General features: G+C 40.8%; 1 protein-coding gene across 1 annotated transcript; it reads left to right on the top strand.

The window, feature by feature from the left end:
* The first annotated feature begins 31670 nt into the window (after positions 1–31670).
* FSHR (follicle stimulating hormone receptor) lies at positions 31671–111891 on the top strand. The gene is made up of 10 exons (XM_058835436.1): positions 31671–31822; positions 60774–60845; positions 85464–85538; positions 85928–86002; positions 93593–93664; positions 95835–95912; positions 99184–99252; positions 99366–99440; positions 104291–104476; positions 110340–111891. The coding sequence occupies exons 1-10, from the start codon at positions 31671–31673 to the stop codon at positions 111565–111567; spliced, it is 2082 nt and encodes a 693-aa protein (XP_058691419.1). The 3' UTR covers positions 111568–111891.
* Positions 111892–144179: the final 32288 nt, after the last annotated feature.

The raw sequence follows: 144179 nt of genomic DNA, 5'->3' as shown, positions 1-144179 counted from the left end.
AAATTACTATTTATTTTCATTCTTTGCATTTTGCCTTTTAATAAGTCATTTATCCTGGAAAGGACCTTCCTTGTAGCTCCATACAGTTTAATTTAAAACTTTTCATGAGAAAACTTGTCAAAACCTCATTGGAAAGCCAATTGAAATGGCTTCATCCCCATTTGTCACCTCTTTCAGAGAGCCTGACTACCCTTGTGAGACATGGCTTTGTGTCCTGACCTTCCTATGTTGTATTTATTTGTCTGTGTGCTGCTTATTTCTTCATTACAATTTTTATTATTTCACTTGGTATAAAAAGTGAGATTTGCTGGTCTAGTTTTCCACTGATCTGTTAAAGGAATACTCAGGATTCTGTAGGCATGAAGCTAGGAGTACTTCCACGAGTGATTTCTTTCAGGACTCTCACTGAAACACTACTAACTTACTCTTTTCTGATCTAAAACCTTTCTTGTTTACATTTTGGTTGGAGGCAGTTGCTCTGACTTTTCTCCTGTAGAGAAGCTATATGTCATCTCTCAATTATTTCCTAACAGCCACTGACTGCATTGATTTCACTCCTCTAATAAAGCACAAGCCTTTTGACTAATTGTTGCTTCTAGAAACTCTTTGGCAGACATGCTTCTATTGATAAGTAATTTTGGAAGAAAATCTTTGGTTTTTGTAAATTGATCCTTGACATCTCTTTTGCCTGTCCATACTACGATTTTCAGATTTGACTCCCTGACATGCCTTTTGCCATTTTCTTCATCTGACTATAGCTTCCAGTTCTTGATTTGTTGAGTTTGCTGGAAGCTCGAAACCAGATTCCAATGTGATTTGTTATCGTCCTTCCCTTCCTTCATAAGAAAAAATGAAATGGTTAACAGTATTGACGTGTGAATTATCTCTGCAAGACACTCAAATCAATCCTGTGCTGGGGGATTTCACATCCCCCACCACTCTCTGGAGACCTGATGAAACATGAGGATAAATGAAGACACAGCAGCGTGGGCTTCAGTCTGTTGCTAATGCGCTGCTGGCTGAAGTCAGTGCTGCTGTATCTTCATGCTGGCACTGCTGGAGATGTGCAGATTAAAGCTCAGCAGCTCTGCAGCCTCCTCTCCTGCCTGCAGTGCAGGCATTACTCAAGCATTTCCTACAACAGTGCCTCCTGCCACCCCGGTCGTCGGAGATGTGTCCCTTAGAGGGACACTAACTCCAAACCCAGACCCTGTATTCAAAGTTCACTTTGTGTGTTTCTACCAAATATCAGAGTATGTTCTGAAATCAGTGTGGTGAAAGCAACTCCATGAAGCTACTTGTTATTAATGTGCCTCATTTCTTTTGCAATTAATGTGCCCAGTGCTGCTACTGGCATCAGTAAAACATCTTGCAAAGAAATTTCCCCTTTAAAGGAGGCTCTGCATGCCGGCTCGCCATCCCAGAAATACCGAGGGGGAAAGCTGTAGGAACACACTCTGACTCCACAGATCTCTTGTTCCTCAGTTTTGAGACAGGGAGACTTTATTAATATCTTGGTCAGAGCATGCAAGGGCAATGACAGGTGGTGGAAGTAAGGGAATGTTTCTATAGAAAAAGGTTTTCCTGGTAGCAATCAGATTTGAGTTTTCACCTTTAGCCACTTCCTTAAAAAAACCAACCCCAAACCAAAGAGAAATTCAAAAAATCTCCTTCCCAAACCAGGTTTCATCAAGAAAATATTTGAGGATAGACCAAATATCAAGCTTCTCTCACTGATACTCTCTTTGCATGTACTTCATCTCCTGAAAGATCTAACAACTGCTTTTTAGATAGAATATTCTGCTGAGTATCATGACATCTTTGTGATGAGGTACCCTGCTGTCTGCCAAGTCAGCAAACCTGGACCTTAGAGCATTTAAGCTTCAGTTTCATATCCTAAATGCATGAATCTGTATTTCCACACAGATAGATCTACCTTAGATTTAGAAGACAGAGGAGTTGCTAAGTTCATGACGAAGCATCCAGCATGTTATTCCTGCAAACAGAACTCTGTGAAAGAACCCTTCCAAGAAGACATCTAGTTCAAGAATCTTGCAATGTTGAATAAGGTATTTAGGCAACAACATTGAAAAATTTTAAGAGTCTAATATCTGACTGAATTAGGAGATACTGCTAAAGAAATTATATATAAGTGCCTGGATGCTAATAAATGCAGTATTTCTGTTTTCAAGATGTGATTTTCTGTGAAAATACTCAATATTTAGGCACAGTAAATTTGGAGTTTTCCAAAGCTTTTTATGAGTTCATCTTGTACTTTCTGTTTGACACTAATATCAGCTGCTTTTAAAATGATTAAACAATCCTTAATAACTGAGTATGGTTTCTGTAGACTCGGGCTTGCACCAGCATTGGTATCTTTCCATTTTATAGCAATGACATTTGTTAGCTACATGAGATTCTTTATCAGTTCTTCCTATTCACTTCACCTCCACTCCTGCACATGAAAGACTATTAGGGTTGGAAGAAATCTCCAATAACTTATTTAATCTCCTTTTAACTCTAATAAAAGTAATGTCTAGTCCATGGATATCCCCGTCTAGGATATTGCCAGGATATTACTAATTTGCATGATAACTTTTCCTAATTCTGTGTGTTGTTGTCTGTATTTCATTGTATCCCTTCACAATTTTGATGACAAAGTGGGTATGGGTGCTTATACATCTGGTCATACATGTAGTCATGAACAAGCAGGGTGTCATTTAATTATTTCCATAGTGATTTAGGCTTTTTTTTTTGGCACATCAAAGAGCTCTAGTCTAGTCTTTGGACTGGAACACTGGTTTGTGTTTGATGTTAGCCTTGAAAATAGCTTTTATTCCTTATCCTACTTGCACCCTCAAAATCTGCTCCACCTATTCCAAAAAATGCATTTATTTCTCATAGTTTTAAGATTTGTAGAGCAAACCTTGAGTATGGAATAAGAAAAATAGGATTATTTTAACTTTAAACATTCTTTTCAAATACCTTTTCTTTAAACTCCATTTCTGCTGGTCTCTTACATATTTATACACAATAATCAAATATGTTTTTGAAGTGTAAAATATTTTCACATAACTTTGAAATTATTTCCTTTTCCATTAAGGTACATGGAACAGCTGCCACTTGTCTTTTACTCAGCCAGGGTCTTTCTCATGTCTGAAAGGCAGAACTTTGATACTCTTCTTTTGCTATATCTAAAGTAGCTCCCTGCTCATGCACTAGAAGATAAGTAGAATAAAAATGTTGAGATCTGTGATGCAAATGTCAGAGAAAAGTTTGGACTAAAAGCTAGAAGGGATGCTACTGGAGCTATAAAATTTACAGTAATTTGTATTAATAATCTAACTTTGTGGCTAATTAAGCTGTTACCCTATCAGCTCAATCTGAATTTTTTTTTTAGCAATTGGCATGCTGCCCCTTACCCATAAAAGACATAAGTAATGATCTAAAAGCCTGTCTTAAGATGATAAAGTTTTGACTACTGCACCCTTTTCCACAAAGTTAACAGGATTTTTTATGAATCTGGAGTTCTCCACAAGTAACTCAATCATAGTACAAATAAGCATATGATTCAATCCCATTCAGGGAGAGAAAAACAGGTTATGCTTGCACTTTTTTCTCTCTTGGGAATGCAGAGCAGGTTGGTTGCGCTTCTCTTTTTTCTAAAATAAGCCCAAGTTTCTGTGTAATGCAGAATTCAATTCAGAGCATTCACATACAACAGAACAAGCAGTGTGTGCCTCAGAAAGCTGTAAATCCTGGTGCTGGGCTGAAACACAGCCCAGGGGAATGCAGCCTCGGCTGGCAGTGCCTCTTCAGGCTGACAGCTCCCCTGCTCAGAGAGGAGCAAGCACCTTCCCGTGTTTCTCCTCTGGTTGGAAACCGGGGTTACTTAGTATGCTGCAGCCGTGCAGATTTTCATTTCTGATAAAACTTAGCCTGAGAGGTATTTGTTGATGATTGTCAACAATCAGATGAATTATAGATGATGTTGGTAAACAAAATGCCGCCTTGATGAATGATGACTTGGCTATACTATGACATGACTGCTAAGTCATTCAAAGCACTGATTAAACCCATTACAGTAAAATAATCACCATCCATTACCTTTAATGTCGTGAACTGACAACCTAGTTAAGGCAGCTGATGGTGTCAGCAAAATGATTTGTTGGTCCTCATGTCCAATGACAATAAATCACTTCGATAAATCAATGAACAGTAGCAATAAAACAATATATTTTCATTTTTCTTGACATTCAATTACAGAGCGTGTATACAGACTTATTCTTAAACATTCAGTGATACGGCAGGATTCAGCATCCACCAGTAACTAATACATACAGTTGTTGAGATCTTGTTTTGTCCAATCGTGTTCTAGCCTTGGTTTTGTTTTCTGCTGCATCTGTGGTTTTGATACATCACTTGTCTTACAGAGCCAGATTCATTCTCAGGTATAAAGGCAGAATTTTTATATTCCTTTTCACTTTGTCTGAAGAAGTTTCTTCTTCTAAATTGGTTTCTGTAAGTATTGCAGGTTTTTCAAGACTTCAAGGATAATGACCACATTCCTCTTTTTTCACCTTTCCCAGTATCTCCTCTAGGCAAATAAAGTCTATCATTTGGCTCACAGGTTAAACAAAAAGTGAACTTAATCATTTGATCAGCCAGACCGGGGCTGAGGCTCCTGTGCTGCTCATGAATAAGCAGTGGATGAGCCCTGCTAAAACCCAATTCGGCCAACAGCCAACATCTCCCCCCTGTTCTGCTGTCATTGGGGCTGTGCTAAACTCCAGCCCTGGCACACAAACAGCTTTGGGAGCACTGGATTTTATCCCAGAAATATACATCTGTATCTACCCATTACTCTCTCTTGTCATAGATATGTTCATGGGGAGATGTGTTAGCAAATTTTAGGTATGCGTAGAAACACCAAACCCTAGAAGTCAATCCTACACTCACCAGAAACTGTGAAAGGCAAGACACTTCCCAGATACTTGAAATTATAATATGTTTTTATTAGGTAAGCTTACATACTTGTCTCAAGATTAATAGCATCAAAATCTTTATTTATTCTTTTTGGCTAAAGAAAATGAAAAACAAATTTTTCCCTGCGTTCCTTCCTCTTCCCCACCCATATGCACACACTCCCTCAGACTCTAAAAGTACCCTGAGGAATTCACAGGGCATAATTTTTAACACAATTCAGGTTAGCTATTTCCCAGGAGGGTAATAAGAAGGCAGAGTTGGAAAAAAGATGGCTCTGGATTCTGTGGATTGTCCTTTCTGAGCCATCCTACCATTCATGTGCCCTGAGTCTCTACTTGCCTGCATTTAGCTTTTTTGTGTCATACTTGCATTGTAAGAAGTTTGCTGTTCATCAAGAGCAGGTATTTTCCACATTTTTACAAAGAGAAGTTTCAGTTTTGGTTTCTGGTAGTGATTTTACATGGGACCTGCTTCCTTGAGCACTTGCCTGCTGCAGACAGAAAGAGCATTGAGATGAAACTTTTCCATGTGGCTACATTGCAAGGCATATGAAAGATTTTTCTCATTTCTTTCTAAAAATGGGTCTGTCAGTAGAGAATGATTGGTCTCAGTGGACATATGGGCAGTTAGAACTAGGAAAGCTGAATGTCACTACGGGATGGTAAAAATGAAATGTTTGACTGTAAATTATTTTTTATGTCATATTTAGATTACAATATAAAAAATTCAAGTAGTCAATATGAGTTATGTAGCAGACATGAGAACGTGTCAAGAAATGCTCCATTTTTGATGAAAGTGAACTACAATGGAGACTTGCAGTGACTTTGCAGGAGACATAAGTTGATCCTTATTCCAAAAAGTAATATGTGCAGCAAACACTTCTGAAATGGTGACTTTCAGACCTTTGTGGGCTATGTGCTGTGTAAGAGTTATTAAGAGGTCATTTAAGATAACAATCATCAATTTGGCTCTGCAAAACTTCAGCAGCTGCTCAGAAGAGAGGCAGTAAAACAGGCTACTGTCCTGTATTGAATCATCTGCCTGTGAGGGCTGTACAAGCAGTAAAAGTTTGTAAAAGGAGGGCTGCAGGGAGCTTTTGTGGGAAAGTCGAGTATTTTCAAAGCTTCTATTAAATGCAAGAGATTATCTGTGCTACCAGGGTGAGAACTGCATTTTTTACTGTAACAGTGATTCATTTAGCTGATGCTATCCCACCCTCCAAACTCTACACACATCTGTATGTTCAACCTTACAGCCTTTTCCAGGAACTTCTTGACACTGGCACCTTGCAGAGCCAAGCAGAGCCTGTGCCTCTAATCACTGGCTGTGCTTTCATCTAGAAATTTGGGTTCTGGGGGCCTGTTTTGGCTGGTTCATGCTTTCATACTTCATCTTAGTTTACCAACCCAGCTTCAGAATGGTCAGAACAGGGCTGGGAGCATGGCCGGGGGACTGAGATTCCCTCCCTGCTGTCAGAGGACCACTTGGGCATGGTGGATCAGCCAGTGCTCCCTCTCCATGTCACGATGCTGCCACTCCTGCTGTTGAAAGGAAAGGAAAGGAACAGGCCCTCCACAGACCCCCTCTTCTCTTGACTAAAGCTTGAACCAAAACCTGCAGGACAGCAGGCTCAGGTGTTCCCTCATGCCAGCTTTACCTGAAACATGATGCCAATGGCTTCTGGCAAGGTAATTCATATTCAAGTCAGGGCTGAAATCAAAGGACCCCACAAAGTTTGAGATGAGTATGGTGCTTTAGAGTCCTCACCAGAAACTGACAGCACCAGTTTCCTTAGCTCTGGGGGAAAGTTAAGATGGAATTTCATTTTAACCTGGGTCAGCCTTGCCAGCTCTTAAGTTGACTAGGCTAGGTGGTATTTCTGCTGGTGTATATTCAGACTATTTATCAGACAGTCTGCCTGTGGGGAATGAGAGGATCTGGTGAGCAATTTTCAGGATGTGCTGTTCTGTACCTTGTTGAAACTGCAAAGGACAACAAGAAAATGTGTGATGCACAGTAGATGAACTTTGAAAATAACATTCAGCTGATGATTCTTTATAGGGTCCTAACTCTGACTGAGGAGTTGTGTAATGTTTTTTTTTTAAAAGTGAAGTCATCATGTTTTGTACTGTCAATAGCTAAATTATGAGATTCTTGTACAATGCTGGTACTTACTGTACCTTTGGAAAACATTCAGCACTGTGTACTGTCTGAGAACATATACCCCAAAGTGTTGTTTCAATGAGGCAAAGAGGCAAGTTGCTATGAAATTTGCTTTCCTACATTAGTTTTAAACTTTCAAGAGATCACACTTCAATATTCCTGTTATCATCACCTTGAGATTAACTAAACTGCAGGAAAAAAAATATTGATTTAAAATGTGTATTTTTACTTAGGTATTAATATTTGATATAGTTTTAAAGTTTTCTATAAAACTACTTTGATTCAGTATATATATGATGACACCCTATTACATGATAGTCTGTGGTCCCCCTTAGCTCAAAATAAGGTGAATGCATTAACCTTTTTCAAATGTCACCTATAAAATCCATGCAATGAAATAGTTAAGCACATAAGTCCCAACACAATCAATATTTCTTGGTGAAACTGGCTCTGCAGCATATCTTTGCTATCTCTATAAACATTTGTATAGCAACTTTAACATTTGTGTCTGTTTCCTCTCAAAGCTGATGTAGAATTTCTGAAGGTGTCCTAGCTTGTTAATAGCATCAAATATTGAAAGCTGACCCTTAATTTTCCTTCCCAAAGCCCTTCTGGTCTTGCTCATGACTGCAAGAAATGAAAAATTAAACACTGAGAACACACAGATCCTGTTATTCAACCTGAAAGCTCTAACAGACCCTGGTGATCCCTGCAGTGCATCATTCAACATTGCTGCATGTGGCACAGAAGAGACTGGGCAGATATGGCTCATTATGGCAAGTACAATTTAAAGGCTTGTCCTAAATTGGGGGGAGAAAAAAAAGTAATGCAACCACCATCAGCAGATGGACCGGGGATTAAAAAAACCAAAAACAAAGGCAGGGAACAGCATCTGAAATGTGAATATTAGCTTTTTGGTCACATATTATCTCTCCACGGGCCACTGTCACCATCAGAGCAGCAGTGTGTGGAGTGACTTGTGCCACAGCTGGCAGCCAGCAGTGCCTCGGGGCTGGGGCCAGCAGGGACCCTGCCCACTGGAGCATCCTCTGAGAATGAGCATCTCCAGGGGCTGGGACAAACACCAGGATAAGGGCAGAGAGGGGAGAGGAGGAGAGCAAGCACATCCAAATCTTACAACTCTCCCACTGCTTTTCTTTTGTCTTTGATACCTGCCATGGAGTACACACAGCACACTGCTGATTCACACCTTGTCACCAAGACCAAAGCAATGATTACATTCCAATAATAAGGCAATTTTATTTCACTCTTGTCTAATAACTTACAGCAAGTAACTGCACAGTAAAGATGATTTTCTGGGGAGAGAATGAGAGGTTCTTTAAATTGTCCAGGTGTATTTAACACCCTGCATTGAAGGCTGCAGACTGCCACACTACAGTCCTATAATATTATTTAAAAAAAAAAAAGTTAAAAAAAAAAACCTTTCTTCTTTCTCCAGCATAGGATGTTCAAAACATGAATTTTTTGTTTGTTAATTCTGGTAGGAGCTGAGGTAGAAGGATGTAAACAGTTTTAAAAGCATTCATCCTATGACTTCCTGGGAAAAAATAAGTGAAACTTACATTTCATTGCTAAGTTTGCTCTTTTGACTAAAATGTAAAAGTTGTTCACTTTATTACTTTGTAAGGCTCTCCCATTTGCCAATAATCTCAGTTTATTCATTTCTCCCATAAGAAGAATGTGTTCAGGACTGGAAATCTGGTATACAATGAGGCTATATTTGAATTCTGAATTGGTAAGTTGCAAATATTTCCCAAAATATTGGCAAGATTCAGAGCAATTTAATGATCAACTGTAAATACAGGGTTAAGCAAATATCTGTTTATATACAACCTACCTTGCAGAATGTCTTGCAGAACAGCTTTTCTATTAGATCTGTATTGGAATATCTCTGGTAATGGAGTTTAAGAGCACATTTACCTTTCTCACAGCTGTAGCCAATTGGTGACCCATAGTCCCCGTGAAGTAAATTATGTTCTCGTTATTTGTGCTGCTCCTGGCAGCGAGACATCATTTACTTTAAAGGCAGGAGGGGGAAGGTGGAGAATTTCAGAGTAAATGGTGAGTGAGCTCTCTGAAAAACATCCTCCAGCAGATCCAGCTGTACCTGGGTAAGATGCTCCTGGCTGATTCTGGGTACCTGGGGTGCTTGGGCAATGTGACTTGGAAATCTCTCTTTCATTTCTTGAGCCTCTTGACTTTCGTTGATGCTGGGGAATTTAAACTCATCAGTAAGTTAGTGTTGCTGTGGCACAGGCACGTGTCCCACTGAGCCATCCTTGGTTCTGGCAGGTCATTTTGGTAGGAGGGGTACTTGTGTGACATCTTTTTAGCAGAGCCTGGAGCCTGTCCTCGCTCTGGCTCAGTCCTCAGGAATGTGGCGTCTGTGAACAGCTGTGAACCAGTGTGACTGCGCCACGAGGCTCCCCTGACAGCCTGTGGGTACAGAAAACCTTTTGCTGGCATTAAACAAATTGATGAAATGAGCAGATTGACAACTATTTTTTTTGGCTCCAGGAAGGGATCTGGTTCCCCTTGTCTGAAAAAGGTGGTGATTGGTAGAACGTTTTATCAATATAAAGAAGTCCATCAGTAAATTCTCTGTTTTTACATTACCCAGTAAACAAAAATATTTGTTATTTGTTAGGAATTTTTCCTGCTATCTGATTTTCCAGTGGGGCCTAAATAATCAGCACAAGTCACAGTATTTGTGTAATTACATCCTTCTCTCCACAGCCTTGTCCAGTTGAAAGATTTACAAATGTTATTAAACACAGGGGCTCTCAAGCCAAATATTTATTTATACAGGGAGCCACATTGTCTGTCTCAGTTCACACCGGTTATGTTTTCCTTTTCCGGGTGGCCATCCTGTCATGCCACTCCCACAGCAGGAAGTAGCCAATAGTCAAAGCAAACATCTCACAGACCAAGCATGGGTCCTTTAATAATATAATTTCTTCCAGGCTACCTGAAAAATATTCACAAACACACTCAAGGACAGTCAGGCTTGATTAGGAAAACTATTTGTGTCCAGTCTCTGACAGGCCATGATTGAGGGCTGGCAAATGCAATACAGACGTGGCCCAGGTACCCAGCAGGTGTGCTTGAGGATTAAAACCTTTAAGTTTTTGTTCCTTGTCTTGTTGTTCTTTAATGATTATCAATTGCATTAGCACAAAGAGAAGTCAATTGTAATCCCTTCACTCCACCTGACCTGTTTTTGTAATAATTGAAATTTCAGATAAGCAATTAAGTGCATTCATGGCAGAAAAAAAGGCATAGTGGTTGAGGAAAGTCAAGGAGTTGATTTTCTTTGGTTTTTTTAATGCATAATGTGGATTACTCATTGCATCCTTTGCTCTGCTGTTTAACAAGACACACTGAGCTCCAAGGAATAGCAAGGGATTAAATGGCATTGTCAGAGGCATCCTTAGTTCGCATGAACCAGAAGTCCATAGGTCTCCATGCAGAACACCTCCACAGGTGTTGGATTTAATTATTTTTCATATGTATTTGTTTAATTTTGTTGTGCCACAGATATTTGACTTCCTTGTTGTCTTAATGCTCAGTTATTGAGGGTTGCTGGCTTGAGCAAGGGTGCAGAGCTCTTGGGTGTAATTTCTCTTTCTTGCCTCCTTTGGGCTGAATTCTCTGTGGATACAACTTTTCTCTAGTCTCTCAGCCTCCTTTGGGCTGAATTCTTCTGGGATCCTCCCTTGTGGGGAGTCCCACTTATCTCAGTCTTTATGATTGGAAGAAAACTCCCGAGCTCATTAGAATCTTGTTTCTTGTGTTTATTGAAGGATCCTTACAAAACTTAACAGGTCTCTTCAGGCTGGTTACAAGGTTAATCTTTGCAATTTGGTACATTTCTTTCTTCTGATGGTACAAACAAGGCCTTGTGGCACACTTCATGTCTGATACACAAAATGGCCCCGAACTACGTAGTTCTTTTATCTTTATACCTATTTTTATCCAATTAACAATAGACACGTATATTATTTTTCTTAATGACCCAATGACCCATCACCTCTGTGATGCACTGCGGCATTTTCTATCCAATCACTCACTATTACCCAAAAACCTCTAGGAGAAGAACATGAAGAAGAAAGAAGGGACAAGGGACAACACCCTAAATCCTCCATCTTGTTTCCTGTTCTCTAAACTATTTTTTCACCCAGTGATTTAAGAAACTTTCTAATCTACACACCTACACTTTTAGCTTTTTTCATCTAACTTTATCATTTGTTTTCATGTATCACCATGAAAACATGCTCATGAATTTCATATTATATGAAATTCAGTGTTTTCTTGAATCTTAGAACTGAATATTAAAAACAAGGGCACCCAGTCTGTATCTCAGACTCCAACATTGGGAACTGAATTTTAAAGGTGTTTCTGCTGCAGCTACCAGGAACAAGTTACTGGGTGGTAATGAAAATGGCAGGTTGCACCATGAGGAGGAGTTCAAATCCAGCACAGAGTGAAGCAGGTTTCTGCAAGCCTGCCGGCTCCACACTGTCCTCTGATGTCCCTCCTGCCACACAAAAGGAAGGCAGCACTGCTTCATTCTGCTAATATTGTGGTTTAAAACAGGAGTCTGAGATTCAGTAAACTGGTTAAAACCAATCTGTAGCGTGCAAACATAAAATGAGATGTAAAGCCAAAGTCAAATGGTTTTTAATTTAAACACATACCCTCAAAGCAAGCTCATGAATATTTAGATTGAAGGTACTTATCCAGGTGTCTTGAAAGACACCTGAGAGTTTATGAACTATTCCAACAGTGACACCAGAATGGGCTGAATCCTAGAAATCCTATCTCAGAAATTGCAAAGATGCTGTAGCAAAGTGGTAGCTTGTTTATATTCCTTATTAAATAAGAAAGCTTATTTATGCTTGGTTTTATGAGATTATGGTTACACATCCTGTCTTTATCATTGCTTTTAAGTTTTGTAGTCTCTTTAATCTATCATTGAAGTACTTTCACCATCCTCTTTCTATGCCTCCATATTAGGTCTCACATGCATTTGAGATTTAATGAATGGTTCCCTTACTTAATCATTCCATGAAAGGCCTGTGGTTTGTTTGTTTCTTAAGTATGCAGTTCCTGTGGTTCTTAATCAACAAAGAGATAAATCTGAAAAAAGTAAATAAAATGAAAAACAGAAAAAAAAATTCCTGCAATTACAAGGTATAAGTGAGGCAGTCAAAAAGCCAATGAATGCTGGAAGAAACTTTATTATGTATTGTCAATAAATACAACAATAAAACTTTTAAAATCTCTGCAATCCTACTCTTCCATAATAAAAGGGATTTAGTACCAGTATAAGATACACTGCAAAATGATGCTGCCTCCATGCAAGGTGGATGTGCAGTGTCAGCAGTGAGAACTCCTGCACTATTTAGGTGTCACATGGTCCCTAGACAGGTAAAACTAAAAGGTTGTTTGTGAAGAAATCTGTTTGTGAAGGTGCCACACCTGTAGTAAGCCAGCCCGGGAGTGGCTCTGATGCCTCTCCTGGAGCCTCCAGGAAACTTCTGCAGTGAGTAGTTGTGCCACCCTCCTCACTGTGTCACGTCTGTTTTTCACCATGATAATCTTTGTTAATTTGGGGCCAGTTTTTTGCCTGCCTTTTCTTAGCTGCTGATGTGAACATTACTAGCTCCTGCACTGTGCACACAGCCCTTTTTGGAATACCTTCACGTCCCTGCGTTTCTTAATCCTGTGATTGCAGCAGGTACTTCTGCACAAGTGGGTAGGAACACTGTCTTGTCCTATGGCAGGGTCTTGTTGGTCCTCTGGATCATTCACACACATCCTTTCATAGTAATTTCTCTATCCAAGGTTAAGCTCTTCCATGTTTTCTTGCCACTCAAATGTTTAGCTAGGGAGCACTAGAATTCTAAAGCCTCCACTGCTGCCCAAAGTCCATACCTGCCTCATATAGACCAGCCCCTTTGCAGTTTTTATTTTGCCTTTATGTTGAGCTGCTACTTGGACCAGACCCAAGCTCTGCCCAGTGTCCCCAGTCATTGACACCTCTGCAGAAGGCTGCTTGCTTTATACAATACTTCTGTAGACAAGTGTAAACAAGATCAGATTTCATTTTGTGCAGTTTTTAGCCACAGCCTGCTGCCGCCAGCTGGCCTCGGAAGACTTATTTTCCATCACCTGCAGTTGGTCACGCTTGCCCAGCCTAAGATTGCTGCTTATCACTGTTGTTTTAACAATATTGCATCTGGCAGCACAGCCCAGCTGGAATCAAAACATTCATTTGATAGTACAGCTGCAAATATGGCAGCTGAGTGACAGGTGCCTGGCTTTGGCTGCGCATACACTCCTTGCTTTTCCCGGAGTTGCACTGCAGACATCATCCTCTGAACTAAAGCCCTCTGCATCCTTGGGCTGTGCACGCACTGCTCACTCCTTTCTTCCTGAAATAGCTGCAGTGCTGGGGATTACAGATGGCTCTATTTCACATTCTCCTTGCACCTCTCCCTTTCTCACTCCTCAAGGCTTTCTTTAACTTAAACCTCTTTCTTTGTGTGTGTGGAGGTATTTTGGGGGGGGGGGGGGGGGTCACTGTGTGTTTGGGGGGGGAGGGGTTTGCCCCTAAACTGTGATTTTCCTGTTTTTCTAATCACTTGAGTGGCCCAAGCAGGGTGGTAATATTTGGAGGTGCCTCTCTGGAGAGCTCTGCCAGCAAACTCTCCTGTGGCCAGGATCCTAGGTTGGTAGGGAGTCACCTTGAAAATTACAGGTAAATAAGAAAGTTTGAAATTCTTGCTACTTATTTTTGTGTAAGTACATGATAGGTCTCTTCTGGCTTATTTTTCTTTTTGGAGGGGTGGGGACAGATCATAATTCCTATGCAGCATTTCTATCAGATGTCTGGTGTTTCTGTTATTGTTCTTAGCAATGTTTTTTATCTTACTCTTCTTTCTTCTTCCCAATGTGATGGTTAATACATATATCCCTTCTGACTTTCAGTTCTTTATCCTTTAGACTCTATCACTGGATCTGTATACAGACTTTGCTTTCCCTGCATTTATGTTTGTGCCAAATTCTGTTAGAAATTCAGCATGGCTAATGATCTGAGTCACTCTGTGCTAATCAGCTTCCCTCCCTTCCTGTGCACCTCCCTGGCTCACCACAGCTCACACACCACACCTTGGCTCCTAAAACAAGAGGGCTTCACGCTGGCAGATCCAAGTGGCTCTTTATTTAGCAGCTGACTTCAGCACTGCAAATACAACTCAGACTCCTCCCACAATAACCAGGTGGATGTTGGTTCTTCCCTCAGAGTCTTTCTCCTTTTTTGCACTTCAGGTCTGAACAGTGAGGATATATCTGGGGCACAGACTGTCATTCAAGCTCTGGTTTCCATTAATGTTCAGTATTTTTGCGAGCACCATGCTGACTCTTTCTAGAAAATGCATCTCACTGTGCTTCCAGACAGCAGTCTGTGCCAGACAGACACACATCTGGAGTTGTGTGTGTATTGTTTTCCACTTCTGGGAAAAAATTCCCCCTTCTTTTCCACCCACTGGAAAAACTCCACCTTTTCAACAGGAAAAGGATTTTTAAATATGTTTGGTTTGTTGAGTTTCTTTAAGTAAATGATTAATTTAGTTACACTGCATGAGCATTTTTGAACTCTGCTTGTAGAGTTTATGTATACCTTCAAATGAGAAGTTTAAAAGAGGATCAAGAAAAATGGCAGAGTTGTTGACCTTCTGACTATCATATATATTTTGTGTTCAGTTTAGCTATTTGCATAGTTTCTTTGATTTCCTGGAGAATTCTCATATCTTATTCAACCTTTTACGCTAGGTTGTTTTTCTCTTTTGTTTTGACTATTAAAAAAACTTTTGATACTATTATCACAGAAATGGTTGTAATATAGCAATCTACAAAATTATAAATCTTTGTGCCAAAGTAGCACAAACTGTCAGACCTGGGAGCAGGTCTGACAAAGACAGGAGGGTGGGTGTAGCCATATGTAGAGAGCTGCCTGGGTTTCATCATCTTCAACAATTCAAATAATTATTCCTCACTGTGGATAATCAAGGGTGGGGGGGAATTAAGTATGCAGTTTTATTTAACAGAAATGTTTTGAAGATGTATGGAATTCTTTGTGAATAATTCATGTTCTTTAAGATCAGAAGCACGGAAACAAAAAAAAAAAAGGTGGGCAATGCTGCTGGGATGTGCCAGTTTAGAAACAAAGCAGCACTCTTGCCACATGGAAATGCAGCTGAAACAGGATGTCTGTAACATCAGGGAAAAAGTTCTTTCCTGAAAAGTCTGTAGCAATATAGATGATCTCTTCTTCAGAAAGTAAATTATTCATTTTGTCCTTGATCAATTGCAGTTAACATGTATTTGTGGCTCACAACTGTTTTTCCATAACATAAAAGTGGCTCACATGGGAAAAGTCTTGCTTGGGGAAAAGAGCATCAAGAAAACCCTACCACAATGAAGCCTTCTCCATCTTATGCCCCTACCAGGCATCTCTGATTAATCAACCCTTTCAATGACTCTGGCACTAACAAGTTATTTAAATTTTCCTTGCCTCTCCCAGTACATTGCTCTACTTATTTTTCTACAAGATTATATACAGAATGGAAATCGAAAGGAAATATTGGAATGTGCTTTTGATTGGAGAGCAGCAGGTGTAGTGTGGGCTGTTAGAGTGAGGCTTGTGAGGGACAGGTGACAGCTCTGCCACTTCATGTGAACTTTCATATGCTCCCTTCTGTGAGCCAGCACCAGCACAGCAATATAGGTATTATTTTTTTTTAATTTTTTTTAATATCTCTACATTAAGTCCCTGGCTTTGCAGTCCATACTGAAGTCAATGGGCATTTGCTGGTGCCGAAAAATCATTGCTTCTTGTTTGAAGAACTGGGGCTTTGTGGCACAGGCAAATTATCCCTGAGCTGTCACTGCAGGGTCTGCTGGACACAGCTGGGGAGCCCCTTTCAGGGGACAGCCTTGGAGTTTTCTTCCATTTGTGACTCTCCAGCGACATGGTCTGTCCTTCTCACTACAGGGAATGCACAAAGCAAAGCATTCTCCAGGACTGGTATTTCTGTCTGGTTTTCCCAATACTTTGAGGACTTCTGTAGATTTTAGTAGCATTTTGGGAAACTGGATGCAAACTGTTTGTCTTCAACATTCAAAAGTTGAAATTCTTCCATGGAAGCTCCTATAGGCAAGCAGAATCCTTCTTTCCAGGTGTGTGCTGGCATTAGCATATCTCCTCTTCTTCTCAGGGATGAACACCTTTGGACACTCAGGACAGGACACCTTTGGCTACACGGACATGGGGTTAGGTAGAAGCACAATGTGTCCAGTTACACACGAATGTCAGGACATTTTCACTGCCTTGGGCACAAAATGATACTTGTCTGGAGAAGCCAGACAGAACAGAATGCACCAGTCCTTTAAAATATTAAAATATTCATTTTCCACCTCTTTGCTACTTTTTCCAAGCATAGACAAATAAAACTGTAGTTTGGTGGTAAGGTTCAGCCAAATCAAACTGTCTGAACACCGAGCCATTTTTGGAACTGCCGCAGTGTGCCCTGCACCACCTCTTTTCCATTTTACATGCATGCAGAGAAGGTCAAGCAGAGAATTAGCAGACACCTTTGATAGTGCCAAAGACAACAACCTGCTTCAATACATTATCAAATAATAGACTAAAATTATATAAGCACTGAAATGCCAAGCAGCAAACAGCATTTTCAGTGCTAAATAGAATCACCAAAATCACTAGAAACTGCTAACCCTGATGATGCCATTTTTGAGGAATCTAAACATTAACTCTTTGTCACCATCCTTCCTTTTCTTTCTCCCTCTCTGTCAAATGTGATCTTTTTTTGATCACATTCCCTTGTTATCTAATTCAGTGGCACTATATTTCAATTCATGCTCAGACCAACTGCATAAGTTGACAGAGCTCAGGAGGGGCACCACGTAAGAATAACAACGGTGAGCATGCAAAGCTAGGGAGGAAAATGCCTGAAAATGGACCTGACAACACAGAGATCCTTTGTGTGCTGCTTAGCTCCACACTTTCCATAAGCAGAAGATGGAGAGGTGAAAAATCCAGAGGCTGTGCATGCATCAGTGTGGTACCTCCTGCGATAGATCCCGCAGCCTCTGGGAAATGGGAATTGCCGTAGGCCAGGGCTTTCAGCATCTGTGGTAGGGAGAAATCAGAAAAAAAAAATGAAAAAAATTAAAATGTAAAAGACAGATTTTGTTAGAAATTCAGTTATGGTTTGGAGTTTGATGGGGTTTTGGTGTTTGGTGGTTCGGTTTGTTGGTTTTATTTTATTTTAATAGAGAAACATTAAAATAAATAGGACAGATGGAGAAGTACTGAGCACCCTGGTTTCAGGGAACACCAGAACCTTGTTACAAAGAGCTTGATGTATCCAAGTCAAGGGAGTCTTCTAGAAGTTGAAGCATCCTTGGTAAGGGAAGTATTTTATCTGCAAACTTGTTTTCACAGAGTTTCCCAGAGGCTGTGGAGAGATAGTGCTCTGCTAATGCAGTTTGTCAGACACACAAGGGCAAGGAGTGCCACATGTGCACAATACTGTCAACATTTATTGACAAAATGTCTCACAGACTCAAAGGACTAAGTGAAAATTAGGTTAAACCAAATCCAAAACCTGAGTAAATATTAATGTACAAAAAGTCCATAGTTTAACATGGTATTTGATCCCTCTTTAAGCACAGCAAATGCTGTGATCGGTGGGTGCATAGCAGGACTTGGGCAAGTGCTGAGGTCTGTAGGGAAATGTAGTAGCTCACAAACTCTTTCTATACTGGCTGCTATCAATGCATTACTTTGGAAATCCAGTAAATTTAATGGAATCATTATCAAAGGATAAAGAACATTAAGTTAAAATACATCAAAAGTTCTAAATCAAGGGATTTTCCACTGAACATTTTTCTTGCTAAGGCTTTTTCTTTCAGAGAACTCTGCAATTCCTAAAAACAACTCTTTCTTTTTCATGATCACATATAGCTTTTAGGACCAAACAAAGAAAAAGCATCTTTCTTTGTGTTTTATCTCAATATTTCACTGAACAGAGTTTTTTTAAAGCCTCCAAAGCAAAGACTATTTGCAAAATAATTTCTCTATCACTTTGAAAAAAAGAAACCATCAAAAGATCATGTTATGTCCTGTGTTTCTGAGAACCTAGGGTAGGGAACACATATAGGTGTTTCACAGCTGAATTTTGCTCTGATTTCTGTACTTGTGATAATTTGCTAGTAATGCTGCTTAAGGCAGGGCTGCAGTTGTTCTACATCTTAATTCAGGTGCTTCCTTCTTCTGCAAGCAAATTTGAAGACAGAGATCAGAGAAACATCTTTTCTCATTTGTTTACTCCATGGAGCAAAAGACAAGAGTTCTGTCTTGTCTTTTTTTTGTCTAATTCTGCCCAGAATTAGATTAGTTTAACAGAGAGGCATAAGAGGAATACTTTGCTGCATCTCTTCAGAGCAGGGCAAGCCGTCCCTTGGCAGTGGGAGTCCCTAACCCAGAAATATTCTCCAAGTTTAAACATGAGTTGTGATTTTGGTATGTATAAAACAATTCAAATTCATAAAATTAGACATCAAGTTGGCAAGCAATGATTTCAACTCTTAGCAAAGTACCACTGTCCTTACATGAATCTGGAGGCAGTAGAGATATGACTCAAGAGCTCACTGCCAGAAAGTGTCTCCCATTTCCAGAATTTTCAGTTCCAGCATATTTCACTGTTATAGCTTCTATACAAAACAGTGAGAATGTTGAAAAGAAAACTTTGGAGATTAACATAAATTATTTCTATTATCATAGTAGAAGGTCTTCAGCTACTGCAGAAAGCTGATTCTCTTTAAGCCAGGACTGGCTGTTGTGGATTCTTAATGCTGGTGACAACATTCAAACCAAGGATTTGCTATTCTGTCTCCAAAAGTGCTCATAAATGGACACCTAAAGCAGAAAAACTTACGTAATACCTTCCTCTAATATTCTCTCAGCCTCCAACTTCATACATCTCTGGTGATTTTCTAAGTGTCTTGTGTCTTGTTCATTTAGAATCCTAAATCATCTCTTTTTCAGGTAATTATACAATTTTTCCTTGAATGAGTGTCGACACTTGCACCCACAATAACAAGGAATCTGCTATCCACTGTGTTCAAAACCAGCTTTCCTGGCTTCATTTGATAACCCATAGTTCTTGGAATGAAAGAGATAATAAAACAGTTGATTCCAATCTTTTACTTCCATGCCAACCCTTATTTTGCAGACTTGTACCAAATTCTTTCAGATCAGCTCATTTTTTCAGCCTCTTCATTTTGACCCTAGCTATTTTTTGGTTTTTTAAAACCAGTCAGAGCTCTTTCTTTTCTCCCTTAGCTAATTGACTTTGGTGAAGAATTTTGTCAAAAACCTTTTGGAAATACAAATAGGTATCCCTTTTCTGCAAGGATCAGCAAGGCAGGATTTCCCTTAGCAGTTTCTCACAGCTCTGGCAGTTTTCCATGCTCTGTAGATGCATCCTTTATTACAGTTTCTGCTAATTTGCCCAGCGTTGTTATGATTACAGGCCTGTGATTCCTCAGATCTCCCTGGAACCTTATCTTAAGGATTGATATTGCATCCATTCCTTAGACCGGAGGATATTTTAAGTGCTTGGTCTGCTTGCAAATTGCCATTAGTAACTCAACTATTTGATCTGAGTTCTCTCACACCCCCTGGGTGACTGCCATTGGTTTTTGCAAAGGCTACTGGTCATGTGGAGCTGAAGCTAACCAGTGTAATTGTATTATCTGCCCTCACTGGCTCTCTGGTTCCTCTCAGCACAGAGCAGTCACTGTCAGCAGCTCCCTAGGGGACATCCTTACCACTGCTGATGTGGTTCAGTGTGGTCATGTGCCCCTCTCCCTGTTCCAATGATGCTTCTGGAGCTAATCCTCCTCTGCAAACCTCTCCCCATCCTCTTCCTGGGAAGATGCACTCAAAGATAAATGGAAGAAAATTTGAATACTGGACCTTTCTCTGCTTCCAGCCTGCTCCTGCCCCATGCTGTGTCATAGTCAGCTCCCTTTGTAGGTGGTATCTGGTTGCAGCATTAGGGTTGAGCTGAGAAATCAAGTAGAGTTGGGACAATGGCATCTATTGTTTCAAGCTTTTTGCAGAATGGGGTGGATTTAGAATTTAGTATCTGAGAAATATTTGATTTTTCTGTAATGAATCTGGAGATCTAATCTCGTCATGGGATCAGAAAACTAAGTAGGAGTTAAACAAATCGTATTTACTCCTCTGCCTTGGTCTGCTGTCGGAAATGTGCCAGGTGACACTGACAGATCAGCTGAAGACAAAGAAGAGATTAAATAGGAGCTATTTACAGATGCTTAACTTTGGTGCTGTCACCTTCATCCATGGCAGAAATGTCGCCTTCTCCTACACACATCGGAGAATGCTCCCTACAACAGCTGTGGTCTGTCAGTGACGAAAGCCAGAGTTTGTGGTAGGATGTGAAAGTGTGAAAATTGGCCATGATCAGCCTTGGGAACTTTTTCCTGTTGCTGCTGCTGGCAAGCTTTCTGCCCAGAAGCTGGATGGCTTTCTGGTGTTCTGTCACCAAAGTAGCTTTAGATTTGGACAAGTATCCCATCTGAAGGGCATATTTGATCTGCGTTTCTGTTTCCCAAAAAGCTTTATAGACCTTTGTAGCGGCTTGACTTGTGTACCTTGACTGTTACTCCTTCTATTTTTCTTTATGCATAGGTGTGCCTACTGTTAATGCCAGGATGGCAAGGTTGCATAACAACATGCAGAAGCTGTATATTTTAATTTATTTTCTTTTTTTTTTTTTTTTTCACCAAAGAGTCTTTGTAAGTCATTTTATTCCTCATTCAAAATTCAATCCTCTTCCCACGGTTCAGTGTCATTGCTAGCATTTGGTAAAATCACTCCTATAATGAATTTGAATTGAGATGTATGAGGGTGACCAGTGGCTTAATGGCACAACTGTAACTACTCCTTGAATCAGCTCCTGGGCAATAAACAAGGTAAGAATAGCTCCTCATCTTGTGTGCTGCACTACCTGAGGTTCCTGCAGGCAATCATTATTACCTGCTACTTCATACTCTGTTTGGCCAGATAATGTCTTGCAATTAGGCCTTAAGAGCAAGGGATGGAAAGCTCTCCATAAAAGCTGATTATATTTGGGCCCAGCAGCACATCTCTACCACCATTCTCCAAGATTTATGACCTTTTTGATGTCTCTCTGCTGCTGCTCTGATACAGAGGCAAGCTGTTTATCCAGGCTGCTGCAGTGCAAACCTTCAGCAGTGGTGCTCTGGCATAGCTGCACTGAAGCCAAGGACAGTATGGCCTGGCTCCTTCTCACTTACATCCCCTCATATTCTGTAACGTGAGCTGTAGCCTCTTGGCACTTCTTCGTCTCTTTTATTGTCACACTCATTTCCAGAGGGTAGAAACACCATGTTGACATTTACTCAATGGATCCACCATCAGAATCAGGCTGGCCTCATGGTTTTTACATGATAATGCTGAAATGTTTTTGGGGGCTGGGGGAGATAGCACAGACATAGAAAACCTTGAAAGTTTGGTGAATGTCAATAGAGTTTGTAAATGAATCTTCCCTGACGTTTACATTTACACTGCTATGTGTGGAAGGGAGGGAGAGTTAAACTGGCCCCAAGAGCAGCCCCACATCCCAAGGGCATACAAGCTCCTTTGCTCCTGCATAGCAGCAAGCATGCACAACTGGCTCCCAAGGAGGAGCAGCACTGCAAGCCCAGGCTTAACAGATAATTCAGCTGGGAATCTGTAATGGAATTTTCAGCTTTCCTGCACTCCAAAGAGGCCATCCACACATGGCAAGATGCCTTCTTTCCCCTTCCCAGAGCTGCTGTGGCCTGGGAGGGTGTACAACAATATTCTCTTGCTTTGTATTTGGACAAACATTGATGTCCCCAAGACTGACAGTGCAGCCTCCAAGGGCACACCACGTGTTATGCTGTGGGCAAAGGCCACATCACTTTACCCACAGGCCAGGCCAGTCAGGAATTATATCAGAAGAAGCATTGGTTAGCATGGAGCATGAGCTAATGAACACTAATGAGATTTCTGTTCAGCTTGGAGCACATGCAGAACAAGCTGGTAAAATGTAATCATATCACTTTCTAAGAGACAGAACAAAAACCTCACCTGAGAGCTTTTGGGTCTCCAAGCACCTTGAACTTCTGGGCAAGCAAAAGCTATTCAAGGTCTGGTCTTCATTACTTCATGTGACAGCATTTAACAGATTGTGTTTCACCTTTGTGGTCCATCTTAAAAGCACCAAAGGAAGGTGGCCATGAAAGGTAAAACAGTCTTGCAGTTTGGTTTGGGTTGTTATGCCTAAACTGTGGTCAGCTTAGTTCCAAAAGTATTTGTTTTTTTCATCTCATACAACAGGATGTGTCAACTGTTGATAAACTATATCATGCTAAATCGTGTCATATGAGCGAAAGGGTAAGGAAAATTGTAGTAGAGATAGGAAAAAAGGAATATATTGAGGTAAGAAAAGTTAAATATTTGGTGGAGTATGTCCTTTCTGCTTTTAGCTTATAGCATTCAACAGATTTAAATGTCTTTTCAATATCTAAAACTTTTCTTCTCTAACCCATCAGTGAGCTACATCCCAGCATTGTCACAAGGGTGGTAGCAGCCACAGGAGCCCTTCTGAGTGAAAGACATGCAATCTGTCAGGGTGGGCAGGCTAACACAAATCTGTTAGCACTTGCTTTTCCTACACAGGTCAGAGTCTTCAGAACACTGGCCAGATTTCAATTTGGGTAGCTATACATCTGTTAGGACTTACTGTGACTTGTAAAGTTTGTTTGGATCCTTTGAAGAGCAAGAAAATCCTATGGAAATGTCAGGTGGGATGGGGTTTCAGGGACAAGGGAAATTTGAGCTCTTGGCTGGGATGTGAGGAGGAGCCACAGTGCATCACTGTCCTTCCCCAGCTTCCCATGGTGGATGCCAGTGAATCCCTGCAGGCAGCACGGGTGCTTCTGCATTGCCAGGTCACAGCTGGATGTGCAGAGAAGCACAGTGCAGATGCCAAAAGTGACTGCAGGTGGGTCAGGGGAGGTCAGAAGTCTTGTATGTGTGTGTGTTTGCAGCTCAGGACCCCAAAGCACAGCTCCCAGCTTGGGCACATCTTTGTAGGGTTATACTTGTGCACAAATCTGCACTCTCTGGGGTCTCTGGGTGCACCCCAGGGATCTGGTCACCACTAGGCAGTCGATGTGCCATTAGCTGCCCTTACATCATCTGTAAAATGATGCTGGAGGTCTTTCTTTGCTACAAAAGTGGGGACAAAAATGGGCACTAGAGCTGCGGAGCACTTTGATAACATGGTAATGAGGACTACAAAGCACCTCACAGAGATGGACAAGCTTCTTTTTCATCATCTGCAGAATCTCATTAGCCTACCTGCCATTCCATTCTGTGCCTTAAGAGCAATGTCAGGACCTTACTCTTCTCCTCTTGCAGAGAGCTGTGCCTGACCTGCTCCCTCTGCATTGAGAGCAATTGCAGGCAGATCAAGGATCGGAGGCTCCTCTTTGTCCCCTTCCATGCAATAACCTGCTTCCTGACAGAAAAAGTGTCAAAGGACAACTATTTCAAGGATGAATATATCACTGCACAGTCTTACAGCACTAATTTGAGCTTTCTGAAGCAACTTGGAGCTGTTCTTTTTCATTTTTTCCAGGGCTACAGCTGCGTGAAGACTTAGACATGCCCAGCTTTCCTTTCAATGCTCATTTGCCTGCTTTTAAGTGCATGTGTCATTTTTCATTATTTTATATGCTAAGGGGCAAATCCTGAATTTTTTTAGGCTTGTTTGGCAGAACCTTATTCCATAAATAATCCTATTAACGCCAGTGGATCTTTTTGTGGAAAACAGTACTGTTCAGCAGCAGCTGAGGAATCCCAGCAGGAAGCTCAGGGAAGAGTGGAAGAGGAAAATGGCTGACAGAGAACAGAATAATATTTAGGTTTTAATGTCGTTCCACGTCAGCCACTGAATTAAGTAATATAATTTTTTTACTTTGTTGTAAAAGCTCCAGAAAAAGTAGGAAAAAACCTTGGATGACCTTCAAGAATGCTTTAAAACAAATGTGCAATATTCATTCTCACTCTATAGTGCTAAAAGAAACCTCAGTGACTCTTTGGCCCCTAATTGTCACCTCAAGCAGCTTATTTAGCCTGCTTGTCATGAAGGTAAAAGTATACAAAACACTGTAACTCCTGCGAAGTAATTGAGACCCCTTTTTAGCCTCCTTCTATCAATATTAATAACCTACTCTAATTGCACAATGTTTCTTTTTTTCTTTTCTCCGTCTTCTTCAATCTGCTATAGGGATTAGTTAGTCATCTGCTTCTTCTTTAGAGGCTTTAACAAATGTTAATTTTTCACTCTTGCTTCTTTTTTTTTTTTTTAATTAAGTGTCAGAATTAAATTAATTTCCCGGAAGAGTATTTAGTGTCTTTCATATATCAATCATAGCTGAGTTCTTCCGTTTCTCACGCAGAGATGGTTTCTCTTAGGCTGTATGAGGTAAAAAAAAAAAAAATAGAAGATAGGTATATTGTAAAGATATTTCCATTTCAGACCTCTTTAATATACTTCAATGCTGGAAATGCTCACCTAACCTGAGTGAATTTAAGAAAATTTGGTTTCCAAATGGTCAAACAGGTTGTTAGCACTGTCTATGGGCCAATTTTAAGTATGAGAGGAATTAAACAGATTTTCTTTTTACAGATATCTCCATACTTCAAACTTTGAAACTTCTCATGTATGCTCTGCCAGGCAGCTCTCTTTCTTTAATATGAGATGATAATTATGGCATGTTGTGGAGGCATCATTAAAGTTTCTTTAATTCATTTTATGTCATAATAAATTGTACTTGAAAGAATTAATAGCCTCTTGAATTCTAATGAGTAAGAACTTCAGGTTTGTCGCTAAACTGTCCTGAATGTAAGGTTTGTAAACTTTGAAATGCTGGACAGAAAGCACTGCAAGCCTATATTGTTCATGCTGAAGAACATTTCTCCTTTCTTTAGGGATTAAAGACTAATAGCTGAGTAGTATATTGTAACCATGCTCAAAAGCAAGTGGCAGTGTAGGTTTGAGGAAAAGCATGAATAGTCAGTCTCTATTTTAAACATCCTAGGGAGATTTTTTTCTCCCTGAGCCATAAGTAGCATCACAAAAGAATTCAGGGGAAAGAGGGACCTGGGGAGGTCCCACGTGTTGCTCAATGTGAGGTCAAACTGGGCTGCTCAGGGGCTTATTCAGTCTGGTCTTTCAAGCTTCTGTGGAAGGAGAGAGTGTGAGCTCTGTAGCAGCATGTGCCTCTGCTTCACTGTCCTCAAGGTGAAAAATTATCACCTTGTAGCCAGTCTGATTGCCATTTATTTCAACCCAATCTTCTACTTTTTACTCCCCACCTTTCACCTCTGCAATGAGCCTGGGTTTACTTGTTGATCACCATCCTGCAGCAATCCTGGGAACTGCTTTTATGTGTCCACAGGCCACCCCTTCCCTAGGCTGAACAAACCCTGTTCTCACAGCTTCAGCTCACAGAGTAAGCGCTCCTTCTCTGACCATCTTGGTTCTCCCCTGCCCTCCCTCAATAAAATGATGTCTGCCTTCTACTGGACATCCCAGAATGGATGCAGTGCTGTCCATGTTGTCCAAAAGTCCTGAGTAAAGGGCAATAATCACATCTCAATATACCAGCAGATCTGCTCCCGCTGCAGGGAGTTTGTCCCCCAGAGGTCTGGGGCTCTGTGTTTGTCCCTGTTGGATTCCATGGGTTTCCCTCAGTGCTGACGTGAGCAGTGCATGGTTACTGATGTCTGTGGGCAGGGCTCCTTGACTCCACAGTCAGGCAAGGTTTCTCTTGCCTCACATCTCTGACCTTCAGGTACCTTTTGCTGGCTGGGAAAGGCGTCAGAGGAGAATATTTGATGCAAAGTGTGATTCTAGGCAGGCTTTGGTGCCTCTTGTGCATTATTTTGGTCTAGTCAAACCCACTCATGGACAGTGCAAAGAAAAAGTACTTCTATAAGTGTGCTTCTACAGACATGTGATAGAAACCTAGCAGATGGGCTGCGTCTTTTATTATCGTCTGGGGATGAACAGACCTGAACCCGAGGAGCAGCACTAGATGGAGTGACAAAGATGATTCTCTAACTTCGCTCTTGTCTCTTGCATATGTCTCCTGTGGTCTGAAAATACATGAGGTGCTTATATCCTCAGATTGCCTCAGAAAAATCACACAGATAAAGGGCTGAGTGGGAGCTTGTTAGCCATCAAAGCCATAAAAGTATTGGGGCAGAGTGAAATAAAGAAAGTCAAAACTCCCCTGCTGCCCCCCAGCCCCTAGCACAAGCACAAGTTCACTGCTGAGAAGTGTCAGCAGAAACATTAGAAGTGTCTGAGACCCTTCCATGCTGGGCAATGTCCTTTCTGAGCTAAATAGAGAGGTAGGACTGCTTACACAAGATCCTAATTTGTCTTCACGGGGGAGGGAAGTAGCCACAGCGCAGCTGATTGTTGCTGCATCGGACACAGCTCCATGTGATGTGCAGCTCTGGTTTCTGCAGGGATGTGCTTTAATAAGAGAGCAACTCATCACAGCCAAGGTGTGAAGCCAAGAGTCAGTCACAGGAAATCGGCATGAGCATAATTCCATGCAATTTCTAATCCTTTCCCCTACACGTGTGTGTTCTATTCCCGAGTCAATGCACTCCCTCTGGTGGCTGATTTTCTGTCTCAGCTTCACTCCGTTTTGGAGTTGAGGTTTCACTCGAGCAGATGGCTGAAGGAACTGAGAGAGCAATAATACTGCTTTCATTAGTCTACTTTATCGCTTTATGTTCTCGACACCAAGGGCACAGATAAAGTCTGTCCATTCAAATGTATTTAAAAATAATCCCCATCCGTAGAAAAAGGTGAAGCTAAAAATATTCTGTTCAGAACATCTATTTCTGGAAAGCGCCTAAAATATTATATTTTTATCAGGTCTATGATCTGTTTGCCTCAATGATCTGCTGATTTAAGACCCATGTTGGTCATTCACAAAAGGTAAATCAGTGATGTGTCAAAGTCCTTTTCAGTCATTTCCTCTAATTTCCTTTTAGGATCTGCTCCACCTCACATTGCCAGCTTTTCTGGATAGAAAACACCTTTTTCTTCACATAGCATGGCAGTCAGGACAATAGAGGCTATTGCTGCTTGTAAAGCCACAGGGAGAAACTATGTGCTGGAAATCATCAAAAGAGAGGGAAATAGCCACTCTGAAAGGATAAACCTCTTTTGGATGTGTTTTTTATGTCATCTGTTCATGCAGGTGATTGATTTCCCTACACATTTTTAGAGAATGCTTATTGTTAAGCAAAGCCACTGATAAAGAGGCATTCAGTAATTAAACACTGTTCTGAGGCTGGGAAACATCAGTAGAAACAGTATTTACTTAATTGGCTGTCATGCTGTGTCTCAGAGGAGAGAAACACAAGCAGATGCTGCTGTGAGCTTGCTTGCCTGTAGCTCGATGCACTCCAGCACCTGGTGACCTTCCTGCCTTAAGGAAAAGAGCTGCTCTCACACATTCAACAGCTGGATTTAGCTGCTGACCTGGCCACATCCACGCTGTGGTGAAGAAGCTCAGAGCTGTCTTTGAAGCAAGTTTATTGAGGGCAAGAGAGAGAGAGAGTTGGGATGGCTCCTTTTATTTCCCACTGTAACCTCATCGACCCAGGTCAGACAGCATAGCCCAGGACAGGCACTGCTGCTTGGTCAGAGGATGGAGTCTGCAGATCCCCTTGCTTCCTCTTTCAAAATTCAACCAAAATTCTCCTTGCAAAATTCAGCCTGAGCTAATTTTAGAGGCCAGTGCTGACTCTAGAGGCAGTCCTATCAAACAAACTCCCTTACCACCATACCCAAAAAGATCCCCTGGTGACTATATAACCTTGAATTAACTATTTGTCCCAGACATCATCTAATTTCATAATCTGTAACATCATCATTGAATATCTGTCATAATTCATTTAATTGCATCTCTGTTGCTACAGTGCTTCAATTTGGGGAAATTTCTGTTTTCTTACTCAGGAAAACAGTTTACACTCTCAAGACCAATTTGCCAGCTGGAGCATAGTTCTTCTGCAATTGGATGCAAAGATAGGGCTCTCATAAATATCTGAAAGCACCATCATCTCTGCATTTACACATTCAACAGCATGAATCTCAATGGCAGCGCATCCTTGCTCCTAGCACATGATGCTCTGATGGTGGTCCCCTACAACAGGTCCTGTGGGTTTTCAGACATGGTCATAGCTCCAATCTGGCACTCAGGAAAAACTTGGGAGTGCAAATTCCACAGAAAGATACCAGGAAGTTTTTTTTCCCCCTCTTTTATAAGAATTTTCTTCCCAAGAGGAGATGACTGTGCTCCTGAGCTGGGCGTGACAGGATCACCAGCTGATTAATCCATGCAGGGATGTGCAGATGTGGCTGTGAGCCATTTGATAGTCATGTGCAGAAATAGGACAGATTTTCCCAGTTCAAAACATTAACAGACACCAGAATCTATTCCTTAAGAGCTAGGATCATATGTTTAAAACAACTCAAGAGATCCTTCTGAATCTTCATGTACCCTCAGGGAGTTTTAGTGTGGTCCTGATTTAGTGCTTATTCCAATATGAGTGAAATGTCAGCTCTGTTTAGCATACTAGCCTGATTCTATTGGATGTAATGATACTTGCATATTTCCATCAAAGTCTTATCTCCGTGGTATTATAAGAGAATCTTGCAGTCTGGTAAGGGGTTTATATTACTTAATAATTGTCATCTCATTCTTAACTGATGTAAGTGAAAATGGAGCAATGTACTGTACTGATAAAATGGCCTAACCCAACAAAAATGGAAAAGACACAACCTCCCTCCAATTTTTGTTCATTATGTTCATGATTTGGTACTGAACCTGACCTGATGTTTTAAAATACCTCTGCTTTACAAGTTTTATTAAAATAAAACATACTTATTGTAGTTTTGGTTTCCACTAATAATTGGAAAAACACTTTGTAATCCTTGTGATATTTTTGATCTCCTGACTTTTGCACATAGAGGAATTATTGCTATCATCTGAAACAACTTTCGTGGTTTGACATATGAAACCCAAAGTTAATCAAATTGCAGTGTCTTCATATCTGTGAAAATTGTTTTGACATTCAGAGAATGTTACCACTTTTTACCATTTATATCATAAATATTACTGTCCATTTCATCAGTATAATATGACCATTTATACTGATGTATTTCAGTATGAAGAGACCTCTTAAATTCCTCTGTATCCAAATATTCCTGTGCCACTTATATTCCTCAAACTTCACATTTCATATTTTGGAGATTTTTTCAGCCTGCTTTTACTCTACAACTGCAGGAGCTAAAGACTTTGTATTGAAAACACAAAACCCCAAAAGCCTCAAATGATTTGTCTTCCTGCATTTGTTTAAATCCTGAAGTGTGTCGTTATTCCAACTTTCAGTGGGCTACAGCAAAAATTTAACTAAATAGGAATTTGTTTGATCATAGGGTGCAATTCTGTGGTTTTCATCCCATTGAGGATGAAGGTGACTGAAGGTTTCACTCATTTCAGAAGACCTTGCAGGTTGAAGATCTTTCAAAGGAAAGGGAAGAGAGAGAGATAAGGAAAAAGTCACTAAGGTTTCAGAAATTCTTTTTTTCTGGCAGTCACTGTCATTCTCCTGAAACTTAGAAAAATGGACTCTGTTTTACACATACAACTAAAAGAACACTCTTACAACTCATTATAAGCCTACCACTGTTAGAGAAAGATTGTCATGATTTTTCCTTAATTTTTTTTCTATGTGAATATAAATTCTCATCTTGTGTAGGCTTAAATGACTGGGTGAAAAAATAACAAATATTTGGTACAATTAGGATTACTCTTAAGTTTAAGAATTATTGTAATTGTTTAAAAAATCTTAATTAGTTCCCTGAAGAAGCATCTATATTATGAGGCTTGTTTTAAAAGTGAGAATGATGGAAACTTTTGGTCAACACAATTCAGAGAAAAGATGCTGTCTTTTGTCTCATTACATTTGTTAATGCTTCTTGATTATAAAAGAAAAAACAACAATTAAAAAAATATGACAAACAAGCTAACAGCAGTTTTAACAAGATTAAGAAAACCTTCCAAGCAATGGGAAGGATTAAATGTGAGTCAGGTTCAGCAGAATTACCCATGGCCCCCTCACTTACTTAAAATGCACACAATTTATAAGCTCTGTGTGTCTGAAAGAACTATTTACAGTTTGAATGAAAAGCAAACAAAACACACAATAAAACAAAAAACCGAAACAAAACAAGAAAAACCCACAAACACCTTTATGTCAAAATGCTCATTTCACCTCATTTCTCTACAGGTGTCTTGTAGAGAAGCCCTGGCAATGGCCTTGACTCAGTCACAGCAAAGAGTTCACAGGGCCACTTCCTCGAGGATTAATATTTGTAGAGAGATAGTTTAGCTCACTCAAAAAAATAAAATAAAAAAATAGGGACTTAATGACAAGATTCAACATCCAAGCCTTCTGATGATATTCTTAAAGCTGTTTTCCTCCTGTTGTGTCACAAATAGTCATTTGGCAATATTTCTGGGATTTCTCTTCCAGATGATGAAATTAGTTTACCAGTCCACAGGGACAATTTGGATTGTGCTTTTCTTCTGTTCAGGTTCCAGTAAAAATGTCAAAGAAAAAAAAGAGATGAATCAGCAACTGCATGAAAAATAATCGCAGTTGTGAAAAAAGAGGCGTTATTTAGCTCTGGCTTCAGGTCTGTAGAGCTTTTACCCCATGAAATAGACTATATAAAATAATAACACCTTACATTTTCCTAGAAGCATAACAAAAGCTGGGGCCCTTGGATCTATGGGAGCATAAATAGTGCTATAAATAGAGTGCTTCTCCTTCAGGGACAAAAAAGTGTCTGGGCTGTAGAAAGTAAAAATGCTTTGTTGTCCCTTGGTCTCACCAAGCAGGACATGAAAAATAGTGTAGCTGAGAAAGAAGAACCTTTTCCCAGAATATTAAAAGAGCCCTGGTTAGTACAGCTGGGCCCCCTGATTTCAACACCACTTGAAATAAAAAATACTTGTGTCATGAAAAATCAGCATTGCTCATCTCTATCCCCACTCTAACTCCATAAGGAATCTGGGGTCATGAAGTGAAACTTGCTGAAAAGTCATCCCCTAAGAGCCACATGGTTTGTCCCAGCTTTTGGGGCGGATCTTCCATCCAGGGAGTTGGCCTGGGAGGTCTCTGCGTTCTTGCCTTTGAGATAAAGGAGACGGGCACAGATGTGAAGGCAGAGATGTCTCCAGCCCTTGCCTGCTTGCTGCTGTTGCTGGCGGGCTGCCTGGGATGCCAGCACCACACCTGCCGCTGCCTGGGCAGGGTCTTCATCTGTCAGGAAAGCCAGGTGCTCCAGGTTCCCCGGGACATCCCTGCCAACACCACCGAGCTGTAAGTAGGGAAAGGGAGCGGCTGGGAGCTGCAGCCTTGTGGCTGGATCTCCAAAGGAGCTGCTGCTTGGCAAGCCAAAGGTCAGGTTTGCAGGGAGTCACTTGGGAGACTCCACGCCAGCTGTTTGCAGAGCACAGCCCTTCCTCCGACGCTCACTTAATTACACCTTGAAGCTCCTCTCCCTTCCTCTGATCGTGCTCATTGTAAGATCTCTGTTAAGAAAGGATTTTGCACTCTATAACGCAAAGCGCAGGCTAAATTTGAAACAAGCATCCTTGGTGCTGTGACAGTAATTTGAAGCATAAGGTCTGAGCTTTCTTTACGGCTTTGCTTTAGCGTTGTCGGAACGTGCAGAGCAACTTGTCTGCCCCAAACAACTTGATGATGAGTGTTTGTTTGTACTGCGGGAGCTTTCCAAAGGTTTGTGCTTGTTTGCCAAGAAGCAACTTAATGTTTTCCCTTTGAAATCTCAAAGGCATTGCAGAAAGGACTCTCATACATTCAGGAAAGGATCCTCCTCCACCAGAGGAGCAGCATGGCTGTGGTTGGAGAGAGAGTGAACAATGTGAAGATAGAGGAGGGGTTTTTTCTATCTTAAAGCTTCTCCTAATTTTTCATAAAAGTAACGTGAGCAATAGCGTGTGGCAGCTGTTTTCTGTGTCAGTAGCACAGGCAAGCAAACGAGGTTGCACAATGGCAAGTATTTAACTGCTAGTGATTGTTTTCATTTCAATAGTTTTCAGGCAATTTATATCACCCTTTGCCAACGCCCCCACAGACATCTGGCATGGTTACAACCTAAAGCAAAACCAAAAGGAGTAGTCCTGGATAAAGCCTTTGATTAATAAGTGGAGTGGCAAGTTTGAACAGAGGATACAATGAAGAATAATGTGTTCCTAGTTAGTTACACACCACAGTATATCCCATGGTTATTATGCCACAGTTTTCCTAGGGCTGAAGTTTAGTTTTGTTCAGAAGGAAGAGTTGTTGTGCTCACTGACTAAGCAGACTGCTTTGAAAACTTGAGAGAAATGTCTGAATTAACCACAAAAGGTCAGTAAAAGTTTAAATCATTCTCACAACTAGAGGAGAAACTAATCCATCTGTGATTTAGGTCATCTAAATCCTGAGTGAACTGTGCTCGAGGCGTATACGGTTAATTTTGTTTAATTTTGCTTTGATTGTTTCTTTAGATTACACAGTTAAGGTCTGCCTTCTAGGGATTAAGCAAAAGCATTTTTTAATTATTTCTGCAAAGAAGTAGAGTATCACTGAAAAGCACCTGTTAGTAAAATGGGATTTGTTCTCTCCTTGTTAACTTCTCAAGAGTTTGTTGAGGATGCTAATTTGTGTGTTCTTAGCACAAGTGTTATTCTCTGAAACAGGCATAATACAGCATTAGTGTGACTGAAAACAGCAAACAAATCCTTTCTTCTGCCAGCACTGTGAAAATACTGGAGTTAGAATCTCTCAACTTGACTCTCTTCTCACTTTCTCAAAATAAACCAGCTTCTGGTTTCTCAGGAAGTAATTCAGGTCCCATTCCATCAGTACAGCCCTGGGACTGGTTTCAGCATGCCTTAAAAATTTGAAAACTGCCTAGAGTAGCTTCGAATATACCAAACCTTAGCATTACCAAAGCCAGATACATTAGCTGAAGAGCTATCAAGTGACAAATAAATCTTAGATTTTTCCTTCAGGATCAAAGGGGAACTCTTGAAAAGTGCTTTCCTCTGCATCTCTCCAGTGAGTGCCCAGTGGGGTGATTCAGGTGACTAAAATAGGTTTTACTGCTCCAGATGACACTGCAGGTGCACTCTGCAGGTTGCAGAAAAATCTTGCTTTATGTTTTCTCAAAAAGTCTCAATGAGTGAAAAGGGTTTTTAAATTGGTATACCAGCTTAAGCACAGAAGGCTATGGTGTCTAAGTACCCTACACAAGACACAGGCAGAGACTTCTTGCCATGTACAGCTCCTGCAAGGTACTTTTTTCACTTAAGAGTTCATTCTGGGAGTCTGGATGCAGTCTGGTTTTATTTAATATAAAGGAGAGAGGTTTCTCCAGTACACTTCTTCACCTTCCATTATGTGATCTTGATAACTTTCCTAAGTTATCTTAGAGGCCTTCCCTAGTACCTTTAAAATGTTGAATAGCATGCTGGTGAATGCTTTAGGGTGAGAACAGGAGCCTGATCAGCCTCAAGCACTTCTCCCTCTGCTGCATGTTTCTATTTCACTACAGCTGTGTCAGAAGTTGGGACACTGGTATATGGCAGATTTTTTGGTAGGAAAACCCATGATGAATGTAAAAATAGGGCCCTCACTAACAATTAACTCTTTGCCATTGCTGAATTTTTTTAATTGTTATTAATTTTTAGTGTTTGAGGGTTGCTCCCAAACATGTGCTGCCGTGAGGGATTTCTTTGTGATTGGCTTCCCAACAGAGAGAGCTTAGGCTCCAAAGGAAACACGAGCTCTGCATTGTGGTGCTTGAGACAGGGGTTTCATCCTGGCTGGATTAGCATCTGCTCTAGCAAGGGTGTTGCAAAGGGAAGGCTGGTAGCCTCTTATGGTGATTTCATTTTGTACTTACCTTGTGGAAACAGAGCAGGGGTCAGAATCCACAGGCTTTCATCACTCTAATTTCTGTCACATCTACTTTTTCACTTACAGGCCAAAATCTCGTGAGAGGATAATTACAGCTTGGTTTGTACATTGCTTTTTGCAGATTTCCAAGCACTCTGCAGCTGGCATGTTCTGAGTGTTTACAGGGGAGGCTGTGGTTATTAGCTGTTTTGCTTTATAATCTTTGCCTGGATAGAAGAATTTTTGGTATTTTTTTATTGATACCAGAATGCCTGAGAGATGGCTCTGACATGAATTTGGAGTCAATCTGTTAGAAACCAGAGGCCAGCAGTTCAAATGGGAAATGTAGGCTCACTTGTGTCAAGTATTAACAATCCATTGTCTTGGGGGAAGAGGGGAAGGAGTGACTGAGTAGTAACTGCAGGTAGTTTGCTCCTTGAAGATCTATTCCAGCCTTAAAATCCAGTGTCAAGTTTTGTAATCCGTCATCAGTAATCAATAGGATTTAATTTATTCTTTAGAGGTTTTTCTTTAAGATAGTAATGCAGACAAAAATAACATTCTCAGAAGGGATCCTTCTTAAAATTTAACAAACCACTTTAAGCAGAAACATTTGAATAGCACCAAGTAACAGGATAACAGGAAACGGCCTCAGGTTGTGCCAGGAGCAGTTTAGGTTAAATATTAGGAAAAATTTCTTCCCTGAAAGGGTCATCAGGCATTGGAATAGGCTGCCCAGGGAAGTGGTGGAATCACCATCCCAATAAGTGTTGTGGATGGGGCACTTGTGGACATGGTTTAGTGGTGAACAAGAGGGTGATGGCTTCATGGTTGGACTCAATTATCCAGGAGTTCTTTTCCAGCCATAATGATTCCATGATTCTAGGAGGCAGTTTAGCCATTGTCAGAGCAGTTTAGAGGTATGTTATATAGAGTGTTTTCTCCCAAGCATCTGCAAACTATAAACAGCAGGGTTTTTTACTTGCTCGCTGCATAGGTGTTTTTGTGCAATTGCTCAAGGATATTTACTTTAGACTATCAAGTCAAGGCTGAGTAGATGTCTGAGCACTAAAACATCAGCTGCCTAGAAATAGCAAGTCCTGTGTTATGTACTGGGTGAGTCAGATGTGCTTCCCAGCGACAGAAGCTGCAAATGATGTGAATTGTAGCTGCAATACTGTTATTGACAGCTGCAATTAGGATTTCTCTTTTTTTATCCTTTCACACCTAGAGTTGAAATTACACTGAAATCTGCAAACAGCTACACTTCTTGCTTGGGTGTTTATACTGATGGGCTGACCTTAACCTGAGAAAGACAAGGTGTAAGAGGATAAATACACTAATGAAATGAAGACCCAGGAAGCTTTGAAGTCTCTGTTGTGGTGGTTAATCACACAGTTAATCAATAAACCCACATTTTTTTTGGGAATGAGATGAGAATATTTTCAAAGCAGAGTATATTGAGAACATATTACATGCTGACTAAAGCCTTTTTAATTATTTTCGTTTTTAATTCAAACCAGCTTTGCATCTGTTAGGGTTACATTCTTCTCTTCCTGAATTTATGATCAGTTCCTATTTTGAAACAGAAAACAGCAGAGTTGCTGTAAGATCACTGTCTGTATATCAGTGCAGTGGTCCAATGCTTAGGCTGGATTCTGTATCTGACATTTTAATTGGGAGGATAAAAAGAAATAGTTAGATCATAAGAGAGGAAGAGAAAGAAACAGAAGAAAATTACACAAAAGGGTAATAAACTCAGCAGGAAAGACCCTTGGCTGGTATAAATGACCAAATATATATCTTTACAGAAACATTCAATTTCTAAACCTTCAGGAGCTTTAGAACACAAGGTGTTATACTGCACACAATGGAAGCTGCTTTGCAGTGCAGTACTCTGCTGGCTTGCTCCTGATGCTATAAATAAATACCTGCACATGGCTCTCACCTTACTTACAGGGTCTGCAGCTTGATGCATGTATAAGAGAGGTATGGCCAAGTCTGAAGCTGAATAGTTGTCTGTATATATATATATATATATATATATATATGTTTATATACACATTTATATATATAGAGAGAGAGACACACACATACATATATATGTATGTATGTATAAAATATATCTTTGAAATGGAAGTGCATTCGCTTAAAATTTAATGACTTGATCAATCACTGAGGTTTTTGCAGGAAAACAGTGAAAGCCAAGACTTGATTTTGTTTGCATGCAGCATTGGGAGGGTACCAAGCTGATGCCCTTCACTGGGGTCAGCTACAGAGAGTATAAATGTATAAATTCTGGTTTTTCCAGCAGTCTCTTACATACACACACACACACACACACAAACACACACACAAGCACAAACCAGCCAGTGTCACAGCCCCATACATCTGAAACCAGGCAAAATGGGCTCCTGGGCTGATGAGCTCCATGTCCTGAAATAAAGCCTCTGTTAGATATTTTAGATATGTTCTGGTTCAGTTCCTACAAAGAATCAAAACATGCCTACTGAATGAGATAATAATAAATGTTTTTCTAAAGTGTTTGGAAGACTTAAGTAGTCATTTGTAGGAGTTACATTTCTTGTCTCAAATATGGTGTCTTCATCTTGTGTGTCTCCCCATTCAAGTCATGAATATAGTTAAAAACCCAGGAGAGCTTGACAATAATGTTATTCATGAGATGGGATCTGGTAAGTACCAAACTTAGTGTTGAGGCACAGCAGGAAAGAAAAGCCCTACTAAGATCTTAAATTAGTGGTTTTAAACTAAAATGTGGTAAAAATGGAGAAACTGGTAAGCCTAGGGGATATTGCAAAGTAGGATGGAGGTCTATCTTTTACTTCTCCAACAAGAACATGAATCACTAAGCAGATTTGAGGAGTCATGAATTCACTGGTGCAGCAGTTAATTTCCTTTGCTCTCAGTGTTATGTTAGGCTAAACACTTCAACAGTATGGATGATTTCCTACCTTCATTTACTCCCTTTACGACAGTTTCTCACAACTCATCAGTTTTCACTCCGCAGAAGTAAAACCCTGTATTTCAGACTTTGTTGCCTTCTCGTGTCTAATATTAAAATGTATTAACTCCATCTCTCATCCCATGCAGGGACACTTTGGCACAGGGACTTCTATTGAGTATCACTCAAAGATGACTACTGCTATCTGGGAGAGCAGAGCTCTAGGGAAATGCTTTCACGAGTTTGAGTGACATTAAAGTGCTTATGTGGTTCAGCCTCAGCTTCAATGAGCTGCCTTCCCATCCCTCACATAGGGAGCTCAGGGTATTTATGAAGAGAGGGCTGCAGAAAAGGGCATGTGCCACTCATGCTCTGACCCAGCAGGGTACAATTGTACTGTACAGTTGTACTGTATGAGCTACCAAGCCAGGGCAGTTCATCTGTTATCCCTGTATTTGTCTATGCAGTTGTGCTTTCAGCTCCTCAGTCAGGTTTATAAATGGCATCTTGGGAATTTGAGTTAGTAATTTGCTAGATCAGACACTTAGTAAATTCATATCAGCATTGCAGTCTTGAAGAGTAAAGCTCATTATTCCTTCAGTATCCCAGGCCGTGCCTCTTAAATAAAAAATAAAATTTAAAAAATGCTTCTCAAATACTCGATAATCCCAGATACATTTCTGAGATGATTTCTGGAGAAGAGATCCCTAATGGGACGTGTCTTTAAAAGCTGCAAATCACATTCCTCTGGAAGAGTGTCACACATTTTATGTGTCACCTGATAAACCAGCAGGAGCAAATCTACTGTGCACCTCCAGGGTTTTCTTTGCAGGTGCTGAGGGGGTCTCATCAGGCTGACATGTCACTGGAAACACTGCTTGTGTGAGAGTTTAACAAGGGTGACAGAAGAGAGTAGATGAGGAATGCCATAAAAACAGGAAAAGAGCTGCCCAGAGGAGAGATGCTAAGTAAGAATATACATCCCAAAAGGAGAGCTGTTCTAAGTGCCAGCAGTTTGTGTGCAGGAGGGGGTCCTGCAGAGCCAAGCAGAGTTATCTGCCAAAGAAAAATAAGCAAACCTGTGAGACACCCAGCTGAGGAGCCAAAGAAACCCATGCAGGGTTCAACATGCCTCACTCTCTCCTCTCTTGCTGGCAGTTTAGTTAGTTCTGCTTAACTTTCCCAAGTCCTTGTGCAGGCAAGTTAACAGGTAATTTGGGTAGGCTCACAGTTAATTTAAATTGTCATAGCTTCATTAACTTTGGGGGAAAGAACTCTGTTCATTTTCACCCTCTGGCAATGGGGACCTCTCTCAGCCATGTGTTGCTCATTTTGGCAGCAGAAGCTGATTGGGAATGAGTGTGTGGGTCTGTGTGTGTGTGTGTTCAGTAAACAAGATAGTTTCAGCACAAAAAACAAGTATTATTTTTCATAGCAGTCTATTAGTTTTACACAGTGAGGGGCAAGCACTCTGGTAGGAAAAGCCACTTTTCTTTGTTTAAGACCTTGACCTTTTCAGAAAAAATCTTTAAATTATTTCACACACTTTGCCTGTAGTTTGATTGGGCTGCTCTTATTAGCAGTGAAATTTAAGTCATTAAAACGAAGCTTATTTCAAATTATAGGTCAGACCAAGCATGGACTTCATGTAAGAGTACTGAAATTATTTCTTCTAATTGTCTCGCATATATTATAATAAGGAGCCCAGTTTCTGCCTTTTATTTAGGTGTAATTTCTTTGAACTTGAGGGTCTAGGGTCAGAAAAGCTTGTGGTTTGTTTACTTTTGCTCAATGTTTTCCTCCAACTATCCTTAAGTCTTTCAGGAGCTCAGCCTGGGAGGTAGGGATGCTTTTTATCTCCCATTACCTTATCAAGCCACCTACAATCACTTGCTCCTGGGTAGCTAGAGGAGAATTTACAGACTGTTATTATATGCAGAGGGAGATATGTGTCTGAGTGAAATGAAAACAGCCTCCAACCCAACTCAGCTGAACGAATTCTTGCTTTTCATAAGTATATTGAGTTTGCTGAGCTTCCCTCTTTGCCTGGACTAACTAAATAATGCTGTATCCTTAAATGCAACATACTCAGATCTTCCTGTAGACAGGACAGCCTCAATTTTAAGCAAATACCCACTGGGTGAGCTGCAGGCTGAAGCTTTCAGCTCTACTCACTCTCTTATCTATTCAAGAATGCTATTACTAGTCAGCATTTTAACATATTTTCCTGGAAATTCTGTTTTCTGAATACCTATGGAGAATGATTCTGAGAATGGTACTATCGACATGAAGTTCCCCCATATCCACATACGTGAGGATGTACTTGCTGATATGAATCCTTGTCCAAATACAGCCAGTTAATTGGAATTAATTTGTAAATATTTATTAGTCAGGAATCTGTGAATCTTCAGTGATTTTCCAAAAACACTGTGTGCATAAATATGCAGTGGGGAAAACTTCCAAGTTTTCAGTGTTTGATTCATCTTTTGTTTGAGAGTGGAGCAAGGGTTTCTTCATTCTTTCAAATGAAGATCAGATTTTTTTTATTTTTTTTTTTTAATTTAAAATAGTAGCATGCAATGAAGAACTGGATGTGAAGACTGGAAAAGTGGTGCTTGTTTTCTCAGGAGAGTTTCTGGTGTCCTACATTTATGATCTAAACCTAAAACTTTGGGATACCATGGGGTACTCACAAAGACATCTTCCCTGCCTCTTACCCCAAAAGCAGATCCTACCCCAAGAGCTGTGTCCACACACCTGTGTATGTGCACAGGGTGTTTGTGTTTAACTTCCCCCACCAGTTTGTCCCTGGGCAAAGATGAGATTGGGAACAGTAGCAAGGATCTCTAGCTGTAACTCCTAAAATGGTCCAGGCTGAGGTAAGAGAGAGTAATAATGGAAGAAGGGACCCTCTGCCTGTCTCTTTTTCCCAGAATCAGGAGCATTGGGTGGGAAGAAGTGATATGTGGTTACTTGAGGTTGTTTTTCTTCACTGAAAAGGATTATCATATGGGCAGGCTAAGAATTATAATGGTTTTCTTTTGAACACACCTTTGAAAGCCTTTTAATGGTGTCACATTCCATGCTATGCCTGGTGCTTAGAAATAATCTCTGATGTAGCAGTCCTGCCTACATTAGGCTTTGAGAGGTTTGGATTTCAGTTCTTACCTTCAGGGTAAACTTTGATTTTTAGAATTTTTTTTTAAACTTGTACCATCACATGGTATAAGCACATTAGTCTATTGCCTTTAGTAGCCCAATAGGTATTTTTGGGGGCCAGACCATTTGTAAAAGGGTATCCTATTCCATGGGAAATATTCATGCCTGTGAGAGCCACAGACACTCACTGAGGTAAGAAAGCACATCCATCCCCAGCAGTGGAAGCACCACCTGTGCTGCTTTCTCTGGTGTCTCCAGTCTCTACACAGCTTTAAAAAAAAGGAACACAGATCAGCCAAATCCATTTTTTCCTTTTTGATGACTACTGGGAAGCAATCACTTCTGAAGAGTCTTTCCTTGGAGTCCAGTCTCCCAGCAAGAATATTTATAGACACACATAAATTTCTAAACAAGCAAGGTATAAGTAGAGGGACTATAAACCCATGGAAAGACAGTGCTAAAAAACTTCTCTTGTCCCCAAAGTTTTCTTTGGCCAACAGAGCTGCTATGGAAATTTTTGCTTTTCATTTTTGGCAAGTGAAGAGTCATAAAAGAAGCACAGGCTGTGCTAGAAAATGGCAGCAGACCAAGAAGTGCCTTGGCAGAACAGCTCTCTCTGGGTGGAATTACTGGTTTGGGGAAATACTCGCTGCATCCGAATCCCACGAGCTGTAATTTCCTGTCTGCAGTATATTGCTGCCATGGCAGATGAAGCTCAGACCTCATTCTCCACTCCTTTGAAATCAGCATTAGTGGCCCCTGTGAGGGAATACCCTACAAAAAAATCCAGGGTCTGATTCCGCAGGCATTCATACACATCCTAATTGCTTGCCCAGGCAGCTCTGCTGCTTCCCAGTTGGACAAATCACAGGTGCAAAAGTACCTGTCTGCACATATTTGCAGATTCAGGACTTTGTGCTATTGCAGTAGACAGGAAACCACTGTGGGGAAAAATAAAATGGGCATGGAAAGCACAAGTGAAATAGGTACAAAATGTTTGCATTTATTTAAAATTATTAGAGGAGATTTTAATTGTTTTAATGGGCCATGTGGAATTGATGAGACTGTCTTAGGGCTCACAAAATTTTCTGAAAGTATTAACAGATTTCACAACATTCCTGGTAAGTATGTAAATGTAATTTTATCCATTACAGTAACAGCAAAGCTCTGGGTTACAAGAGATGAGCAATTTCCCAAGAGTACAGGGTTTAACCCAGAGGCTTAGCCCCACCTTGATCACCAGAATGTTCTCCTATGGCAAAATGTTTCCCTTCCCAAATAGCAAACAACAAAAAAAAAATTACCTCTTTCATATTTGTATTTTTTTCTAATAACTATTTCTCAGCAGAGAAAGTTATACTTCTACTATTTTTTAATGTCAAGTGAGGCATAAAGTTTCAGGGTTTTTCCCCTCAAATGCATTTTTATTGACTTGGTACATCTGCATCATCACCTTTTCCACTTTCTTCATTTTTGTACTTTTCTTGTATCAGTTTCTGTCACTGTATTAGAGGAGCAGCATTTTATAGTAGTGTTACAGTCAGTAATTTAAAGACAGCTGAGGTGGAGATTTTTGTGAGTATTTCAATTATGGCTAACTGTTGGCTCTGTTATGGTCAGTAGGGCTGCCTATGGAGCACTAATTGGAAGGCTTTCACCCTTTTATGAGTTTAATTGCTCTCTTTGTATTTCTCCTTAGCTAAAGATCTTCACAAATGCATGAATGTTGCATCTACAGGAATCTTTTAATATGTATTTTCACTATTCATATAACATTGTTTCTTTGACTTCCTTCATTTCTCTACATGTTATTGCTGTGTTATGTCAGTGTGGCTGAGCACATGCCTGGGGCCACACCCCAGAAATCATGTTGGTTTTTGAACACTTTACCATAGGAATTGGAGCATGTCCATCCAGAGCTTAACAGAGCACTGTACAGGCTGGACATGGAGCCAGCAGTCTCCATGATGTTTCCACTGAGGAGTGCTTGCCCTTGGATGTACTGATGCCCTGGTCTGGTAGGGACAGCTTGTAGCCTCGGGGCTGTGGACCAGCACCAGCTCAGGCTTTGCCAGTTTGTTTGTCTGTCAGAGGCGTGGACACTGTCTGGAAGAGATGCTCTGGCGGCACTGGAAATCAGGGAGACTGGGTCTTTGTTCAAGGTTTGAAAGACTTTGCTTTTTTTTCGCCCTCCGTATCAGGCTGCCAGGAGCCAGCCGTGGTTCTAGGTGTGGATTCATCTCTTTAGTGTCCTCCAGGCTGAGTGCACATGGTGGTTATCAGCTAAAATAGGCAATGAGGCAAGGGGTGCCTCAGAAGTTCCTGCTTGCGTCTGCTGGAAGATTTTTTGCATTCCACAGAAAGCATGTTAACCTCTGATCTGGTGGGGTGGCAAACTCCTATTTTTATTAGCCTGACTTGCCAGCTAGAGTACATCTTTACAATGTCCATTGTACAAGGGAGTTTATAGATTTCTGTAAAACACCACATGCTGGTATCCTACTTTTCTAAACAACTTTGGGCTTCAGCCTATGTTGCATAGCAACACTCAGGGTTTTGTCAGTCTGAACGCAAGTGATTCAGGACGGCGCTCAATTCTAGAAGCCCAAGAGTCCCAGAAGCCTTGAGCTTCAATAAGATACCAACTGCTTTTCTAAAAATTGCCCAGAGAATGGAAAAAGGTGCACCCAGACTATGTGGAGGTCTAAATTTCACCTTCAACATCAAGCGTAGCATCAAGTGTAGGAGTTTCCATGGCTTTGAGTTCCTCCTAGTGGAAGGTAGTTTTCCAGCCTCAGTATCTGTATTTCAGCAGCTGCCTAATAGAAGGCACTGCCCATGTTTCCTCTGCCAACCTGCCTAGGAGCATGCTTTCCAAGGTATGCTTAGCTTTCATGGTCATCTGAATGGTCTTTGCCCTTGCTGATCTTATTGAAGAAGCGGTGATGGAAAATACTGTCCAGAAGAAAATGGTGTCAAACCAATCACTAATCATTCCCTGCTATCTCCATGCTGAAATAGCAATACTCACTGAGAGGCTACTTCTGACAGATAAAGGATAATCAGCTAAAACATCTGTGTGCCTTGGAAGATTACCCTTGAGTGAAGGAGCTAGGAAAATCAAAAAAGCATACACAAAGGCAGAAAACATTTTGGTAGTGCCTTTCTATATTTTCAATATTTGCTATATAGGATGAAGAGGTTGTGATGCTTAATTTCTTTTTTGCCTCTTTGACAGTAAGACCAGTTTTCTTCAGGGTAACCAGTCCCCTGAGCTGGTAGACAGGGATGGAGAGAAAATAAACCCCCTGTAATCTAGGAGGAAGTAATTAGTGATATGCTGGGCCACCTAGAAACTCACAAGTCTATGGAACCAGAAGTGATTCTCCCAAAAGCACCAAGAGAGCTGGTGGAAGGGCTCACCAAGCCACTGTCCCCCATTTACCATCAGTTCTGATTAAACAGGAAAGTCCCAGACAACTGGAGGCTGGACAATGTCACACTCATCCACAAGAAGGGCTGAAAGGAGCATCCAGGAAACGTCAGGCCTGTCAGCCTGATCTCGGTGCCAGGATGGTTACAGAACAGATCCCCTTGAGTGACCACAAGTGCTCCCAGTGTGAGCACACACAGGACAACTAAGGAAGCAGGCCCAGTCAGCAGGGCTTTAGGAAAGGTGTGTCCTGTCTGACCAGCCTGCTCCTTTGTGACCAGGTGACCCGCCTAGTGCATGAGGGAAAGCCTGTGGATAAAGTCTGCCTGGACTTCAGTGCAGTCTTTAATGCTGTCTCCCACAGGACTCTTCTGGAAAAACTTGCAGCCCACAGCTTGGACATCTTGGCTGGGTTGAGAACTGGATGGATGGCTGAACCCAGGGAGTGGTGGTGGACAGTGCCACATCCAGTAGGTGCCAAATGCTGTCCCCCCAGGGCTCAGTGTTGGGGCCAGTCCTGTTCAGTATCTTTCTTGGTGGTCTGGATGAGGATATCAAGGGCACCCTCGATCACAGATGACACCAAGCTGAGTGTTGATCTGCTGGAGGGCAGGAAGCTCTGCAGAGGGATCTGTAGAGGCAGGATAGATGGGCTGAGACCAACACTATGAGGTTCAGTAAGACCAAGTGCTGGTCCTGCTCTTAGACAAGAACCCTCAGGACCACTACAGACTGGGGGAAGAGTGGCTGGGAAGCTGCCCAGCAAAAAAGGACCTGGGAGGTGCTGGTTGACAGCACTGAACATGAGCCAGTGTGTGCCCAGGTGGTCAAGAAGGCCAGTGGCATCCTGGCCTGTATCAGCAAGAGTGTGGCCAGCAGGAGCAGTGTTTTCCCCCTGTACTGGGAACTGGTGAGGCCACACCTGAAGTGCTGTGTCCAGTTCTGGGCCCCTCACTGCAGGAAGACATTGAGGGGGTGGAGAGACTCGAGAGAAGGGCAGTGGAGCTGGGAAAGGGACTGAAGCAGCAGAGAATATTCTTTTAAACACTGCAGCCTTATTAACAAAGCCCTGGGAAATAAACATCCTTTACAACTGTCAAACTCAGAGCAAATGTTCATTTTCTCATTGCCAGGAGCATTCCTTAATCTGAGAAAGTGAGAGAGAATGACTGCGATCATACCTACTCTTTGAACAATATTTTTGCAAGAACAGATATGAATGTCACATTTAAAAAAAAAAAAAAAAAAAGAAAGAAAGAAAAAGTGGTTGGCTATTGAGGTGAAATAATCAAAAGGGCTGAAATAACAAGCACTGAATATAACCCAACAGGTCAAGGGGCATAAATAAATGGCACATTCTCTTGACAAAGTAATCAGCTACAAAATCCATGCATTCTTACATTTTTTTTGCAAGGCCAACTTGTCTTTGAAACTTAAAAGACTTTTTGCCATGTAAAACAGAGGAAAAAGATAGGGGATTCTGCAAGGAAGCTGCAATTAGAGCAGAGTAATGATGCAGACCTTTGAAATAAATCTGAGGGAACACATAATAGTTCTGGAAGGGTAAGTGTGAAACTTTGCAGGGACATTTCAGGTTCAGTGGTTGATGCTGACTGTCATTTTTGCTTGCCCTTAAGCTAAACCAAACATGGTTAACCAAGCCTCTTGCAGCAAATTCTATCAGCTAGATAAGATGTGCAGCACTTAATGTACAGAATGTTGGCTGATTGTGGATGTCGCCAGAGAAGAATGTGAGGCCAACTCATTTTTTTGTTAGAAACTCTGATTGGGACAATTCCATCTCAGCATGAAGAGATTATCACTGCACCACTGATTGGTTAACCTCTGTTCCCATTATTCAGGTTTCTGCATGAAATAAATTGTCTGTCCAATACATATTGAAAAATCAGTGGAAGAATTCCTATTGATTTACATTAGATTGCGTCGTAATATTGGGTCCAGTTTTTTACTGCATTGCTTTAGCACTTGGTCATCAGCACTGAAGTGTCAGCTAAAAAAAAAACAGAGAGTTGTGGCAACATTTTTCTCATGTGACTCATGAATGGATGTTTAGAATAAAATGAGAGCATTAGAAATAGCCAAGTTCTTATACAACTTATACCCTTTAATTACTTTCTGTCACAGCAAGTTATCATTATTTTTAATTTAGCAGACGCCCTCAGACTGGCAAGATGTGCTGTTTCATCCCTGCTGGAAATGTTGGTTTAGTTTTTTTTTAAATTTTAATATGAGACATCAAGGAGGTAGAAGGAGAGCAGGGGTTTCAAGCACCCTGACATCAGGTACTGTATCTTATGTTTCCCTAATTCTCTCTTCAAGGTGAGCAGTCAAGATAAGCCAATGATCTGCAGCCCATCTAATTTGTTTTTCCATCATTTTCTTAAGTTGTCTTATGTGCAATAATCATTATAGTGTAAGTGACACTACTGAGAAAATCAATTCTTCCTCACTGAATAGAAAATAAATTACACTACACTAGAATCATAATTGGTATTTTGTTTATTTTGTTGGACTTGGAGTTAACCACTGGGTACTTTGCCCAGGAAAGTTCTGTGTCTTCTGGCAAAGGCGCTGCTTGCTATAAACATTAAGGAATCTACTTCCGATCGAAATGTAATAAAAAATGTTTATGGATCTACACTGAATTTTCTGTCAGACGTTCAATATTACGTCCTTGAAGACTATAAAGTCTCTGAATATTTATTAGGAAGATGGAAGTCTATTCCAGATAGGCTTTGAACCATGCTCACCACTGGAGCATGTGAATGACTTTCAGTAGTACATCTGTCATATATTCTATTATTACAAGATTACTATTCCTCTTCTGCTGTTTATCTATAATTCAACCACAACAATGAAAAAGACTCTTACGTGCTCTACATGAGCACAAAGCCCACATAACTGATGCCAGCTTTTCGACCTGAGGATGAATAGGAGTTAGCAGAGGTTATCAGCACCTTGCATTGTTCTCACACATCAAGGGTGTTGTCCCACAGTGTGCCAAAAACCTCTTCAGTTTTACTGTATTTGATAAAATAAATTCGGGACTGGTAGTTTGTACTTGGCTTAAATTTAACAAAAAGTTTTGTCGGAGGGGGAAAAAAGGGGGGCTGGGGGTGTCTAAGTGCTTTAATTTTCTGTGTGGCACTTATTCTTCAGAGCTGATGCTCAGGGTGCTCAGGATAAAACCCCTGGGGTGAAAGGGGAGCTCCCCAGTGACCAGGTCCTCCTGTTAGTAAGACACTGCAGCTTCCCAGGAGCAAAGTAAGTCCCTTTGGAAAAAAGGATCAAACAAAACAAACAAAAAGTATACAGGGGTAAACAAGGTGCCTGTGTGCACCTATCCCCTCCCATTGCCCAAAGCTTGATTGAAATTATTGACAGTTCCCTTGCTTCCTTCCAGTGGATAACCCATGGCTGATTGCTGGGGTTCAAGAGAACTACTGAGTGTTCTCCAACACCCTTTCCTAACCTACTCTGTGGAAAGACACTTTCTGACCCACTGATCTGACCAAGAATCTCTTCACCTGAGCCTTAAACCCCATATATAATGCAAGATACTTGGTGCTTGCTTATCTATTTAGTTCTGTCCTCCCTGTAAATTCCTGCATTTATCTTCAGGGAAAAAAAAAAAAAAATAAAAAAGGATTATTTCTGGTTTTTATTTATTATTTTGGGTTGTTTTTTTTTTTTTCCTTCTGGGGAAAAGGAAAGGGAGTCTGTGTTTATGTTTGGATAACCTGGAGTATTTTCAGCATCCGGCTCTGTGTACAGCTGTTCTGGGAGAGATACTGAAAAGCTGCAAGTAGATCCTTTTGCCATCTTATCACATTCAGACAAGAGAAGACACCCCTTGTCTTATAATGATAAGCTACAGCCTTGATCGATTTGATCTGTGCTTTTGTTCTTCTTCATAATTTGAGCTATTGATTCTATTTATTAAAACTAATTTAAAAAACACAAGCCCTGAGTGCTCTGCTGTTCCAGATCAGGCTGCTTCAGGCAGTCTGATCTGAAGCTAATCCATTCACTGCTGATTTATTTTCACTTTGTTTTCAAGCAGAGCTCTGTTCTCTGTTTCATTTTTTTGGTCCTCTGCTTCTCTCTGAGAAAAAAAGGCATTTTGTTTCACACCTCCAGAGCAAGCAGTGGGGTTTAGGTTCCTTTTTCTGATACATGAAGTGAACTCAGCAAAGTTTACCTGACTCTTTTTCATGCAGGTTTTGTTCAGAATGTGGCCCACTGTGTATTGTTCTTTGTTGTCTTAAATCAAAGCACTACTTTTATGCTAGAAAAAAAGAAAAGTATTTGCTTAAATTCACTCAGTCTTGCCATCTTGGAGTTAATGGGAGTCACCATGTTCCTAAACTAAGGGCCAGCAGAGGAAATCTTTTCCCTGTACTTCCTGGGCAGCACAGAATTATCTAAGGGCTGGTTGCTAGTTCTCTAAAAATAAATACCTCTATTCAGACTTAGATAAATCAAATGAAGCCTTTATTATTCCAAAGAGATTAAAAGAGGAACCTTGAGGAGATGGACACTTTTCAGCACCAAGCTGGCTTTGAGTTTTTGGGAAAAGATCAGCATTTAGTGACTTAGAAGTATTTTATTTACTGTCAATGCATTTTGTTAGTGATGCTATTGGGCCCTCTTTTCCCCAGTTTAAGACAATTTTTTAGAATATTTAACCTCCAAATTATTTAGCTGGTTCAAAGCTCTCTGAGTGTCCTGCTTGTGCAGGGACTGTATATTGTGCCTGCTGCATCTTTCAGTGTTTGCTGCTGTAATGTATTCTTTCCACAGTTAAAAAAAAACCAACTCATATTCAGTTCCTAATTTATGCTGAGGTCTGTTTGGTCATCCTCTCAGTCTAAAGCCTGCAATTTCTTTTGCAGTATGTCAGAACTATCAACTGGAATCAATCAGGCAAAACATAAGCCTTGACATTGTCATGAAGGAAACAGGCGCAAGGTAATATAGAGTAATATCCTCTGAAGCCTTGATCTGGCTTTGAAAACACTGCTTTACTTCAGGATCAATATGGGCACAGCAAGATGGAGTCAGTGTTGCTGAATATTTTGTAGGTTAGAAATGCCTTATGTATTGCATTAGGGAGACATCTTTGTTTTGACTCGAGAGCCACAGGTAGATTATTGATGGGATACTTGCTACAACCAACATGTAAGCAAAAACACAGTTGTTCAGATGCTGTAAGAAAGAAACTCCCCACAGCTTGTTTACAACATGATCTTGCCCAAAACCTTCTCAGCAATGTTGTATAGCCCAGAGAGCATCTTCTGCAAGGGGTCAGCAACTCAAATTTGACCCATCAGCTCCAGCTAAGGCCATGCTTATTCCCAGTTCCACTTCCTTGCCCCGGTCTCCAGGCAGGCTTACAGCCCAGCAGGGCAGATCACAGTAAGTTTTTCCTTCTGTAGGAAGGGAACCCTTCCTTTGCCTGCTCTCTCCCTGCAATATCAGCTGTGGCTGTAATTGAATTAAGTATCCTATGCACTACAGGGAGTCTGATAAGGGTAGCTTAAGAATCAGACAATACTCCAGCCTTCAAATAATTCCAGCCCAGGGGGTTGCCTGGAATTTGTGTTGAAGCATCAGTCCTTGCCCACCCTCTCCAGCATTACTGTGGACCTCTGGCATCCCTTTAAGCTTTCCATGCCAAAAAGTCAGAGTAAAATTGGTTATTCCTCTTACAAAAGTTGTATCGTGTCTTTGATCAGCATTAGTGCCCTCCTCTTTACCTCTTCCAATACTCAAATACCCTTTTTGAGATGAAAGGGATCAGAACTGCATCCTCTGTTTTTACAGTAGAGAAGGGAAGAGGAAGGTTTCAGAAAAAGAGTGCAGCAAAGAAGTGACACAATACCCTTAAGCATTTAGAGTATTATGAGGTTCAATTTGCCTTCTAGTCCACCTCCCAAAGAGGGCCTGGGAGAAGAGAAAGGGACAACTTGGGACTTTGCACTGGCAGTTCAATTTGTCTGATTTTATAAAGATTATCAAAATTACCTGGGAAGAGAATTTGTGGTGAGCTGAAACATTTTTTTAAATATTTTCATTATTAAGGAATGCTGAAATGTTCTTGTCACATTTATTTTTGGTAGTGTCTTGTGGAGCCAATTCTGTGCAATGAAATTAGGAGTCTGAATGAGGTGCTGAAAGCATTAAATGGTATCAGCAAGTGCCACATCCACATGCCTTTTTTTTACTCAGTTTTGTGCAAGGAGATGCCTATCACAGTCATTTAGAGAGCTGATGTCACAGTCAAATCAAGAAATATGATGGAAGGGTGTGTAGGAAGGGGGCAGAAGTCTCATCCACTGAGGTTAGATGTTGCAAAGAATATATTTTCCCAGGCAAAACTGCTAAACTCTTTCTTAGAGGTCTTCCATAATCTTCAGCTGTGCCATGAGCAGGTCGTTTCTCCCATCACTATCATCCTTTTTAGGAGGACTATGTATGTTTATTATTTTTAAGTTCTCCATGGAGGGTTCATGTTTGAGAAGCACTCTGAAGGTGAAAGCATGAAGCACATCTTTATTCTGAACACAACCTAGCATTTCAGTAGCCAGTGGGATCAAGGTGGCCTCTTTCTGAAACAATACTACTCATTTTCAAATGCAATAAAGATCCATGCTTGACAACAGTGCAGGCTTTGTGCTGTGTGTCACTGAGAAGAGACCTATCAGTCTTAAAGGAAATAGTACAGTTAGTATTTTTAAGGATAGTGGCACACTACCTGCCATGCTACATTTAGTCAGGAGCATCATTTTAATATGCGAAAATAAATCCACAACTAATGGAAGGTAGACAGATAAATTCAGTTTTTTGCAGTGGCAAGGTAATTCCTGATGAAATAATAGCAAAATGTAATTATTTATTTGGTTTTGTACAAGGAGAAGTAAGGAAAATTCCTTGCTTTTTCATTCCCTATTAAATTGGTGATGTCTATGGGGAGGGATCTCAATAAAAGAGAAAGACTGTGAGGGAGAAGACATACTCTCAGGAGAGTGCAGGACAATATTGGAAGAGTCCAGGCACCTGCAGTTGATATCCCTGTGATTGTTTCCCTCAGCAATCTCCAAGAGAAGAGCTAAGAAAAGTTCTTGACATGGGAGCTCTGTGACTGGGAAGAGCACCAGTGATCTTGCAGTGTGTGGTGAGCAATGGCAGTGAACAGGTGTTTACAGGACTTGAATAAAATGTGCAAAGTTCATTAAAGTGCAAGGACTGTGAGCTCTTTTACAATTACAGGAACCTGTTACTCACTTTGATCTCATGGGTGCTCCCATTCTCAGTGTGCTTTACCCCCTTGCACATGCAGCAGCAGCAATTCCAGGAGCCAGTCCCTGAAAGAGTCAGCAGAGGCATTCAGATTAGAGGAAGGAATGACCAGAGGAGATTTCCTTTTCTGCATGGTGCTGGAGTGGCCAAACTTGGGGATTTTTTCCACTTTGTCGGTTTTAGTTTTACTGCAAAACTTTGGCATTTAAAATATCAGTGTGTGCTTCAGTAGTTAAAAATAAGTAAATTGTCCACTTGCCATGGTGCTGGAGAAGCAGGAGCATGTGGCACAGGCCCAGCACATTTCTGTATTTCTGGATAGCTGTGTTAGCACACATCTGGCTGGTGCCCTGGGAAGAATGGAGTAAGTGCTATTTGCCTCTGGGACCTCTCCTTCCAGAGAGGCTGTTTCCCCAAGAATTCCAGTTGAGTTACATGTGTTTGACACTCACTCTGCTCTTTGGAAAATACAGCACGTAGTAGATAGCAGAGAGAATATTTACTTTTGCAAAGCTTATATTCAGATAGGAAAGAGGAGTACAGTTGAGTGTCCAAATGCTGTTTCTTAAATGCTTTCTGACTGCTCTGGCATCAGGAGTATCTGATATCTCGTTACAACTTCAAACAAACCTTTGCATGTATCCAAATTAATCCAAATATTTGGTGGGGACTCTGTTACTTATTAGACTATGTGCTAAGTAACTGTGAGTGTCTTTCTTTATATTTCATTAATATTCTGGGATATTTCAGCTGTATCCCATTAAGCAGCATAGGCAAAATGCCTATGAAGATATTGATAAGAAAGGAGATTAAAAGCACTTTAGCTGTCTCTAATGAATTTATCATGATAAAGTGACACAGGTAAGTTATTTGGGGTTTTGCTATCCACTGATGGCTTGGCAAGAAATTTTGCAGAAAAGCTTCCTTTTATCTTTTACCTTCCTAAGGCACCCAACTCGGAACTTAAGGGATTTTGTCCCTGGAGGCTTTGACTCAGTCCATAAAAATAGAATCATGTATGGTGGGCCTGCCAACATAGCAAGTCCCAAAGTCTTAGAGGTAGAAACACTACACACAAAGAACATTTGTCACCTTTTGGGTACAGCTTCAGACAATGAGCAAACCTGTGTTCTCTCCCTGCTGTGAAGATCTTTTTTGACACATTCTTGGGACAGGAAGAGTCTAAGTGACTGGCTGTGTGTGAGCAGGATGGCTATTCTTGGACTGAATCAAAAGAGGGGAAGAAAGTTGTGAAGACAATACCTTAAAAGCCTCCCATCTGATTGGACTGTGGACATTTTCCAGAACCATATTTGCCTTGACAAGTTGCCCATGGGAAAGAACACAAAGTAAAACATTGTTTTTGCAAGAACAAAATACCCAGTACTTGTACAATGCTCCGTTTGTTAGGAAAATGTGCAGAGATTATTAATATAAATAGATGTAACACCAAGAATGTGCTCAGAGTGAATGAATTTTTAATGGCTCCTCCTCACCATAAAGATGGCTGCAGATATCAAGGTCAGGTTTTAAGGAAGTTGTACATTCATCACATGCTGTATGTTTCTCAAAGGCCCCTGTGAGTAAGCTGTGAGGAACAAGGATGTGCTCTTCTAAAAGTAGCATAGTGTCTTACAGGATAATCAATACTAATAAAAGTATAGCTATCTGTAAAAATAAAGCAATCACTATTTCCTGGCTCTCTATAACCAAGACAGGATAACTTCATTCACTTGTGTTATTTATCTTGCACAGAACAATTTTCACAGCATGCCTTTGACATTAATAGAAGCAATTTTAACTGTGCTTTCAAGCTTACTGCTGGCCTTTTTTGTGGTAACTCATTCCAAGCAGTTAAACTCTTCCCAGATGCGACCATGATAACTGTGATTCTGCTCAGAGGCCTAAAGAGGACTTGTTTGTTGCAATTTGTGCTCGGCGGCAAACCCTTTTTCTCTCTGTGTGTATATCCTGTAGAGGAATCCAGAGCTCCAGCTTTGCTTTGCTACAGCTCTGGGTAAGGTTAAAGCAGGGACAAGATCCCTCCTGTCAAGACAGCATTGCTTTTCCTGCTTTACCTGATGTCATTTGTGCTGCTGACATATCTTGTGCACTACTGATACTTGCACCTAAATCCTCAACAAAATTGATTGTCAGGGACTTAACAAAATGAGTTAACACACACAAGGAGCTGGTCTGAATAATCACAAGTCTTGTGCCTCTCCAGCTTTGCCACAGTGTAAATCAGACCAAACAGATACACTGAAATAACTACAATAAGTGTAGACCATTAAATATCTCAGAACTAGTAAAAGTCTTGGTGTTGAATTCCTTTTTCTGATTGGGAACTTTGCCATCTTCTTTTTTTCTTCTGTTCCTCCATATCCAGATTCCTCCCACCCTATTCAAGCAGAGCTATTTAAAAGCACCTTGGAGCTTTATTTTTAGCTGGCTGCACGTGTGACCTCAGAAGGAAGCTATCTGTGGGGGGATGTAGCAGTGCTACTGAGGACAGTGTGTGCTTTGTCCAGAAATGAAAAGGCTATCAGTGCTGAGACTAAACATGCCATGGCTTTGGAAAACTAAGACAGGGAGGAGGGAGAGTAAACTTTACAAACCCATTGCTTGACCACTTTTACAGTCTTTTAGATGCTTGGTTGTTTTGTTGTTGTTTTTTGGGTTTTTTTCTCAGCAGTTCTCTGTTTCCTTATCTCTCCTTATCAGCTGTTAGCTGCCTGCGGGCACTGTGTGCAATTAATTAGCTGACCTAAGCAAGGTCCTCGGGGGAAAAACAAATCCCACAGCAAATTTGCTGTGTGCCTGTGGGAGCAGCATCACAGCTCTGCTGGGAAAACAGGCATGTTGTTATCTATCCATGCTGTGGTGTTGTGGACACTCTGCAAGTGAAAAGCCTTCTGGACATTGGGGGTGTGATTCTGAAATGCTCCCCTGCAGCTTTTTGTGGCTGGGGGAGCATTATTACGTTGGGTAAGTGTTAACTAAATTTAGAACAGGAATGCAATCAGTACTATTAATTATCCTTTTTATCTAATTCTAAAAAGAAAAAGAAAGTGATTTTTATGGGAGGCCACTGATAAAGATTAAGGAGTGAATTTTCATCAGCTGATGCACTTCTTGCCTTTTGGGTTCAGACCTGCAAAGCAAACGGACATCACTAATAACTTTATCATCAGAGTTCTAATTGTATTTACTTTGTCTGTACAATACTTTGTTTAATAGCTCACAAACCAAAATATTTTCTTTCTCATAGATGCCCTTTACATCACTCCCAGACCTGAAGAGATTCCCAACTGGCTTTCCTGAAAGGACTTGTTCCTTCCCAGATCAACCCTACGTTTTCTGTCTTCTTCATAAAATGTGCATTGCCTAGATTTTCCTTGGAATACTCACCTTTACCAGCTTTTATTATCCCATAAGAGGAATAGACCAGCTGCACTCTCTAGATAACTTCTTTCTCAAGCATTTAAAAGGGATGAGCAGCTGATTTAAGCACATTAGGTGGATGCAGTGATCAGATGCTTCAATCCAGATTGTGCATGTTAGCAAGGGATTATGCTCTTTCTCTCATAAATCCATTTACATGTGTGTGAAGTAGGGCCTCTCAGACACACAAATCCATAGATCATGTCTCAGCTGAACAAATGAATTGCAAAGCTCTTCCTCCATTATTCAAGTGTGCCTGCCCTATCGGGGTCCACTCTTTGAAATGAACCTGTAGTTACATGAATAGGCATTATTAGAAAAATATTCCACTTGGCTTTGGTTTTCTCTTAAAATAATGCCATATCTCTCCGAAAAGATGAGCCAGCAGGATGATGGGAGATGTGTTTTATCACTGCCTGTGCCATTCCTCATGGCCCTGCTTTACTCAGCTTTACAAAGTCCCTACTTCAGGATCCCATGGAATTGAGGTGACTAATACAAATCTTTCCCCATTCTTAAATTAAAGCCTCATGAGTGTTGAAAATAGCTTAGCAGCATGATATGAACAAACTCTAAAGACTTTAAAACCAAAAAGCAAATAAACCCAAGCTTTTTGCATTTAGCTTGATGGTTTTTGAAACCTGATGTTTCAGCATCCAATTTATGACTTTTGTACTCCTCTCTGCCTGCTGTTAGGAAAGGAAAAATATAGCTTTGTCTGAAAGCACCTACAACCTACCTAACAGATACCAGAGATTTTCCAGCTAGTCAGCTGAGTAGGAGAAATACTTTAATGTTCACATATATCTACATATGCCCCTTCCCAGTGAGATATTCACTAGAACCAGTCCCTAGCCACAGTGAAGTCATATGGCAGTGTGGACCAATTTCAGTGAGCTGGAGGCTTACAAATGTTCTTCATAAATTTAAATTAAATCACATTTAGCTCTAAGAAATCTCATGATTCATTCCAGTGAGAATTAGGACAGAAGTTTAGGGCCAAAGTGACAGAGATCAACTGATTTACACCATCTGGGATGTGGTCTGCAGTATATATTTGTCTCCTATTACAGCATGAAAAGCAAAATACTCCTTCAGTGTTGTATTGACTAATCAAGCAAAAACAGAAAAAAAAAAACAAACCACCAGGATGCAGGATCTTGTTGATTTGTTCATTTAATCAAGAGCACATTAAATAGGTCATAGAATCATCTTGTCTTCCCCTGATGTAAAGCAAAAATTCTTCTGTTGCTTGTGCTGGAACCTCCAGAACATCTCCAAAGCAATAAGCAAAAACAAAGAAGCAACAAAGAAACAACCAAAAAGAATTACAGAGAGTAAATTAAATTTCACTGTAAATCTTTGTTTGACAAAATGCACATTGCTGCAAAGGATTAGAAGGTGATAGCATCAGTCTATTAGCTCAGAGATTAAAGTAAAAATGCTCTTCAAAATCCTATCACATTTATTTCTTTGGAACAAAAGTTGGTGATTTAGCATTATGGTCACTGAATCTTTTTGGCTTTTTATTTTATTTTCCTTTGGTCTTTAAGTTATAAAGTTTATAGTATCTGCTTGATATAGTTCATTTTAACATCAAGAATTTGCAATTTACATGAGGCAGGGAAGATAATTCTACAATGCACACACTTTTCTGATTAACTGTGTGTGACTTAAGTAGATGTAAGAAATGAGTTTTAAAGAGTGTTTTGAAAGACCTAAATTCAGCCAGGCTTTATGATGCAGAAATTATTTTATTTTCTTTAACCAGTCTCATTTCTGATAATCAGTGCAGTTCTTTGTTGTGCAAGGTTATTGCCTGTGGCAGGGGGAGGTCTTTGCCAAGGAAGGAGGCTGGAAGGAGGGGACACAAAAGAAGTCTGGAAGTGAGTTCTGGTGGAAAATTTATGCCAAAGAGCACTTTAATAATTGTTCAAGAAAAACTTTTGGGACCAGGGTCTGAAATTCATTTGATGAAAATGTAAAATACACCATTCTGAACACAAATGGCTAACCTCACAAACACAGTGTAGTTACATTGGCTTCACAGGTTTCCTTTGCATTTTTTTTCAGAGACAATTAGCAGAAATTACCTGTATAGGTCCATTTTTTTTTTTATCTTTTATTTTAACAAGTCTTTTTAATCGCCCATACCTTGAGCATCAGATATTTGAATAATGACATCCAGTCCTCCATCCTTTTGCAATGAGGTCAATCTCCTTTCTATCACTGGAATCATGTGAGGTTGGACGAGAGAACATTACTTTTTCTGAAGATTTTTTTTTTCCTTCATGTCTTATGCTCTGCCTGTCTGAACTAATTCAGCCAAAGAAGACTCTATTTTAAGAAAAGATCAATAAATCTCTTCATCACTGGAAATGTTAGAGGGTTATTCGGGGACATTTTAGCAGTACCTGCTAATTTCTGTTCTTTACAACATGTCCTCTGTAGGCTTTGAGATTAATTTGTTGCTGTGATATTTCTGTGACACTGGACACAGCCATATAGAAACAAGATGCATTTGTATTGTTCGTTCTTCATAGTGGTATAAAGTGCAACTCACCTGTGTCAGTGGCTTCATATTAATTGTAAAACATCAGATTTAGATGTCCCTATATAAATAAACAAATCTGTAGGAGTAGTTCTGTCCTCGTCCTGACACGTTTGCCTTAAAGCAGCAACATTTTTAGTAGCTTCATAATAAAGGAGTTTACTCACACCCATTCATGAGACAAATGGAAATGCTATAATAAAGAGACATATAAAATAATTAAAAATGAAAAATGGAAAAAAAGCTGGGGGAATTTTGCATGTTCAGTCCAGAGAAGTGTAGAAAGTATGAGTGTGATTGTAAAACTGGAGGAGACAGCTTCAGTTCCTACTAATAAATTCCTCCAGAATTACTTTCAACAGATATTTAAGTCGGGATTTACAAACCTCTCCTGGATATCAGGCATGTATTGAAGCAATGGGCCAGACTTAAATCTATCCTTTTACACAGTGAATAACAATATTGCCATTTTTCTATTCCCAGCTGCATGTACTGCCTCCACACAATAACTGAGGATGGCTATGATGTGACCATCTGGGGCTTCTTTCCTTTTTCCTTGCTTCCTGCTGTGTCATTTGTTAAGTTCTTGGTGATTCCAACCCTGGAGTCCTTTCTAGGACTTTCTCATGTCTTGTGTTGGGCACCTGACTCTGGGTTTTCAATTCCACACCGCTCATTGAATTTTTAGGCCTTTCAGTGCTTTCCTTGCTTGTGCCTAAGTGCCAACATAAATTTTTAGGACCAAATACTACATCTCTCTCTTAAGTACACGTTTTTTAAAGGAAACTTTTCTTTGCTTGCTCTCTTGACATGAAACGTGCTTCAGCAAAGGTGGGCTATATTCATTTATTTGACCCTGAAATAGCACCAGAAACAAAACCTAGGAAATGCTTTCCATTTATTTTCTCCATGTACCTCCGAAAGAATTGGTACTGAGCAGCCAGTGTCTCATGTTAAGTACAGATTGATTCTTGGAGACTAATTGCTGAGATTTATTGACAGTAGAGAATTTGGCTGGTTATTATAGATTCTATTCATTATACAGTTGATAATTCAATGAGTAGCTGATTCCAATTTTCACTGTTAGTTATGCCTTTAAGTCTGACTTTCTATAGCTCACTCAGAGATGTTTAAAAACAATTAACCTTAATTTTTTTTAAGTGAAATATGAGATTTCAGCTATTAAACTTCAATTCTGTTTTAACTGCTTCAGGGCATTAGACCCATGGATCCTGCATTCTGGCACCTTATTAACACGGGATATCAGGATCTTCAACAAAGAAACTCAAGGTCTGACTTTTAGTTCTATGCAGATGTGGCTTTTCTCATATCAGTAACCCCTTCTATGAATGAGGTTCCCTTCTTTTCATTAGTTTCTATATCAGACTGTAATTTCTTGTTGTTGTGAGGCATGGCATAGGCCAGTGTTTAATTAAAAATTGCTAATGTCCCGATGACCTGCACCTGCAGAGAGAGGAGGATTCATTTTAGCACATTGCCATGAAAAAAAATGATAGGTGGCTTTTCAGACAAAGCCCTTTTTCTAGGGCTCAGAAATTAGGCGTGCATTTCTACAAAGCAGAGTTTGAGAGAGATTTCAAAGCAGATCAAAGTTAAAGGGTTTCCTGATGGTTCAGCTTTGTAGCACTAAGCCTGCTGGGTGTTCTGCAAGGATCCATTGTACCCATCCACTCTGAAAGCACAGCCACAGCTTTGCATGCATTACAGCAGCCCTGTTTTCAGTCGGGTTTTACAAATTGCCTAATCCAGGTTAGGCCTTTTCTGGAAGCTCTTTTATCCTTCTAACATTTGCATAATGATCTCAATACTGTAATTCTTGTGTGACAGTGTGTTGAAGCTATTTCTGATTTACATTAATGATAGTAAAGAATAATGAAACACCAAATTGACTTCATCGTCTTTCACGACTGATAATATCATAAATTTCAATGTTTAAAAAAAGTGTGGGACCAAGTTCACTCCTGGTGTAATCACTATGACATCTCTAGAACTAGGTGAGCTGTGCATTGACTTTTTCCTGCTTAAGTAAATATTAACTCATGAGAGGGTAGATTCTATTAAAAACCTACAATTAAAAAATGTGAACTTGTCACGTTGGTACTGTGACAGAATAATAGTTTTTCCCCAAAAATTTTTGATTAAAACATAATAATCTCCCATGAAAATTCTCAGCTAATCATCTGGAATAAAACATAGATGAGGATTGCATGAATACTTTATGTGAATGGTAAGGAAATAAGTCTCTAGTTTTGAGGCATTATGTTAAAATTTGCAGGACTGCACAGCAGGCTGAGCTCCCATTTCTGTCCTCCTGCAAACCTTACAATGAGACAGCATATGGGTTGAAAGGTGATCCCAAACAGACACACAAAACCAGTTCTGAAATGATGAAAATGAGGGGTGGTCTGGCAGATATGTTCAATGAAAAAGAGACTTCCATGGTAATGTAGAAAAATATTAATTTCTGTTTCCAAGGAAAAATAGACTAAGGAACTGAATCACAGGACATGATGTATGTATGTAACAGGTTCATGTATGTAAAATGGGTGAGTGGTTTTTTTTTTAAAAAGACAAAAACATTTTAACAACTGTCTCTCAATGCAACCAATATTATCTGATGTCTTGTGATGAGCAGGTCATGTTAACATATGCATTTGTTCATGCTAGCTTCTTATCAATGATTAAATGTGTGAAAGAAAACAATCATGCAGATATTTTCTCCTAGGAGTGGTAGAAACCCTATATATAATTTGCTGACTGCCATCAGAAGTTATCCAGTCCTTTTTGTTTATTGCAGTTAAATGAGATGACTCCAGGTTAACAAAAAGACTTACATGGTATTTCAAATGTGTTTTCTTCATAAAGCATATTCTGTGACCTTTAAAAATGATAAAAATGTTGTCCTGGTGCATGTGTGATCCAGTATTCCAAAGTCCCAATTTGGAGCACATTATGAACTAATTAGAAGAGAGACTGTGAGAAGCCATAAAGTTATTAAAGTTGCAATGATGGGAGACAGTAGCTGACTCCTTAAATTAGCTGTGCAACAGGTTAAGGAATTTTCCTGCATGAGAATGGATGGACCACTTTACAGGCTTGAGTAAGCATCTCATCCCAGTCTGGCTCCACAGGGGTGCTTCATCCTGTGCTTGAGCATCACTCAAAAGAGCAGCTGAGACATGAAAGATGCTGTTCATCTCAGCAGACAGAGAAGCTGCAAGTCTGGATTTCTTCCTGAAGCAAACAAGGAAATGGCACCTACTGATGGATGCTTTTTCCCCTGAGGAGAATGCTGTAATTTCCCCAATGCTGTGCTGTAATTTTGGATGTTACAGCTGTACTTAGATGCCAAAACCTTCAGCCCAGAGACCATCGTTGTGCCTGTGAGAAAGGCCTCTCCTGTGCTGGCAAGGCTACTGCACTGTCCTGTGCTGTGAATAGTAAATAATCACCCTATTTTCTCTATTTTCAGGAGATTTGTCCTCACCAAGATGAGAGTCATTCCCAAAGGAGCTTTCACAGGACTTGTTGACCTAGAGAAAATGTACGTATTGTGTCAATATTTACTAGGAATCAACTATTTTACTCTAAGCAGCACTTTCTGATTGCAGCTCCTTTTACAGCCTATGAGCAAGTCCCTATCACTGAGCTTCATATACTTTTATCTTTCTATTTAAAGAAAAAATGGAATGCTTGTTTATTGACACCTTCCAGAACAATGTTGTCATAAATGTATTTTAATATCAGCAACAGGGCAGCCTTCAGTCAAAGGGCTGCTTGAGCACGGAGCGTCATTGCAGTTAATAAATACAGTGCCATAGCAGGGGAAGCTGATTATTTTTTGAGTTTTTGAATGAAACAATGGAAAAATTAGGGAGGAAAGAGCTCCTGTTAATAAGTCAGCTAATTCTCTTTTCAGTAATGAATAAATAGGATTGTTTTGTGCATGTTCAGAGGCAGCTGGCAGGATGTGTGAGAGAAGTTTCTTACAGGTGATAGATCCAAACATCTTTGTACACAAAGAGTATAAGCAGCTCATTTCTGTGAATTTTAGTGATCAGCCTGGAGATACAATTGTGAGCACCTTTCATGAACAGATGTATCTTAAATTCATTAGTATGCTATTGTGGAGGTATTGCAGCTCCACCACTAGAAGGGAAAACCCTTAGTAATATGTTCCCTACTTCTCTTTAACAATGGAAAATCTATAGCTGGTGCTAGCATCAGAAATTATAACCCTCACTGTCCAACCTGAACTATTCTGCTGCATGTATGATTTTTATGAAATATTTAATCTATGGGCAAATCACATTTTGCTTAGAAACAGAGCAGCACTTGCACCCTGACAGGAGAGGATCACAAACAGGCTGTTCACCCAAGAGCAGTCTGAGTGGCAGTGGGGAAATGTACTTAAAATGCAGTACCTTTTTCAGTACTGCCCATTTCTCTGCATCATTTCTACCCTTCTCTCGTACTCTGGCATGAATAAGGGATTTAGCAAGAAGGTGGTGAGGGTTTGTTTTAGCCCAGTCCTTATGGAAAATCATTGAGTACTTCGGACTGTGAAGTGGATTGCAAAGTGCATTTTGAACTGCTTCTGTTATCTTTAATTACTTAGAAACCATATGTCAGATGTGTATGAAGGCATTGAATGGGATGTTTCTAAGTGGTGATTTATTGTTAACCAAAAAAATTATATATGGAAATGGGCTCACTTTGAAAATTCATCCATCTACTAGTAGTACATGGAGGAGAAAGGGGGACAGTCAGTTTATAGCAAAACATCCTTGAAAATAAAAAAATAATAAATATGTAAATGAGACCAATCAACATCAACAAAACTGTGGTATTTGCAGATGATATATCAAACAGATAAAATTTGAAATAGCTCACAAATCCTAAACCTAACCCATAAAACATTCATCAGAAATATTCATGATAATGTAGGGACAAAAAAAGTGGGTAATCAAATAATAGATTTGCATATAAAAACACAGCCTTTGTGTGAAAGCCTCTTTACTCTTGCAAGATCATGCACAGAAAGTAAGTTTAAGCAAACTGTAGCCTATTTAAAGAAAACAGCTATTAATAATGTGATACCTCCATATGGTAAAATGTGGATGGCCTGATGGATACAAATGAGACACTTCAATGTAGTTTATGTATGTGCTCCCCTAGAACTGAGTAGTCTAAAAACAAAGAGTGACAAAAAGTGTTGCTGAAGAAAAACAGTATCTTCTGCAGTCCAGCATAGCTGTACTCGTGATTTTCATCACTAATGCATCATTCCTAAGTGTGTTTCTGAGAACAGGGTAGGTGTTAAAGCCCAGAATTTGGAGGGAAATGATGGTCTTTGGAATCATCCACAGGGGATGAGGCAGTTGATTACAAGTTGGAAATGTGATGGTCAGAGGCTGTCTTGGGCATAGCAGACTTTGGCCTGTTTAGGACACTGGTTCAGAGAGTCCTTTGGGAAAGAGTCCTTAATAAGATAGAAGTTCAGAAGGGCTGGACATTCTTCAAGAAGGAGATCTTAAAGGCACCGAAGCAGTGTCCTTAGATGCTAAAAGATGAGCTGTCTCAGAAGAAGACCAACCTGGCTAACATGGAGCTTTCACAGGAGCCCAGGGAAAAAAATAGAGTTTATGACCTTTGGAAAGGTCAGGCAACTCAGAAAGAATACAAAGATGTCATTAGGTCATGTAGAGAGAAAATTAGAGAGGTAAAAGCTCAGTTAGAATTCAATCACTGCTGTGAAAGGTAATAAAAGGGGTTTTATTCATATATTAGAGACAAAAGGGCCAAGGAAAATCTCATTCCTTTAGTGGACCCAGGGGGAAACATTGGCACCAAGGATGAGGAAAGCACTGAGTTACTTAAAGCTTTCTTTGCCTCAGCATTTAAGAGAAAGACTGGTTATCCTCAGAAAATCTCCTGAAAAGAGGTTGTAGCCAGGTGGGGCTTGGCCTCTTCCCCCCAGCAAATGGACAAGAAGAAATGGCCTCAAGCTGTGCCAGGGGAGGTCAAGGTTGGACCAGGGAGAATGTCAGAATTTCCAGAGCAGGTTTTATGGAATTGGAACAGGCTGCCCATGGAAGTGGTGGAGTCACCACCCCTGAAGGTGTCCAAGAAACAGCTGGACATCACAGGTTTACTTGACATGGTGGTGTTTGGTCAAAGGTTGGACTTGATGATTTTGGAGGTCTCAATGATCCTTGAGGGACCCTTTCAACCCAGAATATCCTGTGAAATATCTGTCTTTTCCAACCTTAATGATTCTAGGTTAAATGAGAGATGAGTCCTCTCTAAGAATCCTAGCTCTGTTTTCCCTTCAAAGTGAATAAAAGCTTATGAATTTTCTGGCTTTCAAAGAAAAATAATTCCTTGATACTTTCCTGCTTTTCCTATGCATTTTAGTATTTTCCCAAACATTTAAACTGCTGAGACCTTTAAATAGATGTATTTTGCCTGAAAATATCAAATACTTTTCAGTCAGAATATCCAGGCAAGGTCTCATTTGTTTTCTATTTGGACTGTCCAAGGACTTTCCAGAATGGACACTAATGACTGTGATTCATAATGGAAAATCTAGTTGACTTGGAAATGTTGGCATGGAGGTGTTGATCTGACCTCCATGGTGAAGCTCCAGTTTTAGTTACCAAGACCAAATATTTTGGGTTTCATCTGATTTGTTTTTCTCTTTCTTAGAGAGTGAGAGCCCATTTGAGCAATTTTCTAGTTTCTCATTATTTTCTCAATCATCTGAATTCCTTGAAATGACCATTCTGCAGACTGTCATATGGTGCAACAACTTTCCTGAAGTATCTTCTAGGGGAAGGATCTTTTCTTCTTAAATAAAATGTTAATAGTTATGAGATAAGCCTATGGGCTCTAATTATAAGAGACTTCTCTTGCTAAATATGCAATTTAAATTTTCCTACATAAAATTCTTTCAGAATCACACAGGTCTGAGGTTGCCATCTTGTTGCCACAGCTCTCCAACTTCTGCACAACTCTGGCTTCATGTTAATTTATCAAATAAGTGTTCAGGAAAGAAGATTGGTTGTTTTTGCTACATGTTTAGTCTACTCCTAGGTCTTAGTCAACTGGGACGTGGCAGTTCTTCTGGACTTCTGTTTAACCAACTTGTTTACACTCCCAGAACTAATTAACCCTCCAGTTACTAAATTAAAAAGCAGTCCCATGCAGGCACAAACCTGGCAAAATCAATCTGACATGCTCTGCAGCAGCTATGCCATCTTCAACCTGCACAGAAAGAGCTTAATTTGGAGTAGAGACAGTCAAAAGCAACACTAAGTCACTTTTTTTCTGATGCTGAGTTTCCTGCTGTTACTACAAGGAGGTAAAGTAGATTTGTGAATCTTGATCTAACAAGGCCTGATTTGGACATCATATTTATAGGAAAATTGGTCTGATTGCGTTACCCTGTGCAAGCAAAAGATGCTTCATGTCTGTACCCTGAGGCACAATCCCCTTTAAAATTCATCATCAGTTATTTGCTCTTTTTGAAGGGTTTAAGGTAAAACATAATGCTTTGGTTCATCATTTGCTTTCAAACCCAACCTGTGTGCAGCCTAAGGAAACTCAGCTGTGAGGATGAAGTACTTGAAGTAGAAAATGTCACAGAGGAAAAATACACCATTACTGGATCTGTTTTTATTTTGGAGGTATTTTATATTTTATAATTCTTTAAGAGATGCTGGAAAAACCACATTTTAAGAGCATGAACTGTGGTATGGATAATAGAATTTGATGAGCTAAATCCTTAATGAGCTCTGGAGATCATAGGAAGCTGAAGCTTTTAGGTTTAGGTTAGCTGACACTCCTGGAAACAACTTTTCTGTCCAAGGAAGATAGCAGCCATGTACTGCTTCCTCACAAATTTGTAGAGGAAATGTAGCCCTGAATCATGTATTTACTCAACTACTTAGTGCATTCAATATTTTCTGGTTTTCTTTTTGCCGAGACTGTGGATCCAGTGATAGTTCCTAAGGACAAATGCTGCTGCTCTGTGACCAGATACACAAGCACCAGCTTATTTCATAAACAACAACCAACCTGATAGATGATGCTAAAAATCTCTCCTGTTTGCCCCTGTAGGCTAAAAGTCAACTCACACTTTCCTTTGACTCAATTAGATCACACTGAGTTAACTTTTATGTGTTATCCAAACTCAGAGAAGTTGTTTGTGGACAACAAAGACCAGAAGACAGAACTTTGAATCAAGGGTTGTATCTCTCTCTCTGTGGCTGGGGAAGGACCAGAACTCTTGGCTTGATTTTAAGTCTCAGCTAGAAGCTTTGGCAGAATGAGAAGACTTCAGTTTCTTTAGCAAGCTGTGACAACCTGGCAAATTGATGAATTCACCATCCAGACCTTCTTCAGCAGTAGCCATCAGGCTGCCTGGGCTACCAAGTGGCTAACCCATCCCATGTGCTCCTAAAATCAGCTTCATTAAGCTCCTGCAGGTGACTCTGTGACACTTCTCAGCGTAGAGCCCAAAGACATGGGAGGGAAGGGGGGGAGGCAGGAATCACAGGATCACCTAAGGACGAGCAGTCTGTCTTCTGCTACCAAGAAAACTGTTCAGCATTTCACAGCTTCTCCAGTTTTTCTTGTATTGTGTGCTGCCTCATTTGATATGCAAAAGGCTGGGCTAAAATAAGTTCATTAAAGCTATTTTGAGAAAATGGCTATGATTCAGTGTAGCCAAAGCATTTAGAAATTGTACCTAGGCAGGAGTTGCTTTCTACCTTTCATTGCATCATTTGGATTACCTGCTATTTATTTTTTTGCAAGAGGAAAAATATGTATTTTTAGGATCTGCTGTGATATATAAGTTAAATAGTGCATGCTTATAAAAGTATTTATTTGCATCCCTAAGGTGAAAGTGGTACACAGACCATTCTGTGTACCAAAACACATACTGAATAAGGTAAAAGTCATCCTTTGGTAGCAAATACTCCAGGGTATATTCTCAAGGTGCAACTCTATGGATATTAAATTCTAATTTACATTATAGGAACTTCTGTGTAACTTTCTGCATCTTAAGGGCAGGCTGTGAAAATAAGTATGCTACTTAATGCATTTAAATTAGTCTGTGCATTTTCTCTCAGGGAACAGAGGACTACTGTTCAAAAACATTAAGGCAAGTAACCAACACAGGCAAAGAAATTCAAGATTCAGGCGGTTACCCCAAAGAATAAATGTTTGAATGGGGCCATTACTGCGTCGTGGGGTTTTCCCTGTAGCCCTGGACAAGTCAGCAGGCAGGGAGCAATCAGGGGAGGCTTCCTGGCTCCTGCAGCTGGATTTGCGAGTCCCAGATGCCCCCACCCCAGCTGACAGTCTGTGTTTGATGGTGATCAGAGGGTTGGAACAGGGTTTTTCCTCAGTGGAGGGGTTGGTGGCACTTCAGACCTCAAAATCCCGTAAGAAAGCTTGTCCTCTGCCAGACGTGTACGTCACAGCCTGACAGCAGCCAGGGTGTGTCAGTCCTCTTTTGCCCCCCTGCCCTTTGAGAAGGGTTCCCACGGATGGGATGTGAAAGGCAAGCAGCCACAGGAGCTTCTCCAGGGGTCCTGTATCCCATGGTGCTGGGGGAGTCGGGCAGAGCAGCGCCTTGTGCTGCTCTCTGTACGGCCATGAGCTGCCAGGGCACTTCTCCTTGTCCAGGCAGTGATGTTGCTTCAGGTAACCCTCCTGCAGCTTGTGGAAACATCAGCCCCTGGGCAGCACACTTTTGTGCTTGGTGTGAAAATATAGGAAGCCTGGGTGTTCTAAATTCAGTTTGCTTCATGCCAGTAGCAGCTATGCCTTGCGTTCTAAAGACAATAAGCAATGAACGAAGACTGGGTGGCTTTATTGTCATCTATAAACCTTTTGCTGCATCATCATTTGGTATTCTGCTTTTCCCTGCCAAAGCTTATCCGTGGAAGAGATCTTCCACTTGCAGTTACTGTTGTCATCCCCTGCACAATTAAAAAAACCGAAGGAGAAATTTATTATCCATGTCAGTTACTCACTGCCCATGTCAAAGAGCAGAGATTTAATTACAGTTTTGCTACATTTCAGGGAAAGAAAATCTGATCTCAGTCTTTTGCTAATGCTTGGGTGAAACAAAATTACAAATAAAGTAAAAATCCTTGGAAGAAGAAGCAAGGAAATGTAAAATCAATTAATAGTGTCCATATCAACATTTTCTAAATTTTCTATTCAAAAAGTCCCAGAAAAACATGCTAATATTTGCATATTTTAATTGAAACACATCAGAGCACAAGAAAGAAGTATTTCATAATTCTTTTTATGTGATTTAGTATCTTGATGCTTGCTTTCTCTGATAAAGTAAATTTAGAAAGAAAATGCATTTTGTCATTACTTGCTTTTGTTGAGCAAGAATGAGCTTTGTGGTAATGAACTGTTAGCAGAACCTTTATTTGTTAACTGCATCGGTGTGAAGCCAGCATTAAAGACTGAAGTATTTAATGGGAGAATCATCCTGCACATCATTTCAGGTCCCTGTTTTACAGCTGTCTAGACAGAGAGAGAGAAAAAAAGGGAACCAACTTGTCTGAATGTATGCTAAATGCTTTAATGCCTCTCCCCAGTGACATACTGTTCAGATTACCTGAATTCATAAAACATGAAACGTGGGCAAATTCTTGTGTGAGTTCCCACTTGTGTGAGTTCTATTTTAAGAGGAAACTTTGATCCAGTGTTTTCTGCCCTCCTCCATGCTAACAAAACAGATAAAACTAAGTGCATACTAAATTAATATAGTCTTTTTGCATATATAAATGTAGGCTTTCAAGTAGCCTCATTCATCCAAAATGAGATTTGAGGCTGAAATGCACAGTTCTTAAAGAAGGTCTCAGCCCAGTGGTAAAAAAAAAAAACAAAAACAAAAACAAACCACCACACACAAAAAAAAAAACCAACCACAAACTACCCACCTCTGCAACTGAAAATGTTGTGAATGATGAAGGTTTTTGTCTCAGTGAGATTATTTCTCATTTGGCTTGCCCTGCTCCTAGGCAGTTTGCTGGGCTTCCCCGCCACCACTAGAGCAGACGGGCTGGAGGTTCAGCATCACATGGAGATATTTCCTTCCTCTGGATCATTAAGTTTTGCAAGGCAGCCCCAGCCCAGGTCCTTGCATTAGAGGCATGAAGGTGATTATTGTGACTGGCAAACCTAGCGAGGAGCCTCAGAATTGATGGTCATCCTGTGGCACAGAATTAATCCTGTAATCCTTCTTTTCTCCCGTGGGTATGTTCACTGCATGCTGAGGAGGCTGCTATGTCTGCTTTCTGGCCAGCTCTTTGACATTCAACTCAGGTGAATTTTGAATTTTGGGTGGGTTTTTTGTTCCAAGAGGGAAGGATGGATGCTGGGAAAATCAAAAAAACTTTTCCCCAAAATCTGTCACTTCTTCACTACTGTCGCTTTTCATGTCTTTCCTCCAGAAGATTCACTCTGTTTGGAAACAAAGGAAGTTTCAAGCTGTATTTTATTATGAGATTCATGTGCTTTCAAGATAGAATAAATGACCATCTAAGTGACTTTGTAAATATAAGAAATACATATTTATTAATTAATATAAATAATTCTTAAGATGGCTGAGTGGTACATTTATAAAATTTATTTGCGTATACTACAGAACTAAAAACCCAGAATTTCCAGTTCTATTTACATTTTACATTTTCAAATTCATCACCCATACATGGAAAAATATATGGTTTTTTCTCATGTGATGTGTCAGAATATTATCCTGAATTAAATAACTATCTTTTTCTTGATAAAATCAGTTTATTCACTCTAATATCTATAAATAATTTGCAAAAATTGTTCCCTTTTGTGTGTTAGTTACATGTTAACTCCCAAATTTCTCCATAGAATTTAGAATTAAAAAAAAAAAGGTACTGATTTTAAAAAAGAACTGTAAATATAAAATTAAAGTTTTTAAGAAAAAAAAAATAGGTATTTTATAACTACAAAAAAAGATTTTTATAGGATTTTTTTATATTAATCTTGTTGAGTGTATTGTAACTGTACCAGTGAGTGAATGAAAAAGGTGTGGTCTCCTTGGAATTGTGCCAAATTTGCTCTAAATGAGATTTGCCTAAATATTTATTGTTGCCACTAGCAAATATTGTTTGTAGAAAGAAGAAGTCTGGCACAAGATTGGAAATAGCAGTTCAGTTTCAGGAGGATTTCAAGAACACCTTCCCATATTAATTTTATCCAGCTTTTCTGTTTATTTTAGGAATAATGCTAGTGGAATTGACATGTTGCAGTGAAGGAGTGTTTCTCATTGCTGTATAAATGCTGATATAATCCTCAGCATTTACGGAAAACAAATGTTGAGATTAAGTCAAGACATTTATTTTCTAAGCAGGAAATGTTGATTCTCTGACAACATTATATTGCACAGCCTTTATTTTTATTATGCCAAATGATTGATGTGGATTTAAGCATTAGTTTGATGGCTCCTTTGCTCAGTGGAGAGGCAACTGAGCATTTTATCATTATTAGTGAGCTGCATTTTGATTTTTCTATCAAAGGCTCTGCTGGCCCTAATTCATCCCAGGCGTAAAACCGAAGATTCATTTAGCCCTTTGTTTGTTTTGTGACCAAGCCAAGAACAATTTCCTCACAAAACACTGTGAATATTTGTTTTGATTTCTAGAGCAGGGCCCTGGTTTGGATGAAGACTTCCATATATGTGTGCAATTCTTTAAAAATAAATAGGAGTGCTGTACCTTTTGTGACTAAACTACTCACCACATGGCAGAGTATATATAGTTATACACTGAAATACATGCATGTGTGCTGGCATATACATAGAGAGTAGTCTGGGAAACATTTAAATTGCTAGGATTTAGAATGGTAGACAGATACTAAGCCAGAAAATATTTTGAATGCTTGGGAAGCCAGCACTACAGATGGAAATTGCAAATGGTTGTGAGAGAAATGGAGGAAGCTGGAGAACTCCTAGTGTCTGTAAGTTTTCCAGAGTAGTCAGCAGAAGACTGGGAGCTGGGGACAGGGACAGCCTTTTGACTTTCCCAGCTCAGAACCTCACCTCTGACAGCTGCTGATATCACTTTCTGAAGGACGATGTTCAAGAGAACATTTCTGGAATAACTGTGGGATAGTTCATCCACATAGAGAATATATTTGTCCACCTCATAGGGTGCTACCTCTTCTGAGGAGAAGAAATGCACATAATAAATAGGGGGTTTCTCAGCACAAATGCTAGCAATGGTCTCCATTTTATCTTGTGCTTAGAAGTTTCTTCATTAAAAGCAGAAATAATGCAGAATTTCATGTGGGGACAGAATTAAACCAGTTTTTGTTATTTGGAAGCATTGTTTACTTCTGTCTTGCTTTTCTGCTCAAGAGCACAGAGATTTACATCTTTATCTGGAAATGTTTATCCTTTCTAGTGTAATTATGAAGTGAAGGTGCTCATTAGACATGTCTAATCCCTTTGTCAATCTTATCTTTTATTTGGAGTGAGGTTTTGGTAGTTATCTGTTTTTTATCTTTATTCCCCACATTTTTCAGGCTTCTTGTGCTGGATTTTTAGGATTTGTGCTTTTCCCATCTGTGCTGTGAGAAGGGGTGAGCACGATGCAGTGAAAAGAACGTGCTTATTTATTATTTCTGCTTCCAATTAGATGAGACTCTTTAGGAGAGCTGGCAGCAGCAGAGCTCCCTGGAGGAAGGGGTGTTGTGTATTTCTGGGATAAAGGGGCTTTGCAGATTTGGGGGGCTGCAAGTGGTAGAAGAGTTAGAGGCCAGATGGATATATGTCACTCAAGGTCTGCCCTGGAGATCAGATAGCAGCCCCAGGGGTGATGGACAGGATTTACAGGAGGTCTGAGCAGAGCTTACAGCCACTAGGAAGAAACCATTGAGGAACTTGGCCATTCAGTGTTCAGGGATGGACTGCACAAAAGAGGGGGACAAACTTTTCAGCAGGGCCTGTTGCAGCAGGACAAGGACCAGTGGTTTTAAACTAAAACAGGGTTGATTTAGATTGCATATAAGGAAGAAGCTTTTTAGTCTTTGGGAGCTGAACCACTGGAATGTGTTGCCCAGAGAGGTGGTGGATGAGCCATCCCTGGAAACATTCAAGGTCAGGTTGTTCTGGTCTCTGAGCAACCTGGTCTAGTAGATGGATGTCCTTCTGGGAAGTGGTCTGGATGACCTTGAAAAGTCCCTTTCAACTTCTACTATTCTATGATTCTGTGAACTCCAAACCTCCAAAGGCACTGGATATCAGGGTAGGGAGGATATAAAATCTTCACTGTTCACTTCCAATATCCTGTAAGGTTTTTTCTGCTTTAAAATTAATTATCCTAGTTGATACTCTAATAAAAGCTGCCTTTTTTGAGCTTAAAACCCTTTCGCCCTTCTTTGGGACATCCTGTGCAGGGGAAGGTCAAAACACATTGCCTCAAAACTCATGACTTGAAGTGCCCCCACACGGCACTGTCCAGACTGTTTTGTCATTACATTTTCACCATGTGCCACGTCCTGGCCCCTCCATTCCCTGATCCTGACTCTCTGTTGGGAGATCCAGTGCTGTGAGCTGAGGCTGGAGGCACATTTGCAGCAGAGGAGTAACCTCCAGGCAAGAACAGAGGACAGAGCCATGAGGCAATGAATTTCTACAGGGGAAAGTAAATGGATTTCAGTTCATCTGCGACAGCCTTGTGCCCAGGCATAATTGACAACACAAACTGTTTATTTAAAAATAAGCTTGGTTTTGCCTGTGTTTCTTGGTAGCAGACTTAAACACACTAACAAGTAAAGTGGCTTTTCACAAGCCTTCATCTGTCAGTATCAAGGATCCTGTTTCGTATTCCCAGGACCCAGAGTAGCTCTGAATAGCACATTATATTTCCATCCTACTGTGCTGCCAGGCACTGTGCTTTCAGGGTAACAGATAACATGTTAACGACTGAAACAGGCTGTAAAAATGAGGGGAGAATTGTGTCAGCAGTGGGCAATCACTCAGGTCTCCAGAGGGAGGTCCTCCTAATGGGATCTCAGCTAAGCACTGCACAGGCTTAACTCCCAGGCAGCACCTTCCTGTGAGCTGGACAGTCTCCAGGCTTCAGGCACCTTTCCCACACAGGGAGATTGATTTCATATTCATAAAAATCTAGGGCGTATTTGCTCTTGATTTTGGTGGTGTGCAGTCAACATCAGTCCCAGCAATGTGACAGTAAGGTATCTTTTTATCTGCACATATAGGGATGCTTCTATTCCCCGCATTCTGTGAATCTGTTGGCAGGCTGAAAGCTCTCTGCACTCAAGTGGCAAAGCTCTCAGTTGCCACAACTCCTCTGGTTCACAGGAGAGTGAGTAATAGCAGAGCAATAATCGTTCTTTGGGGAAGACCACCATTCTTTGAGGAAGACCAGCCAGGAGCCCTCCCTTCCTCTTCTTGCTGTTATCCACGCTCAGTAGCCTTTTTTAAGCTTACTCCAGTTCTTACTCCAGCGCTGACCTTGTCTAATCATATTGATTGTTAGTAACTGAAGGCTAATTAGGAGTAGAGTTGCTATGGCAATTCTTGAGTCATACATATAAAGAGAAAATACTGCTAAAACCACTAGTGCATGGTGACTATTAGCATAGTTAAACAAATTAAAAAATATAATTCATTCAGATATATGCTGGAATTCAAATGAAGACCTAGTATGCAACAAGGAAGTTTTTCCCTTGCTACCACATTTTCCTCTTTCGTGGTAGTTTCTTTTATTTTATTTGTTTGTTGAATGAGTTATACATAATTTTAGGATTAAATGACAAAGTAGGCTTTGGGTTGTTCTCCACCCCCACCAAGCAGCCCACACAAAATATGTCACAACAAGTTTCATGTGACAGGAGAATGGCTCAGGCAGAGGGTAATAGGACTTGGAACCCCCCGGATTTCTGGGTCATTTGTTCATATCCAGTCCGTGTGTGTGTGATGAATGTTTTATTTTCACATGGGTAGGCTGATGGCTGGCATACCATGAGAGGGTGATCTCAGCCTGTGCCCTCAGGAGATGGTGATTCATTGCAAGCTAAGGCTGCCACAGCTGGTTGTCAGCAGCAGCAGCCTCTTTTGGCCAGACTTTGAAATGGGGTCTCAGTGGGTGTCCACACTCCTTTGTGGGGCACTGTGGGAAGGTTTGATTGCTTTGGCTGAGCTCTGCCTCATCTGTGGATAAATAGAAGGTTTTGCCATCCACATCAATAAAGTATTTTTACCTCACTTTTAACTAAATGTGACCCAAATGAAAATCAAGTGCATTCTCCCTGTTTAATGGGAGCCTTCCTTCTTGTCCTATGGCTCCTTCCTAGGTAATCATGAGACTGACAAATCTGAGCTCTCCTAACAGGTCTCCATGTACACATCTTTAGGGAGGAGGATACAAGAGCATCCTGGTGCTGCCCTTCTGGGCTCTTTGAGTGATGAGGCAAGATTTATCTAGGAGAGTCACAGGTCTAGATGGGAGAGACTCGTGTCCTGAGTTCAGGTCATAACCTGAACTCCAGGGGCGTTTCTCTGACCCTCTCAGTCTTCAGTGGATGAATGTCCTTAAATTGACATTAGCAGCATACAAAGTGAAAAAAGTGAGCAGAAGTGGAGTCATTTTGCAGAATTAAGCTCTTTTAACAGGTCTCATAAATAAATATACTCTGTGTGGCTTCTTGGGATTAACATGCTCAGAGGTTCATTCGTTTAACTGAAAATAAGTTGCAAAATTGATTAGAAGTGTGTGCTAGTTGAAAAAAGACAAGAACAAACAAACACACAAAAAAGCACACCAAAAAAAATCAAAATATACAAATATGTTTGAATTCATTAGGATGAACTAAATCTGAAACACCTGATGTGGGGCATGATGTCATTAATTCAGCCTCCACGGCAAAGACAAAATTTAAACCCCCACATACTTAAGTTGGTGCATAGTCTGTCCTCACCAAAGACATTCACATGGAGCACAAGGGATTCACTTGGGGAATCTCTTAGCCAGAGCCACGCTGCAGAGCCATCTTGGAACTGATGGATAGAGTATAATGCAACCCTGTTACCTTTGTGTAAAGGAATGTGGTGTGTACTGGTGCTGTTGGTTGCTTTCTGTTTGCTGTATCTTTATTCATGTAAGAAAAATGCCCTTCTGTCCAGGTATCTGGTCCAAATTTGAGTAATCTCAAGACAAATCATCCTTCAGAAGGAATTCTGATCATGTTCCATAATATTATGCTATATTTGTTTCTTCATTTTGCTATTAAAATAATTTAAAAATGCATGTCTTTTTTCCCATCTGGTGAAAGAAGAAACAGTATATCATTTTTCTTTTAGCTTTAATTCAGTATTTAACATGCAAAAAATATTCCTTTAAATCTCAGCTAATTTGCTGTCACAGGATTGCCTTTTAGTTTGTGTACTTCTGTGTTCTGTGTATTGAGCTGTGTGCTTTCTAGAGAAAACACTTATTCAAAATTGCAGAAAAATATGCACTCCTCTAAAATGTAGAATGTTAATGTAAACACAGATCCACTATTAAAATCAATGGATTTTCATTCCTTCCGCTGCAGAGTCTAAAATCTTCTTCAGTCTCAACTAAAGCAATGATATTTATCAGAAATGATGGATTTAATTTTCTTTATTTATTTTTTAAGTATGTTTCATCAGCATGACTTTTCCAAATGGAAATTTTTGTGGTTTGGAATCTCTTCATAAATTGTTTTTCCCCATTATCAGTAGTATTATCTCAAAAGATTTTACTGGAAATACCAAAAGGTTTCCCCAGGCTTGCGTGTGAAACAAACTTACAGTGAAAACACTGTATTTTCTGTCTGACTTCCTGTATTGACGTAAATAAAATGGAACTTACAGTGAAAACACTGTAAGTTCCATTTTATTTACGTCAATACAGGAAGTCAGACAGAAAAAATATAAGTATATGCAATTCTGTTCAACAAAGGAATAGACACAGCAACTAAGGAAAACATGATATTTTTTATTCAGCTCACATTACTTTTTCAGCCTCCTTCATTAGTGCTGTGGCTAGAGAGGAAGATTCCTCTTTTCTCTTGATGAAGAAAGAAGAGCTAATTCCAATAGAGCTTTTTGCACCATGTCTAGGTCAAACTTCTTTCTATGCCCCAGTTATATATGACCCAGGATAGTGGGGAGGAGAAGGGTTCCCAGGTAGGGCAAAGTACTCTGACACAGGAGGAGTGGATTGTTCCCAAGCAGCTGAGAATTGCTCTGGGTTCTCGAGGGTATTGCCTCACTCCTATGGAATGGCTCTTCCTGAGGGCTCCCCATCTAAGGGCTGGGCCCAGTTTAGGATTTCCTTGTGAAAGCCCCACAGGAGCAGAAAGCCTTTCCTTGTTTAGTGCTTCTCCAGAGTGGGTTACAGAGCAGTGGTGGCAGCAGCCTCCTGGTAAATGGGGTGAGATGTGCAGAAAGGCAGCTGCTGCCTGCTTGCAGTAAGAACTCACTGACCACACCCTGTGGCCATGGGTTTATTATTATTATTATTATTGCTTTTATTGGAATATTGTCATGTACATACACAGAAACATATTATTATAGTGAATTTTGGCCCAAGTTTAATGACATCTTCCCTTCCCCATTAAGACTTTCTTATCTGTGTGCAGCCTTGCAGTGTTTGCTGATAGGGGTTATAACTCAGGTGGGAGCATATGATTTTCCAAGGTTTCATAGTGGACAGCTGTTCGGTTATTTGTAAAATAAGACTCTAGGTATTTTGATTCAGGCTCCTCTTTGCTGCCACTTGGAAAAAGAGTTAGGGATTGTGTGTAATTCCCATGTTTGCAGGTCTTCTCTGTATCCTCCAATACAGAACCTGCTGATTTGGGGTTAATGGTAATTTTTTCTGCTCATGATGGTATCATAATTAGATCAATAAGTCTCACTGCACACTTGTTTTGTAAAGCTTTTGATTTAGTAGCTTCTTGGTGGTAGTTTTTTTTTCTCTGGCGATCTATTGCAAGGCAGAGGTTTGGATTTAACTTTGGAAGCATAAAAGAATATCCTTTACCCTGGTTAGACTATATGTAATCATACAAACATTTATGGAGTACCATCTTAGCTGAGTGTCATAAAGTTCCTTTACCTTTAAGAAAGTTAAAGTTGCTGGGGTCTCCTGGGAGTCTTTTCTCTTGACCAATTATCGGTCATTGCTGAGAATTGACAGCAGTTTTAGCCATTGAAAAGTAGAATCAACTTGTGAACCCCACCTTAAAGTGTACACCCAGAAGTCTGTAGTGCTTCTTTGTTTCCTGGTTGTGAAGAGTGGCGGAGCTCCGGCTGGCCTCCCGTTCTCTGCCCAGGCCATGCGGCCTGGGTGGGGGGGGGCCGAGCTGGGCCTGCCGTTCTCCCGGCCGGGAGATGGGGACCGGCGGGGGCTTGCCCCGGGCTGAGCCGGGCCAGGCCGGTTCCTGGCTTGGCTGCAGGTTTTGCTGTAATAGAATTTACTAGGAAACTGCCGAGTAAAGAAGAAAAGCTCTGGACCTGCGGCAGGCTAAAACAGCAACTACACTGCAAAGCAGCCATGAAGAATCTTCTATCAAAGACAGCTTCAGCTGCTGCTCCGGCAGAAATCACAGAACCATCTACAAAAGCCTGGGCAAGATTTTAACTCTTTCTTATCCAGATGAAACTTGCGGATTAATCTTTTCATCCAGAGAGAGAAAAGGAAAGTAATCAACATGAAAAGAGACTTTATAAACTACTAGTGGCAAGAAAGAAAAGAGACTTCAAGAAAGGTAGAGAATTAAGGAGATGCTTTAATTAAGCTGAAATATCTTTCTGTTAAAACTATGGAAATGGACAATGAAGTCTTGAGAAAAACCCCTTTAATTCATAATAGAGTATGGAGAGGAATAAAGTGTTCAAAGTGTAAATTTAAGTAATAAGTGAAGTAATTGTGGTATAGTGAAGTGCTGAGAAATTTGAAGCCTTGAGAAGCAATGAGAAAAACTGTTTCTTAGTGAAGCTCACAGAAGCAGATGAAGAATACTTTTTTGCCTTTGACTAACTTATCCTTAAAAATGCTATCTTCAAACTCATGACCCATAACACATTTTCAGAGTGATGTGGAATGGGAGGGGTGGGCTTTAATAACAGTAGCTCTGAGCAGCTGATATCAGAGAAACGAGAAACTATAACAAAAATAGTTTTCTTGTGACAAACTCCATAAATTAACAGAAAGGAACTTCTGTTTCTCTACAGAAACTGAGGAAAAGACTATGGAAAGAATTAGAACTGTTTAAACCATCAAAATTATACAGTTTTTGTCTCTGTTGTCATGTAAACAAAAGAATAGTGAGCAGTGAAAAATGAAAAGGTTTTTCTAAAAGTTTATTCTGGTGTTCTTATTCTTGTAGTTTGTCAATAAACTCTTCTTTATTCCTTTTAAGTTTTATGCCTGGTTTGCTCTTATTTTAATCCATATCTCACAGCAAGAAATAAATAATTCCTTTTTTCCCCTTTTTGTTAATTACTAGTTTAAACCACGACACTGAGCCTGGTGTCAAAGCTCAAGGATAAAAGTTTGTAGGGTCAAGGCTTCAGTTAGACACAAAACATAAGAATAGTAAGTAGCTTTTATGGAAGCGAAGAATGAATGCAAATAGAAAAGAGGAGATAAGGAAATCTCTGAGCTGGAAAAGAATATTTCGCTGGGAGAACTCTTAACACTGAATAAGAGAAACCTAAATCCTTTCAGGAGAACATTTGAAAGATGTAGTGCATGGTGCTGGCAGCTGTTGGATGATGTCTGTATTCATAATTGGGCTTAACATTAGGCAATGCTAATATTTTTCTTATGATGGATCAAGTCATGGAGATTTATTTTCATTGAAGTGGGTGTATGTACTGTATGATTTGCTCTGGCGAATAATACTCAGTGTTCTGGGAGGATTTTTAATACAAAAAATGAGGAGTAAGAATTTTTTTTTTTTTTTTTAAATTTCCTATCTTAGCTAAAATGTATAATTGTGCCTATCTGAAGCACTTGTTATTGTGGATATTCCTGTTTCTGTAATGTATTTGAATTAGTAATGAACTGTCCTCCAGAGGCCTCTCATGAATGTGTGCTTCCTTAAAACTTTTCAAAACTGTCTGCTGAACTTTCTGGGAGCATCTGTTTCAGGATGATCTGTTTGGAAAGGCTGTCACTAGACTTTGGGTTCTGGAAACCACACGTTTTCCCAGTCCAAGACAGTCTGCCTATTGATTTTTACCAGAAATTATTTGCTGCACTTCCTCATTCTGCTGCACTCCTGAATGATTATCTCAAATGCAATTTCTTCATCTTCCCAGGTTATCTTAATAAACTATTCATCATTAGCTGGCTACTAAATGCAAGAGAGGAGTAATAAAAGATAACTAGCAATAAATGCTGCTTGCTCATTTCCATGGAAAGAGTTGCAATTTAGGAATATCAGCATCTCTGAAGGAGAAGGTCCCTTCCTCAGCTGAACACCCATATTTGTCTGCCAGCATGGTCTCAACATCCTCTGGAGCCCATCATGCCTGAGGGGAAGTGCCATTGACTGAGGGGGTGTTTCTATTTTACGCACGTTTTTCTGTCTTCCCTGAAGCCAGGAGCAGGAGGTATGTCTCTCCCAGGGGCTGGAGGGCACTGAGTTCTAAGCCCCATCTCTCTGGGCTGCCTGTGTAGAGTCAGATTTCTGTGGAAAGCTGCCATTTCCTCCACAGACCCTTTTTCTTGTTTGACCCTACAAAGTTTCATGCATTTTCAACATTGCTGGCAATAAACTAAAAGGAGTATAATACACTCCCTTAGTTCTGGAATATGAAGAGATATCTATCCCCCTCCAAACTGTACTGATTATAAAATCAATTCTTATGATGATGTAGCTTCGTCTGTTGGATCTGGTTGTTATCAGTCCCAATTCTGCAGACTAATCGTGTGTTTTTTCAGATTAGAGAGACCAATTTAAAACCGTTACATGGACAATTAATTTGAAGGAACCAAACTCTCCACAGACTTTCATCTGGATTGCTGGCATGGTGCTAAAGCACCAATAGAAATAAAATCCCCTTTGCTTCTCTCCGCCTTGCAGAAATTTGCATTTTATTTTTTTCCCATGCCTGCAGGGATTAATTTGAGAATGTGGTTTCACGCCCTTTGGAGAAGACAGGAAGGTACAACATTGGCACCTCCTGATAATCTCCCTCAAAACTGATGCAACTCATCCAGCTCTAAGTGTGGAGTTTATTAGTGTTCAGTTGGTTAAATGGGTTTTCCACTTATTTAGTAAGGCCAGTACAACACGTGTGTGTATCTTCAGCAAAGTAAAGAGATGATGAGAAGAGTCAGTCCTTGATTTCATTTCTGAAACATCAATATCTGCTAAAAGATATTACCCTGTAACTCCCTGGTGTTCAATAAATCATGGTAGAGAGACAAGTTTTTCATGTTCACAAGGAAAAGTGACAGGAGAAAGTGTCAACTATCTATTTTTTAAAGGTCAAAAGTCTCTAATATTTTTAAGAAAAATGGCTTTTCTTTTGTAACCTGTTTAAATCAATGTAGTCGTATTTTGCTGTCACTTTAGAGGGAAGGTTTCAAAAGTAGATTTTTGATCAGCTTGTTTCTGATCAGGCTGAAGAAGGAAGAGCCACTCCATCCATGGCAGAGAGACAGAGGAGACAGAGGTAGCCAGGTGTTTGATTTTTGAGTTCAGACACATCTCAGGCTGGTCCCGTGGGGGCTCACCCACTGAACGCTGGGCAGGATTGCCTGGGCGACACCACATTTACTTCTGAAGCTTGACATAAATTGTGGTATCAGTCAAACCACTGAGTAAAACTGACCTGGAAAATTGCTCTAAAGTGTATTTATATTTATAGAAAGGGGGAAAAATAATCATTGCTGGACTTTTTTCCCTTCTCTTGTCCCTTAAATGAACACAATGCTGTTGATTTGTAGCGGTACAGAGAGCACAGCGAGGCCACCTGCCCTGGGAATCAGTACCTTAAACCTCCAGTAGCCCTGCTGATTGCAGGTACCTTTAGAGTGAAAGAAAAGCATTCATGGGAATCCACAAGACAGCTATGCCACAGAAAAATTGCATTAAAGGTGCAGGATAATAGCCAATAAAGACACAATTATAATTTATCACAGGGAATACAAGGTGAGCAGATCAAGTGTGTAGCCTGTGCTCTGGAAGAGAGTTTAAGGAAGCCTGTAGGAGTTTACAGGGATGGAGTCACCACCAGGACCACAGAGTAGGACCTTGTGCCTGGAGAGGGGGGAAATCCCTTCTTCACAATGTGTGCTACATCTGTGGGCAAGGTGCACACACCAAGCAAGGACCAGAGAAACCTTGACAGGCAAAGCAGTCCCCTCTGCTAGTCCACCACAGGGAGGAGAAATGCAGAAGTCCATAAATCCCACATTTACTGTGGCCGTCAGACAGCCAAGCTCACCAGGTGGGCAGTAGTTTCTACCTGTCATTCCTGCTGCTGGAATTACAAGGTCTTTGTGCTCGAAATCACACATCCCTGGGCATCATGTAAGGGGCTAATGCTGCTCTAAGCTGCTCTTCTCCCTCGTGTGTGCTCTGCTCTTCTTTTGACATGACTTACCACTTGCTGATCTCTGCTAACCTTCTGTATCTCTATATAGGCACACATACATAAACACACTTTTTTTTTTTTTTAAACAGTCATATTTCCAAGCAGGAGAAGGAATTACCCTCTACCCTATCCCTGCATGCTTCACTCTGATCCTGAAAGGAATTTCTATCATAAAAGGCATAAACTTCCAGTCCATTATTCTTTCGTTATTTTGAAATATGAGACCACTTGGCCCCAAGATCATTAGTTTGTGTGTTTAATACAGTCTTGTTTTTTCTGACTGTGGTTAGACTAAGAGACTTTTCCTTTAGTGGACTAGAAAGAAACTGCCATGAAGCCTAAGTCCCTTGTTACTAGAATTGTTTAAAAGGCATTTTCAATATATCTTGATTTTTACGAGTTGCGCTCTGAATGCAGCTGGTTTGAAGAGGAATCCTTCCTGTGGATCACACTGGGCTCTGCCACAGATGTCATGAAGTTGTACCCCTGGCCTTGCCTAAGGGCAGCTTTGCAGGCAGATTAAATTATTTTCCATTTCTCTCTCTTCTAGCACAGGCTCTGACTGTCTCACGTGGAAATGATACACTGCACTCGGTTGCTGGGGAATGGGTAATAACGATTCCAGTTTGCTGCTTTAGTGGCAAATTAGAGGAAATCCCTTAATCATGTGGTGTCACATCTTGGAGTCCTACATTCCCTTTGCAGAAAAATAAAACCAGTTTTCCCTTGCGCCTTTGGAAAATGTGTGTACTGAATGCATTTTCATCTTTTAGGCTGTATTTGGGTAAACAATTTATGCTTTCAAGGATCACTGTTGATTTCAGTGCAACTCTGCATGTAGTGAAAACTAAGCTCAGGCAGATGCCTAAGCACTTTGCAACCACTGAGTGGTTGGGATATTTGGGGTTTTTTTAAGAAATTGCCCCTGACTGTTTTGCACACCATCTATTCCAAGGCTTGTCTGTTTCAGAAGTGATGCTGGGATTGCCAGCTGGATTTCCTGCCATAGCTACCAGTAGCACTAATGGTGGCATTCATTCCAGACAAACAATGTAATAACAGCCCCGTATTCTCTCTTGATGACATATAATCAGATCTGCATTATGAGCAATCATCTGTTTGTGTGTATTTATACTGTAAGACAAATCACTTGCACAAACACTAGCCAGCAATCTCTTTTTTCTCTTTGTAGCTGCTGCCTCAGGTATTATTTGCTCTCCTCTGCAGAGGATCTGAGTCTGCTGGGTTGGTTGTTTGATACGAGCAGCAGTGGTTTGCACTTTTAATGTCATGGATACCTGTATCCAAGGCAGTGTTGTTTGGGATTTTCAGGAGCAGATGTGCACTTTTTGCTAGGTATGAATAAATAGTCCACAGAAATTATGGAAGCAAACCCCAGACTGGTGCTGCCTGTTGTTCAGAGTGTGTGACTGATCTCCTAAACAGAATGCTTTTGTTTTGTTTTATTTATCCTTCTTACCTGAACAACAGCCCTGTCAGGTTTATGTGCAGACCAAAACAGGGATTCATCTGCAAAGAACAATGATAAATAAAGTCATCAGCAATGGGATTTCCTGGAGAGAGTGTAGCAGAGGATGCAGTTCACTGCAAGGGACAGAGGGTCTTTTCCCTCACTACTGAAATCCCCTGAACACAGAGGGTACAGCCCAGCACCAGAAGGGTTACTGCTTTCTGCCACTGACAATTTTCCCTTCTGTGCCTTTTGCTGATCTTGAGATGCCCATAACCGCAACAGCTGCAAAAGGGGTTTGCTTCAGCTGGAAGACAAAAAAAGTCATTGTAAATGGAATATTTATATATGTCCATATTTCCATTACCTGTTTAAAAAAAAAAAGACTGTTGCCTTTGTACCTGTGAATGGGAATGCTGGAATGAAAGCCAACTCATTTCCCACATCTCTGAAAACCCTCTCACACAGCTGTTATTTAATTCTGTTTAAAACATAATCTCTAGAAAACTTACTATTTTAAAAACCTAATCTTGCAAAAGCAGTTTAGAGATTCCTATCTTCCTACCTCTGTTCATTCCTTTCCTTCACCATGCATTCTCCAGGCCTTCCACAGTGCCATGGCCTGCCTGTGCCCTACCTTAATCAGATCTGTATCTTCCATTTCTTGAATCAAAACAAAGCCAATAACCTACCACACTCTTAGGAAGCCAAAACACTCTTCTGATGCAGAAACATTCATTTTTAAGCAATCCATTTAAAAAGCTGTGTCATCCAAGTTGTTCCAAAGTTAGATAGCAGATTGGATCATAAAAAATTATTACCCTCAGCGGCACTGTCTGCTGGGTGAAGTCACAACTGTATTATGGTTTCTTAATAACCCTTTTTTCCCTGTATAAGGCCACCACATCTGCAACACTTTTTCCCTGAACTTCTTAGTGGCATGACGTATCTTCTGGCTAAGTGTATTTGTCGGTAATAATGTCCTGCTTCTTCTGAAGATTTGCTTTTTTCTAGAAAACTGATTTTTAGATTGTGGAGTATAGCAAATATACACCTAGCCACCCAAAAAGAGCATGAAGAAAACCAAAGCAAACCTTAAAAGTGTGAAACACCTCCCATGATGTTAGGCAAGTGAATTTTATACTGTCATATAAGTACCTCATAGGGAGTGTTTGCTTCGCTTCTATTCTATTCTATTCTATTCTATTCTATTCTATTCTATTCTATTCTATTCTATTCTATTCTATTCTATTCTATTCTATTCTATTCTATTCTATTCTATTCTATTCCATTCTATTCCATTCCATTCTTCTGGATATTTCTACTTACATTTTTTAATTATTTTTAAAGAAAACAGGAAGTTGATAAAAATTCTTTGAAGCATCCCTTGCAATGGCTGTGTGTCTCACATGGCATGAAGGAATCCCTGTCTTAGTTGAAACATTTTGTTGCTGCTGGAAATTAAGTAATAAAGAGGAACACACTCACATGTGAGCTGGTGGTTCAGCACTGTTAAACAAACCCAGTCCTCAATGCACCTGCCAAGCACCTGTTGTCAGTCCTCGTGTACTTTTATTTTCTTATTCTCCAGCCAGTTTAGAGCTCCTGCAGCAGAGCAGAGCTGAATTTCTTCCAAAAAAAAAAAACAAAACTTAAGGAAACAGGAGAGAAAACTTCTTATTAAACTAAAAAAATATAAAATCACTAAGGCATTTTTTTAAAACTGAAAAGGTCAGGTGAAAGTAGCTTCTTTTGCAAGGCTTTTGTTTGTCTTAAATAGGCAGGTAATCTGTCAGGTATGGTTCAGCTGTTACTTAGAAGAGACTAGAAAACATTTATATTCCTCTGATTAATTTTTGTGATTACTTTTTGACTGTGCACCTGAAATTACAATCTTTTGCTTTACTTCAGGTCTATTTGAATCTATTTGCAACCATCATCATTTCAAAATAACAAGATATCCAGGAACAAGTTTTGTCCAGTTTGGAATCTATTTATCCAAGGTTTCATTCCAAAGATGTGCGCAGTTACCTTATGATTAAAATGCAATAGACCATGACACCATCACTGAATTACAGCTGTATTACAAATTTTACTTCCTACAGCTGACCTCAGCCTGAGAAAATAACATTTTGGCACCATTTCCAAAAGAAATGGCAGTGAGGAATCTTTTGGCATGGCTGTCTTTTCCTCGACCTTCCTGGTCAGTGGCAGGATAAGTGATGTGACTGGGACAGGGGATGCTGCAGTAATGCCCTCTTGATCCACCGGGAGAACTCCTGAGCTTTAAATTACAGCACAGCCTGAGCGCTGTTTTTGCCATCCCACAGATTAAGGAAGCAAGGAAATACCTACTCTGGACTGGCTGGAGATGCATTCTGGTGTGGTGATAGCAGTAAACTGGCCATTTATATTCTGCAGTTCTCTGGCTGTAAGTGGGCATTAACTGTGTACAGACCATGTCAAATAGGGTTTGCTTCAAGGAAGACTTCTTCACTTCTGTGGTCTCCAGCTGCTGTTAGCAAGGGCACACCTGCAGGTGGCTTAATTTTAATCTCTGTACTTCCCATTGAGTCAAGACAGCAGTATCTTCTTGCTGAAGTTGTGTCATATTTCTTGGGAACTTTTTAGCTGTCTTTGCTTTCAGTCACCTTCACCCCCTCTTTTCTTCACTGAGTTAAAAGGTTTCATTAAATTTCCATCAGTAATTAGTAATGTCAGAAGTCCAGTAGCCCATGATGGATAGACCCTGACTTCTAATGCACAGGGAATGGTGCCAGCAGGACATGCAGGGCTGCTGCTACAGACACAAACTCCAGCCTCAGATCTCTGTTCCTGGCTGTTGTTGCTTCTTGCCACAGCAGTACTCACCAGTGTTGCTGTTTCCTTATCTAATATCCACCTTGTGTTTAAAACACATCAGTAGTCTGAGAAGAAATTCTTTGTGATTTTTTCACTTCTCCATTTTCAGCTTCACCATGACTTGAAATATCTTGACTTCTAAATTATTTTTTCAGAGAGATCTCACAGAATGATGCCTTGGAGGTCATAGAAGCAAATGTGTTTTCCAACCTTCCCAAACTACATGAAATGTAAGTAATGAGCAATCTAAATGCAAAGGAGACAATTACAAAGATTCATTATAGGCAAGTATCAAAGGTTTTGCAGTTTGGTTCAGGTAAGCACTGAAGAATTTGTAGCATTATAGGAGTATTTGAAATCTCCCTTTGTCTTTTCCATCTTCTTATCTAGCTGTACTTTTTTTACCTGCTCAGGCAAAAATGTATCCTCGGATCACTGCCAGGATCAAAAGGTGTTGGGGTCTGTCTGTCTGTGGTAGGCTGCTCCGTGAAATCATCCAGATCTTCTGCGGTCAAAAAGAAAATCTCAGCATATTGTTCCACTACATCATGGGACAAACGCAATTTTAAGATAAATATATTGATATCTTTTTCTCTGATGTTTCATTTCCTCTTTGCAGAAGAATTGAGAAAGCCAACAACCTCGTGTACATCGATAAAGATGCCTTCCAACACCTTCCGAGCCTCAGATATTTGTAAGATCTTTTGCTGTTTACAAGTCCTAGAGTCACTTTGAATTACACACCTGTGTATCTATCCAGCTGGTGCTGAGCACTTTGGGTGATAAGACAGGATGATTCCCTCTCCTCATTACCAGTTGCACATTGTCAATACACATTTCCATGCCTGCACAGTCCTCAGAAAAGCTGAAGATAAAAGCTTCCACAAAAGAGTAACACACACACAAGTTCCTCTAGCCTTTCTATGCAACAGGTTGAAAATGAGTGATGAGAAGAGGAGCTGTACCTTTTTCTTACATCTATAGATACAAATTTAGATTGAAATTCCTGCTGGGAGCTTAGGGACACAAAAAAAAAGTCATCTGTCTTTGCTATGGTGCTGCCTTCTGTTATATGTCATATACATGGTGCTAAGCATTCAAATTATTTCTTCTTTAGCAAAGGTAGTGTTATAGCCATGGTGTTCATAAAGTCCTGATGTGACATGATTAGATCCTCAAAATACAAACATATTGATGAATGCTACAGCTTTATTTCCTCAGCCAGCCTCATCAAGAATGCCATTTGCACCGCTGTAGTTGCCACATCAGCTTCTGTGGAGTTGGCGTCAAAATTCAGTGGTAACTAAATGCGTCCTTAAAGTAAGCTGGTTACTCAAATATATTTTCACAGCTTTTAATGCATGGTTTTAACACAATTAATAATCTCTCCTCTGCGTAAAACCCCAATGAAATACAATTAATTCCATTTAAAACTACTTGGTTTTAATGGTTGCAGTTAATACAGCTCAAATGGTGCCCTTTGGTGAGCAGTTTATTCACCCAGCAGGATACCAACTTACCTGAGCACATAAATCCTGCCTGATTTTTCTGACTGACACTAGAAACCTTACTCATACAAGAAGCCTTGTTTTCCTTACTCGTGCAAGAAGCCTGGTCAGGGTTTCTACATTTCAGTAAGTAATAAATAAATGCATATACTTCAATAAAAGTAAGCATTTAATTTAATTTGTCTGGTTACAGATTTCATGAAGACAGTACGAAATCAGGTCAGTGGTCTGATAAGCGTAGCTCCCAGTAAGCCAAGGAGTGTTTAAAGTCTCTGAAAATCACTAGTATCTGACAGGTTCTGGGCTCAAAAATGCCAAGGGGCATTGCTTTGAATTTGTTCTTTAAGATTTGAGGTTTGAGACTTGGACTTTAGGAGATAAGGTATATTTAGCACTACAGAAGCCATTATAGTTTAAACCCTCATTGAACTGGAATATATGGCTAGATTTGGAGTAGGATTTTCACTCTTCTCCGTATTTTGACTGATTCTCACTTTATCAAATTTATCAGGCAAACTTTGGTAAACTTTAACTTTTGTGTTTGCATAACTGAAACAGATCTTCTCTTGGCAGTAGGGAAATAAAGCTCTAAGTTTGCATTGTCATGAGGAGAAATCATGTGCCTTTTTCCTCCCATTTCAAGCCTGAGTCATTCATCAGTGACTGCTGTCTTTTAGTAGCTCTGGCCACCTAAGAACAAAACCACAGCATTTTTTTATCCCATGTAAAATCCCCAGAACAAGCTGACATGGGGAGCAAAGCTGTCAGATGCACAGGCAGGTAGAAAGAATGAGACATTTATCTCACACAAAATTGAAGAAAAAGAAATGTGGACACACAAAAGAACACAATAATTTCAGTGATCATTTAAATATGGGACACAGAAATCATAGGTGAAGGTAAATTCACACTCTAAATTCTGAAATAGTGAACGTTTTTCTCTTGGTACTAGTGGATGTTGGCTCTTCTGAACACATGTCAATCCACACTCCCATGCATGTTGACTCAAGCATTCAGAGATTCCACCTATGTAAAAAATCAGCTGCAGCAGCAATCCTATGACCTATAGAAGCAGCAGATTGAAAATACAGAGGACTGCTTGTCTACCTGACCATTTCTCTGTCCTCTTCACCTAGTTTTATTTGCTAGTTGACATCAGAGAAACTGCATTTTGAATTTTTTTTTAAGGCTTTGTCTCTTGTGAGCATGGAGGGCTAGAAGAGGCTCTCCAGCTGCTGTATCCTATTTCTTCTCAGATCCACTTGATTTATCCCATTAATTAAGTGCTTTATTGACATTCTTGATGCTCTTCACTGTTCCCTTCTTTCCTCCATTTTCCAGGAGAGGCTCTTCCAGAAACCCAGTGATTTGGTGACTAGAAGGTTTCCTCTAGTTTTATTCACAGCCCCTTAATTCATGTTCATTCTTGTGGCAAAGCTTTTCTCTAATTTATGTTCACAATATCCATCTTTGGTGTTTACTCCACTAATGGATTTATGCTGCATCCCCTCTGTGCCTTCATTTTAGGAGCTAAAACCCCCAAGTCTTGCATGACTATAGATAGCACAAAAGGTGCAGGTTTTTTGGCTTGGAGCTTCTGAACAGATGAATGTGGGTTTTTTTCTAAAAACAAGGGTTGAGGAAGATGTGCTGGGAGTATAAATCTGTGCAATATTGTTGGCTTCGGTGGAGCTACATCATTTCCCAGCACAGGGACCAGGAGCAGGACACAAAGTTCTTGTTGGGGACTTTCTACACCCAATGAGCCGGGTGTGATGCTGAGTAACATCACACAGATCATCTCTCGACATACAGCCACACCTTGGTGTTCTCTCCCACATTTCTGGAGGAAAGATGCCGTTTTCTCCATCCCCCGGCTTCACTGACTGGTGCTTGCCCTTTTGGAAACTGAAAAGGTGGAAAGCTTTGCTGTTTGAAAGGGTAGGATAGTTAATTTAATGAGAAAGCAGAAACCTTGATGGAAGGCTGTAAAATAGCATCTGGTAAAGGTAACCCAGTCCTCATATTCACCTTCCTGTGACATGCAAGGAAGAGGCAATGCTGAAAATATAAGGTAAGATGTCGAGGAGGTTAATAGGTTGATGGTTTTTCAGTTCAGTTAGGGGGGTTTTTGTGGTGGTTGTTCAGGGATTTTTATACAATACACAAACAAAAGGCTGTAAACATGTAGGACTACAGTTTAAAATAATTCATAAAAGGGTAAAGCATCTGTGTGGAACAGCTATTGCAGAAATGATAAAAATTTTAAGACCATGAAAGGAAACGTGTAAAACCTAGAAACTTGTAAACCTGTACATCACTGCCTAATTTTCACATTAATTGCTGTAAGTTAGGAAGGAATAGCACATGGTTTTGTCAATATCTTGTCACATAACAGATTAGGTGATTCTGTCTAACTGTGTAAGGAGGTACAGAGAGACCAAGCTGCAACCAGCATCTCAAAGCACAAGGACTTGGTACCTGCTCATTCCTGGATCATTGTGGCTCTTCTGAAACTCCCATCTATGGGGACAGCCTGGCAGGGTACAAGACATGTGCTCTGATTCCTTACACAGTTCTGTGGCTACAGCAGGACTCTTAAAACACAATGTAGAAAATATTTCAGAAAAAAAATAATTATATTTACTGGTGGTTTTCATTTAGAAAACACTGAGGAAAAAAAAATTAATCAGTCTCAATGTCCAAAATTGAGCCCAGGTACTACAGCCCATTAGTTTAGTGACCTTTGCAACACATTGTTTGAAAGTTTTTCTCTGTGTTTCTACAAAAATAGTTGAATAGCCACTAGGTCATGTTTATGGGCAGGCAAGAAGCTCTAGCTAGCCTTGTCAGTCCCCTCATCAGCTTCATGGGCTCATTATGGCCACCAGCTTTTGAATATTAATATGCTTTTATCTTTGCCAACTTGGAGGCAAATACATTTCCTCCTCAGCCCACTCCCTTTGTCTCCTGCATCATCATTACCAGTATGGCCAAAACAGAAAGGAGAGGAAAATGCTGAAAAAACACAGTGCTGCCTAAACCTTCTAGAAACAGGCAACCTTAGCTTTCCCACCAGTCTCTTAGAAGCAGAGAAGAGAAGAGAATTGCTAATTGGTTTTCTTGGGTATAAGCCAGAGAGACAGACTGCTTCAAAATGGTAACTTACTGACCTTTTCATGAGTACAAGATTATTTATCTGGCTCTCATTAGGGAGACCTGTGGCATAGTCTCTTTCATAGTGTAGCGGTGACTTTTCAAACTCATTTTCTTTCCAAAATCAGTTCTCATATGTAATCTATGTACTTTGGTTCATTTTTGAGGGTTGTCAATGTGCTGTTTTAAGCAATCTCAGTTTCTGATACAAAGATTTGAATGTAACACTCCTTTCAGGTTGATTTTGAGGGCATACAGCTGAATTGTTGGAGGGGAGGGGAAATGTAAGTCCCAAAACCATGGGTTTTGCCTGCAGAAGGAGCAGAGCTCAACTCCAAAGTCTTGCAGCTACTTGTACCTGCCTGGTGCTTCTTAAACACAAATCTACAAATCTGCAGGTGCAGCAAATTCCACAGAATTACTGACCCTTTCCTTGGAGTTCAATAAAAAGAAATGATGCCACTCCTTCCTGTGGCGTGGCAGCCTCACAGTTAAAGACCTTTTAACTGCAGATTTAAGAAGCCTGGGATACATGAATCAGAGGAATGTCTCACTGGAATCAGGCTCACATGCACCATCAAGTAACCAGTGTGATTAAGGGACACAAAGATAATGCTTCCCGAGTGAGGTTGTGTTTATCTCTGCCCACCTTGAGTTTGCAATTGAGCAAATACCCACAGTAAATTGATGAGGTAAACTGTGTCCCCAGATTTGTCAGAATAGCTCCTACAATTTGGCACAAAAAAGAGTAGACATGTTGCTATACCTGGAGATAAGCAACCAGAATCTTCCAGGAATTAGTTTCTGGATTTTTTATTTTTTTTCTCTGCTGATTGTGGTGCTCTGTTTTCTTAAGTGCTGACTCCAGTTAGCCTTTTCAGAAAGACAATTAATACCTTGGAAAGCAGCCATCAGCCATCTGACAAAAAAGGTTCTCACCAAGCTGTTTATGCATGGCAAGGGGGGACTCAGTTATAACACAGATTAAAGAGGACACTTGTTTAAAGTGAGGTTACTAAGGATGTATACATTTTATGGTAAATATATTGACAAAGCTGTCCTGCAGGAAAGATATTCAGTAAATTGGATTATCTACATTCTAAAAAGATTATCCACTTAAAGGCCTCTGGAGATTTGCTGGTGGAGTAAAAAGAGAGGGAAGATCTAGGCTGCAGTCTAGCTAAATATTTTTTCAGGTTTTTTTTCTGCATTTAATTAAAAGAACATCCTCTCCTGCTCCTAATCACCATTCTGTGCCTCTGTGCAATCAGTGCCTTGTGTCACCTGTAGATTTACTTCAATATGTAGTGATTTGTCAAAGATGCTTCCCTCTTCATCTCATGCTGCTCAGTTGACACCAGTGAAAATTGAGCCCTGAACACTTCAGAATTATTGGAAAAATCAGAACTAACCCAAGGAATTGGGGATGGTTTTTTCTCACGTGTATGGTAAAAGTCACGATAACCAATGTGAAATTTTGATATGCTGGGATTAAGTTGCCCTTGGGAGCAGTGTTTGAAGAGAAGATGTTAGAGTCCTGTCACCTTTCATTGCTGCACCATGAGGACTGAGATTTTCTCAGGAAAGGACTGTAGAAAGAAAAGCTTCTTATGTCTTCTCTGTCCTGCAGTAGCCATGCACTACTTGGCAGGAGTCTCCTCCTTCATTTTCCTACTAAGGGAAATGTATGCTATAATTCGTGTTTGAAAGGGCCTTGTAAAAGAGGATTGCGTGAATTTTTAGCATATGACTCATTTAAAATTAAAGGCGGCTTTCCACTAAAACCCTGTATATCTCCAGTAATTTAGAGAGTGTATTTTAAAGTATTGTAAGGAGGAGTTACAGGTTCTTCTCCTATTGCTTCTATTTTTTTTCGGCAAAGTCCTTTTACGAAGTGTAAGTGCAGAAATATTGTAAGTAGCAGGGGCCTTGCATAATCCACCTGCTTCATTAATCATGCTTTCTATTTAACTATATGGAATAGTTTTTCAAAGGCATTTTTGTGGCACTTTCTTGGTCACATGTGACAGCTGTTATTTTTAAGTTGCTACAATGTCAGACCACTCTGAATCCTGAGACGAAGCAGTCTTGACATTTCAGCAACTTTCCCAAATTGGCTTCTTGAATATTCACTAATACTACTTTAATTTTTCCCTGCATATGAAGTATTGCTTTCTGTTACAAGATGAGACAGATCAAAGTGGGCTTTTCAGCATCTGAGGATATCCAGATAGCATCCAGATAGCATCTCAGGGGGCTCAGAGCAGTACTTATGCAAGTGAATGACTTTTTTATGGACTTATGTGTCACCCTGAGTTCCCAAATGTAGGATTTGGTTGTCACATGGAGGCGTTCTCTTTCAGTTCAAATTATGAAACCTGAAAGACTGCAACTCTCCTGAAATAATCTTGGTTCATAAAAAAATATCATATGGACAATGTTACCTTTTTCCAGTCTCAACCAGTCCTTTGATCACAATTCAGCTATTCAGGAATGATTCTGTTAAAAATATATATATATATAAATAGATAAATAAATAAATAAATAAAGTCACTTCTAATAATAAAAGAATATTGTTCTAAGTGCCAGAATTAAAAAAACCTTATGTATCCTCTGTTCCTTAAGAAACCAATATCCTCAGTGAAAGGTTACTTTCTCTACCATCTCCTATATTAAAAATGCAAAGATAAAATCAAACGTTCAAGAATCCAAATTTTCTCTTTTTTTGGTGAAGTAAACATGAGATTTTTTGGTGTCTAGAAAGAGCTCCCAAATGTTCAGAGGCCTGTCCAGTCCAACTCCTCCCTTCAGCACTCAGCCCTCCTTCCAGCCATCAGCAGCCACCAGTCATCTCCTGCTGCATGGCAACATGACATTTTTTCTGTCCTTCCTCTGGATGACAAAATCTGACAAAATTAGACATGGTCCATCTCTGTGGATGCCTGTGACCTCACTGGCTGTGAGCACAGGGTTATTCTTCAGAGTCAGCAGTTCTGGGGTGGTGTTTCATGGACAAAAGAACCACACACAGTGCAGAGGCCGGTGATGGTCAGTGCAGTGGGAGGGGGGAAGGTATTTAAGGACAGAAGCTTGGGTCCATTTCCAGCTGCACAATCTGCTGAAATGTTCCCATGGTCTTGGCTCCTCACTATCAAAGGTGCTGGGGTGTAAAATGTGCTAATTCTCTCCAAATTCATCAATTCATTTCCCCTGGAATTATTTTTTTTCTCTGTTATAGTAGAAGGTTAAAATTATGGTGGGTCAACACTTTTGTCATAAAACAGCTACTGTGAAAATAATTAGCCCTTGTCAGTGCAGTTGATTTCTTAGAATATTGTTGAGAAATTAATATGGACAATTTACTGAGACCACCAGGAGGGACTGTGTTATCATCCAAAGTAGGGTTTCTCCCTTTACCTCTGTGGGGCAAAATTCATCTTGTACTTTGGACAAAGATCTTTTTAAATTACAATATTGTTCCCTACAGGGAAACCCCACTTTTGTGGCTAAACTCTGCCTTTTGTGACAACCATTTTAAGTCCAGTGTTCTTTCTCCTTCATTAATTGCTGTCTTCTTTCCAGGGGCAGACTGAATAATCTTCATCTTCTCTTTCCCTTAGGCTAATATCAAACACTGGCCTTCGGTTTTTACCTGCTGTCCACAAGGTTCACTCTTTCCAGAAAGTTTTGCTGTAAGTTTGAATGTTTGCTTTTCACTTTTTGTCTTTGAGTGTTTTTCTGTTCCAGCAAAGCCTTTCAAGACATGATTTCCCATGTGTTCATTTATTAGCTCTGCAGTGGCGTGTTGATTGTAATTTTGCAGGCATTGATGATAATGTGGCTCAGGTCTCAGCTCTCTCCAGGTCTTCCTTCTACAAAGCCTTAGAACTTGCACTTTACAGACCACTCTTCCTTTAACTGCAGTGTGAACACATGTCTGGATGGCTCAGGGGACAGATAACAGCCTTTGACTCCTCTTTCAGAAGTTGAAATCCAAACCAGGATGGTGGCAGTGAAATTTGTTGCCACCTGGTGAAAAATTTCTGACCTGTGTAGGATGAGACACAGATCTCAGACCTGAGTTCCATTGGAAGTGGCCACATCAGAGAGGAAAGAAAAAAAAATATTAAAATTAAAATTAAAATTAAAATTAAAATTAAAATTAAAATTAAAATTAAAATTAAAATTAAAATCAAACCTCAGGGAATTATTTATTGTACCCTTTTTGGTTTTCCCTATATGGTAAAACTACCCAGAGAATAAATTTTTTTATTATGGAAAATTCCAGTGCCAATGAGGAAAATCATATTTGTGCAAAATTTTGTGTGAAAATAGGCTGGTAATTTCCTAAAGCACTTTTTCTGTAGAAAAAATACATATCAGAAAAACTTGGTTTCTTTTTCACCTAAAGATAATTTGATATATATTTCTCAATCAGTTCTTAGTCTAACTGAAAGCATTCTTTTGGACAAGATTTATTGTTAACTTACACAGAAAGTTCTGCACCTTCAGATCTTTGATTAGGAGATTTCAACCTGCAGAAACATTACTCCTGCAATTATTAATGGCTATCTTAGTAATAGCCATTAATATCAACAAAAATGCATATAAAACATAGTGGGGGATGCCTGAATATAGTACACAGACATATAAGATAAGAAATCCATTTCAGGAATATGTCTGACGTGTAATTCTGAGAACTTCAGTTCATTGTTCCTCCAAACCATCAAGGAAATTCAACAGCTATGGCACTACAGAGATTTTCACCTTATCATCAGTCCTAACTAGACAGGAATTACTGTGGCTTGTACCAGCAAGAGCTTTTAATTTTTTAGGTGCAACTTCTCACTTCCCTGTAGGAATAGACCTTGATACTGATTGAGTCCCAGACTAGACCTTGGTTAAAACCTTAGTCCCTCTGAGGTTAATAAGAAAATTCCCCTTGGCTTCAGTTGTGCCAACATTTAAGTTCCAAAGACAGGTCTTGAAATTTATAAAGGGCAGTTCTTCAGTAGAGGGATCCAGTTCACTTGCATGGGTGCTGTGTTCCTCCCCATCCCTGCCTCTGCTGCCCTCAGTTTGCTGAATGAAGCCTCTGTGTAAGTGTCACTCAGTGCAGAGTTGTGGCTGTATGGAGCTGTCAGCATGAGACAATTTTGGAACAGCGCTTAATTTCAAGCTTTGCAGATAATTAATTTTCTTCTGTGATTTCCAAAAGAAACAGCATGGAAACAGCCATATCCCCACTCTAAATTATGAGCAACACTATTTAACTTCTTTGAGGCCCATATTGAGCCAGAAACAGAACGTCCCTATTTTTTTTTATCAGTCACAACTGAGGAAAGACAGAAATTCCTACTTGTCCATTCAACAAACTGCACTGACAGGGGTCTCGCATTTAAGTCCTTAAGCACATACAAAGCTTATAAGCAACCCTGTTGACATCAGCTGGGGAATGATTCATGGGCTGGTAGGTACCCTGCTGAATCAGGCCAAAAAGGCTAATGGCTTTCCTCCTTCTGGTTGGGAGGCTGGGAGAAGGGGTGGCCTCGCAGCCCCTCCAATTGCATTTTCTGAGGAGTGTGTTGGCTGGAGGAGCTATTTCATCCACCTCGGGTTATAGACCTGAGCTTTTATGCATTTTAATGTCTTCAGCCTATTTGGGAGGAAAGCACGGGGGTGTTGGAAATGTTTTACTACAGCCTTTTTTATCAGGAAGGTTTGTGCTCTGCAGGCAGAAAAATGTCTTGGAAACTTTGGTTATTACCCAATGTGTGTAGTACTTCCTCAGATTGAATATAAGTATTGAAAGGCTCATAGAAGTACAAAAAGGTGTCATTTCTATTGTATTTTATTTTTCAGAGATATTCAAGACAATATCAATATACGTACAATTGAAAGAAATTCATTCATGGGCCTGAGTTCTGAAAGTGTGATTCTGTGAGTAGACATAGCAAATTCATTATTCTCCTTGTTAGTTCATTTCTTTTCCAGAACAGGGTCAAGGATACCAGAAGTTGGGCACTTTTGCATACACTTCCAAATTCAGTTTGAGATTTCTCCTTGCCCCTGAGATCTCTGTATGCTGTTTCCCCTCCATGAAACAAATTAATGCTTTTGGGGCTTTTTGTTGTGTTCTAGTCCTGCTCTTTATTTTAGAAGCACATCAGAGAGCAAATTTAGTAATTACCGATGCCAAGGTTAAATACCTACAGCTACAGTTCCCTGCGATACAGATTGTGTTCAAAAGGATGCCACAACTCATAAATATTTACAGTCAGACACATCACTCAAAGACCCTTATTACTTGGGCAGAATGTATGCAGGTGTTGTGGAAATGCAGTTTGTTTGTACACAATGGTAATGCATTGGTACGGGTGGGTTCACAGTGCAGTTTGGAGCCGCATGGTTAGATGACTCTGCATTTGATTTGAACAGTCATGTATTTTAATGAACTAGCTGGCTTCTTTGATCCTTTCTCTCTATATATCAAAACATACTGTTTGCTTGCTAACAGGCTGCCTTCCTTTCACTTAGCCAGTGGCCCAACTGGAAAAAATTCCCACCATGTTTGTGTGGTTTACCTGGCACACTGAGAGAGAAAAGCAAGGTTTGAATTGACTGATTGAGCTCACGTCGATTCTGGGGGGAGCAAGGTCAGACCATCAATAATGAAGAGAGGCCAGTAACCAGTCATTTAGCTTTATCTCTCCCTTTTCCCTATCAGCTATGCACAACCTCTCTCTATTTCAAGTCCTGAAGTTTTAAACACACACGCATACACAAAGACTATTCTCAAATATTTGTTTCCAAAGCACTGCACAACAAATACTGTATTTGTTTTCATAATACCACCAAAGGATGAGGTAATTATCCCAGAGTTTTGCTGTATTTTGACCTCTCTGTGCATCTTGAGCATCTTGAAGTTGGCATTCCCTCTCCCTCCAAAATGTTTCATCGCTTATATCAGGAAGAAATTCTTTACTGTGAGGGGGTGAGGGAGTGGAACAGGTTTCTCAGAGAAGTTGTGGATGCCCCATCCCTGGAAGTGCAGGAGCAGCAAGAGCTTTGTGAGCAGACCTGGCCTCCAGCACCCTGGTCAGAAAATGTCCTGGCTTTGCTCTAGTTCTCCCTAGAGCAATTCAGGACAGAGGCCCTGTGAGCGCCCTTTGAGAGTCCCTGATTAGGCTTTCTTTGTGCTGTGGTGAACTTAGTTCACTTTAGGCACAAATTTGCCATTTTTCTGTACAAAACTGAAGTTACGGCAACTCAACAGAGCCACAGAAATATCACTTAGCAAAAGCAGGCATATCAAGATGATTAAAATCACCCAGGACCCACTGAACCCCCACATTCTAGGGAGAAACCATTTTAATAGGCTTCGCTGTGGCAGGCTATGAGCATATTTATGCCAGTAATTTAGATTGCATCTAATCCTATGCTATGCATGGGATCAGCACTGAGGAGACTAATGAGGGTAATGAAGAGCTAGAAATTTATGAAAGAAATTCACCATGCTTCCAGGTCTGCATGCCACATAGGTTCTAAGACAGATCTTTCCAGTCCCAAAATAGAGGGGAAGTAAATGATACTTCAGGGGCAGTAACCTCTTGCACTGGGTGAATTTTAGAGTTTTAAAAACCTACTCTAGCCATAAAATGAGAAGGAAAAGCCCCCATGTCCAAGCTCTGATCTCCACCTCCATTATCACCTTGCTAATGTAAGAGAGTGGAGTCAGTAAGGATGCTGGTTGAAGTGAGGGGAGAATTTGCCTCAACAGGAATTTATCTCTGTGTACTATAATGAGGTCTTGGGATTTGGGTAATTTTTTTGCTCTTTTTACTACTTAGATGCTATTAGCCAGGTGACAGGAGTGTATAGTCCACACTGTGTGGCTACAGTGACTCTGTTTTACAACCTTAGTATCTCATTGCATTAACATCATGTTCAGTGAGAGAATGCAGTAAGTGCTAATAGTGTGATTAAAAACATATCTATCAGCCTGGCAGCTACAAATTTATAAGATCAATGTAATATAATAAATGCTTCAAATTCTGTAAGCAGGGACCTGTCTCTCCTCCGTGCCTGCTCGTTCATGTCTAATAGTGCTGGCAAGCGAAGGGGACGGTGACAGTTCTCCTGATCCAGCCTGACAGACATTATAGACACAGAGCTATGTGCATCTGCCTGTCATGGTCAAAAGAGCAATCCTTTCAGCCAGACCCATGACTGATTTCCAAGCTGACCTTAGCTCACCACCTCAGACCTCAGATAAGTGGGTCACTTGCATGCTCAGCTTTCAAAGTGAATTAGAAAAGAGTCCAGGTTTGCTGACAGTTTAATTAAATCAGGCCATTTTTGCCATCAATCAGACCTGTCATTGCCTGTTGGAGAGGGCGTGAGCTGCAAAGTGACGTTTAAGGCACGATGAATGATTGCACCGTAAAGATGATAAATATAACTGACCTAAATGTAAATTTTGAGGACCACAAAGGGACAGAGGGAAGGTCGTTAAACATTAATTAGGTAATGCACCAGAGCAAAAACTTGGCAGAGAGCCCCAGGAGCTTCAATTGCCAGGTTCACTACCTATGTCTCCGCCTGGGGAAAGGAGCCTGGGGAGGTAGGACTGGGCAGCAGAGCAGACAGGGAGTGTAATTTGTCAAGGCAGCAGTGTAGGAGGAATCACCTGCTTTCTGGGCAGTTTGGCTGCCCCTTCCTGCCCTCCTGCCTGGCTCAGTGAACATCACCCCCCCTCCTCCACCTGCCTGGCTGTGGATGTGAGCCCATGGCACACAACAGGCTTTTTTCCCTAATAACTGGCAAAGATGAAGTGGTGGCCCGGCGTTTCAAAAGCATCTTGCTAAGAGTAAAACTGAGCGGTACTGACAGCACCAACAGGAAAGACCTTGGTTTCCCTGGCTTCTCTGCTGCCTTCCCAGTGGAGCCATGAGCAGCGCCAGCATCTTCCCCAGCTCTGCCCTTACTTCAGGAATTTACTCCAGCTGCTGTCTCTGATGGTAGCACTCATCCACCCTATTCATGTCTGCTCCTTTCAAAGCCTTCCTCCAACTACTGGGATCTTACAGGCTAGGATTTGTAGTGTCCATTTAATGATTTCATTTGTTTGAGATTCCCTGGTTTGAGCTGTACATTTTAGTAATGAAGCATAAATAAGAACCTAACTCTCTTTTCCTTTTCTCTATTGCAGATGGCTCAATAAAAATGGAATTCAGGACATTGAGAATCATGCATTTAATGGGACATACCTGGATGAGCTGTAACTATTTCTGTTGTTTGCAATTCTGAAAAATGAAGATAGCAACTTCTGCAAGATTTTATTTTCTTTTTTTAGTCTCATATTGTTTCAGCATAAAATATTGTGTTTTTCAGAAATCTAAGTGACAATCACAACCTAGAAAAATTACCAAATGAGGTCTTCCAGGGAGCCAATGGACCTGTTGTTTTGTAAGTAGTATTTGGATTACATTTTCCTCATTACTGACTCCTTAGAAAAAGTCAGAGAAGAACATATGAATGCCAGTCTGGATTTCAACATCTTGCAAACCTTGGAGTTCAAGACCAGAGGTCTAGTTCTGAATAAAAAAAAAAAAGGAAGCCATAATTGAAATTTCAGTCTAGAACTTTATTTTCACTTTATCATCAAGATTTTGAGAGTATTGAGGATGAGAGATTTAGATCCAGGTTTCTCTCCACGGTTTATTAAACTGTGCAGGAGAGGAGTAGTTCTGCTTTGTTTTATCCTCTAGAAAAAAATGCTTTTGGTTTTCTGTTTGAGCAAAATCAAGACCGGGTGAGTGGTTCTTTGTGCTGAAATCTGAATTACTTGCCACAGAACATCTGCCTCTGCATCTGTGCAGCTTAATTCTGAAGCAAAATTCCCATCCTACGGGGATGGGGATTGGGGTAGTTATGAGATACATCCCACATAGTTACAGCAGGATGTCCTTGGTGGGTGATGAGCTGGGGATTGAGAACTCATCAGTGGAAAATTCAGCAGTAGGATGCTCATGGATCTCAGCCACCATTACCTCAAGCCACAGTTTGCCATAGGCTCCAAAAATATATGAGTTTGCACAGCTGCCTGTGTTTCTGAGCACAAGCCGCTACATATAAGGGCTGCAAGAGAGATGTGGGACTCTTTTTTTTTTTGTCTCACTGATTCATCAGAACCTTCTCTCTTTGCATCTACCTTGGTTATCCAGGGAGGGCTAAAAGTCACCCCAAAATGAGTGAGAGGGGTCATGGGAGATATTGGAAGATTTTACACAGATGCTAGAGTGGTTACAAATCTGAAAAAGAGGGGGAAAAAAATATCTGATTAACCTTGGGTTGAGTCCAGAGCTCTTCTGAAGGCCTTATTTTCTACTGTGTGATGGTCAGTGTATCTATGATATAAAGAGCTGGGTTTACTGCATTATGCCTCACTTCCATTTTTTCTTCTAAGCATCTTCTATTTTTGGAAAAGACTGACACGGGAGCATCTTTTCATCAGTAATGTCATAGGCGTTTCTTTGGGAAATCATTGTTTCCTGTAGCGAAAAGTAAATGCATTTTCTTTGCAAGCTATACTTGATACAATCATATTCTGGAGGTTTATCAAATTGATTTGCCTGTAGTTGAGATTCATTTGATAGTTCAATTTCTAACACTGAGTTATTTGTGTAAAAAGTTTTCTGTTCCATTACCAATACATCCACTATTCCGCGGATGGGAAATTACCTTTTTATCCTGGATGAGATCATGAAAGAAGAGCCTTCTTACTCATCCATCACTCTGGTGTACACCAGGGATGTGCTTTCACTTGTAGAAATGATTGACCCATAATCATATCTTTGCTGGGACAAATCATATTTTTGCTGTTGCTGCAATCAAATCCATGTTGCAGACTGCACTGTTTTAATAGAATGAACATCAAGGTGGTTTAACTCTTGATCTTCCCAAGCCAGTGTTATAGAGTCAGTTAATGCCAACTTCTATTTTATAATTCGTCATATTAAAATAATGTGAAAGAAACACAAACACAAAGAGACAGCACCAATCATAGGCCCTGTACAGGCTACAGTTTCATAAATTAATTCCTCTCTCAGACTTACAGCTCCTGGCTGAGCTGGAATCTCTCTTTGGGAAAGACATCAAATTTTGAGTTAAAGGATTTTGGCATTGACAGTAGGCCAGTAAATCATATAGCTATTAAATCCCACAACTATACATATTCCTTCTATACAGAGACACACTCTGTTTATGACTTGGAGTTTCATAGCTTCAATTTTCAGCTGCACTGTTTCATTTAATTCTCTGCTGCTCCTCTCAGAGCTGAGTGGTTTGCACCAGCCTTTGCTGATGTCCTTAGCTCTCTGGCTGTGTCCTGACTCAATGCAGGGTGAAGTATGGCTGTAGCCCACCCCACCCTTGCAATTTCTCTTCATTGGTAACCCCACATATGGAGGCTGCAGGAGAGCTCCAGTAGATCCCAGCTCAACAGCTGAGTCCCTGAAGAGCAGCCAGAGATCAGTTTAGATACAAGCACAAAGAAAATTGTTCTCCCCAGTCCACCTACCCTTCTTTGATTTCTGCTCCAGGAGCTATTTTTTGCCATTTCTGTAGGTGCCTTTCAGACCTCATCAGCCGGTCAGTACTTTTGCTAATCCAACAGAGACTCCCAGTGGGAAGGGGAAGTGATTGGAAGAGAAGGTGGATTCATTTTGCTGTTCCTGCACCGGCTGCTGTCAAGGCTGATGACTCACAGCCAAGCAACGATAACACAAGAACATGTATTTCAATTGCTGATGCCTTCTGGTTTGATTTCCTACTGCCACTTTATAATCTTGTTCATCAGGCTTATTTAATGTATCAAACCTCTAACTAGAGAACAGCATCCCAAAGATCCTCTGTGCTGAGGGGTGTGTGTGTGGTATCTCAGTAATTACTCAGGAGTAATTTACTAAACCACCTGCACAATGTCTGTGTTTGCTTTTCAGGGCTTGTCAGTGGTGTATCCATAGGTATCTCTCACAGACATACTGAAAAAAACCCCACAAGGGTATGCAAAGCACTTTCCCTAACTCAATTCTGTTTACATGTTATAATTGGCATAAAAAGAAAAGTTCCTTAAAAAAGAAAAATAATTTGTTGAAAAAATATTTTATATCTTTGGAACTGTTTAGAGATGAGAGATTCAGTAAACTTTTAGATATTTTTAAGTGCTATTCATATATTCATATATTCAATATTTACTTATTTCCACACAGTGTAATACCAGTTTGGACTCAGTAATTACTTTTAGCTAAAAAGCCAAAGAAAACATTTTCTGTGCTCTTGTTCAGAACGATGAAGTTACACATTCTCTTAATGATGTCATGAGTGATGCTGTCATGGATTTAAGCAGAAACCTGCTGTTTAGTTTTTGACTCATGAGTATATACTGCGGGTGACAGTTTTCATTAGGCAGAGCACTGAGGGCACAAGTGAAAATTGAGGCTGCTCATTGCAACCTAATTACCTCTTCAAGCATCCAAGGGAGAAACCGATAGCCTAAAATTCCACAGCAGCTGCCTGGTTTAGCTCCTGTAGAAACAGGCCCAGGACCTCAGGACATCTTCAGTGAGAGATGTGGCTTCTCTCAGCCTGCCCTGCAGAAGTTCACAGCACTTTGTAGTACATTCTGTCTCCCAGACATGGTCCCATATTGGGGCAGCAGAGTGGAGTTTGTGTTTGCTCCTCTGCTGCCACAGACCATTGTCGAGTTGTTGAAGATGGCATATTCCTTCAGAGCCTGGATGTAAAGCCTCAGCTGTGGGCACAGCATAGACACAAAGATCATCTTCACCAATTTTAAAAAATGCTTTATCATCTGCCTGTGACTTCTTAGGCTTGGCTGGAGCTCAAGCTTCCTTCCCCTTCCTGGTATTAATTTTGCTTTCTAGACCAGAGAACAGAGGTGCAAATGTGTGTGTGGTACATAGCAACTGTCTAAACTTTATTACATGCTCCTAAAACCTGGTCTCCCCTCACATAGCACCACTCTCCTGTGTTAATGCAATAATAAAAAAATAAAAAAATGTGCATGTTGGGTGATAGAGATCAAATGACATGTCCTGACATCACACTCTCAGAGATGAATTGGAAACTGTACCTTTGAGGGGACATGGAGAAAACTGCAAACATTGTCAGTCCAATTCCTTGATTAGGGAGAAATCTTTTCTTTTCTTGGAGAATAAAGAGCAGCCTCAGTATACTACATCCTGGATCAGTCTCAGGCTGTGAGAGCACAGGGCTTAATGGAGGAAGGGTGATTTTGTGCAGTTCACTTTTACCTTTGCTCTTCAGAGCAAGGAGTTGATGTCAGGCAGTCCTGATCTGCAGGGCATGGTTTGTGTCCCAGTAAGGGAAATGCAGAGATGTTTTGCCTCAGCTGTTACAGCCTGGAGCTATGGGGATGTGTTCCCAAGTATCTCTTAGCCTGGAGATGGAGCACTCTTGGTGCCTCCTCCCTTTCTTCACTTGCATGGTACAAGATTAAGTATTTGGAGAACGTTTCCTTTTAAAAGCCCTCTAATGCTCTCTTTAGTCCATTCATGGCTGCTGATTCCATCTCTGCCTCTGATAACCTGCCCCACAGTAAACACAAACGCATCTCTCCTAACCTCCTGCAATTGTGCCCCTGTCTTTGCTTCAGTCTGTGCTATATTTGTTTTTTAAACCTCCAAGAAGGTTTTGTTGGAATTTTTTTGCTCCTAACAGCCTGAACAATGTCACTCCTGTCTCTCTTTTATCATTTTTTCTTCCTAATGAGTACAAAATCTGATATCCCCAACCTGTCCTCACATCTGTACCCACATGTGAGCTTCTCTCTTTGTGTTTATTGCTTTTTCCACAGCAGCCTTCCCATGATGTGATGTTCATATAGCAAACTTCTATCGTGATTTCATCAGCCTTTTTTTTGTCCTTTAACAGTATTCTGGGATGTTTGCTGTAGTTGCTGAGTATTTACTAAACCCAGCATCATATGGCAGTAATAGTTTATATGCCTGCTAATTTTTATCCAGAACATTATGGGATTTTTTTCTTTTATTCTCACAGAGTAGCATCACTTGATTGCTGCTTTCAATGGATATTAGCTCAGTTTGCTGGAGGAACACCCAATTTAGCATTGGATCATCCTTTCAATGTAGATTTCCAGCTGATCTGTTTCCAGTCACTACTCTGAGAATGAGTAGGACAGTCTAAAACACATATCCATTGTTGAGCAGAAGTAAATTTGCTTTTTACCAAGATTTTTATATGTTTTCTTAAAGGGATATTTCCAGCACGAAAATCAGTTTCCTGCCAAGTCATGGATTAGAACTCATTAAGAAGCTAAGAGCAAGGTCTACATACAATTTAAAAAAGCTTCCTGACTTAAGCAAATTTAGATCTTTGATTGAGGCAAACTTCACCTATCCTAGCCATTGCTGTGCATTTACAAACTGGAAAAGACAAAAGTAAGTGATTTAATTTGTTTTTCTTTCTGGTGCTTTTCAGCAGTTGATAGTGAATTAAACAAAATTCCTCAAAATGTGGATAGAAAAGGTCTCTTCAGTGCAGGTAAGTAAATGGATGGAAATAAATGAATACACAATGCATACAGGTTTATGTATGCTACACAGTACACTGCCTCTCCAATGCAGGGAATTATTAAATTTTGATAGCATCATCACTTTCCTCAGACACAACTCTGCCCACACCTGTCATAATTCCATCTTTCACTGGGACCAGCCTGGAGCCACACAGAAGACATTAAACAGAAAAAATTTGATCACTTTTTCAGAAGGTAACTGGAGGGAAGGCTGTGTTTGCAGAGAAGCTGGTCAACACTTGTTCATCAGTCCAGGAGGGCAACAGGACCACTGAGTGATCCCAAAGTCTTCTTTCAGAAAACCTCATTGATGTTGGAGCACTGCCCAGCCAAGCATCACAGATACATTATCTGTTGAGTTCATATTCACAACATTTTGGGACATTCTTTCTGAGCAGATCTATTTCACACAAATCAACAGGGCAGGGTGGGAGGCTAAGGTGTCTTTTTAGACTACAAAGGTAATTTTCCATGCTGTTTTTAATTTTCCATTAACAAGTTGCAATGAGACTTTAGGTATCAGTGATTCTCATTGAGTATTTTCACCTCAGTCATATGGTCTTGAAGTGTTCACATTTAGTAGTTAGTGAACCTCCTGAATCTGTGCCACTGGAAAACATGAGGAACTGGTACCCGTGAAAACCCTTGTTATTGTTTGAAATTCTTCCTTTACTGGATGTCCTGAAACACTTGGACTTTGCCATGGCAGAAAAGAAATTATGAATCATTGTTACAATTCAAGACATCATCTTCATAAGTGGCATAAAACTTCTAAGAAAAGTAAAACCATGCAGAGAAAGCTTAAACTGTTAGTAGCTTGTATTTTAATACTAATACCCTTAATAGCCATTTCTTTTACTTTTAGCATTGTATTGTCACCAGGCAAGGGAATATAACTGAGTTTGCTGATAGCTAATAAATATCATTTACATGTGTTTACAAAACTGTGTAAAGAGTGCAAGTGTGATGGTGAACACTGTAGTGATAACAGAATATCTGGCAGAATCCATCCCCCATTATCCATTTTTCATCCAAAATGCTAGGTTTTCACTAGAACAGTTGATCAGCAGGTGACTTTTTTCACACACTTGTGCAGTCTTGTTCAGACACAGTGCCTGGTGGCTTCTAAGAAGGGGAATGTAGAATGGGTCCAGTCCTTCCAGAACTGGTGGCAAAGTGTTATTTTCCAATGAGCCCAGTAAAAGCATGTGTAGTTCTGGACCTGCAGAGGAACACTGATATCACTGTGATTCGTATTTTTGAAGTCACTTGGCTTCTGGGCTGCTTGGGTCTAATAAGGACCCAAATCCCATAACCCACCACTTAAATTAGGCAACTGGATTTTTCAAAAACTAAGTAAGAGTTTCTATTGAAGGAAAGCTACAGGAGGAAACAGCCCTGACCTTGTGGTAAGCACTCAGTATCTAGTCCCCTCACTTGGTCTTTGAAAAACTTCCATGCCACACACTTTCTACATGGAACTAAAGTCCATAGCACTCACTTCCTCCTTAGCTCCACTTTTGGAAGCCTTTCCCTGGCTAGCAAGAAGGCAAGGAGAATAAAACAGAGCCCTTTCCACAGCCTTGGTAAGTGTAATTTTGCAAAGAAATGGCAAGAAACCCGTGAAGAGCTCACATAGCCCCAGAGTGGATCTTCCAGGGCTGGAATGCCATGGCATGGTGGGGATGCTTCTGGAGCAAGTCTGGTCACAGCTGTACCACCCTGGTCAACAGAACAAAATTGAATATATTTACCCATGCCTTTAACAGTTACCAGATGTATTTTCTATCAAACATTAAGCATAAACGCAAAATTATGAGAACCTATTTAGAAGAACCCTTCCTGTCAGCTTTTTTTAACATAATTAAAAATTGTCATTTCTTTCATACAGTCATGTCTCCTGTACTGAAATTGGTATGAAACTGAGATCCTTTCTTCAGATTAAAGAGACAAAGTGGATGCATGGTTTGGTTTGAAGACTGAAAGTATTACCATACACTTCAGCAGAGATTAGTCACACATACAGTAGCTACACCCTCTTTCATTTCAAAGCAGTTTTCGTGACAGCTGGCACAAGCTGCTTGTGCACTGAAGGCTGCTCAAGCTGTTTAAAAGTTATTAATAGTTTGCATAGTGCTTGATCACACAATGTGTAATATCCCTTTGGTAAGAGCTGTGCTTGACTCAGAGCAGCAGACATTGCTTGTGGTGGTGGGAACCCTGGTGTGACCTGGCTTGTCATGCACCTTCACAGGAGACAGTCATTCCTTATGGCCATTTGGCTCACAGAATACTTCCAGGTAGTCCAGGGAGCATAAAAATGATGCTTCATCACCCCCAGAAGTGCATTTTCTAAGGATCACAGCAGCAGCATCTGGAGTTCACACAGGAACTCTGGGAAAAAATTAAGAAAGGGATGTGTGGCCCCTTTCTGGCTGTCCATTCATGTTTGATTTCCCCTTTTTGACACTATTGTAGCACTCAAAGCCCTAGATAAAATAACTTACCATAGTGGATCATGCTCAATCACCTCTCCAAAAACTCTCTGCAGCAGCAAACAGATGCTGTTGTGATAACAGAAAGCTTAAACCTGATACAGCAACTGTGCTTTCTAAGTTTTGGAGGATGCCACATCAAGCACAGCTCTGCCAGTCTGAGACACATGTTAAAACGTAAGATAGTTTTGATGTTTTTCTCATCCCAATAAGGATTACACGCTAAATATTGATCTGTAGTTTGAATATTGTGGTGCTGGCCTAAGAGAAGGTAAGCTGCATTCTTAAGGCAAGTCTATTATAGTATGTTGAATGCCCCTCACATTTTTCTGTGACTGGAAAATAATATCCTTGAAGTGTGGATAGGGCAGAGGCCGGATGTTAAAATCCTCAACTTGACATAGACCATTATGAACTTCAGCAAGATTTTGGCTTTCTTTGACATAAAGATCACCCTCTGCCCAAAAGAATGGCATTGATATGACTCTGTCCTTACACTTGATCGTTATTCTTTGGAGGAGCTGTCACTTGAAATCCTACTTTTTCAAAAAATGTGGCAGCATCATGAATGGTGTTCGAGCCTCATTTCATAAGAACATACTATCAGTTGCTCACAACTCACTTAATGGTGCTTTTTGGTGAGGATGATTGGTGTGAGATAGGACTTATTACAGAACATAGGTCAAGACTATTTATTCTGCTGAGAGTGTTTCTCAGCACGCCAGATCCTGCTGCCACCAGATCCAGACAAGGCGCATAAAATAACAACTTAAATAACGGCTTGTACAAAGGTAGTAATTTTTGTTTATTTTTCTCAGAGCAGTCTGCCAATTTCAATTTTGTTCTCTAAGCTGCCCTTTCTCCAGTTTATTTTTCTAGTTTACTTGAGAAAAATAATGCTAAACAGTAAGAAATGTTTACAAAGAGAGGGAATAAATTAACTGCCTAACGACACCCACAGTCTCAACAGGAAGCAATGATCCCCACATCCCTTGACAAATAAAGTTTTAACCTGTTGCTCTGAATGCACTGCACAGCCCAAAGGGTGAGAAAAACAGGGCAAAGATATGACAAGGAGTCAGTATCGGAGGATGGCTCTTCCTTCCCTTGGAATTTTCATCTTACCTGCCCCCAATACAAGGAACCAGCAGGACACCCCTCGTTATCCTTCCTTGGAGCAAACACCTTATTCCTTGGGACCCTGCTTTTATTTGGGACACTGGCTGTAAAAATAAGGCAAGAATCAATGAATTGTAATGATTAGAAATATTTCATTGTCCTTATGTAGCACTCTTGCCTGGGCATATATTTAGGTCCAGGCAGTGCCTCCAAAATTTTAGGAAAGGTTTATTTTTACCTCATGCTGAGAAATGATTGGCTACAAACATTTCCCTTACTTCATTTTCAAAGCACCACCAATTGCTGTGGCTTTCAGTGCCCCCAAGTGCCTGTTGCACTAAAAAATGAGGGACTTTTTCTCCTGTTATTGCTCCTTGGAAGCCTGTATTCTCTTTCAGCCAGAGAACTGTTGATATATTGATCAATACTCTGGACCCCTTCAGTCATCCTTATGCGAGTAGAACACAGGAGAGCAAAATGTAATGCCTTGTTATTGCTACTGTGACCTTCATAGTGCATATTTGACCTCACAGAAAATCAGTTTTCTGACTCAGTTGACAGGCAAGATAAAAAATATTGATAATAGTAGAGGATGTTCAGAATCTCATAGGAAATGTCCCTCACCTTCTGGTGCTGGACCTTCATTAGTTTTCCCTTCTTGCAGACCCTTTAAACTCAATTTTCAGAAGATATAGTGAGTGCAGAAAGTCAAAGGGTAAAATTAGGTTACAAAGAAGAATTCTCCTTTTTAGGCTGTTACCAGCTGTTCAAAATTTTAATTTTATTTGCCTAGAGAGTTATTCTCTCAACTGTACTCAGAGCCAGGGTGGAAGATAAGCTGGGGTCCTGTACTAGAAATTTCACACCTAAACTGCAGTCTGGGTTGTAGCTGAATGTAGGCAGAGCTGAACTGCATTGGTTTCACAACAAAATGTCAACTGTTTTATTCCATAACTCAGTCTGCATCCAAAACTGTGGATGCAAGTTCATGGGACAGCCAAATTCTAAAGCAGCCAAAGAGTTATTATAAAAACTCACCATTCATTTCATGTTTATACTTGATATTTCTTGATATTATTGTTCAAGCTGATCATCTTTCTATCATCTCAGCCAAAATATTAGTTTCTTCTGTAGGTCTAGGCATGGAGAAGAGCATAGAGCTAATACTCTTCAAAACAAAACCAAACAGAAAAATAACAAAAATGCCAGTATTTACCTGTGCTACTAAAAATTCTTAAAATGCTTACAAAATACTTTCTGACAGAAGCAAAAGCAGCTAGGGTTTCCATTAAAATGTCAAGTTTGGTTTGGTTTGGTTTGGTTTGGTTTGGCTTGGTTTGGTTTGGTTTGGTTTGGTTTGGTTTGGTTTGGTTTGGTTTGGTTTGGTTTTGCTTCACTTGATTTCTAATCCACTTTTTTAAAAAAGTTTTTAAGCAAAATGGTCTCCTGTGCCTTGTCCTTCTGTTGGCATCTGTCATCTAGAGATTATCCAGAGCCCTGTATTAATTTATTTGTGCTATTTACTTGTGTTACTGGCTGGTCACTGATATGAGATACTAAAAATGAACAGCACAAAATGGAGTTATGTGCCCTGACAGAATTACAAGATGGTGGTGGTCGGTACCTTTAGGAAAAAGGGAATTTGAGAATAACTCTAAGAGACAGCAGCATTATTTTGGTTATACAAACTCCTTATAAGCACAGCTGACTTGACTCATTCCTCAAAGCTCAGTCTTACATTGGTGTTCACTGCCATGCATTTCCCCCATGCACAAATCAGCCTCTCAGTGATATCTTAGGTCAGAAATTCATTTCAGATGAGGGAGGCTTCTTACAGAGTGTGTTATCCAGGTGTATAACTGCAGCATGAGTGTTAGACAAATATTAGGTTTTCCTTTCCCATGCACTTTATGATGTTTCCAAGTCATTTACATGTTCTTGTTGTATTTTATAAATGGGGACCAGCCACACTATTAATTTCAGGCTCCAGGGTAATCCATATAATCATCTAACCAGAAAAACTGTGCTGTTAATGGAAACTGGATGATTTTGTGTTTGTTTTTTACCTCATATTGTGTCTCTTAGCTTCCAACTCTACTCTTCCTACAATTTCAGGACTGAATTACATCCGATATGTAGCATATCTCAGCTGAAGCAAGACTTTGAGGAGAAGCCTGGCAAAAGACTACAGAGAAGGTCTGCAGCTGAAGATTATATTTCCAGCTACGGCATAGGATTTGACCCAGCGGAGAATGAATTTGACTATGGTTTATGCAATGAAGTAGTTAATGTAGCCTGCTCTCCTAAACCTGATGCTTTCAACCCGTGTGAAGATATCATGGGATACAATATCCTGAGAGTCCTAATATGGTTCATCAACATTTTAGCTATTACTGGGAACACTGTGGTCCTCATTATTTTAATAAGCAGTCAATACAAACTCACTGTTCCTCGCTTTCTAATGTGCAATCTTGCCTTTGCAGACCTCTGCATAGGGATCTACCTGCTGTTTATTGCCTCTGTAGACATCCAGACCAAAAGCCAGTACTACAACTACGCCATAGACTGGCAGACCGGGGCAGGCTGCAACGCTGCAGGATTTTTCACAGTGTTTGCGAGTGAGCTCTCAGTCTACACGCTGACGGTGATCACCCTGGAGCGGTGGCACACCATCACCTACGCCATGCAGCTGCACCGCAAGGTGCGCCTGCGCCATGCCGTCATCGTCATGATTTTTGGCTGGGTGTTTGCTTTCACAGTAGCACTCCTTCCCATATTTGGGGTCAGCAGCTACATGAAGGTCAGCATCTGTCTGCCCATGGATATAGAAACACCGTTTGCCCAGGCTTACGTTATATTTCTCTTAGTGCTGAATGTACTCGCGTTTGTCATTATTTGTGTCTGCTACACCTGCATCTACTTCACTGTGCGAAACCCCAACGTCATCTCTTCCAACAGTGACACCAAGATTGCCAAGCGCATGGCCATACTGATCTTCACCGACTTCCTCTGCATGGCACCAATATCTTTCTTTGCCATATCGGCCTCGCTCAAGGTTCCTCTCATCACAGTGTCCAATTCCAAGATCCTCCTGGTTTTGTTTTACCCCATCAACTCCTGCGCTAACCCTTTCCTCTATGCCATTTTCACGAAGACTTTCCGCAGGGATTTCTTCATTCTCTTGAGCAAGTTTGGTTGCTGTGAAATGCAAGCCCAGATTTACAGAACAGAGATCTCCTCATCTGCTCATACTTTCCACACAAGAAATGGCCATTGCCCTCCTACATCAAAAAACAGTGATGGCACTATTTATTCTTCAGTTCCCCTGAATCACTTGAACTGAAATATTTGCATAAATTTGTGTCTGAGGCAGTGTGCTAACCATTTGCAAGTATGTGGATTTGAATAATGACTTCAGCATAGCATGCAAACTTATGTTTTATGAAAAAAATTATTTTGAATTTCCTATTTTTGTTCAATGAACAACCATCAGAGATGGCATATCATCTTCATCAGTTCTTGAAGAACAAAGTGCCAAAGTGCTCATGTAGAACTGCCTCAAGAAATAAATGAGATCATAAACTGGTATCTCCCATCATGCAGGCAGAGATTCCCTTCATTTTAGGGAGATGTTAGTTGCTTATTGAGAATTAAGTAGTGGTTATATACAGTTTCAAAAATATGTAGAATTAATTTCTTTTCTTGTGAATTGTGTTAAAACAATACCGATAATTAGCTTTTTTCGTTAATCATATCTCCTGGGGTTACAGGAGACGGAAGACCAATTTAAGCCCTCCTCCAGCACAGACTTGCTAGGAATGAGAATATCTCAGGATGTTTCCATTTCTGCTGAGCACACCAGGGAGGCAGGAGGCATCTCCAGCTGTGCTGGACCTTTGCTGTTCCACACTGTGTGGACCTGCCCTACTCTGCACAAAAGTGTCACTTTGGGTGGTATTTGTGTTGGTTTAGACGGGCAGGCTCAGATAAACCTGTTTCATTTGAGTTTGCATCAAGAAGTTAGGTTTGTTTTCAAGGTAAGAAAGAGGAAGAATGAGGACAAGAGAAACCCCTCATAATAAAAAGGGTGCTCTTTAAGGTTGTTTTCACAAAGCTGAATTCACTTGTGTGTTTGGGAGCCTTGGCTATGTCAGCATGGGCCAATGGGCTGCTCCACCAAGACATGTGAGGCAGGTTTGCCATACAAAAGCATTTGTCTATTATACTGCCTGGGCTCCACAAAGAACAACAGATCTAGATGTGGCTTTCAAATCCCTGCACAAAAGTTCATGTGAAATCCTGATTTTTTTGTAAAATCTTTTTTGGATTTCTCCTTCCCTTCTAAAAAACAAAAATAAAAATAAATCCTTCATGCATACATTATCGCATGCTGGTCCAGATTGAAAGACCTGAAATAAATCATAAGCTGTATATGTTGAAATAACAACAACAACAATGAAAGAAAAATAAAATTAATCAAGATTTCCTGATTTTACAGGGTTTTTTTACTAGCATCTCAATGAATGTACAGACTTTTTATATTATTTGAATATCTAATTTTTGCATGGATCATCATTCCAAATTGCAACAAAGATTCATGGGGGGGTAGGGCTTTTTCATGCTGATTATGTGTCTGTGTGTGGATATGTGGGCATTAAGAAAACACCAGGAGAGCAATCTGGGCTTCATTCCCATCTCACAAACAACTGACTGTTCTGCCCCATGAAATTATAAAAGCTTGGAGTCTTCATGGTTAAATGTGATGTGCTTTGAATATTTCCTACCTACAGCTCATAAAATTTCAGTAGCAAATCTTGATGCTTTTATCCATAATTTCCCCTGTCAACGGCTTCAAATTTCAGCATCTGAATCTTACATGAATAACAACAGGAGGTGACTATTCATTCAGTCCTAGCCAGGGAAGGAGCTATCAGCTCCCTACTGCATAAAACAGGGGAGATCAAAGACAGTGTGTTTTGGCGGGGGAAATTTCATTACTCAACACAAGTAACACTCCCTCCAAGATCCAGGAAAAGAAAGAATGAAAGAGAAAAGTGGGAAAGACACTTCATCTCTGGGAAGATCATCTGACTACTCAGAGGAATCATTTTTTCTCACAAATGTTTTATATCATATACAGTGTGCTGGTGTGCAGCCATTAAAACCCATTCTAATGGAAGTGACTGAATGATGAGGTTCCAAAATGACAAATAATCCAGTTATATTTTTAAAAGGGCCCTGAATCTATTATTTGGCTAAAAATGAGGGATGTTCTTTGGCAAATACCACCCCACTTTTGATGATAAATAGGGAAAATTCTTGCAGCTTGTCAGTTTTTCACCTGAGCTCTGTCCATTTACCAGGAATGAGACCAGGCAGCTCAGGAAAGCACAGGCATTGTAGTCTAGAAACCAATCTAGTAAATCCTCTCACAGATACATCAGGCACACAAGCTTGATGCAGACCGTCTACTCCATGCAAACCCATTGCCCAGACATTTGTGGAATCAGGACACAGTTAAATACATTTTTTTAATTAACATCCCTGAAAAGAGACCTTGCAGAGTTGTGTCTTGTAGCCAGAGTCAGATCAGGGCTCAAGCGATTGAGCCACCTAGCTCATGGGTCTTCCTCCAGAGGACATGTGAGTTGATACTTGAGGAGCAAGTAAAGCCTGCAAAACTGGACACCTTGCTTCATGGAGGACATATCATCCTGCCTACACATTCTGCTCAGGAGCTCTGGTGGTGGCTTCAAAGCTGAGAGGTTGACTGCCGTTACCCAGACAAAATTCTCCCTCTTCTAGTCCTTCGATCTCCTTGGCTTTAGTTAGTCTTTTGATTATAATTTTAATAATCTTTCAAATTGTGATGGACATTGTGGGACTTACATCTTTCCTTGTGTGAGATATCGGTCTTTTTGTATAATTTTTTAGTACTGTTTTTATTTGAAGAAAACAGTATAAGAAAAAAGAAAAATAAACAACTCAAGATACATTTTGTCCGTGCTTGTAATGTACAAAAAAGCCCACTGGTGTTTGGTGTGGATTTCCTCAGCTCTTGAACAACATATTTATGTTGCAATCTCTAAACTATTTTACATTTCCCTGTCTGAAATCTATTTTAATAAAACCAATATCAAAACAGAGTGCCTTGAGAACAAGTGTGTGGCCAGAGATATGTTGACAAAGTATGCAATAAATGTTGCTGCTTATCTGGAGAGCTCCATTTATGCAGTGCAGCCCCCACAGTCAGGTCACTGTGACCTACAGATGAGAGGCTCTGCAGAGAAAACCCTCCTGCAGCCTCCTGGAGAGTTAACACAGCACAGAAAGGTGTGCTTGAAACCTCTTCAGCAAATAACACAGAAAGACTGACCTGTCTTTGTTTTAACAAATCTCTTGCATTAACCCATATTTCTTATGAAATAAGATATTAACCATTGTCAGAACTGAGGCATATTTTTCCTCTTTAATTCATATGAATAGCTCTTCATATGTGATGCATTCTAATTTTTTTCCCCTCATTTTTAGAGCTAGGGCTTGTAATTCTCTTTTATTTAGTATTTTGCTCAGACAAATATGTGTCTGTGTGTTAATATATGCTCATGCGAGTAGGAGAGACAGACCAAAGGTAACAAGGAAACTGAATCAAAGCCCAGTTCTAATTCACAGAAAAAACCTGGGAATTGGTCTGTTATGGGTAGAATTACCATTCACTGTGGCCAATCATTGCATTTTAGTCTTCACCAAGCCCCCAAAAATGCTTAGTGAAAGAGTTGTGATTCTCTTTGTCCTTATGGTACCATCACCAGAGCGACACAAAGAGACTGTGCTGGCAGTGAGGACACAAAAAGCAACTTCTTGAGCTTTTTGATAGAAGCATCATTCCTTCAGGCATGTACCTTGTGGAGAACCCAAACCTGACCTCCCCAAGAAACATTCATCTGGTGTTGTGATGGGAAATGAGAAATGAGGCCATTCAGCTAGGCACTCTAAAGGCAGCATTGCGAAAATTGCTACCATGGGTAAAGGTAATAGGAGCACCAGGAGCACCTGGTCAAAAGTTACAATAAAAACAAAAACTTGACTCAATAGAGAAAATGAACCATGATCCATTTTCTCTACAACTTTGCTCTGGGGGTTGCACAGATATGCCAAGCAGAGTTTGCTCATTAGAAGGCAGGTCTGTGTTTGAGCTTGTTAAGAATTCAAGATGAGATTTGCATCCCATTTAGCAAGTCTTCAAATCATTTGACCACATTTCTTTCCTGTAGATTCCCTCCTAATCATTCCACTGAGAACACGGCAGATAATCTTACATTTAATTTATGCAGCTTTGTTGTTAAGAAGAGTTAATAATGCGAAATGATTTATCCTCAAGGAATAATTTAACCATCCCTCCCCTCCCTGAATGAAAGAACACAAAAGAAAGGTAGGTCTGGTTCAAATGGTCAAGTAAGCACATACAAACCTCCTCACAGATTTGCATCTTTAATATGGGCATATGCAGTCTCCCATTGTGTATGCAAATGGGAATTGCACATACACACTCTTCTTCCATGAGAGCTTTTGTCTAAGTACTTGGCTTCAAGCACATATTTGAAAATCTGGGTGTTGTTGCTTTAAAACATTCAAGCACAGGAGTAGGATTTTATAGCTGTCATCTGGATAATTAAACTCTTCATTAACAGTTGTTCACAAACCAGTAGGTGACCTTTAATTAGGGATGAAAGTACTCAGGAATGGATTTCAAACATTAAGAAACTGCAGAGAAGTCCTTTTCCTTCCACTTCTCCAAGTCCATGGAAAATCTTTTGTAAAGCATTGGTTTTCCAACAGAAATTATGCTGGGTGAGATAAAAATATGTTTCCAGGCCCAACTCATCAGATATATGCTTTGTTTAACCTTGCTGTAACTAAAATATTGTACTTTCTGTTTTCTGTCTCATGCAGAGTTTGCCATGTGTTACCTGGGTCTTTTTTACCCCAGCCTGGACACCTGCACAAAGTCATACCCCCACCAAAAAAGAACACGAAAAATCAACAAGTTCACAATGAGAGCAGTGCACAGATGGAAACGTGCTGTATTTGTGAGTGGGTGGAAGATTTCAGGGCAGAATTGAGCAATATGGACATTTCTGTTGAGTCATTTGAATATCCAGTGCTAAAATTCTTCATTAAAGGGGTAGATTAGCTGAAGTATAGTTCCCAAGAAGAAAGCAATAGAAATTTGCATGAAAAAATCCTGTAGAGAGATAAAATCTAAAGGTAAAGTTAAAGTCAGTGGTGTTTAAAAGCAAAAGATCGATATAAGGAGAGAGTATGTGCTGTCTCTAGAAAAAGAGATAGCAGCTCCTTTAAGGGCCCATCCAGGCACCAGTCACCTTTGCACTGCAATTCTGTGTATTCATTGTGAGCTACAAATGCCTGATCGGCTTTAAATGCTCCCAGTTTCTTCTTTTCTCGGCTATGTGGTGTGGACAGGCACATACCCCTTGGCCATCTATACTCTTGCCTCTTCATTGCCTCAGCTTTGCCCCATCTTGTCCCTTTACACAGTCATGGTTTGTGCTGTCTGTGCTTGGAAGAGCTCTGCTTTTATTTGCAGTCATGTAAGGAACAGAATCCACATTCCTAATAAACACTTCTTCAGAAATCAGCAGTTGGAAGACCAGAACACTGCTTGTAGCTCTCTATTCTGGGGTGCACAAGTCTTCTTATTCTGCCTTCCATCTTCTCCCTCTCTCTCATTTTTGCTTATTTGTTTGAGTGACTGTTGTGAGCATAACTGGCCCTTTGCTAAGCTTGAGACATTCTGCTTTGAAATAGTCATTGTTTGAGCCAGACAATTTCCAAAAATCAGGGTGATATGAATAGATCCCTCTCTCTGACTCTGCATATTCCCTGGACTTTGCTGGAGGGGAAAAGAACCCTTATTTTTACATAGGTGATTCACAATTTTCCTCTCCCACATCGCCAGCTGCATTTTTGCCTTGTCCCACAGATGTCATGGTGGCATGAGGCAACCTTAAGTGCCCTGGGGAAGCTGCAGGAGGAAGGAGGAAACACAGTCCCAATGAAGTGGGGACATCAAAGTTAGAAAAGCATAGCCAAATTAGGGCAGTTTTTAAATGACCCCCAAATGCTCCAAGAACTACCAGAACCCACATCAAAGAAAAGCCCAAAGCCAGTCTGTTTTTTCGTTCCTGCCACCAAGGCCTGCAGTCAGAGAGGATTCACTCTGATCCATGGGGTCTCTCGGTATAACCATGGGGTCTGTCTGTCAGGAGGCTGGGCCGAATACCAGGTTTAACAATGGCACCAGAAACAGTGATTTTACTCAGTGCTGTACCTGTGCTGAAACACTGTTTCTCTGCAGAGCTAAGAGCCTGGACTGGGCAAAAATTGTGTCGAACCAGACTGTTCTCTAGAGGTGGCATATCTATGGTACTGTTTTCAACCACAACAACTTAACCAAGGTTTGGGAGTTTTTTCCCAGCAACTCCTCCTGCTACCAAACATTACCTTTCTCCCAGAATTCTTGTTCCTCCTTCCTTCAAAAACCACTGCTGGCCACAACCACCACTTTCAGAACCAGTTTTCCTTCCTTTGGTGGATTACACTGGAGTCAACCAAAACACTCGTTAGTCACTGAAAAAGCCTTCAAGGAGTCAGTACTCTGTTGGTTTGTTTTTTTTTTTTCCCAGAAAGGTGTTGTTTTTCTTCATGGCAACACTCAGAATATTTTTCCACACACTTAAAACCATCATAACTAATGCTCTGCTTCAGTGTCTGTCCAACACTCACCATTATGCAGACATGAACTTGGTCTTGGACCAAAACAGCTTTTGGTCTCAGTTTCAGTGTCCTTTCTACACTTATGTAAACCAGACAAGTCATCATTCTCAGATCCTCAGCAGAGACCTCTCAGTTTGACTGCCCTAATTGTAGGTGCTAGTCCGGTTTCGATGCTTACCAGAAGAGACCTGCTTTCATCTCTCAGGAGGGTGAGCTGTGAAGTCATGAGAAATTGAGGAGGAAATAGGTAACCTGTGTTCAGAACAGCCTCACCATTGCTCAAACACCTCGAAGGACACTTGGAGGGCAGCCAAATCTCACGTGTGAACATATGTAATTACCATTTTGCCTCTCTCCTTGTTCCTGTAGATAAACCTCTGTGTATCACACAGCACCACCAGGGCTGTGCCCCAGAACTCACAGTGCTGGAGCTGCACTTTGTAAAGCACAGTGGGACCTCTCCTGTAAAACATGCACCACGAGTCAATAAAGGTCTCTAAGAGTTAACTAGTTAGGCAATCAGACAATTACTTATGCAACTAATTAGGTCTGACCTAATTTCTGTAAAATAACCATCCAGGAATCCTCTGGTTTGTTTCCTCTCTCAGAATAATTCATCAGCAAATACATTTATTTCCTTTCTGTGAAGAGTCCCCCTGTGAGTTCTAGCCCAAGTGGCTTCTGGTTACTTCTTTCATAATTAAAGACCCTTTGTCACATTTTTCAAAAGGTGAGAAACAGTGCCAGTGCTGTGTCTGGCATCCCCTTGCCAACCAGGCACAGATGGCAATGCCTGAGGCTGCGAGGAGTGAGGAGCTGAGTGTTTGCATAATGCAATCTCCACACTTCCCTCACGTCTGCAAAGCTCCAGTTAACACTTGCATGTAGACAAGGGTGAACAAGGTAGGCAGAGAGCTCCAGAGGGACCTCAGTTGTCCAGGATTCATAGACATTCATGGGGAGAACTCCTTTGAAGGCTGGGGGGTTTAGCATCCCCTTAGTCTGGAGAAACCTTATGGGGAAAGGGTTTTACATGAGACAAGATGATGATCTGCCCTATTTTAATTACTTGCTGACACAAAGGTATGCCTCCAGTAGCTCCCTTCTTACCCCCATGGTTTTCTTCCCCTCCCAAAAGACCAAAAGAATAAAAAAGGCATTTGAAAGGTAAGCCTGGAGTAGCACTCACTGCTAGAGTGAGGAGAATTGCAAATAAGGGAGGGAGGTAAGGAGGGAGAGAGGGAAGGAGGGAAATGAATGGATGGATGGATGGATGGATGGATGGATGGATGGATGGATGGATGGATGACATCCAGGAAAACAAGGTGCATTTAATGGGAGCTTTTGCCATATTTCAGAAGTAGAATGATTTTCTTAAGGCATTAACCAAAAACCAGGTGGTATTGAAGCAAAATCTTCTGTGTCCTGTACTCTGCAGCCAGCAAAGAGAACATGGCTGTCAGAGGAGAGAGTCTTTCAAAGGCTTTGTACTTTTTAATGTTGGCAAACTCTGAGGAAAAAGTGTTGGGGAAGGAGGGAAGAGGACGACAAGGAGAATGAAATTTCTCTTACTTAAAATAAAGTGATACAAATAGTTCTTAAGAGGGGAGGGAAAAGATTTGCACTGAGGTGGCTCAAAAAAAAAAAAAAAGGAATGTTTAATTTTTTAAGCTGGGCCTCCTAGAGCGAGCAGTGCTCTGCACAGAGACCAATATCCATCCCTGTTCAGAGAGCCAGCACAAGAGCTATTTCCACAAAAAATGACCTTTTAAAGTGGGGCTGACATGATGTGTAAGTTCTGTGCTGGCCCTCTGCACTGCAGCAAATTGCATGTTGAGGAGGGAAGGCTTGTCTTTCGCCTATGAATAATGGCCCACGCCTGCCCCATCACCCACAGCCACTCCTAACACACATTTGTTTATGTGCACTTTGGGCTCCAAGGCTCTGCATCATGGAATAGCACCAGAGCAACACGCTGTTTTAAAGTAAAATGTGTGGTAAAATCCTCCCCCAAAAGACAGGTGACTCCTACCTATTTCCTGGGATCAGGGCAGTCTTTTTTGAGCTGAAAAATCATAGAAAGGAGGCAGAGAGGCTACAGGAGCACCTGAGGTACTATCTGTTCAAGCTCTATGGGAAAAAACAAAAAACAAAAAAAACCAAAAAAAAAACAAAAACAAAAAAAAAAAACCACAGGAAAGAAAGCCTGGGAAAAGGGAAAGGAACATTTGATTTGAGTGTCTCAGCTCTCAGCCTCTTCAAGCCAACACCCTTCCCTTTGCAAGAGGGAGGTTTAAGGGCTGGAAGGTCACGAGAACCCACCAAATCTATCTAGTGGGCTTGTCATTACTTCTGAAATGGATTTGTATCTGCTCTTAGAAACAAACCAAATTAACTCCTCTGTTGTGTTACAGCCAAATTTACACACACAAAAAATACCCTCATGTTTCATCACCAAGCACCACTTTCACCATTACTGGATGCAATTCTCTCACTGCCTCATCACACCAGGTTTCATCTCTATATTTCCTTACAGTTTTCTTGAAAAAAATCTTTTCCTAATCAAGCCCTTCCTCGTGCCAGAAAGCCAGTCTGCAATAAACCACTCCTGCAGTCCTCCCATGTCTGCTCAGGGTACTGATATCTCCACTACTGGCAGAGTAAATTCTCCTCCTGCCTCATGCCTGCACAGGACAGGCAGTCCAGGCATCCCTCTCTGCTTCCTGGGCAATGATATCAAATATCAGCAATCACAGCAGGGTCTGCAGGCTGACTAAAGCCTCACCCCTCAGAGGTCGCCAGAGCTGTGCAGCCTGGCAAACCCAAAAATGTATAAGCAAGGCATGCTCTCCCCAGACAGAGTGGTAGGTGCTGCAAAATAAGAGCAAGACCTCGGTGCTTTCGCAGAATTGCTTTTGTTCACGCTCTGCATCAGAGCAACTTGCAGAGAAAAGCATGTGAAATAAGTGAGCACATACTGTCCCACCTGCTGTGTGGGCATCAAAGCCAAGCAGACAGTGGGGGCTGTGTGGAGGAGGGCAGGCAGAGGCTAGAGAGTCCCTGCCCTCCCCTCTGGTTCATACAGGTCCCTTGTTCTAGTGCAGAATTTTTTTTATACAGGTGCATATGATGAGCAAGAGAGCAAGACTGGAGCTAGGGAAATGAGGAAATGAGCATGTTGTGCTTGCTAGTGCACTCTTCTTGCTCCTTGCTCCTTGCTAAGAGCCAGGACACCAAAATAAGGTGGTGCTTGAACACCATTAACTACTCAACAGCACAATGTGCAGGGCCCATGAGAGCCACCTGAGCTCCACAGGGCCCTGGCTTTGGGTGGGAGGAGAGTTTGCCCCCGAGGTCTACATATTCTTTGTGCCCAGCATTCTAAAAGCTAAAGCATCCAATTGTGCAGAGCAGGAGAAAGCATTCAGTCAGTCTGGTTACAAGGAGCAGGAGGCACTTGCAGCTCTGCTAAAATTACAGCTCCTTCTTGTCTCCTTCACTGTTCACCAAGTTGCACCACATTTCTCTTCTGTTATCCCCTTCTGTGTTTTCCTCCACCACCTCCCAAGGCATACGTGTCCTCTTTCCTTCTTTTTTGCTCAAGTGCTTTCTGTTTCTGCCCTTTCCCTCTCTGTTACATTTCTTTGAACCAGCCTGGATGTTTCACTTCTGACAGGAATATTCTGTGCTCCTCAAGCATACAAGCAGCTGATAGGGGAGACCAGAGAGGCTCCAGGCAGAAAGCCTGAGACTGATAGGTGGGACCAGTTTTTCTGAGGGATTTAGAAGAAGAAGAGGAAGGATAAGCCTTGGCTTGGCCCAAAAGATCTGTCCTGATTTGGGACAGACTTTTGAAACCAAGGACCAAACCCTTCAGAAGGAATAGGTTTAGGTACATTGTGATGGAGAGGCAGAGATGCTAGCAGTTATGAAAACACATTATTTACAGGACACTGCCTGGCATTTTCCAGCTAATAAGAGGAATTAGTAAGGAAAGCTGCTGTGCTTGCACTGCCAGATAAAAAAAGCACTGCTAAGCAGCCTCGAGCCACAAAATCAGGCTGACTGGATGTATAAACCCCAGACTCCACAGGTGGCCCAGCCAAGCTCCTAGGAGTGAGAAGCTGCTCCAGAAAGCAGAAATCCCAGATGCTGGGAAATTGCTGTGAACATGTAATTTTCCCCTCTTCACATTCTATCTCTTAGCACATTCTCTTTCTGTTTGCTAAGCCCTGTGGGCAGAGGGGATGGGCACAGCATCAGCAGATGGGGACCTGGCAATGGGCTGTCCCCACCAGCTCAGTGTGGTGGGGCCAGAGGACAGGACAAGCTTGTGCAATGCACCTCAGCTCCCTGAGAGCACCCTGGGAGCAGCCTGGGGCTTTGTGACCACTTGCTATTTTTGTACTTGGAAAGTTTTGTCATGGTTTCTTATCCATTCCCTTAATGCAATTAACTCACAGTTGCATAGAATACCCAGTCTCAACCATCCATATTAATAATTCAGAAGCTTCCCTTTCCTCTTAAAGTAGAAAGCATCTGCCCTGGATTTCTACAGTGCCCAGTGTTTAGCATATGAATGGATGGCATTAGCTAGCCTGCTGCTCAGTAGTTGTTCGTCCATCTAGACTCCACCTCTGCACCTGTCAGGAATGGATTCAGGCTTTCCAGGAGCAATGAGTATTTCCTTCTCCTTTCTCATGCCTCAGCCTCACCAAATTCTTCTGGACAGCTCATTTAACCCTTTCTCTTCCCATGACTGAGGGAGAAGCAGCTGCTACACTCTTTCCTCCAAACTTCTCTTAAAATTATTCCTCCTGGAGCTTTTTCTATTTTATCTGGAAGAGGGATGTGACATTTTAGTGTAGCCTAATGAAAATGTGCACATGGTACTAAAAGAAAAGCCAGGTCTGGCTTGTTGCTTTGAGGTTAGAGACCAACAATCTTCACATAGCAACACACACTCTATATTTGGCCAAGCTTCCATTGACCTCTGTGGCATTTTGGACAAATGGCATAAATTTTTCTGCAGAGACTTAAGGTCCTGACACATTCGAGATTGTTGCAAAGTAAAATGTAGTGACTTGTACAGCTGCTCAGGTCAAAGATCCGTTTTGACCTCTGATTTATTTTTCTGTCTTAGAAAGTAAGGTTCCATAGAGTTGCAGAGAATTTTATTTTGTTTACTAACCAGTTCAATTGGTAAAAAATATTGTGGATTAGCAAATCCTATGCTTTCACACCCCAGGAAAATGTGCTCATTATACCAGAGAACTTCTGACCTTGCATGGCTTTTAGGTGAGGCGTTTAAACAAAACAAATCACCACGCCTTTTTCATAGTAATGCCCATGTGCTGGCTGCCATCAGGACATTGCTGGGCACCTCTTATTCAGTCCTCAGGGACTCCAGCATTCCTAGCACACATGCAGCAGCTGGAAATGCTCACTCACTGCTCTGCTTCCTGAACATCTTTGATCAGTTTCAGGCCATCACATCCCAGAGGAGTTTATCATGATGGACTTTCACAGCAGTCACTTTGTGCTAGTGAAACAGGAAAAATACTAATAAATTCTGGGCTTGCTTTGTGGCAATACAATAGGCTTTTATGCCCAAGGCTCAGGCTCAGAGAAGGACATGAAAACCAAGGCTGAACAGCAGGAGCTGACAGAAGTTTCTGAGTAACTGAAAACTTTTGAACAGCATAAAAATCAGACGTTTTGCCTATGGGAATACAGAAGAGCTTGCAGCCAGGAAAGCTGGCACACACATGATGGGCATGGCCCGTGGCAACATCAGGCTCCTGGGGCAATCCAGGCATAAACAGAGAGGGCACATAATCCTAAAGAGGTGGGTGAGCAGCCCTCCAAAGGCCATGTCCAACTTGCTTGGAACCATCAGGGTGCCTGGGTAGCTGACCCTTATCCTGGTCTCTGGAGAGGTTTCAAGCTTCTGAACATTGAGGGAAATTTTTCCCATTGCCCATGGAAACACTGACATTTTCATTCCATGCCTCATGTGGCTCAGGCTTGCAAGGCAGTGGAAAGGACAGGCTTTCATTCCTGGGAAATGTCTGAAATCTCCCACAGAGGGCACAAACCGGAGGGTACAGCAGCTCCCTCCTGCTGCAGCTTCTGGCTCAGGAGACAGAGGGGAGGTGAATGAGCCATGTGGGACAGGTCTCTCGCAGGAAGCCGGTTCCACAGTGCTCACTCTGCCTCATCCATAGAATGCCTTGCAGGGAAGGTTTGCCTGGATCCACCATCACTCCCAGATGGCAAGCAGCAGGCAAAGCAGCCTCTGGCATGACACTGTCTCCTGGCTGCTCCCCCCATCCAGGTCAGCCCTGTGCCAGGGAGGTTCCTGCTCGGCGCTGCTGTGCCTGGAAAATGAGTTTTTCTGAGAGTGACACTGTGGTGTGCTCCCACACACAGCTGCACAGTGAGCTATTTAACTGCACAGACATTATTGAGGCACAGACTGCAATGCCTGTTTTCTTTCTGAAGTGAAAAAAGGAGCATTACATCATGCCTATACTCAGAAAAACTCCTTCTTTAAGGACAACAGCACAAAGTTTATCTCAAAATGCACGATTAAAATGTCTGATTAAAATGCAAGGATGGTCTCAGGTGGGGGAGAGGCTGCATTCTTCCACCCTGGCTTGTGACCTTGTCCTCATTATTCCTCTGCTTCCCACCTGTTGGAGACAACTGTTTGGAGTTAGGATGGGGTGTGCAAGGAAATTTTTGTGGTCCCACCTATAGAAAAGCAGTGAGGCACCCAGAATATCCTGGGGTCTGAGGAGAGCAAAGGACTGTGAGGGTCCTTGAAGTGCACACTCAGTTTTGGCATGGGAGGGTGAGAGGGAACTTCAGGGCATGCTCACATGGTTGGGCTTGACCCATGGCCAACCCTGTTAAACCTATCCCTGGAGGGACCTCAGCACAGGCAGGTGATGAGAATTTAACCTCTCTGCAACCATTCTGCAAGTGCTCAGCACTTTTCTGCCTTACACATGTCAACTGGAAGGTGCACAGCAAAAAAAAAAAAAAAAAAAAGAGCTGTAACAGAGCTGAGTCAGATCATTGGCACCATTTCTCCTGTGCTGTGTAAAAGACCCCAAATTTTAATTCCTCTGCCCCTGCTGTTGAAGCTGAAGGGATGCATTTAATTCCAGGTGAGGAGCTGGAGACAGTGCTGCACACGTGGATGAACCCTTACAGGAACCTGACAGATGAGATCCGCTCACAACAAAAAGGCAGATTTCATCTTGATGCATCTTTTGTCACGTACTGCTGCAAATATGTCATTTTGTTGCTGTCTCTCCTCCATCTCAAATAAATATTGCACCTAGAAGAAAATTCAGAGAAACAGATTATTTCCAGTCCTGTAAGAGAGGCAGATTCACTTCAGGATTTCTCTCTCTGCAATGACAAAGACTCACATTGTGCTTTCAAGGACTTTTTTTAATGCATTTCTGGGTTTTTCCACTTATGGGACAAAAGATTAATTGTATCAATAAAAAGACAATGTGCTCTGTGAGTCAGTTCTGCTATACTGAGGTTACAACTCCTGTATAGAGGTCAGCTCTCTGAGGTCCCAGTAACTCCTACAAAACACTCCACACGCTCAGAAGGGAGAAGAATCTCTGAGTTTCCTTGTGAAGACTGTGGAAATAAGTATTTTCCATATGTCCTTGGACAAGAATTGATGCCCAGGTTATAAATTTTGAATATAGGCAGCTTAAATGGGCTGCAGTGCTGGTGCTCTCCCTTAGTTTGCTTAATGATATCAGATGCTCTTTGGTGATTACACTTAGAAACTGGTGTTAAATATTCTTTAATAAGAAAACTTTTTTTTTTTATTTTTCTGCATTGTTACCTATGCCACCATAATCTACTGATAAAATACCAAGAATGTAAGTATCCTGTATTGGCCCAACATGTTCACACTTTATTTTTTAATTACAATGATGTAAGAGATGATTTATTTGAAAAATTAGAGAAAACCCTGAAAATTAAAACAGCAGAAGCAAAACCCCCACTAAATGAAACTTGAAACACCACCATGTTCCTGGAGCTATTCCTGGAAAGGTTGTCATGTTTGTGTGAAATCCTGGGGAGGGAATGTATGCAAGCATTCTGCTCATCATGAGCCCCAAACACCCACAACACTGCTAGATTCAATGTAATAACATGTTCTGAAAGAAGAAACACTGCAAAGCAAACTGAACAACCCTTCAATGCTTTTTTGACACCCAGAAGGGAAAGGTGCCCAGGGAATGTTGTTTTTCCACCCAACACACCAGACCCACAACAATCATCCACAAGGCTCCAAGAAAAACGTACAGCCAGGATGCCAACAACAGCAAAACCTGACCAGGGAAGGGAGAAGTCAGTGTCTGAGGGGTTCTCTGTGGGATGGCTGCTCCCATTAAAGCTGTAGCTGTGGTCTCTAGGACCATAGACAGAGGCTCTGCCCTGAAAAATATTTATTTCTTCTTAGAAGCAGCGTTAGTGAGCATCCATGTCTGCTGAGAATGTCCTTGGGGGTTTGTGTAACACAAAAATCAGAACATGAAATAGAATTCCTAGTTTGCTGCCTTTCTTACTGCATGCAGACTAGAGACTCATTCCAATGGGATTGCCTGAATTGCATTAATTAGTAATTAGTATAGGAATATCTGCAACAATAAGTGTGCTTTATTCATATGCTCATAGCATATGTGGGTTTATATCCCAGAGGGTGGCTGGGCACTGGAACAGGCTCCCCAGGGCAGTGTCACAGCACCAAGGCTGACAGAGCTCAAGAAACACTTGGACAATGCTCTCAGGCACGTGGTGTGACCCTTGGGGTGTTCTGTGCAGGGCCAGGAGCTGGACTTGATTATCCTGATGGGATCCTTCCAACTCTGCATATTCTGTGATTCTGGGGTTCCTTAATATCTCCTTCCTGTCACTGATATTGCAAGAGTGCTGAAAGCTTGAAGACAAAGGACATTCTACCTCACATCACATAAATATTATTTACCCTATGAACATACAGAGTGGCACCCTAACAGCACAATCAAAGTGCAAGGTAAACCTTAAACCCAGGAAAGGACAAAACTCATTACCTAAATCATGGTGTAAACTCAGACTGGACCATCCAGTTCTCCATCAGGTATGCAGAGTGCTTTCCAGATTGCTGGAAGACTGTATTCTTCTTAGGGCTAGCTCAAGGCTCCTTGGCTGTTTTGCTGCCTCAAGGGTGAGGACAGAAATAACAAATGCAGACACAAAGCAGAATCACAGTGAGAGTACTCTAGAGCTTCCCAGCACTGTTCCTCCTGGCTAAACCAAGACAGACTGATTTTGAAAAACACTCTTTCTTCTTTATTATCTGTTTGATTGGAGGGTCATAGGCAAAAATAGAGATTTTTAGAAATATTGCTACACATTATATTATTGTTTTTCTTCTAGAATCTGAAGTGACTGGCCTGTCTTTATTGGAACAGATGCTCTATGGCATAAAAATCTAGAATTAATTAATTGTCTCCCTGCAATTAATCAATATGTCCATTCCTATAGGCAGGTTGGAGAATTGTGGATTACAGACCTGGGCAGCCTTCCACATTCAGCTCACTGAGGGTATGAAAAACACAAGGAAATAAATAATCTGGTACATAACAAACATCTAACAGGGACTGGCATGGAGTCTATTCTATCAGCTCCTGCATGTGAACTCTGAAGAATGAAGGCCCAGAATACTTGCCATGTGGATTTTATTAATGATCATGGAACAAATCAATGGAGATTCTGACACAGGAAATTTGTGCTGCTCTGGAGGCAGCTAAGTTATTCCATTTGCAATTTCTGCTTAAGATTTGCAGTCTCTAAGAGATCCCAAAGAAAGCCCTGCTGGAGCTAGAACCAGAAACCAGTTGAGTATCACATGACTTTTGGGTGTGATGGAAAATATTTCTCACTGCTGGGTAGAAGAGAGTTACTGAGTTTAAATATTTCAAGCATAAGAAGGAAGAAATTCAGACATATTTGTCTTTGCTTCATGAGAGAGAGAGAAAGAAAGGGGAAAAAAAGGATGAAAACTATCAGAACTGTTGTCAAATTGCGCTAAAAGGGTTTGTTACTGTTGTTAGCAGAGTCTGACTCGGTGTAAAGAGAATGCTTTAAATGTGTGAATATATTCAGCACATCTGCATATAAGCCCCAGTTGTTTATGGTGGCTGCCCCCTGAGGACAGACACTCGCTGGAGCCAGAGCTGCATGAAGCTGCAAAACCTTCTTCCCAGAGGGAACACATCTCCTTGTCTCCAGCAGAGACGTTCTGCAGAGATGCTCTGCCAGCTCAGAGGCAAAGGCAGACACATTAATGATGTATTAGTGCACCAAAGACTGTTCTAGGATTCAAAGCTGCACTCCAGTGATGTAGTTTAACCACAGGAGGCTTGTGCTGAGTATTGAGGTTACGCAAGGATTTTTCTTTCAGAAGTAATCTCACTCTCGATTTATTTTGCTTGGTTTCAGTGTTTCTTTGGATAACTTAGGAAATTGTGAGTTTGTAAATTTTTTTTTTCAGTTTTGTGTTTGATCTGAAAATTTATACGAAATTTGTTTCAGGTCAAATCAAGATATTTACATTTACCTGAAAAATGTCACAGGAAAATTCTAGAAAACATATATTCTAGAAGAGGTAAAAAGTCATATTTGACCTAAAACTCAAATACTTTAGATATAGTTTTCTGTTGGATATAGTTTTATGTTATATAATCGGGCCTTATATTTTAAACAAAATTTGTGTTAAGTTTAAATGGAAAGAAATATGTTTTGCGGAAATTTTAGAAAGTAATGTAAAGCATTGAAAAAATTCTTTTGTTTCAAAAATAAATAATAAATTAAAACCATTTCTTCAAAAACCATGGGGTTTCTTTTAGTAAATTAATTGTCAGGTTTTGGGTGGGTTTTTTTTCCCTTTGCTCATGTTGTTGCTAATTAACATCAATTAGAAACATCTGGTATCACAAAGAGGAAGAGTTCATAAACATCGCTGTGATCACTGTTGTAAGCACTCGGCACAAGTCACCAATAATTGTAATTATCTCAAGAAAATCCACAAGTTAGTCCTGCCTTACAGATGGAAAACCTGGGGCACAGTTCCTGAAATCACCTTGCTGTGGTCATGAGGGACATCTAAAATTAATCAATTAGCACAGGCCAGGAGGAGCGGAGCTGTGGGGAGAAAAATGTGAAGAGGTCCACAATAGATAGTCCTTGCTGTATATTTATTTCTAGTCTGGACCCATAAAGCTGGACCTGCATTCACAAGCAGAGTGTATGCTCTGAAAAGGCCACGTGGTCTAAAACTACTCCTCCGTGGGAACCAAAAGTAGAGTGAGGAGAAATGGACAGGAAATTAATTTCAAAACACACTGCGGTTCTGCTTGAAGATGCTAATGCAGATACTGCACTTTGTGTCCTAAGAGAGCCCAGGTCTCTGAAATGCTAATTCTGGGCCCACTTATATAATTTTCTCACTTCAAACTTGCAAGAGGTCTATTGTGAAATGGTTTGGGTGTTTCAGTACTACTAGCCAAAAAATGTAAGTTTCAGGAGCAGTCACCATCTCAGTCAGTCAACAGTTACTGCTCATTGCCAGAAGAGGTAGCCTGTCCCAGTTCTGCTTTTCAAACACAGTTTTCTTGGTGACATCACCATCATCATAATTATTTTAAATGGTTTTGAAAGCACATACCAAGAAAATAATAATAGTTTAAAAACTGTTCTGATACAAAACCAAATAACCATGAGTGAATCAAGAACGAGTTCAGACTGGTTCTGATTAATAAGAAAAAGAAACTGAAATAGCCTACATAGAAGATAGTGGGAACTGGAACCTCCCACTGTTTTAAAATGAGGTTGATATATTAATGGGATTGTATATAGAAGAGATTAAGGCACAGGATTGCTGTATCCATCCTGAAACTTCCAAATTCTCAGTATCTGCAGAGCAGGGAGTAGATCAGATCTCACTTGTTAATAGTGCTTGTTCACACCCTATTTATTCTACACTTACACATGCCTCAAATCTCTCAGAGTACCAGCACAGGGGTGTGGGAGCTTCTTTTGCTTTTTTCTTCCTCTTTATACACACACAGTGTGGGTTCTGAAGGGCTTTCCAACTTCTGAAGCACAAGGGCTTGTCCACAGGAGACAATGCAGTGTGTGCTCAGTGATATTAAACTCTTCCAGGTGGCCATCTGTCAGTTTTCCCCCATTAGTTCAGGGTTAAACTCATCACCTGGTCTGGACTCAAATCTGGTTTTTCTACCGATCACTTTGCAACAATCACTGTTTCCTGGCTGTCTGTTTTTAATTTCTTTGCTTTCCATATTTTTCTGTGGCTTGGTATGGGCCCCTTTTCAGGGCAGTCAGGGATTTTTCTCCAGTTAAAGCCTCACCTTTATAAGTCCTGGGACTCTGGAAATGCCTTCAGGTGTCCTGTGACATACTGTATGTGGAGATTTTGGTCTTTTACCACATATCTTCAGTTTATTTTGTAGCAGGCTAAGCAAGCAATAAATGTAAGAGCCAAAGGGATGCTGGGACATCCTTAGAGTTTCAACCACGACTCCGCGTCTGCAGTGAGCGGAGATGAAACCCGAGATCCAACAAGGACTGAACTCTGACCAAACCCAGGGTCTGGGCTGTGACACAGTGCAGGTTTTTCAATTTCTAGTTACACCTGTAATTTATTCTGGGGGTGCCTCTGTGTGACACATTTCTCCTGAAAGATACATTCTGAAGGAGGAGCCAGCGAGGAGTACAGACCATGTCCGATGTTAAAGGGTTATGGTACTAGAGAGAAATGGACCATCTCTTCTTTGCAATTCTCATGGATTTTGCCAGTGGTGGATAGTGTCAGAGTTCCACTGAGCACTTGGTGCGTGTGCATTATTCAAATCACACCGTTTTTTGTGGTAACTGTTACAAGGAGGAAGCAGGGATGGGTAAAATGTGCTATGTAAACAGTAGGTGGAGAAATTATCAGTATGTTCACAATGATAATATTAGGCAGTAAAGGTGCTACCAAAATTGATTGATATGCCTTAATAATGCTTTTCCACATTCCTAAGGGAGCCAGAAAAAAAACAGAGCAGAGACTGTTCTGTGTTGGAGATGATACTTTGTAAATTCATATTTCTTCTCAATCACTATCTAAGAAAGGATTTTGCACCGAGAGTATAATCTTCTCTTAAAGAACTCTCCCGGTGTGCTTCCCTTTATGAACTGACATTAGCCGTTATTAAAATACGTATTTATTTACATGGAACTGAAAACACTCTTGTTTCATTTGGCTTCTACAAGTATATGGTAGTGGTAAATATATCACATCACCGTGCTCTTTGCATGAGATTATCTCTTTTTAGATCCTGCTCACAAATATAGGAATAGATTAGAGCAAAATATACTTTAATACATAGTAAAATGAAAAGTACTTCAAAATAATATCATTCTTTTCCAACTGTTTTTTTTTTTTTAATGGGTTTTGCCTAAGGGTTTGATTTCATAAAAGTTAGATGGGTATTCTGCAGTTTTTGCCATCCAGAGACTTTTATTGCATGAATGAAAATTGTAAAGGTGGCTTGAGATCTCCAAGAAGAGCACTTGTGTTCATAACGAAGAACCAGCTTCCCATAATGGCAAAGTTACATCTGTACAGGATGATTAAAATTCTGGAGGAGAAAAAATATGGTGTGATTCTGTCAGTGTAAAGAGCACTACACTTCACAGTATTCAACTGCCCTTAAAACCAAGCCTGATAGCAGACTCCCAGCTTTTTTGCCAGCTGAGCTTACTCAACTCTTCAGACTGATGCCCAAGCTCATTTAAAACAGCAAGACATTCTTCATTTCTAAAATCTTAAGGCCAGGAAGTCAATACTGACAGTGGTACCTGCTTGGCACAGACAACCTCACCCAGCACCACCTGCGGCAAATTTACAGCTTGGGCTGAGTCCCCTGGGAAGGTAACTAAGCATAGGCAGTAGTCTAAGTGACCCCAGTAAGATGGGTGATTATATCACTGTTTGAAGAGAAAAGAAAGAAAAGCATGTTTTAATATATTTATGCCATCCTGAGTAATATCTCTCCCATCTCTGTCCTTATTCTTTTTCTGCTGCATTACAGAGCTGGCTTTTACCAGCAGCTTCTCCTCTGGCTAGGGTAGGATTTATACAGTGAACAGCTTGCCTCTTTGCCTTGGATAAATGAGACACACCCTAGTAATACAAACAACTTTAATCTCTCTTTTTAAACAAGGGCCCACCACAGTATTTCCTCTTGTCTCCTACTGTTTCCATCAATATGGAAAGTTACAGTTGTTTTTCAGAAATCAAAATGCACTGTGTTAACATCATTAAAATAAGCAAACTGATATTTCATAAACCTAAAGCAATACTTCTGCTTTTATTTTTCTTTCATTACTTATGGATGCTCTTCTATTTTTACATGACGTCTCCTCTAGAGAGTTGCTAGATTAATTTGTCTGTAATTTGCTGGGTCATTCAATTTACCCTTTCAAATTGTGACATAATATTAGCTCTGGCATCCCTCAGCCCTTTTGCTCCAAGACTTGCTAAAAATCAGTACGAGCAGTTCATAAATCTCCTCAGGCAACACTTTCAATGTTTCTGGATACAAACACTGTAATCCTGAGATTTTAAAATGTTTTACTTCAGTAGTTGCTGTTATATATATGTTAATATTCTCCCTAATTAATAACAGAAGAGAAAGTTTTACCACACATGTTCTTAATGTGAAACCATCATTCTCCTTTCTGGGCAAAGAACAATTATTGAACAATCCTGAGGCAAAGCTTTTGGGGAGAAGCAGTATCTTTGTTGGATTATCAAGTAGTTTTGATCAGGCTGATAGCAGGTATAATAAAGTATTTTATCACTGCCTGAAAAATCTGCTTTACCTAAATCTTGAAGCAGCCATGGTTCCAACAGCAGCCTCATGATAAAAATTTCAGTTTTTTAGTATCAAGATAATTTTATCATCCTTCTCTATGACTCTATATGTAACAATGCTAAGGTCTCATCTCTTCCTCAGGCTGTTCAGCACTGTCTTTAGTTTCTTTTATCAATAATCTGAATTTTATGTTAAATTTAAGAGCCCCACATTCCAATTTCCTATCTGAGAATGTGTATGAATGTGTATATATGTATTTGGTTTCACCTACAATCACTGTCCTTCTTTCTAATCGGCAGGAGGTTGTGGCCTGTTTTTCACCCACTGCTGAATTGCAGAGGCTTGAAATTTAATAAACCTTTCCTGAAGAGTTTTCTATTACTGTGTGTACTCTGGTGTTTCAATTTTTCTCATTATGATTTTGTCTTTTGAGAATTATCCCTTTTTAAAGCAGAGAGGAAGCAAGAGAGGAAATTGCTGGATATGTCTGCCTTCCAGTCAGGATCAGCAAATGCAGCTGGGGTTTTCTTAAAGACATTTAAAATACATTCGGGGTTTTTGTGCTTAGAAAACTACCTGTCACATTTAGAAACTCTAAGGTTATGGTATGAATGGAAGAATGTACACGTGCTTCAAAATTTTACCTCCTTCGCTTATTCCCTCTGCTTAACTCACTTAGGTTATTGTATTTTATTGTATATATTGATGGTGGCCTCTTGGTGAGCTCCCAGCCCTTCTGTCTGCATTCTGTGACCATCAGCATGTAAGAACTCTTAGTCTTTTAGAAACAGGTCACTCTGGGCTACAAATGGCCTTCTTGCTAGAGAGAGATGCTTCCAGCCTATCACAAGCACCCAAAACACACACCTCTCTGCACAACTTAATGTTTCTACAGAGGTTATGTCCAGTATTTGGGCACTCCAGGTATTTTGGGCTTCTGACCAGCTCTCAGTACTCCTGAGGGCATCCAATTTCTTTTCATGTGTAATTCCTCTTATTTATTGCCCAAGCTTCTTGTGTTGGTAGGAAGGCAGCTACAGATCTACTTTTCTTTAAATGCCTCAGTGCTCTGGTTCTTTACACTGCTGTAACCTTAAGTGACTCGACCAGAGCAAATGTGCTGTGTTGGTGTTTCTTAATTCTCTCTCTTTTGTACCCTGCTTTAAAACCTTTGGGGTAACTTTGGTCAGGAAACTCCCCAGAAGTTGGACAGCTGTCTCAGACCCACAGCACATGTCTTTCCAGCCACTCCCCTGCCACCCCTCTGGTGTGCTGCCACCCACAGCTCTGCAGTGCCAGCTCACAGAGGGATGAAACTCTCTCCTTTTAGAAGGCACTTAAAAGTAATGGTGTAGAGAATCATGCCCAAACCCTTCTGAAATGTACTTACTTCATTTTGTATTTTCATGTCTCTAATATACATTTCATGATGCTTAAGCCCAGCTGTCCCCTCCTCCTCCCAAGTGCATTCACTGCAGAAATCTTCTGGATACCCATATAGCACAGTGACATGTACCTATTACACTGAAGTTATTAACAGTGCTGGTTTTGCTGACGACTATTAGTACAATTCACTGCTGTGGCACATAAGAAGTGCCTCCAGCCCCATTAATCACATCATTTCCCTAGGATGTTAGGCATTATGACCACCAGGATATGAACTGCCTTCCTCTAATATCTGCAGGTCATGGGCAAGCCACCTTATCAGGATGCAAACTCGCAGCATCAAAAGCGGCCTGAAAGACTAAATATTCATTCTGTATTATGTGAAAGCCACATGGAGAGCTCTACCCTCCCCCAAGCACTGTTCCTCCTGGTCTCACTGCTGTTATAAATAAACTGCATGCTGGCTATGCTGCCTTCACAAACTGGTGTTCCTCAGGCGGCTCTTCACAGCCTTGGGACGAGCTGCAGAGATTAGCTCTGGGTGTGCAGCCCTCAGGGATGTACTCTTGTCAGCTTTTCTCTCTCTCCTTCTAAAGGGGAGAGGAAATTTGACGAGTCCATCTAGTCCTGATAACAAAACCATAATGGGAAATCGAATGAGAGTGGTGCCGGTTGCTGTGTTGTGTCTCCCTCTGTTCCCTCGGCATTTATGAGCCTATTTGAATTCTTCCTTGTGTCCACAGACCAAGTGTGGCACACAGCATCTTTGCACAAGCCTCCTCGTGTTCACATGGTAAAACATGGACAAGCCAGTGCAGAATATTGGCTGGGCTAGAGAGGCTGGCTCACTGACTGAGGCATCTCACATGTTTTAGCAAAGCCACCTAGAAAAAGTGTTTGTGCTCTAAAGCAGCAGCAGGATAAACATTCCCCTGGCTCTCTGCAGCAAACAAACATTACCTTCAGCAGGAGAGATTTGCAGATAATCAGTTCAGTGGGAATTCTTAGTACAACACGGTGGCCCTGGACAAATGCAATCATTAGGTGCATAATTAAAGAATATTGATAGAAGCAGGGAATTTAGATCTTCTCTGCCTATGAGACTTACCCATCTGTGATGGAAATGCAGCATCTGCCACTCAAAAAAACTCTGAAAAGTTGGAAAAGATTCCAAGAAATTTCCTGTCAGTTATTGGGGGATTTGAAAGTATGCTTACAAAGAACCAATTCCAGGGGCTCCAGCTATTTATCCCATCAGGCCTGAGGGGTTACTTGGATAGGTTCTATCTATCCTAGATAGATATCCAAAATATCCTAGATATCCAAAAATTCCTATCTAGCAGTCAAATGCATCAAATACCAAATGGCTAGAACCTGAGGCTAGAAAAAAATGGTGCTAAAAATCCAGTGCAATTTTTAAATATTTGTATTTAATCACCAGATCAATTTCCCAGGGCAAAATTTGATTCTCCACCACAGCAAAATGTTGCATTAAAGGGGTGAAGGGTTGGTTTGGATCCACTTATAATTCAAGCAAGAATTAACTCGGGCCAGTCTTGTGGCCTTGATGGTTGCTGTGAGCTTCCCTGTGTGTGGAATTTCTGTTCCTGACCTGCAGAAGAGGGAGAGAGCTGTCCCGCCTTCTGCCACTCAGCCCTCCTGCCACAGCCAGCGCAGATCCCTCCATGGGAAACCTCAGCAGGCACTGAAAGAGACCACAGACACAGCATCCCTTTCTCTCCCCATCTCCTTTTCCTACAGGCAGGGGATCCTGCCCAGGTCAGGAACGAGTCTATTCATGCCCTCACTCCCTTTTATTTCCTTTCCTTTATACACAGTGCTCTGACATTTCTGAACTTACACCCCCATGGGCCTCAACTCCTTCTACACCTACAGCACACTGGCATCTTTTTCCTTGAAGTGGGTAATACAGATATTTTGTCACTCTGCATCCCTGCCTATAAGCAGGCTCAGGCTTACGGCTTCCATACGAAAACCAGACAATGTGAAAAGGCAAATGGCAAAATCCCCTGTTCATTCCCACATGACTGCTCCTGGGGTGACAGGTGGCAGGAGCACTCAGCTGTCCTCGCTCTCCTGTTTGCCTGGGTAGGGCAGAGACACCCCTCTTTATGGTCCTGTTTATACACACACACCCAGGAAGGTCAAAGCAAACCTACTGCAGGCAGGAGACGCTGCACATAATCTGAGCATTTGATCTGCCAGAAGATGCTAAGGTGGCTTCGGGGTCCTAACACTCTGGCTCTGCAAGATTTAGCTGGCATGACAGAGGACACTGCCTTTTCCACCTGCCTGTCCTCTCTGTTTATTCCCAGCACCGAAGCAAAAGCGCAGGTGATGGGGAAGTTCTAATTCCTGGTGCCACAGTTCATTGCCTTGAGAGTTAATCCAAACTGCAATTGATTGTGTAAGCAATTAATAAGACAGAGTGATAACTGCAGCACTCACTGCGGAGAGGATGAAGGCAGGCCAAGTTATGACCCTGCTGGAAGAAGTCTCCAGCTAGAGGAGGGAACAGCCTGATAATCGGTTAAATCTTCCCGACATAAATCACTGGAGTTTGTGCAGCAGAGTCTTTAATTCACTATAATTTAATTCTCCGAGGCATAAACCACAGAGATCTACAGCCACTTAAAACTCCTGAGTGAGAGCATCCAGGCATGCTATGAATTTTCCTACGTCTTCTCACCTCCAGTTCAATTTCTACCTCTCACACAGACATGGACCTAGAGCCATATAACTGCTCTGCAGGCTCAGATTCTTGCAAACTCCCAAGGAGAGGTCTGGACACACAATATCTCATCAATTTGACCAGAAATGGAGTTTTTTGAAACCTGTACATGTGACTCCTGCCCTGCTTAGCTGATTACGTCTTTTACCAGTCCTGCTGCAGGAGGCGCATTTTCCCCTGTTTCTGTGATTGGGTGGGAAGTGCTTACCTTTCTCATTTGGACTTGATATTGTCTTCTGCAGAGATTTTTTTATTTGATGTAGGTGTACAGCAGAGTTCCAGTTGATATAAAATGGTAAATTTTGAATGCATATGTTCTTAAAAATTGAGTATCCTTAAAAAGGTCTGGATCATCAGCACTTCTGTTTCTCCATATCACTAAAAGCTCCTGTGTAGACTAAGGCAGCAAGGTTTGGAAATGTATTTTAAATATTATGGGTATTTTATGTAAGAATTGTTATTTTAGATGCATGTTGCTGAATACATACCTAAACCTAGCTGGGTTTTAAGGATAACATCTTTTGATTTGTCCTTTATTCAAGTCAATTAATATTTATGTTTTTATAGAAGGCTAAAGCTAGGCTTTTAAGATTAACTAATTCTCCAGGTTTGAAACTATAACTTGCAAAATTATCCTTACCTTGTCACAGAAAGTTGCTTCTTTTAAATTGTGAGGGTTGTGCTTTCCTGTATACTCTTTTATAGAGAAAATACAGAGACGGTGAGGAAATGTTTAACTCCAGCAGAATTTCATCAATCTTAGAAAGTTACTATTCTTTTATGTTTACTTCAGGAATTTGGCTTGGATAATAGGCTGTTTATTTTTAAGAGTTTTTTCATACATCAGCAGTATATCACTCTGAGCTCTGTAGAAATTATCACAATTCAAAAGTGGCTGATATATACAGTCAGGAATTTACAGTTATATAAGTAAATCTGCACTAATGCAATGAGTAATTCTGTCTGTTCTTATCTGATCCCTTATAAAAGACAAAATGTTGAAACTAAACCTGGAATATAGAAATAGGAATATAGAAAATAGAAATGTCAACTGCAGTTGAAAGGCAATCAGCAAACCAGGTCAATCAGCTATTTCCAAATTTCCTCAACTGACACCTTTACTCAGAAAATCCAGTGTTGGCCTACAAGAAGAGGAAAAATAAATTGGCCCATAATTCCCACTGATGATGCTCAGACACTTTGCAGTAGAGCTCTGTTGGCTCATCAGCTCCCACCTCTGCCACAAAAAACCTCCAACACAGATGCTCAAGCAGTGCTGGAGAGCAGATCTGTACCACACCAGCCCTGCTGCAGCCCTCACCCCTGCCCCTGCTTTTGCATCTCATCGCTGTAGAGCTGAGGACCCCCAGCCTGATGTTTTCTGAAGGGTGGAGCAGGGGTGCAGCAGTTTAAGGACAAGCTTGGGCAGCGCAGGCTCGCCCTTCCTCTCCTTGCAGTTATCTGGTCCTGCTGTTTAATAAGCCTTCAGAGCCCAAGAACCAAACCTCTCTGGAAACAAAGATTTTGTCCTGATGCCACTGCAGCTCCCTGCTGACAGATACTGTGAACAAGCTCTTACAACTTGTCTCCCTTTTCTGATTAAAAGCATTATCTTTTTGTGAGGCTAGTATTTAAGGCATCAGATTGGAGCCCAGCCACGGCTAAGTGACAGGGCTTGCTAGATAAGTATCCTGAAAGTTTTGCAGAGGGTTTGCTCTTCTGAAACAAACTGTAATGATACCATAAATAAGGAGCACCACACGGGAGGGCTCAAATTGGATTTCAGCCTTAGCTGGGTGATAAAAGGGTAGCACCTTTTAACTAGGATACGAAAAACCTTCCTGTAAGGGGTCCTCCAGAAATGAAATCCAATAAACACACACAATTAAAAGAGAGAGAGAAAAGCAGAAGGCTGTGCAAAGACAGACAGTTTTCTCAGGGAGAGTGGAGATAATAAGAGAATATGTAAAATACCCAGTTGTAAGAAAATACACGTGAGCACATCAATCACTTTAAACCATAATCCTCAAATAAATGCTAGTCTTTTTTCTTACTTCTAAAAATAGAAGCAGATCTCTCCGTGTCAGAGGAGTAGATAATAACCACCAGGAACTCAGAGAAACTTAACTACCAACATTAAATTTCTCCTCTTTATAAGAAACAGCAGAATTTTAGTTTTCCAAACATAAATAGGAAATTACATAGGGGAAATCATAATCTGCCTGAGGGGAATATTTTTTCTGGGTGGGATGGTAATGGTTTTCTCAGCCTATATCACTCAATCAATTGGTTCTCTTCTTTCATTAATGAATTTCTCTCTCTGGCTTTATTCTGAGCTAGACCTCATGAACAAAAGTGATCTAACAAAAAATAATACACTTTACACTTGTAAAATCAAACACTTGAACTGTTGTGTGGGAGAGGAGAAGCACATCTGTGGAAAAAGAGAGCTTCTCTCCCATACATCCATATAAATGAATGATTTTACAAATGTAAAGAGAGGTCTACCACTGTTAAGCCCTGTCAATGAGATCAGAGACAGGGCCCTGCTGTCTGTTCCTTAAAGTATATTATTTTTTGTTAGATCACCTTTGCTCATAACATGGCCATTGAGAATTTAATGTTCTTACATATTTCACTGTCAGACTTTATTGCACATTCACGAAGGAAAGTAATTTCATCAAGTGATAGACTATGAATGATACTAAATATAGATTTATTGGAAATTCTGGTGGAAAGTAAGTGAATTCTTTCTGCCAGCTGCAATAGAAAGCTACAGCCAAGCTATTTTCTTACCTGTCTATCATACTCAGTGTAAAGAAAATGATGAGTGCTAGTTCTAAAATCAGATTATCACAGCCATGCCTATGAGCTTATTTTTCAGTACCCAGTTTTTGCCTTACTTCTGGAAGAAAAACAGCTTTAGTTTGTAGACTAAATATTTGGTCAGAATTTAATAATTACAGCAAATTGCTGTGGAAAAAGAAAAAATTCCCTTTGCAGTGAAGTCCAGTTTCTTAATCTATACAGAACATAGTATCATATTTAAAAGTTGGTAACATGTGAGGACGACGATGGCCCTGAACCATCAGTGTGTGGTTGTCTCTTTTGCAGAAAGAGCATTCACTGAAGTTTGCTTTGGACAGCATTTAAAGTGAGGACAGGACTGACTTCAGTAGGTTAGATTTGATAAATGTAATATTTTCCTTCTAATACACCATAGGCTTATTTTAAAATTATCCCCAGAATATTTTATTGCCTAGTTTTTCTGCTGCTGCTTTCTTCCAACATGCTCTGGTCCACCAGCTGATGCCTCACACGTTTGCATTCCTGCCCTGCAGGTTCACTCTCCATGGGCTATTCCTAAAACAAGACACAGTTCCATGCACTGCACTGTATCTGGTGGCACATCTCTGAGTCCCAGGGCCAGGAGAAGACAACATGAACAAAGACACCAAGTATTTCCCAGTGCTCTCCCTGGTCCTGTCATTTCTTTGTGGCCAGGCAGAAACATCCCTCTAATGAAAAGAGCTGCAAGACTCAGCCATCCATGTGAAACTTTGCCTGGATGTGGCTGAAAATGCTTGTGCAACATCTCAGGAGGTCAGAGCTTGACTTGAGAGCCCCTTTCTGCCTCTGAGGAAGAAATATCACGGTTCACCAAGAGCCTGGGTCCCCTCCAGTGCCTGAGTGATCAGGACAGCAGTTTCACTGCTCGCTGGCAGGCAGCCTCAGGGCTGGTCTTGCTGGGCCCAGGGGCTCTTCAGCTCACTGCCTCTGACAGTGACCAAGAGCAGAGGCTTGCAGGAGAACACAGAGAGAAGCTGACAGAAACTTCTTCCCAGTCCCCAGGGATGCCTCTAGGAGGGATCTCGGAGCTGCCTCCCTCCAGGTCACTCTGCCTGCCTATTTCCATCCCACCAAGAGTAGCTCATGGACTGACCAGCAAGCAAAGGAGGACCCCAGGCTCTTTTGTATGCCCCTTTTCCTTCTAAAATATTTTCTTGAGACCTCCATGAGCAGAAAGATTGCTGACTGCTTATGTCCACTGCTGCTCTGTGGAGGAGAAAGCAGAAAATCACAAGGGAACAGATGTGCAGTGGAAAGGAGTAGGTGATCCAGAACTTAGCCACAGGAGACAAAAGGCAGTGAAATAGTGTGTGTGATAATCAGAGAACCGCAAAATTAGCAGGGGAGAAAAAAGAAAAGGGAAAAAAAAAAAAAGAAGAGTGAAAGAAAATAGTGAAGAACAAGATCATAAGGTGACATTGCTTAATCCAAAGCCAAATGCTCCAGTCTGCTACAGAAGGAAGAGTCACTTCACTTCACTGGCAGCAACACCCCCCCTCACAGATTTTGAACTGTAAGTCAATCACCCACTATTTTATTGATAATTACTCAGCTCAAGACGATGAAACTGAAGATATAAATGGATACATATACATAGAGAATTAATTTTAGAGCATTTTAAGGAATCAGTAGTATTTCAGGAATATGATTCTTTGTCTCCTCTATCTTGCACCTCAGTTATGCACAGCCCTTGCACATGAATAGGTTTGAGAAAGAAACTTGCTACTTTTGAAATGCAGGGAAGGAGGTTTTGACTTAATATTTTGGGTGTTACTGATGACATTCATTATCCAGTCCACTGTCCCATCATTCTTATTGTCTGCTATCATCTAGTTGGAAAACCTATAAAGTAGGATTTATTTCATTTAACTTCTCAGAGCTAGAACAATTAAGGTTTTTATTTCATTCCATTTCCAAGAATAGTCAGGAATATACCTGAGTGCATCTACCTCAGATTTTATCACTTGAGTTAATTAACTTAATTTGAACTAAGTTACCACATTGTTACAGGGCTGGATGTAGACTCTAAATATTGTTTCCAGACCAATAAAGCTGGTGGTTTATCCTAAGACTCTGCCTTGGGCACCAGATGTGCCCACCCAAGCACTCCATTCAAAGAAAGAGCTCTGTCATCACCACAGATGGCTCCAGAGAGCTTTTGATGGCTGAATGCCACCTGCTCATTTCCCTCCACTCCAGCAATTTCACCTTTACCATCAGGTATCTACTATCTTTCCGTGGGGTGGTAAATGTACCCCAAACTCAGCATCTTTATTTGAACCACAGCCAGAACTGTGAGATCTCCACAACTTCACAATTCCTAACACGGCTCCCCAAAAAAGCCTGACAGGGCCACTGTGGGAAGACACCACTTATAAGAGAGAGGCAAAGATGCACTAACCATGTTAAGGGAAACAACCTCTTCTGTTTAAAAGGCAGTATTCAAAGTACTCAGGTGCTAATTTATTTTACCTGGGGCCCATACGAGGAAGTGTTTGAGCTCCACCTGGAGACGCTAGAGCACAGCTGAAAGGAGTGACAGGTTGATGGAGCACCACACTGGCCTTCCAATAGCGACCCAAGGATCAGGCAGTCAGATCTCATCCTTTCCATCTGTCACCGTGACAGCCCAGTCATCCTCAGAGGCTTCCTTGAACTCTCACACTTCCCACACAATGGGGTCAAATAACAATTACTTCAGTTAATGGCATCTACAACACACCTGGTGACAGCACCATTTCCAACAGCACCCAGGGAAGAGATAAGTTCTGTGGAGGGATAGAGCCTGGTGCTCATAAACCAAACAAATTTCATAACATAGACCAAATAGCTGAAAGGCTGTCTAGCTGCCAGATTTCACATCCACTGGGTAGCTGGGGGGCACATGCAGTAGCCACCAAATCTGACCTACACCCAGTCTGCGTCAGCTCACATCAGAGAGCTGGCAGGAGCCTGGGAAAGAAAAATGCATCAGTTTGACTCTGTCAAAAGGGCTTTTATTACAGAATTTTATCTGGGGAAGATGTGATCTGAGAAGAACAGAAGATGCTTAGAAGTATTTTCAAATAAACAAAATTCTTGCAGGGAGGTATTAGGGAAGGGGAAGCAAATATGGGATGGGCACAAGGAGAAAACGAGACGTGTGACAGGTTGAAAAACTCAGGAGGACTCACATGAAGAGTTGAGGGGCACATAAGGATAACTTAAAAGCCACGTGAGGGTAGGGAGCCAAGCAAGATAGGAAGAATAACAACAGAGAAATTTCTGTGCTCTGCTCAAAAATTTTCCTCTAACTGACAAGCAAAACGATGGGGACTTCTTTTAAGATCTTGGACCTAATAGTCCTTGAATCCCTCGGGGCTTCTGTTCCCTTTTGTGAGCTGGACTTGGGAAAGCACATCCATGTGGCATTGTACTCGTGTCCTGTATGTGCTGTATGTGCTGTGTCCCCACCCTTGGAAGGCCCTGAGCCCCATCCTTGCAGCCCCACAGACTTAAATCTGGAAAACCCTTTCCTGTGTGTGCCAGACTGAGTTGCACATTGAAACCATGTTTCTAATTAGAGATTTAATCCCCCAGGATTCACCTTAGCTCTGGCCCATCCCTGTCAGGAAGCAAAAGCAAGAACTGTTCTCAGCAGCAGCTGAACTCCGCTAGTCAGGGATCAGCTCTTGGGATCAGGGCAGGGGGTGGGGGAAGGGGCTGCAAGAGGCAGGCAGAGAGGGACCTACATCGAGTACTCAAAGTGTTATTACCCCTCCATAGAGTAAAATTGGAAGGACTTTTCAAATGGAGAAACTGGTCTGTGGGGGATTTTGGCACATGTTTCACTACCCAGAGAGTATAAACAGAAGAGGGTGGAGAAGATCCAAAAATGACATGGACTTTTCAACCCTGCTGTAACATGAACTGAAAATATGGATGGTAATTACAGCTCCCTGTCTAATCCTAACTTTTACATATAGCAATTTCATTCCCACCAGAGAGAAGGAGGGATTGATTTGCAAAGTGAAGAGCTGAGGTTGGTTGATGGAACTTTTAAATTCAGGAAAAGACACGTCTTGAAAATCAGAAATTGGTAAATGAATGTAAATCCACATAAAACCTTAATTCCACTCAGTTAGAACGATGCCTCTAGATTCCCTTATCAGTTTACTGTGACTCTGCTTTTGAACTGAACCAATCATGAGCCAACATCCC

This window comes from Poecile atricapillus, chromosome 3 (assembly GCF_030490865.1).
Source record: "Poecile atricapillus isolate bPoeAtr1 chromosome 3, bPoeAtr1.hap1, whole genome shotgun sequence".
Taxonomy (NCBI): domain Eukaryota; kingdom Metazoa; phylum Chordata; class Aves; order Passeriformes; family Paridae; genus Poecile; species Poecile atricapillus.
The sequence above is the reverse complement of the archived record's forward strand: the minus strand, read 5'-3'. Positions and strand labels throughout refer to the sequence as shown.

What these genes read in the sequence shown, in the direction of transcription:
- FSHR (XM_058835436.1), top strand. Translation starts at nt 31,671, where the DNA reads ATGTCTCCAGCCCTTGCCTGCTTGCTGCTGTTGCTGGCGGGCTGCCTG. An exon ending in CTTCCGAGCCTCAGATATTT is followed by an intron (nt 86,003 to 93,592) that starts GTAAGATCTTTT and finishes TCTTTCCCTTAG; the next exon opens with GCTAATATCAAACACTGGCC. An exon ending in GGGACATACCTGGATGAGCT is followed by an intron (nt 99,253 to 99,365) that starts GTAACTATTTCT and finishes TGTGTTTTTCAG; the next exon opens with AAATCTAAGTGACAATCACA.